The 144,179-nt window shown below is 44.2% G+C and overlaps 1 protein-coding gene and 1 long non-coding RNA gene across 2 annotated transcripts; one reads left to right on the top strand and one right to left on the bottom strand.

Moving 5' to 3' along the window:
* Positions 1-31,876: 31,876 nt before the first annotated feature.
* On the bottom strand, positions 31,877-32,942 carry LOC134965481 (uncharacterized). Its single transcript, XR_010188390.1, has 3 exons — positions 32,729-32,942; positions 32,510-32,624; positions 31,877-32,195 (listed from the first exon to the last, which is right to left on the bottom strand). It is a non-coding gene; the product is annotated as an uncharacterized LOC134965481 (long non-coding RNA).
* Positions 32,943-51,785: 18,843 nt separating this feature from the next.
* LOC134965479 (nicotinamide N-methyltransferase-like) lies at positions 51,786-127,034 on the top strand. Its single transcript, XM_063941891.1, has 3 exons — positions 51,786-51,949; positions 96,767-96,974; positions 126,530-127,034. The coding sequence occupies exons 1-3, from the start codon at positions 51,793-51,795 to the stop codon at positions 126,948-126,950; spliced, it is 786 nt and encodes a 261-aa protein (XP_063797961.1). The 5' UTR covers positions 51,786-51,792; the 3' UTR covers positions 126,951-127,034.
* The last annotated feature ends 17,145 nt before the right edge of the window (positions 127,035-144,179 follow it).

Here is a 144,179-nt window from a genome sequence, read left to right as displayed (position 1 = left end):
CGAAAAACGGCAGCGAGCAATCAACTTGGAATGACCCCATTAGTACCGATTCCCGCCAGCACCCTTACGGGTGTGAACTTGAGGCAGGATCTACTCAGTTAGAACATGGACAATGGCACTCAATATCCAATGCGTTTTGTCCATATAGATGGACTTCTTCAGGGGAATAACTTTAAAAAGGGTGATACATGGTAAAGCATGTTACATGGCTGATCAAATGATTTCAAATACACATCATTTATACATAAACAAACATAGCAATCAGGAAATCTAGTTATCACCAGTTATATATACCAAGAAGGAAAAAATAATACAGCAGAAAACAATTCACTAGCTGTCCTTAAGAATGTGTTTGTTACACTTCCGCTTCCGGGTTCATGGGAGCTGCAGCGTGATCGCTCAGCTCCGCTCCGTGGCCCTCAGCTAATTACCGCTTTCACGGCACCTTTGCCTCCAATACCCCCCGCACGTTTACCTCCCTGCTCCCGGGACTCCAGATGGACAAATTTCTATCCTCTCCGCCCTCCGCTAAGCCGCAGCAGCAGAGTCGCTTGGAGAAGCACCGAGCAGAGCCTCACATGGCGGCGGGTCAGGACGCTGCGTCACCTCTCCCTGCTTCTAAGAAGGCAGCAGCGCCCTCCTCAGATGAAGACCTTCCGCAGGTACGCAAGTCCCCAGACACCCCAGCCACTTATGGGGACATAGTGGAGGCGATTAAACATGCAATGACCCCTCTCCTAGCACAGGCAGTGACGGAGATTACCCAGCAAATACAGCAGCTGCAGATCAGGGTGGGTGACACCGAATGCCGGGTTGGTGCTGTTTGCCACGATTTAGCTGATGCACAGAGTGCTATTGACAGACTCCAGAGAGATAACTATCACCTCTGGAACAAGATAGACGATATTGAAAACAGGACAAGAAGATGTAATATAAGATTAGTTGGAGTTCCTGAAACTGTAAAAGGCCCTGACCTTCTGCTTTTTGTGAACACCACTCTGCCTAAACTCCTGAAAATTGAATCTGCATGTGCTGATCTAGTAGTGGAAAGGGTTTACAGACTTGGACCCTCCCCGAAACCGCATGACAAAAGGCCAAGGGTAGTCATCTTCAAATGTTTAAGTTATCTCCACAAGCTTGCTATATGGAAGGCGTCCCGCAGAGAGCACACCTTGCTCTGGGAAGGTTCAAGGATTCGTATATTCCAGGACTTTTCGGTTGAACTTACTAAGGCACGTAAAGCGTTTTCGCCAATCTGCTCTTCATTAGTGGCAGCCAAACAAAAGTTTGCCCTTATGTATCCGGCCAGGCTCCGCATCTTTATTGATGATAAACATTATGACTTTATCTCTCCTGCCGATGCTCAGGCCTTTTTGGATGAAGGATCTCAGGCAGCATATGACGACATTTCGGACTCTCCAGCGACAGCCAAAGCTTGAATGGACATTTCCAATTTCATTCTACCTATCTCTCCTCACATTATCTCTCGTACACTGTTCCCGTCTATGTTCTGATTATTAGTATGCTATATATGCTCTAAGTCGGGGATACAAGATCTTATCTGTTCTCAGTCTCTACTTGCCACCTACCATATGCTGTTTTATATATAATACCATTATTCTCATACAGTTTAAGATACCTGTGACATGATATTTTAGCTACTAAAATATGAATGTGGATTTCTTATATCACTTGTGTCCCCCCTCCATTTCCCCCTTCCTCCCCCCTTCCTCCCTCTCCCTCCTCTACCCTTTTCATTTTACTACATGTCTTAATATTTACAAATGCTATTAGGGGTATATATACTCATGTTTTGGGCCATGGAGCCTCTGCCATGCCCCGATCGAGGATTGTCTCATAGCCGTTGTGACCGCACGGCTCTACTGGTCTCTATTTCTCACACGGTTCGGAAGTTACCTTAGTTGGAGTTTGATAACTTCTCCGCATGTTACTCATGCATCGATGCATATTGCTGTACATGTTTCGTTTGTTTTTGTCTCGTGTCTCCCCCTATCCCCTTGTTCTTTCCCATTTCTGTTTTATCCCCTTATCTAGGATAATCAGTGGCTTCTTGGTGACATACTCCTTCCATCAGACTTTCCATTTCCTAATCCCAGGGTAACGAATGTTAAGATCGGTTCCATCAATATCGGGGGATTTCATACTCCGGCGAAGAGACGTAAGACACTCACATACCTGAATAGGCTCAAATTACATATTGCTTGTATTCAGGAAACTCACCTGTCAGCTGCTGAAACGGTTAAATTGCAAATGCTTAATTGGCATGTTCTTGCGTCTGCCCCCTACAATACCAAATCTAGAGGAGTAGTAGTCCTAGTCTCCAAATCCTTACCTATAGATGAAGTTGCTGTCCAAGCAGACCCAAATGGCAGATATGTAGTGGTGTCCTTCCGACTTTATACTAAAACCTACACACTTTGCACTCTATATGCTCCTAATGTTTACACTAAAACCTTTTTCAAGACCATACTTCGTATCTTGCTTCCTCTTTCTTCTTCCAATATTATCTTATGTGGAGATTTCAACCTCATCTCTCACCTACACTTGGATAAATCCCATCCAAAAACACGTGCACCCTCTCTCCCTAAATAAGGGGTCCCAACCCTTTTTCATTTACTGCAAATGATTGATGTATGGAGGGCTACTCACCCAACTGATAAAGGCTATACTTGCTTGTCCTCGGCACACCACACATTTTCCAGAATAGACTACATTGCCCTCTCCAACTCGTTGTTTACTCAAGTAGTTAAATCTGATATTGAACCAATTGTTATTTCAGACCATGCTCTTGTATGGGTAACTTTTAAAACACAGCATGAAATTTCTGACCACAAAATCTGGAGGTTCCCTGCCCACCTACACAATTCCCCAAATTTTATTTCCCATGTCAATCATTCCTGGGATGACTTTCATCTCAATAATGAAAGTAATTTGGCCTCAGATCCAGCCCTATATTGGATGGCGGCTAAAGCAGTACTAAGAGGGTCTATTATGTCTTATGAATCCCAATTGAGAAAGACAACCTCAGAATCCTATCTTGTGAAACAACAACTACTTACTGACGCATATTCTACTTACACTAGAGACCCGACACCCACGAATAGGACAAATTATCTTACGGCGCAGGCTCACTTTGATGAAGTTCTCCAATCACTAATAGATAAGTATCAGTTTGCATAAAATTTTAAATATCATCAATTTGGTAATAAGACGAGTAAATTACTTACTAATATTCTGAATGGCACCAGACCTGCTATGGCGGTCCATCCGTTACTATTACCTGACGGTTCCCATACTACATCCAATAAACAAATTACTGATGTTATGAGAACGTTCTATGCTGAACCATACTCTGCACCCCACTCTTTAGATCCCTCAGGACGAACTATGGAAACGAATTCCTCTTCACATGTTCCTTCTTCTTTGACAAACCTATCCTTCACCCCTGTCCCTGAAGAATATCTTTCACGACTGACTGATCCCATATCATTAACAGAAGTCCAAGACGCAGTTAAAACACTTAAGCAAGCTAAATCTCCTGGTTCTGATGGGTTTAGTGGCGACTTTTATAGGATGTTCAGTGTTAGAATTTGTCCTATATTGGTCTCTGTTTTTAATTCTATCCTTTTCAATCACAGTACCCCCCTTTATTTTAATTCAGCCATCATTAAGGTCCTACCTAAACCAGGTAGGCCACATGATTTACCTGGGTCTTATAGACCAATTTCTTTGTTAAATTCAGATTATAAATTACTAACAAAAATCCTCGCTAACAGATTAAATCCTGTATTGCCACACATTATTCATCAGGACTAGACAGGTTTTATTAAAGGCAGGCACTCTGTTATAAATATTAGGAAAGTTTTAGCAGCGATCCAGGCATTTTATGGCAAGGCTTCAGACACTGGTGAAAAAATGATACTAAGTGTAGATGCAGAAAAGGCCTTCGATTTAATACTATGGCCTCATCTGTTTTCCACTATGGAACGCTTTGGTTTCCCTGCTCTCTTTATTTCCTTTATCCAGACTCTGTATAAATCTTCTTCCTCCCAGATAGCCTGTAATGGCTTTTTGTCCCCCCCTTTTCCTATTCAGAGAGGCACGAGGCAAGGGTGTCCCATGTCCCCACTCCTGTTTGCTTTAGCGATGGAACCTTTAGCAATGTCACTCCGATCAGCTGCTTTGTTCAGAGGTTTATCGATCGCCTCCTCGGAACCAAAAGTCTCACTTTTCGCTGATGACATGCTTCTCTTTATTTCGAACCCTGAAACCTCCCTCCCCGCAATCATGGATATAATATTAGCATATCATACTCAGTCTGGGTACAAAATTAATGTTTCTAAATCAGATATTTTACAGTATTTGCTGGCGTATAAGACTACTTTTTTGCCCTGAAAAACATGCCTCCAAGTGGGGGGGTCGTCTTATACGCCGGGTGCACTTCAGTTGGGATAGACATAGCTGCCATAGTGGCCTTCCGATACTCGCCCGGTGCCCATAGTGGCCTCCCGATGCCCGCCCACCTCATTCTACATACCATCCAGTATCGCGCGGTATCCAGTGCGGCCGCGGCGGGTCACTAGTGCCAATTACAGGGAGATGCAGGGACTGGCCGGAGGCGCTGCGTTCGCGTTGTGGCCGTACAATGGTGACAATGACAGGTACTGTAATGGCACTAATACTAATACTAATGGCACTCATGTGAAACCGGTAACAATAAATGCACACAGGGGTATACTTTTATACATTTTACAACTTTCTCCTCGCCCCCTCCCCCCTTCTTATGCATACCTTGATAAATACTCCCTATCCAAATCTCTTATCAGGTCATAATATACAGTATGTCACAAATCTGATGTTCTTTTACGTTTTATTTGGTGTGTGGAAGGGGGTAGTCTTATACGGCGAGTATATAACAAACTCTATATTTTGAGTGGAAATGTTGGGGGTCGTCTTATACGCCCAGTCGTCTTATACGCCGGCAAATACGGTACCTATAACACCACTGTCTGCTCTGACCCAATCCTTGCCGATAATAAGTCAATTTACTATTCAAGATCACTCTATAAAATACTTAGGGATTCAAATTACCAGGAACCCACTTCAAATATACAGGGCCAACTTTACACCTTTACTTAATAAAGTTCTTTCTCAATTGGATGGATGGAATAAACTACCATTATCTCTACTGGGTAGGGCAGCCGTTGTCAAAAGTATAATTTTCCCTAAAATTTACTACGCAATACAAATGCTTCCTTGTACCATTTCATCTCAAGATGTCCTCAAACTTAATAAAGCCGTTTCATCCTTTCTATGGCAGAATAAAGGGCCTAGGCTATCCCTCCTGAAATTGACTCAAAACAAAAGGGAAGGGGGTCTGGGGATTCCAGATTTTCAGCTGTATTCTAGGGTTGCACAATTTCGATACATATCAGATTGGTTATTAGAGACTTCAGACTATGTTGATTCTACTCTAGAACAATCTATATTCCTGCCGTTCTCCCCAGGGGCCCTCCTTCATTCCCCAATACAACTTATTCCCTCATCCGTTCTACAGCACATACTTTTTAAAGACACATATGACAGCTGGCTTACAATTCACAAGACTCTGCAATCTACCCACAGTTACTCCCCGTTTATCCCGATATGGGGCAATCCAGCCTTCCAGCCCTCCCTACACAACCCCGCAATCAGATTGTGGCGTGAAAAGGGATTAAATCTAGCAACAAAATTGTTTGATCCGGGTGGTCATATTTTCTCCTTTGCACACATAGTAGAACGATACGATATACCTAATTCTCACTTCTACTTATACCTTCAGATACGCCACTACATATCTTCCTTGCAAAATACCTGTCCATTTACTAAGGTTAATTTACCTTTTGCGAATCTGCTTCGTTCTCTACCATCCTGTAAGTTTAAACCTTCTTCCCTATACACATTGCTCCTCTCTCCACGTAATGACAAAGGTGTTTTACCTCTGTTAGAATCTTGGAAAACAGATATACCAGATGTTGATGGAATCCATCAATTATTACAGCATTACTCCAAAACTATGTCCATTTTACATTCTGCATATCTCCAGGAAGTACATTTTAAATCCATTCATAGGATATACATAGCACCAGCGCAAAGGAAATATATGGATTCGTCGGAATCTGGATCGTGCCCTAAATGTAGAATGGCAAATGCTAAATATTTCCATTGCTTTTGGACTTGCTCCAAAGTACTCCGTTTCTGGCGCAAGGTTCTTTCCTTCCTTAATGCAACACTAAACCTATCCCTTACCCCCCATCCTCTAGCCTGCATTTGCCTCAATTTTTCGCACTGGACTTTAACCCCGCAACAGAAACATGTTATCCCCTTCCTAACGGTAGCTTTGACTCTAGCTAAAAAACTTATCTTAACTTATTGGACCAAGAAACATGCCCCCTTGATCCAAGAATTGAAAACAAGATTATTGCAGTTATTGTATTTTGATAAAAGGGCACTCTCTCTTAACCCAGGCTATCGAATATCGAAATTCATTGATAAATGGGGACAATTTATTTCTTCCTTGGATGTCACATTACAATCAAACATTTTATTGGCTGTACATGCTGGTAACTATACGGTTTAATACTGTTTTGGAAATAGGATACTGTTATATGGATTAGATATTTGAAATGTATGTCTCAAGTCCCCATGTTGCTATATTTCAGGTACCCTCTTCCTATTACTAGGGTTCTCCTTAAGTTCATCCCCTTACCCACCTCTTTCCTACTTACCTCCCATGTCTGCGTCTCCCCATACAATATGTCCTTAACTGATTCTGTGGATATTTTTTCTTGTAACACCGTGATGACGCTTTTGCTTTCAACGTTGTTGGAATTGTCTATAACTACTGTACAAGATATAGATCAATCTGAAGCTCTATAACTTATGCTGCAATGCATATCTACACAGACAGTGAACCTAGTTGCTTTATACATGAACCTCGTTCTAAATTGTCTAAATTGTATATTTGCGTTAAGGTTGTTGTATTTGCTAGTATTGTGTCTCTCACTTCCAGCCACGTACCTTTAATATTCCTGAAACATTGTATTCCATATATAGTCGTTTAGATGACATTATTTTGTTTAAATGAGTATAATGTGAATTTATACCTTATCTCAAAAGTGTGAAAACCTAATAAAGCTTTGAAACTAAAAAGAATGTGTTTGTTAATTAATATCACACACACATATATATACTGTATATATAGTGGAACGTTGCTCTCAGCTTACGGCCAGACATCTCCCTTCTCAGCTCAATACACTGGCAGCCTCCACAGATCCTCTGCGGTCCCCGGCATTGCCACACTATCTGCACACTGTCTCTCTTACACTGCCAGTAGACAGCTGTGGTCTCCTTTGTTTTACATAGTTAATTCTCAGTGGCCATGTCCCTTGGCAGCACTTCAGCGATGCCTGCTCAGTCTCTTCTAGCAGACCTGTGGTATCTCACCCCAGCTCTCCAAGTCCACTCCTCTACCTCCCATCTCGAACAACAAGTCTATCTAGCCTTGCCAGGATGCCCTCCTTGTGCGCTAAATTGCCACCAAATGTCATCTTTCAGCACTATATAACCCATAGGCTTCAATAGGAATCCAGGGGTATCACACAACGATTCAGGAGTTATGTATCAATCTGCAATGGCAGGCACACATATTCTGATAGCAGCTCTTACCAGTAATCAGTCATCTATTATGTTCAGGTTCAGACTCAGCTGCCATATTATGGCATATTGTATGTGATAGTTGTAGAGGTCAGTCATGATCTCGGCGATCGGGAACCCAGCAGTTGAAATACCGACCCGGAATCCTGACACTATTCGGAATACCAATTCCAGCATACCGAATAGGGTCACAAATAGAGATGAGCGGGTTCGGTTTCTCTGAATCCGAACCCGCCAGAACTTCATGTTTTTTTTCACGGGTCCGAGCGACTCGGATCTTCCCGCCTTGCTCGGTTAACCCGAGCGCGCCCGAACGTCATCATGACGCTGTCGGATTCTCGCGAGGCTCGGATTCTATCGCGAGACTCGGATTCTATATAAGGAGCCGCGCGTCGCCGCCATTTTCACACGTGCATTGAGATTGATAGGGAGAGGACGTGGCTGGCGTCCTCTCCATTTAGATTATAAGAGACTGAGAGAGATTTACTGGAGCTGACTAGGAGGAGTACTGTTACTGTAGAAGTGTAGAGACTGAGTGGAGAGAGTTTACTAGTGAGGACAGTGCAGTTTACTTTATAATCCGTTCTCTGCCTGAAAAAAGCGATACACAGCACACAGTGACTCAGTCACATACCATATCTGTGTGCACTGCTCAGGCTCAGGCCAGTGTGCTGCATCATCTATTATCTATATATAATATTATATATATCTGTCTGACTGCTCAGCTCACACAGCTTATAATTGTGGGGGAGACTGGGGAGCACTACTGCAGTGCCAGTTATAGGTTATAGCAGGAGCCAGGAGTACATAATATATTATATAGTGAGTGACCACCAGACACACAGTGCAGTTTATTTAATATATCCGTTCTCTGCCTGAAAAAAGCGATACACACAGTGACTCAGTCAGTCACATACCATATCTGTGTGCACTGCTCAGGCTCAGGCCAGTGTGCTGCATCATCTATTATCTATATATAATATTATATATATCTGTCTGACTGCTCAGCTCACACAGCTTATAATTGTGGGGGAGACTGGGGAGCACTACTGCAGTGCCAGTTATAGGTTATAGCAGGAGCCAGGAGTACATAATATATTATATAGTGAGTGACCACCAGACACACAGTGCAGTTTATTTAATATATCCGTTCTCTGCCTGAAAAAAGCGATACACACAGTGACTCAGTCAGTCACATACCATATCTGTGTGCACTGCTCAGGCTCAGGCCAGTGTGCTGCATCATCTATTATCTATATATAATATTATATATATCTGTCTGACTGCTCAGCTCACACAGCTTATAATTGTGGGGGAGACTGGGGAGCACTACTGCAGTGCCAGTTATAGGTTATAGCAGGAGCCAGGAGTACATAATATATTATATAGTGAGTGACCACCAGACACACAGTGCAGTTTATTTAATATATCCGTTCTCTGCCTGAAAAAAGCGATACACACAGTGACTCAGTCAGTCACATACCATATCTGTGTGCACTGCTCAGGCTCAGGCCAGTGTGCTGCATCATCTATTATCTATATATAATATTATATATATCTGTCTGACTGCTCAGCTCACACAGCTTATAATTGTGGGGGAGACTGGGGAGCACTACTGCAGTGCCAGTTATAGGTTATAGCAGGAGCCAGGAGTACATAATATATTATATAGTGAGTGACCACCAGACACACAGTGCAGTTTATTTAATATATCCGTTCTCTGCCTGAAAAAAGCGATACACACAGTGACTCAGTCAGTCACATACCATATCTGTGTGCACTGCTCAGGCTCAGGCCAGTGTGCTGCATCATCTATATATATTATATATCTGTCTGACTGCTCAGCTCACACAGCTTATAATTGTGGGGGAGACTGGGGAGCACTACTGCAGTGCCAGTTATAGGTTATAGCAGGAGCCAGGAGTACATATTATATTAAAATTAAACAGTGCACACTTTTGCTGCAGGAGTGCCACTGCCAGTGTGACTGACCAGTGACCTGACCACACTGACCACCAGTATAGTTAGTAGTATACTTATATTGTGATTGCCTGAAAAAGTTAAACACTCGTCGTGTGACTTCACTTGTGTGTTTTTTTTTTTTTTATTCTATAAAAATAAAACTCATTCTGCTGACAGACAGTGTCCAGCAGGTCCGTCATTATATAATATATAATATATACCTGTCCGGCTGCAGTAGTGATATATATATATTTTTTATATCATTTATCATCCAGTCGCAGCAGACACAGTACGGTAGTTCACGGCTGTGGCTACCTCTGTGTCTCTGCACTCGGCAGGCAGTCCGTCCATAATTGTAATACCACCTAACCGTGGATTTTTTTCATTCTTCTTTATACATACATAGTTACATAGACATCTTCTCTTTATCAACCAGTCTATATTAGCTGCAGACACAGTACAGTACGGTAGTTCACGGCTGTGGCTACCTCTGTGTCTGCACTCGGCAGGCAGTCCGTCCATAATTGTATACCACCTAACCGTGGTTTTTTTTCATTCTTCTTTATACATACATAGTTACATAGACATCTTCTCTTTATCAACCAGTCTATATTAGCTGCAGACACAGTACAGTACGGTAGTTCACGGCTGTGGCTACCTCTGTGTCTGCACTCGGCAGGCAGTCCGTCCATAATTGTATACCACCTAACCGTGGATTTTTTTTCATTCTTCTTTATACATACATAGTTACATAGACATCTTCTCTTTATCAACCAGTCTATATTAGCTGCAGACACAGTACAGTACGGTAGTTCACGGCTGTGGCTACCTCTGTGTCTGCACTCGGCAGGCAGTCCGTCCATAATTGTATACCACCTAACCGTGGATTTTTTTCAGTCTTCTTTATACATACATAGTTACATAGACATCTTCTCTTTATCAACCAGTCTATATTAGCTGCAGACACAGTACAGTACAGTAGTTCACGGCTGTGGCTACCTCTGTGTCTGCAGTCGGCAGGCAGTCCATAATTGTATACTAGTATCCATCTCCATTGTTTACCTGAGGTGCCTTTTAGTTGTGCCTATTAAAATATGGAGAACAAAAATGTTGAGGTTCCAAAATTAGGGAAAGATCAAGATCCACTTCCACCTCGTGCTGAAGCTGCTGCCACTAGTCATGGCCGAGACGATGAAATGCCAGCAACGTCGTCTGCCAAGGCCGATGCCCAATGTCATAGTACAGAGCATGTCAAATCCAAAACACCAAATATCAGAAAAAAAAGGACTCCAAAACCTAAAATAAAATTGTCGGAGGAGAAGCGTAAACTTGCCAATATGCCATTTACCACACGGAGTGGCAAGGAACGGCTGAGGCCCTGGCCTATGTTCATGGCTAGTGGTTCAGCTTCACATGAGGATGGAAGCACTCAGCCTCTCGCTAGAAAAATGAAAAGACTCAAGCTGGCAAAAGCAGCACAGCAAAGAACTGTGCATTCTTCGAAATCCCAAATCCACAAGGAGAGTCCAATTGTGTCGGTTGCGATGCCTGACCTTCCCAACACTGGACGTGAAGAGCATGCGCCTTCCACCATTTGCACGCCCCCTGCAAGTGCTGGAAGGAGCACCCGCAGTCCAGTTCCTGATAGTCAGATTGAAGATGTCAGTGTTGAAGTACACCAGGATGAGGAGGATATGGGTGTTGCTGGCGCTGGGGAGGAAATTGACCAGGAGGATTCTGATGGTGAGGTGGTTTGTTTAAGTCAGGCACCCGGGGAGACACCTGTTGTCCGTGGGAGGAATATGGCCGTTGACATGCCAGGTGAAAATACCAAAAAAATCAGCTCTTTGGTGTGGAGGTATTTCACCAGAAATGCGGACAACAGGTGTCAAGCCGTGTGTTCCCTTTGTCAAGCTGTAATAAGTAGGGGTAAGGACGTTAACCACCTCGGAACATCCTCCCTTATACGTCACCTGCAGCGCATTCATAATAAGTCAGTGACAAGTTCAAAAACTTTGGGTGACAGCGGAAGCAGTCCACTGACCAGTAAATCCCTTCCTCTTGTAACCAAGCTCACGCAAACCACCCCACCAACTCCCTCAGTGTCAATTTCCTCCTTCCCCAGGAATGCCAATAGTCCTGCAGGCCATGTCACTGGCAATTCTGACGAGTCCTCTCCTGCCTGGGATTCCTCCGATGCATCCTTGCGTGTAACGCCTACTGCTGCTGGCGCTGCTGTTGTTGCCGCTGGGAGTCGATGGTCATCCCAGAGGGGAAGTCGTAAGCCCACTTGTACTACTTCCAGTAAGCAATTGACTGTTCAACAGTCCTTTGCGAGGAAGATGAAATATCACAGCAGTCATCCTACTGCAAAGCGGATAACTGAGGCCTTGACAACTATGTTGGTGTTAGACGTGCGTCCGGTATCCGCCGTTAGTTCACAGGGAACTAGACAATTTATTGAGGCAGTGTGCCCCCGTTACCAAATACCATCTAGGTTCCACTTCTCTAGGCAGGCGATACCGAGAATGTACACGGACGTCAGAAAAAGACTCACCAGTGTCCTAAAAAATGCAGTTGTACCCAATGTCCACTTAACCACGGACATGTGGACAAGTGGAGCAGGGCAGGGTCAGGACTATATGACTGTGACAGCCCACTGGGTAGATGTATGGACTCCCGCCGCAAGAACAGCAGCGGCGGCACCAGTAGCAGCATCTCGCAAACGCCAACTCTTTCCTAGGCAGGCTACGCTTTGTATCACCGCTTTCCAGAATACGCACACAGCTGAAAACCTCTTACGGCAACTGAGGAAGATCATCGCGGAATGGCTTACCCCAATTGGACTCTCCTGTGGATTTGTGGCATTGGACAACGCCAGCAATATTGTGTGTGCATTAAATATGGGCAAATTCCAGCACGTCCCATGTTTTGCACATACCTTGAATTTGGTGGTGCAGAATTTTTTAAAAAACGACAGGGGCGTGCAAGAGATGCTGTCGGTGGCCAGAAAAATTGCGGGACACTTTCGGCGTACAGGCACCACGTACAGAAGACTGGAGCACCACCAAAAACTACTGAACCTGCCCTGCCATCATCTGAAGCAAGAAGTGGTAACGAGGTGGAATTCAACCCTCTATATGCTTCAGAGGTTGGAGGAGCAGCAAAAGGCCATTCAAGCCTATACAATTGAGCACGATATAGGCGGTGGAATGCACCTGTCTCAAGTGCAGTGGAGAATGATTTCAACGTTGTGCAAGGTTCTGATGCCCTTTGAACTTGCCACACGTGAAGTCAGTTCAGACACTGCCAGCCTGAGTCAGGTCATTCCCCTCATCAGGCTTTTGCAGAAGAAGCTGGAGGCATTGAAGAAGGAGCTAAAAGGGAGCGATTCCGCTAGGCATGTGGGACTTGTGGATGCAGCCCTTAATTCGCTTAACAAGGATTCATGGGTGGTCAATCTGTTGAAATCAGAGCACTACATTTTGGCCACCGTGCTCGATCCTAGATTTAAAGCCTACCTTGGATCTCTCTTTCCGGCAGACACAAGTCTGCTGGGGTTGAAAGACCTGCTGGTGACAAAATTGTCAAGTCAAGTGGAACGCGACCTGTCAACATCTCCTCCTTCACATTCTCCCGCAACTGGGGGTGCGAGGAAAAGGCTCAGAATTCCGAGCCCACCCGCTGGCGGTGATGCAGGGCAGTCTGGAGTGACTGCTGATGCTGACATCTGGTCCGGACTGAAGGACCTGACAACGATTACGGACATGTCGTCTACTGTCACTGCATATGATTCTCTCAACATTGATAGAATGGTGGAGGATTATATGAGTGACCGCATCCAAGTAGGCACGTCACACAGTCCGTACTTATACTGGCAGGAAAAAGAGGCAATTTGGAGGCCCTTGCACAAACTGGCTTTATTCTACCTAAGTTGCCCTCCCACAAGTGTGTACTCCGAAAGAGTGTTTAGTGCCGCCGCTCACCTTGTCAGCAATCGGCGTACGAGGTTACATCCAGAAAATGTGGAGAAGATGATGTTCATTAAAATGAATTATAATCAATTCCTCCGCGGAGACATTGACCAGCAGCAATTGCCTCCACAAAGTACACAGGGAGCTGAGATGGTGGATTCCAGTGGGGACGAATTGATAATCTGTGAGGAGGGGGATGTACACGGTGATATATCGGAGGGTGAAGATGAGGTGGACATCTTGCCTCTGTAGAGCCAGTTTGTGCAAGGAGAGATTAATTGCTTCTTTTTTGGGGGGGGTCCAAACCAACCCGTCATATCAGTCACAGTCGTGTGGCAGACCCTGTCACTGAAATGATGGGTTGGTTAAAGTGTGCATGTCCTGTTTTGTTTATACAACATAAGGGTGGGTGGGAGGGCCCAAGGACAATTCCATCTTGCACCTCTTTTTTCTTTTCTTTTTCTTTGCATCATGTGCTGATTGGGGAGGGTTTTTTGGAAGGGACATCCTGCGTGACACTGCAGTGCCACTCCTAGATGGGCCCGGTGTTTGTGTCGGCCACTAGGGTCGCTAATCTTACTCACACAGTCAGCTACCTCATTGCGCCTCTTTTTTTCTTTGCGTCATGTGCTGTTTGGGGAGGGTTTTTTGGAAGGGACATCCTGCGTGACACTGCAGTGCCACTCCTAGATGGGCCCGGTGTTTGTGTCGGCCACTAGGGTCGCTAATCTTACTCACACAGCTACCTCATTGCGCCTCTTTTTTTCTTTGCGTCATGTGCTGTTTGGGGAGGGTTTTTTGGAAGGGACATCCTGCGTGACACTGCAGTGCCACTCCTAGATGGGCCCGGTGTTTGTGTCGGCCACTAGGGTCGCTAATCTTACTCACACAGCTACCTCATTGCGCCTCTTTTTTTCTTTGCGTCATGTGCTGTTTGGGGAGGGTTTTTTGGAAGGGCCATCCTGCGTGACACTGCAGGGCCACTCCTAGATGGGCCCGGTGTTTGTGTCGGCCACTAGGGTCGCTAATCTTACTCACACAGCTACCTCATTGCGCCTCTTTTTTTCTTTGCGTCATGTGCTGTTTGGGGAGGGTTTTTTGGAAGGGACATCCTGCGTGACACTGCAGTGCCACTCCTAGATGGGCCCGGTGTTTGTGTCGGCCACTAGGGTCGCTTATCTTACTCACACAGCGACCTCGGTGCAAATTTTAGGACTAAAAATAATATTGTGAGGTGTGAGGTATTCAGAATAGACTGAAAATGAGTGTAAATTATGGTTTTTGAGGTTAATAATACTTTGGGATCAAAATGACCCCCAAATTCTATGATTTAAGCTGTTTTTTAGTGTTTTTTGAAAAAAACACCCGAATCCAAAACACACCCGAATCCGACAAAAAAAATTCGGTGAGGTTTTGCCAAAACGCGTTCGAACCCAAAACACGGCCGCGGAACCGAACCCAAAACCAAAACACAAAACCCGAAAAATTTCAGGCGCTCATCTCTAGTCACAAAGCCAGTGCCGGAATCCCAGCTGCCGGGATCCTGAACAAGTGTCTGCTGGGAACTCTGACAGGTAAGCTGCGGAGGGGGGTGGGGTGGGGGGGGGGGTTATGTTTAGACTGCAAGGTAAGGGTTAGCTTTAGGCTGCGGAGTGGGTGGTGGGGTTAGGGTTTAGGGGCCATTGGGGGAAAGTTAGTATACTTACTTTCACTTGTCGGGATTCTGATTATCAGGATGCCACGTTCTGTAATCTGACCTCCGGTATCCCCAATGCCAGCAAAACAATCCCAACCCCATCCCACCAGGGACAAGATTACTCTCCAGCCAGGCTACTTCACTGAGATAAGCAGGTCAACACCATATGAAGATGGCATTAATTAATTAAAGCAAGTTTTAAGATTAGGTTTTTGGAGCGTGTTACATACTGTAGCTGTCCCCATAGAGAACTATTTACTGCTTTAGTTTATATTACTATTTCAAGAGACAGTTAATAAATGCTACACTAAAATAATTTCTTATTGTTGCTATATTTGCAGTGACAAGAAATAATAATTAATGTGGGAAAATTCACATTATTCATCAATTTGCTCCCTTGTGAGTAGTAGACATAATACACAATTATTAAATGGTTAAGTTACTGTATATGCTTGCTACATATTAAATGTATATGGCAGTTATAGGTCTATTTTTCATATAGGTAGGTACTGGTGGTGTTCTTAGACTGCACACCCTAATTTTAAACATAATAAGAGGTGCTAATATGCTGAGACTTGTAGTACCATGCATGAGAAAGAAGAATGCAGGTGCACACTCCTTCCCTCATTCAGATGTGGATGGAGGAGCTATCGTTGCTGGTTACATAGAAGCAGCAGCGATAGCATTAATATAGTAATGCAGCAGAGGGTATGATGCCTTCTGCACGCATTACTGATCAGAGCTGCATCCTATGACACAGAATAAGATCATCTACGACACCATTGTCCGGCTGTATGAGCCATGAGGTCGCTCAAGCCGGCCACAGAAGCTACTACTCAGAGGCAAGGAAATCTCTGTCCTCTGATGGAGATGCTGGCCTCTTCCCTCCCCTGCAACAGTGATGACACACTTCCGTTTGGGGAAAGGGAGGCCATCACTGCGCCACCCCACCCTGACCCAAATGGCATTTGTCAGTCACTGATAGTCTGATGCTGTAGTGTGTCTGTCATCGCAGGACCCATTCATGCATGTGCAGAACAGGGATCTGCACATACGCAAAGTACTGATAATAGATACATTGCAACGGACAAAGCACTCCACATCTGAATTACACGGTTACACCCTCTAAGCACATTACACCCCCTAAGCACTTAGTGATGTTTATGGACAAACGTGCTAAGATCTTCATTTTTACATGTTAATTGTAAGACTAATATAATTGTAAGAGTTTATCAAAATGATTTTGATGACTGTCAGCATTCTTAGTGCTTAGAGTGTGCACCTGCAATCTTCTTTCTCCTATATAGGTAGGTAATGTAAATGTTCTAATAGTATAAAACAATATTCTGGCAGTTTTTTTTTTTTTTTAAAGATGCTGAATTCCATACACAAAAATGTTGTGCCTGTACCTATGAAGTCTTCAGCACTAAAAGGGTTAATAAACACCACAATTACACTTCTGTAAAAAGGGCGGGTTCTTTCAACACACAGCATTAGGTTTCAGTGTACAAATATCTAAGCTTAGAATTTCCTTAACAATTCACAAGCTGAATACCGTAAACTGAACATCACAGTGAGGTGAGGATATCGGTGTTCATCCAATGCAATGTGTACTACTGACCTTATAATGCGTAAAGCTTAAGAATTACAATAACTTTGTATTTTATTTCCTATGACAGGCAAATGATATACAAGATACGCCAATCTGGATGTATACACTGTATAGATTTTTTTAGGGGTTGCTATTTTTTTCTTGCTTAACATTCCACTCAGACGCGTACAGCTAACAAGAGCAGACAAGACATTGGTGTAGGTTCTGAAAATGACATTCTCCATATGAGTTAAAAACACATTGTTAGGTTACACATTAGCATTGCAGTCTCTTCTACATAACATTTTGGTGTGTTGATCTATTTTTACCATTTATTTACAGGTTGCTAAAGTAAACCATGGCGATTGTATCCTCATCTGAAGATCCTGTGTATGACAATAATTTTGATGCAAAGAAATATCTGGATATGTTCTACAGGATTGACCCCAAAACTCGGCAAGTTGATAAAGAGTCAGACTTCTGTTTACGTTTCTGAATGATGCATTCTCTTCAGGTATAAAATCATTTGTGGTGCAAGAAAGTTCATATCAGGTCCCATTAGGTCTATGCAGAATTTTTATCAAATGTGTTAGGAAAACTGTATTTTACTTTTTACTTTATAGTGGGGATGTTAACTTTGTAAAACTTTTTGTGGCGTGGCCATATTGATGTTATTTACTGCAAATTGCATCATCAAACTCACTCTCCAAAATTCAGAAACATCCAAAACATACTTGAGAGAGTAGGCAAATAATATTTGTGGAATACCAGCAAATATTACAGATCCCCTCAACGTATACCCTGGCTCATGCACAGTAGCTTGTGTGGATCCTTAACCTGGAAGTAGAATGATCACATTACTTTTACACATTACAGGACGGGATACCATCAGATACTTAATATCTTATTGCCACGTTAAGTGGTGATAAGATATTATATTAATCGTGACCAAGTCCCCTTAATTATTAAATACAGTGTATGCTCCTTTATGTCATATCAAAAAATATTAGAACTAGCTGTTCTACTCGTTCTTCGCACGGGAGTTTCTGATTTTCACGGTTGTAAATATAAATGAGTGTTAATAATCTGGTAAATCTATAGAGTTGTTAATTTGAGACGTCTTAATCTAAGTAAATATTAATCCATGGTTCTTGGCGTTACCTGAGGAGCACCCGTAGCAGATATGGTAAAAAGTGTCAGGACCATTTTTGTAGTTAATTAAATTCTACACACTGGAGGTGCAACACAAATTTTTATCCTATTGTCCATTTGGACGTTATTGTTCATGCAACGCAAGCCACACACTGGTAATGACGTTATTATGTCAACCCCCTTTTCATCCCTTTAGGGGAGGTTTATTAAAATTCTAATTACGTAATTTTCCTATTTCCCAACTGAAGAATACCTATGTTAAATTTCAGCTTCCTAACATATCAGGAAGTAAGAGAATTAATGATGAGTCAGTCAGTCAGCCAGTAAGTAAGTGTGAGTGCTATCGCATTTATACTGTATATATAGGTGTGGAAGTAATAGCTGCAGCTAGAGAAAACTTGTATTACTTGGCATTTCACCCAGCTAAAAAGCCGTAATTGAGATATCTGAAGAAACTCAGCATTACACTGCAGGTATAGTGCAGGTGACTGGCTTGTAAAACTTGCTGAGCGAGACTGTTGGCTTGTATGCTGCAGCATGGTCATTTGCTGGTAAACAAGGTGTTTCAGCCCAATGTACAGTAGCTGACATTTCAAACAAAAATAGCATTGAGTAGGTAAAACGTTGTTTTCTTTTCCTTTAAAGAAAAATCTATCAGTCATCGGTAAAAAAAGGTTCTGGTACTCACCTCAAGTTACAAATACAAAATAGATGACTAAATAAAAACTATCATTATATATCTATCTGTATATTATTTATTTATTAACAGTTTCTTAAATAATGCAATAAATTCCGTTGTGCTTTACAATTGGAAATAACAATGATATAACAAAACTGGTTAATAACAAACAGTCATAGAGGTAGGAGGGCCCTGCTCACAAGCTTACAATCTATAGGGAAATAGGCATGGATACACAAGGATAAGTGTTATCTATTGCATAGTTGTCCACCAGATTGCAAAGGTTCTTGGTGGGCTGTATGATATGGTCACACAGCAATTATGAACCGGGGTCAGGAGGAAGGGAAAGTGAAGAATGAAAATACATGTTGTGAGGATATGTGTGGACTGTACAGAGTGAATGTAATTTGATAGGAAAGTGTATATCTAATATCTATATGTAATAAATTAATTAATGATAACTGTGGATCAGTATAAAAAAATATGTCATATACAGTAATCCATAACAACGTAATAAAAAGTAACAGATTTAGGAGGATATTTAACAAAGCGTGGAGAGAAATAGGGGTATATTTACTAAAGTGCAAGTTTTTAGTAGTGGAGATGTTGCTCATAGCAACCTATCAAATTCTATGAATTATTTATAAAGCAGCTTCTAGAAGAAAATAGCTAAAATATGATTGGTTGCTATGGGCAACAGCTCCACTTCTTGAAACTCGCACTTTAGTAAATATACCCCTTTAAGCACCAACCAATCAACTCCTGACATATTTCAAACACAGCCTGTAACATAACAATTAGAAGCTGATTGGTTAATACTTTATTTCTCTCCACTTATCTCTATGCTAAAAACAAGTCAACAAGTTTGTGTATTTTTATACAGAAATGCCTATTGTACAAACCAATAGCACAACCACTTATATTATTCAAGTGTTTATTTCTAACACAAACAACCCATATATGCGTTAATAGTAACAGTATACAGAAAAATGATAATTTAATATTTCCTGGGGGTTCAATAATAAGGCGCCACCAGTCTTTAGCTTTTGGGTATACCAATATTAACAGAAAGGAAAAGTAATAAAACTTAATAATCAGCAACCAGTCAGGTATGGTCTCATTCTGTGATTAGCTGAGATGTGTAAGAAACTGCTTCTGGTTGGCTGTCATGCTGCTAAGTATGCAAGCTTGCTGAAGATAATAAGATTTTACTCACCGGTAAATCTATTTCTCGTAGTCCGTAGTGGATGCTGGGGACTCCGTAAGGACCATGGGGAATAGACGGGCTCCGCAGGAGACTGGGCACTCTAAAGAAAGATTTAGTACTACCTGGTGTGCACTGGCTCCTCCCTCTATGCCCCTACTCCAGACCTCAGTTAGAATCTGTGCCCGGAAGAGCTGACATTACAAGGAAAGGATTTTGGAATCCAGGGTAAGACTCATACCAGCCACACCAATCACACCGTATAACTCGAGATAAACTTACCCAGTTAACAGTATGAACAACAAACAAGCATCACTCAACTGATGCCACATAACATAACCCTTTAGTAAGCAATAACTATATACACGTATTGCAGAAAGTCCGCATTTGGGACGGGCGCCCAGCATCCACTACGGACTACGAGAAATAGATTTACCGGTGAGTAAAATCTTATTTTCTCTAACGTCCTAGTGGATGCTGGGGACTCCGTAAGGACCATGGGGATTATACCAAAGCTCCCAAACGGGCGGGAGAGTGCGGATGACTCTGCAGCACCGAATGGGCAAACTCAAGGTCCTCCTCAGCCAGGGTATCAAACTTGTAGAACTTTGCAAATGTGTTTGAACCCGACCAAGTAGCAGCTTGGCAAAGCTGTAATGCCGAGACCCCTCGGGCAGCCGCCCAAGAAGAGCCCACCTTTCTTGTGGAATGGGCTTTCACTGATTTTGGATGCGGCAATCCAGCCGCAGAATGAGCCTGCTGAATCGTGCCACAGATCCAGCGAGCAATAGTTTGCTTTGAAGCAGGAGCACCCAGCTTGTTGGATGCATACAGGACAAACAGCGAGTCAGTCTTCCTGACTCCAGCCGTTCTGGCCACATAAATCTTCAAAGCCCGGACTACGTCAAGCAACTTGGAATCCTCCAAGCCACCAGTAGCCGCAGGCACCACAATAGGTTGGTTCAAATGAAAGGATGACACCACCTTTGGCAGAAATTGCGGACGAGTCCGCAATTCTGCCCTATCCATATGGAAAACCAGATAGGGGCTTTTACATGACAAAGCCGCCAATTCTGACACACGCCTAGCCGACGCTAAGGCCAACAGCATGACCACTTTCCACGTGAGATACTTTAGCTCCACAGTCTTAAGTGGCTCACACCAGTGGGATTTTAGGAAACTCAACACCACGTTAAGATCCCAAGGTGCCACTGGTGGCACAAAAGGGGGCTGAATATGCAGCACTCCCTTAACAAATGTCTGAACCTCAGGCAGTGAAGCCAGTTCTTTTTGGAAGAAAATGGATAGGGCCGAAATCTGGACCTTTATGGACCCTAATTTCAGGCCCATAGTCACTCCTGACTGTAGGAAGTGCAGGAATCAACCCAGCTGGAATTCCTCTGTAGGGGCCTTCCTGGCCTCACACCAAACAACATATTTTCGCCATATACGGTGATAATGCTTTGCTGTCACATCCTAGCCTTTATCAGCGTAGGAATAACTTCATCCGGAATGCCTTTTTCCGCTAGGATCCGGTATTCAACCACCATGCCGTTAAACGCAGCCGCGGTAAGTCTTGGAACAGACAGGGCCCTTGTTGTAACAGACAGGACGTCTGAGAGGCAGAGGCCACGGGTCCTCTGTGAGCATTTCTTGCAATTCCGGGTACCAAGTCCTTCTTGGCCAATCCGGAACAATGAGTATTGTTCTCACTCCTCTTTTTCTTACAATTCTCAGCACCTTTGGTATGAGAGGAAGAGGAGGAAACACATAGACCGACTGGAACACCCACGGTGTTACTAGTGCATCCACAGCTATCGCCTGAGGGTCCCTTGACCTGGCGCAATATCTTTTTAGCTTTTTGTTGAGATGGGACGCCATCATGTCCACCTGTGGCAGTTCCCATCGATTTGCAATCTGCGTGAAGACTTCTTGATGAAGTCCCCACTCTCCCGGGTGGAGGTCGTGCCTGCTGAGGAAGTCTGCTTCCCAGTTGTCCACTCCCGGAATGAACACTGCTGACAGTGCTAGTACGTGATTCTCCGCCCAACGAAGAATCCTGGTGGCTTCTGCCATTGCCACCCTGCTTCTTGTGCCGCCCTGGCGGTTCACATGGGCCACTGCCGTGATGTTGTCTGACTGAATCAGCACTGGTTGGTTTCGAAGCAGAGGCTTCGCTTGACTCAGGGCGTTGTATATGGCCCTTAGTTCCAGGATATTGATGTGCAGACAAGTCTCCTGACTTGACTACAGCCCCTGGAAGTTTCTTCCTTGATTGACTGCCCCCCATCCTCGGAGGCTTGCATCCGTGGTCACCAGGACCCAGTCCGGTATGCCGAACCTGCGGCTCTCGAGGAGGTGAGCACTTTGCAGCCACCACAGAAGAGACACCCTGGCGCTGGGGGACAGGGTGATCAGCCGATGCATCTGAAGATGCGATCCGGACCACTTGTCCAACAGATCCCACTGAAAGATCCTCGCATGGAACCTGCCGAAGGGAATGGCTTCGTGTGACGCCACCATCTTTCCCAGGACTCGCGTGCAGTGATGCACCGATACCTGTTTTGGTTTTAGGAGGCCTCTGACCAGAGTCACGAGCTCCTGAGCCTTCTCCTCCGGGAGAAACACCTTTTTCTGGTTTGTATCCAGAATCATGCCCAGGAAGGGCAGACGCGTCGTAGGAATCAGCTGCGACTTTGGAATATTCAGAATCCAGCCGTGCTGTTGCAACACTTCCTGAGAGAGTGCTACGCTGATCAGCAACCGCTCCCTGGACCTCGCCTTTATGAGGAGATCGTCCAAGTATGGGATAATCGTAACCCCTTGCTTCCGAAGGAGCACCATCATTTCCGCCATCACCTTTGTAAATATTCTCGGTGCCGTGGACAGGCCAAACGGCAACGTCTGGAATTGGTAATGACAGTCCTGTACCACAAACCTGAGGTACTCCTGATGAGGTGGATAAATGGGGACATGCAAGTACGCATCCTTGATGTCCAGAGACACCATAAAATCCCCCCCTTCCAGGCTTGCAATGACCGCTCTGAACGATTCCATTTTGAACTTGAATCTTTTCAGATAAATGTTCAGGGATTTTAAATTCAATATGGGTCTGACCGAACCATCCGGTTTCGGTACCACAACATTGTGGAATAGTATCCTCTTACTTGTTGAAGGAGGGGAACCTTTACCACCACCTGCTGGAGATATAACTTGTGAATTGCCGCTAACACTACTTCCCTTTCTATGGGGGAAGCTGGCAGGGCCAATTTGAGGTAACGGTGAGGGGGCATCACTTCGAATTCCAACTTGTATCCCTGAGACACAATCTGTATAGCCCAGGGATCCACCTGTGAGCGAACCCACTGGTGGCTGAAATTTCGGAGACGCGCCCCCACCGCTCCTTGCTCCTGTGGTGCCCCAGCGTCATGCGGTGGATTTAGTGGAAGCCGGGGAGGACTTCTGTTCCTGGGAACTAGCTGAATGGTGCAGCTTCTTTCCTCTACCCCTGCCTCTGGCCAGAAAGGACGCACCTCTGACCTTCTTGCTTCTCTGTGATCAAAATGACTGCATTTGGTAATACGGTGCTTTCTTAGGCTGTGAGGGAATATATGGCAAAAAGTTTGACTTCCCAGCCGTAGCTGTGGAAACTAGGTCCGAGAGACCGTCCCCAAACAATTCCTCACCCTTGTAAGGTAACACCTCCATGTGCTTTTTGGAGTCGACATCACCTGTCCATTGCCGAGTCCACAGGACCCTTCTGGCAGAAATTGACATTGCATTTATTCTAGAGCCCAGTAGGCAAATGTCCCTCTGGGCATCCCTCATATATAGGACAGCGTCTTTTATATGCCCCAGGGTCAGTAAAATGGTAACCTTGTCTAAGGTATCCATTTCCTCAGACAGATTATCTGTCCATGCTGCTACAGCACTACACATCCAGGCCGACGCAATAGCCGGCCTCAGTATAGTACCTGAGTGTGCATAAACAAACTTCAGGATACTTTCCTACTTCCTATCTGCAGGATCCTTTAGGGCGGCCGTATCCTGTGACGGCAGGGCCACCTTTTTAGATAAGCGTGTCAGAGCTTTATCTACGCTAGGGGAGGATTCCCAGCGCATCCTGTCCGTTGGCGGGAAAGGGTACGCCATAAGTAACCTTTTGGAAATCAGCACTTTCTTATCGGGGGAATCCCATGCTTTTTCACATAATTCATTTAACTCATGTGAAGGGGGAAAAGTCACCTCTTGCTTTTTCTCCTCATACATATACACCCTTTTGTCAGGGACAGGGTTTTCCTCCGATATGTGCAATACATCCTTCATTGCTATAATCATGTATCGGAAGGCTTTAGCCATTTTAGGCTGCAACTTTGCCTCATCGTCATCGACACTGGAGTCAGAATCCGTGTCGACATCTGTGTCAACCAACTGGGATAGTGAGCGCTTTTGAGACCCTGACGGCCTCTGAGCTGCAGGATCAGACACGAGTTGAGACCCTGACTGATTATCCAACCTTTTATGCAAGGAGCTTACGTTATCATTTAACACCTTCCACATATCCATCCAATCAGGTGTCGGCGCCGTCGGCGGCGACACCACAGTCACTTGCACTTGTTCTGCCTCCACGTAACCGTCCTCGTCAAACATGTCGACACAAACGTACCGACACACCACACACACACAGGGAATGCTCTAATTGAGGACAGGACCCCACAAGGCCTTTTGGGGAGACAGAGAGAGAGTATGCCAGCACACACCCCAGCGCTATATAACCCAGGGATTACACAGTAACTTAGTGTTTACCCAGTAGCTGCTGTTTATGATAATTTGCGCCTAAATTTATGTGCCCCCCCTCTCTTTTTACCCTTTTTCTACCTTGATACTGCAGGGGAGAGCCTGGGGAGCTTCCTCTCAGCGGAGCTGTGAAGAGAAAATGGCGCTGGTTAGTGCTGAGGAAGAAGGCCCCGCCCCCTCAGCGGCGGGCTTCTGTCCCGGGTCTGTGTAATAAAATGGCGGGGGCTCGTACATATATACAGTGCCCAGCTGTATATATGTGTCTTTTTGCCAAGAGGTATCCTAATTGCTGCCCAGGGCGCCCCCCCTTGCGCCCTGCACCCTACAGTGACCGGAGTGTGTGGGTAGTGTGGGCGCAATGGCGCACAGCTGCAGTGCTGTGCGCTACCTCATGTAAAGACAGGAGTCTTCTGCCGCCGATTTCGATGTCTTCTTGCTTCTGCCGGCTTCTGACTTCTGGCTCTGCGAGGGGGACGGCGGCGCGGCTCCGGGAACGGATGACAAGGTCAGGTCCTGTGTTCAATCCCTCTGGAGCTAATGGTGTCCAGTAGCCTAAGAAGCGCAACCTAGCCGCAGTTAGTAGGTTTGCTTCTCTCCCCTCAGTCCCACGTAGCAGAGAGTCTGTTGCCAGCAGAAGCTCTCTGAAAATAAAAAAACCAAACTAAAATACTTTCTTATTAGCAAGCTCAGGAGAGCTCACTAAAAGCACCCAGCTCTGGCCGGGCACAGATTCTAACTGAGGTCTGGAGGAGGGGCATAGAGGGAGGAGCCAGTGCACACCAGGTAGTACTAAATCTTTCTTTAGAGTGCCCAGTCTCCTGCGGAGCCCGTCTATTCCCCATGGTCCTTACGGAGTCCCCAGCATCCACTAGGACGTTAGAGAAAAACTAATTTCACAGTGGGGGGGTATGGATCAAACCTTGGAGAGAGATAAAGTGGAGACAGTTAAAGTACTGTACCAACCAATCAGTGTCTAACTGTCATTTTACAAGATGTATTTGAAAAATGACAGAACTGATTGGCTGGAACTATATCTCTCTCCACTTTAACTCTCTCCAAGCTTGATAAATCTAAGCCTGAGTGTTTCCTTGAAGTGGTCTAATCCATCCATATATTTTTTTTATTTTTTTTTATTTTTTTGAGTGCTCACAAAAGAGAACAAAAGTAGTTGCAAAGCAAGAGAAGCATAGGCCAAATGTGTGAGCCTTTATACATGTAACATGAACAGTAGAAGCAAATAATGCAGACAATAGATAATGGGAAATGTTACATTACTTGAAAAAGGAGGGAGAAAGGCAGTGGATAGAGGAAGGGAAAAGGACCGATATAAAATGGAAAATTTTATTCTGACACTTGACAGATAGGTATTACAAAAAGGGTGCCATCTGTGGTAGAAAAACAGTGAAGGAAATAAGAAGCAGTGCTGAAAGTAGGTTGGTACTCAATGGTATAGAGCACCATTAAGAAATAGCCCACTGCTGGGGCATAATTTATGAAAGGGATTTTTGTGTGTGGGACATAAAATGGTGTCAGTGGCATAACTGTGTATGAATTCCCGACAAGTCAGAAAAACATAATTTTCCAACTTTTTATGTCGAATCTGGATTCGATCTATTCAAGTCCAGTGACGTTTTTCCAACTTGTCGGAAAACACGTGGATCCACGTATTTTGTCGAATTGGCGGGCGTTTCCGACAGTTTTTTAGCCCCTTTTCAACAATGTCGATTCAACTTTAAAAAAAGTTGGATCAGCATTGTCGAAAACGGGCAAAAACCTGTCGGAAATGCCTACACATTGAATACTAAGGTGTCAGATCCTCTTCGTCGGAGAGGATTTGACAATAATTAAATATACTCCATAATATGTAATAGGCATTACGGTATGTGGTAAAATATGTAAGACATTATGGTGTGTGGCATAATGTGTAATGGGCATTATGGTGTGTCGCATAATGTGTAATGGGTATTAAGGTGTCTGGTATAATGTGTAATGGGCATTAAGGTGTGTGGCATAAAATATAATAAGCATTACGAAGTGTGGCATAATGTGTAATGGGCATTACGGTGTTTTGCTTAATGTGTAAGGGGCATTATGGTGTGTGGCATAATGTGGCCATGCCCCTATTGTCATGTAGCACTCCCCTAGTTTTGTGTGACCACGCCCCCTCGCGACACATGACCATGCCCATTTTTACTATCAGTACCACTAAGAAAAAAATTATACTTGCACCACTGATAAGAAGAACAGCATATGTCAAGAATAGCCTGAGGAGAATTAATGAAGGAGATGTTCTGTCTTATCACACATGCATCAGCTGAAAGAGCCTGATGTGGGGAGCAGAGAGGAAGGGTTAACCTCATGTGAGAGCCAAAGGCCCAAACCTGAGCAAACATGTGTCCTCTATCATGGAGGTAAGAGGTAATGTTTTCCCCAGTCGCCATATGCCAGATTTGGAATGGAGGAAGAGGGTAAGAGGGCACTTCCAGTTACAAACTATTAGGCTTTTAGCAGCGCCTAATACATGCTAGGCCAGTTTGACAGAAAGCTGAGAAAGGTCTGGAAGACCCACAGAACTTTTTGTATTGGGGATTCTAATAAACTATTCAGGAGTGCATGGACTTCTGCCCATAAATGATCAAGCACCAGACAAGTCCACCAGACATAGGCTAGGGTAGGGCAGTGGCCACAATTTCTCCAGCAGAGGGGCGACGCAGAGGGAAATATCTGTAAGAGAATTGCTTTGGTATAATACCAGTGATAGTACAATTTACGTGATGTTTCTTTAAGGTGGATGTAAATTAAGCACTTGTCAATAGCCAATCCCATGTCTTTTAAGGTTTCCTCATCAGGCGGGGGACCAAGGTCTGTTTCCCAGGACATTTCATGGGGATTTCAATCAGGGAGAGCCGCATCAGGAAGGATGCCATAAACAATATACAGTATCTTGCCTTTAGACAAGGATATCTAACTGAAATCAGTGGGGAATTTATGGGAGTCTGAGACCCAGGGTCTCATGCAGTTGTTATTAAGTCCTGGCAGGAAGTCTGGATTATTTCATATAGGGGTGAGTGGGGAGACAGGAGAGGTAATAGAGAGTTTGGCAGAATACTGGGTCCAAACTTTCAAAATGAATTTAAGGGTCAGAGATAAACTGAAAGAGGGGTGACCTTGTTTTTTTGTAGTTCCCATAAAGAGGACAGATCCTGGGAGTTAATGCAGTTTGACTGAATACCAGAGGAGGTCCCAGGAGGGGAGAAAGAGGAGGTAACTTGGGAAAAATGCATGGCTAGGTAATAGATCTTTTTATTAGATCCTATACTGCCTCTAGAGATAGGTAAATTGAGAATTGTGTAGGATAACCTTGGGTAGCTGCCATTGCAGATAAAATGGAAGACAAACTGCTGTACTTTATAGAGAAGGGAAAAGGGGACCACCATTGGGAGGTTTTGGAAAAAGTAGAGCCACTTGGGAGTGATATTAATCTTGAGAGCTATGTTAAGAAAGAGCCCAGTTGAGACTTCTGGTTCCGGGTGCATGGAGTGAGCAGCACAGGCTCACAGTTCCGCTCTGTGCCCGGCTTCTCTGACCCTTTTCATGGCTACTATAACCTCCAAAGCTCTCCCACACCCACAGCTGCTCTTCCACGATGGACAAGTATGTCACATCCTTGCAGCCACCGCGCTCGCAGCAGCAGGCGCTACGCCAGATCAAATGAGACACGGACCCTGTAATGGCGCCGGAGGAAGAGTCACGTGCCACCATGCCGGCTTCCAAGAAAACGATCACTGAGGCACTGTACACTGCTGGTTTGCCCTCCCAGCGCCCCCGGTACAGCCCGCTGCTTTATGGGGACCTGGTGGACACCATTACCTCCGCGATGGGGCAGCTACTCACTAAAGCAGTAAGTGACATTACCACTCAGATGCACCACTTGTCTACCAGGATTACCACTGCTGAAAACAGAATAGGTTCGGTGGCACATAATCTAGCTGATTTGCAATGTGAAGTTAAAAGGCTGGAGAAGGAGAATTATTCCATTAGCAATGAAATGGAGGAAATCGAAAATCGCTCAAGGCGTAACAATATAAGGGTGGTGGGGCTCCCTGAAACGATTATGTTTCACTTACTGGAGCAATTTGTTGCACACACCTTGCCACAACTGCTGGGCATACCTGACCTATCCAAAGATATGGTGATTGAACGGGTCCATAGGATAGGCCCTCCTCCACGCCCTAATGACTCCCGTCCCAGAGTCACTACTTTTAAATGCCTCAGCTACACACACAAGCTAGAAATATGGAGAGCTTCCAGAAAACAGCCCGTCCTTAAGTGGGAAGGCGCACAACTCCGTGGCGACGATCGTTCTATCCCCTCAGGAGCTCAGTGTCCTGTCAGCAGAGTAAGTGGCTCAGACCCTGCTGGGCAGACACTACTCCCCCTCTTAGTCCCACTAAGCAGGGAGGCTGTTTCCAGCAGCCTCCCTGTGCCTATACTCTAATAAAATAATAAAACTAAAAGAACTCCTATGGAGCTCCCTTAGCTGTGACCGGCTCCTCCGTGGACATTTTCTAAACTGGGTCTGGTAGGAGGGGCACAGAGGGAGGAGCCAGCCCACACTGTAAAACTCTTAAAGTGCCAATGGCTCCTGGTGGACCCGTCTATACCCCATGGTATGAATATGGACCCCAGCATCCTCTAGGACGTAAGAGAAATGTATATTGTACAACATATGTAATTTTGACAGGGAAGGTGGGCCCCTCTCACGCCCTTGGGTCTGATGGAATCCAGACCAGATTTTATAGTCTGTTGTAAGCCACAGCTGAGCTAATCGCTACAATTTCTCTGCTACCTTTATTCATAGATCTCTGGAAAGTTGCAGGGGCATGAAACCAAATGTCAGCACTATATACTGGAACAATGCTCTGCAGGGGCAAATGCAGGATTTGTAAAGGGGGGTTTCAAGGTATATATAGTAAATACTGCTAGTGCATGCATGATAATGTAGTACATTACTAACAGCAATGCCCTGTAGAGAGAACACCATAATCCTGTGCAGTATAAGCTTTGCGTGAGACTTTCAGCCGTTGTGTAGGTGCAGCTGGGCTCCCCAGTGGCCTATCCAACCACATATTGAGTTTTGGAGGATAAAGACCACCTGTGACGTGCTGTTATACTTCTACTTTCTGGTACACTCATTACCTATAAAATTGGTTTATGGTCCGGCATTGTAACAACAATATTGCACTATGAGAGGCGCATTTTTTGCTTATGTTTAGAACTTCTGTGCTGTGAGCTGACTCTACCACACTCTGAGCTTTGGATGATATAAGACTCACCGTGACGCGTCGTCTTCTTGGAAGTTTTCTGACTCCCCAGGCTGTGAGCAATAGAAGACAACAGTTTTTTGATGTGCATGCTAAAATTTCCTCATCTGGTTACGCTTAATACCTATATGAGTGCCTGTTCTTCATTTTCCTTTTCTATATATACATATGTATATATATATATATATATATATATACATACTGTGTGTCAGATATAGAGTATATAGAAAATATAGAACAGGAGGAGCAGGTAACCTGATGTCAGCGCTGCCTCTCTGCAAGGAATTCTCAATCTGTGCCGGAGAGCCTGCCCTTTGAAGTCCCGTCTAGCAGCTAATTAATTCAGGGAGAATGTGAGAATGTGGAGGCAGAGCATGGACTGGGGACACAGAGTGTAAAAGTCATCCCCCGTGTTGAGCCAGCTGTGTACATTTCGGAACACATTGCAGCTAAGTACCTGACACTCCAGCTGCAGCCTGCGGCTCTCTTGAGCTTATCTGCGGTGCATTTCAAAGCACAGAAATCTCTGCTACGCGGTGCTCTCTGTGCGGGCAGCTCCGATCGCGGCTGAGTGTATCATTGAAGAGACTGTGACAGAGCGGTCTCCATCTCTCTAAAAAAAATATCGGACTGTCAGGTGGGGGGGTTTCTGGGTACTCGTGCGCCAGTGCTCTGGGGTGAAGTAGGTTGTCTTTGCTTTGGCAGCTTCAGTCAGAGGAATTTGCCAGTACTCTTTTGTTAAATTTAGCATAGTGAGATACTGGCGTGTTTCTAAATTTTCTACCAGCTCTTCAACCCAATTTGCTTGCAGCATAAAAAATGGTGTCAGAGAATCCAATGTTGCTAATAAGGGATATAGGGGGTCATTCCGAGCTGATCGCTCGCTAGCTACTTTTAGCAGACGAGCGGGACGAAAATGTTTTTTGCAGTTTCTGAGTAGCTCTGAACTTACTCAGCCCTTGCGATCACTTCAGTCTTTTTGGCCCCGGAATTGACGTCAGACACTCGCCCTGCAAACACTAGGACATGCCTGTGTTTTTCCAAAGACTCCCTGAAAATGGTCAGTTGCCACCCACAAACGCCCTCTTCCTGTTAATCTCCTTGTGATTGGCTGTGCGAATGGATTCTTCGTTAAATCCATTACCCAGCAACGATCTGCTTTGTACTCCCTTGACATGCCTGCGCATTGCGGTGCATACGCATGCGCAGTAGTAACCTGTTTGCAGCGCTATGAAAAACGGCAGCGAGCAATCAACTTGGAATGACCCCATTAGTACTGATTCCCGCCAGCACCCTTACGGGTGTGAACTTGAGGTAGGATCTACTCAGTTAGAACATGGACAATGGCACTCAATATCCAATGCGTTTTGTCCATATAGATGAACTTCTTCAGGGGAATAACTTTAAAAAGGGTGATACATGGTAAAGCATGTTACATGGGTGATCAAATGGTTTCAAATACACATAATTTATACAAAGACAAACAAACAAACAAACATAGCAATGAGGAAATCCAGTTATCAGTTATATATACCAAGAAGGAAAAAATAATACAGCAGAAAACAATTCACTAGCTGTTCTTAAGAATGTGTTTGTTAATAAATTTCACACACACATATATATATATATATATATATATAAAAACAAATACTCTCCCTCTGCGATTTTACACAACAAGAAAATGGGGAATATAGATATGGCTGCCCAAATTCAGCTAAGACCCCTGTTAGGAGGGACTAAAAATAGAAATATGTAACAATAGAGGAATAGGCGCCCTTGGGATATACTTCCTCCCAATAATAAATAGGATTCAGCAGGAATCTCTAGACATGTATAAGTATATGTTTGCTCAATATTTTAGAGCATAAAAATCACATTAACATGTTCCATATAAAATTTATTAAAACATAAAAACACAAGCAATGGTACAGAGAATTAAGTATCCATCCTTAACAAATGACACCAAACAATTATACAGAGGACAAGTAGAATAACTTTTACAGACTCCTCCTTCTCCTTATAGCAAGTTTGGAGATTGGTGTAACAAATAGAAAAACCCAACGCGTTTCGTCTTGCTCAAAGACTTCATCAGGGGTATATCTATAAGCGTAAAATAATTTATCAGAATATTCCACTAATTATACAAATATAAAAAATACAAAAATAATGAAATAAAAGAATAAAAAATGGGAACATGTCAATAGATGAAAAAGGTACAGGAACATGCAAAAACAGAGCTGGATAATAAAGTGCAAACCTACACCAATCGGGAGCACTTACTACAGTAAAGTACTTTCAAATAAGTTGACAATGAGTTACAAAGGTTAATGATTATACACAGAAGAGAAAAGAAAGAAAAAGAAGAAAAAGAATGAGAACATCAGAACATGTCAAGGAAACTTCATATGACATACCTCGAATGCTTGATAAAAATTGATAGAATGTCAAATGAATTAACAAATAGGCGTTCAGGATACTTGAATACTACCCACACATCAGTGGGATATATAGATGAAAAATAGATTGGGCCTAGTTAGGGAAATATTAGTTTTAGTAACTTTAAAACCACATGATATGTACATAATAACTGATTTATTAAATCAATCAGTGTGCTGGTGAATGGGAACACATACCTTTTATTTCAAATGCTTGACTGACAAGTTCAAATACACAGGTCTAACAAGGGTTCATATAGATGTGTGACCTAATAAAATTATTATTGATATTAGCCAATTAGAGAGATAACCTCACTGGTCTACATAAACTCAAGAGGCTTACCAAGTATATTTATATTCTCTAGAACATTAATAAAATGCAGAATTTTTATTTGATAGGGAATATCTACCAATCTATACAGCCTCAACCCAAATCTTAGACTCAAACAGTTTTTTTTTTTTTTTATATAGTACTGGTATTATAATTAACTTCCCTCATTGTCTATATGAATTCTAATTCACAGTAACATAATACAATAAAAATAATGGGAATAATTACAGACCAATCAAAATAGTAAATGGAGCCATATTTAAGGGTGATGCCAACATAATATCACATGAAATAGTCCTTACCCTCCAGCAGATCAGCAGTGTTAAGCTCAGTTCCAGTGGAATGAAACTGTGTTCAAATTTTTACCCTTAAATAGGGGAAAGGTGATGACATCACTTCCCATTAGTGCAGTGATTGGAAGTCAAATAAAACTTAAAAAATACCTTTATTTATGGCATAATTAATTCTATATACCCAACATTCATTAACCAGTTTATTTAGGGGGCAGTACTTAACAAATATCCTTATATCTTATATAGATTTAAACATGAATATCCTTAATTGATGAATGTATCCCATAATGCATCTATTTGGACAGGGACTAGGTGTTTCATGATTGACAGCAATGTTCACCAATAGAACCACTATAGGACCTATGATATAAATTATATATATAAAACCTCTTCTAATGTGCACACTATTAAACTAAGTGAGTGATACTATATGAATGAACCTAATCAGAGTGCAAACCAAGGACACCACAGTAGAAGTCGAACGCTGATTTAGTCACTCGCATCCCTTGATACGCCTAATCCCGCGGCGCTGGGACAAGAGCACTTATGCTCCAGCGTCGCCTCAATAAGCGCTGCACAGGGCCAGAAGTGCCCTGATCGCGCCGGAGAGCAGAGCTTCCTGCGTTCCAGCGGTCCGCGACTTTGCGTTCCACCGGGCCGTGATGACGTTTCACGTCACGTGATCATACCTCGTGACTAGTGGACATGTGATCCGGACGGCCAATAGACGTGTTCCCCTCTGTAACCTAGGAGACCGCTGTGGTTATAACTAGTGTGGTTAATATTCGTGAAGGACTATTATACAATGTTATATAAATTGGAAGTGTAACTGATTATCAGTGTATACATACTTATCACTAAATTCATAACATCATTAGTGTGATATAAACTAATAAACATATATTATTAGAGTGTGGAATGTATAGTAATTAGATAAAATAAACTCATAGAAACACCCCATAAATATTAAACTATTAAACTGCACCTACTATTATAACCCCAAAAATCCCAATATCTCTAATAGTGATGAATGGAAAATAATAATCTTATACCTATTATTCATAATATCCTATCTAATAAGAACTAGCTATCAACGTGTTAAAGCACCATCCTCAAAAATTGGCTCCATTTTTACAAGATGACATTAATTAAAAAAAAAAAAAAAAAAAAAAAGGAAAGAAGTATCTTGGTATTCAGAATTAAATAATTAAATAGGCACATATTACAAAAAGTACAAAATATGAAAAGTATAAAATCTATACATGAACCCTTACAAGAATGCCACCATATCAATACTTTCATTTAGGCCAAAAGGGATAAGGGTATTCAATGTATAAATCCAAAAGGATTCACGCTGGGCTAACCGTCTATCCCTATCACCTCCTCTCTTATCTAACAAAATGTGTTCAACAACCGTAAATGAAAGACCTGAAACTTCAGAATTATGTTTCTCCTGGAAATGTCATGGTAGGCTATGATTTTGGACCTTATTAGTAATATTTCGTAAATGCTCCTGTATTCTAATCTTGAGACATCTTTTAGTTTTACCTATGTAAGAGAGTTTGCAACTACAGTCAATTTTGTAGACAACATAGTTGGTATTGCAGGTAACTATGGTCCTCAGCTTGAAGATACGTTTGCTGTCATCTCTCCAACAGAAACCTTTCTTGTCTATAAAGCGACAGCATTTACATTTGTTACACGGAAAAAGCCCTGATCTCTTCATTACTGGATGTTCAACCAGGATCTCATCTTTGTCTCTGCCTTTCTGTAGTTGACTGGGAGCCAGTATGCTCTTAAGGTTCCTAGATTTCCTAAAAATTATATTGGGTCTGGTGGATAAATGTGGACCCAATAATGGATCTTTTAGAAGAAGATGCCAATGTCGGTTCATGATGTACTTGATCTTAGTACTCTCTTGGTTATACTGTGTGATGAAAGGTCTTTCAGTGGGGCGTTTTTCTCTCTTGTTTGTTTTAGCTTCTAACAGGCTATTTCTATCAATTTTGGATGCACGGATCTGGTCACTTTTTAAGTGAGTCTCATTATAACCCCTATCAATGAATTGTTCAACCAAGACGGAAGACTGTTCCCAGTATTCTTCTAAACGGCTACAGTTTTTCCGGACTCTCACAAACTGGGAATAAGGTACCGAGGTTTTCCATCTAGACAGATGGCAACTGTCTGCAGGTATGAAACTGTTTGCGTCCGTTTCCTTGAAAAATGTTTTGGTATTGAGAATGCCCTTATCATCAATACTTAATAGAACATCTAGGTAATCGATAACTACGGGGTGTTGTTTTGAAGTAAACTTGAGATTAAAAGAATTATTCTGGATCTCCGAAACGAAATCTTCCAAATTCTCCACCCCTCCATCCCAAATGAGGATCAAGTCATCGATATACCTCTTATAGAATTTGATGTTTGAACAACGAAAATTACTACCGGCATAGATGGTCTCACGTTCCCAGCTGTCCATATAGATATTAGCATACGATGGGGCAAACTTGGTCCCCATCGCTGTGCCCTGTTCCTGTAGGTAATATTCCCCTTCAAACTCAAAGTAGTTATGATTTAGAATGAATTTTATGCTTTCCAATAAAAAGATTCTTTCTTCCACGACCACACTGTCGTCTCCAGTTAAGATGTCATTGACAGCTTCAAGTCCCTTGGAATGTGGGATGGAGGTATACAGGGCCTGGACGTCAATTGTTGCCCATCTATAAGTAGGCTGCCATTGGAATTCATTAAGTAACCTAAGGAGACTGGTTGAATCCTTCAAGAATGAGGGCTGTTCTTTCACATACGGCTGTAATTTTAGATCGATGAAATGGGACAAATTGGACGTTAAGGAATCAACTCCCGCCACTATGGGTCTACCTGGGGGCGGGAATACACCTTTGTGGACTTTCGGTAAATGGTAGAACACTGGGACTCGAGGTTTACTATTATTCAGATAATCGAACTCATCTTTGCATATAATTCCCTTGTTAAATGCTCTATTCAACAACTTACGTAATTCATCCCCATATTCAATGGTTGGATCTTCATTTAATACTCTGTATGTTGCGGCATCGCTATATATATAGATGTGCACCGGAAATTTTTGGGGTTTTGTGTTTTGGTTTTGGATTCGGTTCCGCGGCCGTGTTTTGGATTCGGACGTATTTTGGCAAAACCTTCCTGAAATTTTTTTGTCGGATTCGGGTGTGTCTTGGATTCGGGTGTTTTTTTTTCAAGAACCCCTCAAAAACAGCTTAAATCATAGAATTTGGGGATAATTTTGATCCTATAGTATTATTAACCTCAATAACCATAATTTCCACTCATTTCCAGTCTATTCTGAACACCTCACACCTCACAATATTATTTTTAGTCCTAAAATTCGCACCGAGGTCGCTGCATGACTAAGCTAATCAACCCAAGTGGGCGGCACAAACACCTGGCCCATCTAGGAGTGGCACTGCAGTGTCAGACAGGATGGCACTTAAAATGATTGGCCCCAAACATCACATGATGCAAAGATAAAAAAAATAATTAAAAAAAAGAGGTGCAAGATGGAATTGTCCTTGGGCCCTCCCACCCACCCTTATGTTGTATAAGCAGGACATGCATACTTTAACAAACCCATCATTTCAGCCACAGGGTCTGCCACACGACTGTGGCTGAAATGACTAGTTGGTTTGGGCCCCCACCAAAAAAAGAAGCAATCAATCTCTCCTTGCTCAAACTGGCTCTACAGAGGCAAGATGTCGACCTCATCATTATCCTCCGATTCCTCACCCCTTTCACTGTGTACATCCCCCTCCTCACAGACTAATAATTTGTCCCCACTGGAATCTACCATCTCAGGTCCCTGTGTACTTTCTGGAGGCAATTGCTGGTGAATGTATCCATGGAGGAATTGATTATAATTCATTTTGATGAACATTATCTTCTCCACATTTTGTGGAAATAACCTCGTACGCCGATCGCTGACAAAGTGACCGGCTGCACTAAACACTCTTTCGGAGTACACACTGAAGGGGGGGCAACTTAGGTAAAATAAAGCCAGTTTGTGCAAGGGCCTCCAAATTGCCTCTTTTTCTGCCTGTATATGTACGGACTGTCTGACTTGGATGCTGTCACTCATATAATCCTCCACCATTCTTTCAATGGTGACAGAATCATATGCAGTGACAGTAGACGACATGTCAGTAATCGTTGGCAGGTCCTTCAGTCCGGACCAGATGTCAGCACTCGCTCCAGACTGTCCTGCATCACCGCCAGCGGGAGGACTCAGAATTCTTAGCCTTTTCCTCGCAGCCCCAGTTGCGGGAGAATGTGAAGGAGGAGCTGTTGATGGGACACATTCCGCTTCAGTTGACAAGTGTCTCACCAGCAGGTCTTTGAACCTCTGCAGACTTGTGTCTGCCGGAAAGAGAGATACAACATAGGCTTTAATCCTAGGATCGAGCACGGTAGCCAAAATGTAGTGCTCTGATTTCAACAGATTGACCACCTGTGAATCCTGGTTAAGCGAATGAAGGGCTCCATCCACAAGTCCCATATGCCTAGTAGAATCGCTCCATTTTAGCTCCTCCTTCAATCTCTCCAGCTTCTTCTGCAAAAGCCTAATGAGGGGAACGACCTGACTCAGGCTGGCAGTGTCTGAACTGACTTCACGTGTGGCAAGTTCAAAGGGTTGCAGAACCTTGCACAATGTTGAAATCATTCGCCACTGCGCTTGAGTCAGGTGCATTCCCCCTCCTTTGCCTATATCGTAGGTAGATGTATAGGCTTGAATGGCCTTTTGCTGCTCCTCCATCCTCTGAAGCATATAGAGGGTTGATTCCACCTCGTTACCACCTCTTGCTTCAGATGATGGCGGGGCAGGTTCAGGAGTGTTTGCTGGTGCTCCAGTCTTCGGCATGCGGTGGCTGAATGACGAAAGTGGGCCGCAATTCTTCAGGCCACCGCCAGCATCTCTTGCACGCCCCTGTCGTTTTTAAAAAAAATTCTGCACCACCAAATTTAATGTATGTGCAAAACATGGGACGTGCTGGAATTTGCCCACATGTAATGCACGCACAATATTGGTGGCGTTGTCCGATGTCACAAATCCCCAGAAGAGTCCAATTCGGGTAAACCATTCTGCGATGATGTTCCTCAGTTTCCGTAAGAGGTTGTCAGCTGTGTGCCTCTTATGGAAAGCGGTGATACAAAGCGTAGCCTGGGTCGGAACGAGTTGGCGTTTGCGAGATGCTGCTACTGGTGCCGCCGCTGCTGTTCTTGCTGCGGGAGGCAATACATCTACACAGTGAGCTGTCACAGTCATATAGTCCTGAGTCTGCCCTGCTGCACTTGTCCACATGTCCGTGGTTAAGTGGACATTGGGTACAACTGTATTTTTTAGGACACTGGTGAGTCTTTTTCTGACGTCTGTGTACATTCTCGGTATTGCCTGCCTAGAGAAGTGGAACCTAGATGGTATTTGGTACCGGGGACACACTACCTCAAGAAATTCTCTAAATCCCTGTGAACTAACGCCAGATACCAGACGCACATCTAAAACCAATACAGGATGACTGCTGTGATATTTCATCTTCCTCGCAAAGGACTGATGGACAGTCAATTGCTTACTGGAAGTAGTACAAGTGGTCTTCCGACTTCCCCTCTGGGATGATGATCAACTCCCAGCAGCAACAACAGCAGCGCCAGCAGCAGTAGGCGTTACACTCAAGGATCCATCGGAGGAATCCCAGTCAGGAGAGGACTCGTCAGACTTGCCAGTGACATTGCTTGCAGGACTATTGGCGTTCCTGTCTAAGGAGGAAATTGACACTGAGGGAGTTGGTGGTGTGGTTTGCAGGAGCTTGGGTACAAGAGGAAGGGATTTAGTTGTCAGTGGACTGCTTCCGCCGTCACCCACAGTTTTTGAACTTGTCAATGACTTCTGATGAATGCGCTCCAGGTGACGTATAAGGGAGGATGTTACTAGGTGGTTATCATCCTTACCCCTACTTAGGGGTAAGTGGTGAAGTGTTCCGCTTCCTATACTCAGAGTCCCTGGTTCGATTCCTAAAGTACGAATGCATGTTAGTTTTTTCCAGACACTTTATTATTTTCTTTATTCACATAAACCAGGGCAAAGCTGCAGGAGCGGTTCTACTGTTAAGGTTCTATGCACCGTACAGTACACATACAATTTTGTGGCAGGGCAGACTCAATAGAAATGGCTACCAGCTATGACTCCTTGCCCCACGGAGGCCCTAGGCTACGGAGCAAGTAACAGTCCAGATTTTGCAGGCTATGGGGCAATGCTGAAGGAGCGTCACAATCCCCTAGCTAAAATACACAGGGGCGATAGGAATAAGCGAGGTCTATGCACATTACGGGACACCGGACTCGATCGCATAGCACACTGGCAAAATGGCCACCGCCCCTGAACCCCCACCACATAGCAGGCAGCGCTCGGATATGGAGTGAGAGATGGCATAAGTTTTGCAGGCTACGGGGCAATGCTGAAGGAGCGTCACAATCCCCTAGCCAAAATACACAGGGGCGATAGAGATAAGCGAGGTCTATGCACATTACGTTACACCGGGCTCGATCGCATAGCAAACTGACAAAACACAAGTTTTACATAAAGCAGGGCAAAGCTGCAGGAGAGTTTCTACTGTCAAGGTTCTATGCACCATACGGTACACATACAATTCTATAGCAGGGCAGACTCAATTGAAATGGCTACCGCCTGTGACTCTTAGCTCCATGGAGGCTCTCGGCTATGGAGCAAGTAACAGCACAGATTTTGCAGGCTACGGGGCAATGCTGAAGGAGCGTCAGAATCCCCTAGCTAAAATACACAGGGTCGATAGGGATATGCGAGGTCTATGCACTTAACAATACCCCAGACCCCATTGCATCACAAAGTGACAAAATGTCCAAGGCACATGAACATCCCCCTTGTGTTAGCACTCAGCTATGGAGCGAGTGACGGCATAGGTTTTGCAGGCTACGGGGCAGTGCTGAAGGAGCATTGGAATCCCCTAGCTACCTGTAAAATACACAGGGGCGATAGGGTTAAGCGAGGTCTATGCACATAATGTTACAAGGCGGGGGTTCATGTGCCTCGGACATTTTGTCACTTTGTGATGCAATGGGGTCTGGTGTATCGTTATGTGCATAGACCTCGCTTATACTTATCGACCCTGTGTATTTTAGCTAGGGGATTCTGACGCTCCTTCAGCATTGGCCCGTTCTTTGAACACTGTATTTTCCACTGCCTCACCCTTCCCCCATCCCACTTTCCCCTCCCCCCCTGGAAGCCTGCACAGTTCATGCAGTAGACAGGTAGGGAGTTCTGATCAGGTTACAAGACAAGATTTATGTGAAACCTGTGTGCACCCTTCCATTGAATGTATAACAAAGAAAAAAAATTATAATAAAGTGAATGTCACTGGAACTCGGACGCTCATACCGTACATGTATTTCAAAAGCACGGTGTTTATACATTGTACATACTTCCTTTTACACAATTAGTTGTGTCTCCATGCACAATCTTGAGTCTGCATACACAAGTGTTTTAACATGTTCGTTTGTGTCTGTATAAACTATTTATTTATATTGAGAACTCTCACCGTCTGACCATTGGTCACCATCTATTAACATTACAGTTGTCACTGACCATTTGCCAGAGCTGTAGCTCAATCTGCTGCTATACGATCAAAAGTACTGGATTAGTGGAGCATTAGCCACCCAGTGGTGGAAATGTGTAATGCATGCTGAGTATCTAGAATCACCTCAACGCGCCTGCCTGTGATTAAACTCAGCAAGCTAAGCTATCGCCTTAGCATGACTAAACGTCCGTCTAGGCGGAGATTCGGTCAAGATAAAGGTGGCTACATCTGTATTACAGCTTGACAAAGGCAACACACGGCTTGACACCTGTTGTCCGCATTTCTGTTAAAATAATTCCACACCGAAGAGGTGATTTTTTTTGTAATTTGACCAGGCTTGTCAATGGCCTTATTCATCCCACGGACAACAGGTGTCTCCCCGGGTGCCTGACTTAAACAAACCACCACACCATCAGAATCCTCCTTGTCAATTTCCTCCTCAGATCCAGCAACACCCATATCCTCATCCTGGTGTAATTCAACAGTGACATCTTCAATTTGACTATCAGGAACTGGACTGTGGGTGCTCCTTCCAGCACTTCCAGGGGGCATGCAAATGGTGGAAGGCGCCACCTCTTCCCGTCCTGTGTTGGGAAGGTCAGGCATCGCAACCAACACAATTGGACTCTCCTTGGGGATTTGTGATTTAGAAGAACGCACAATTCTTTGCTGTGCTTTTGCCATCTTAACTCTTTTCAGTTTTCTAGCGGGAGGATGAGTGCTTCTATCCTCATGTGAAGCTGAATCACTAGCCATGAACATAGGCAAGGGCCTCAGCCGTTCCTTGCCACTCCGTGTCGTAAATGGCATATTGGCAAGTTTACGCTTCTCCTCAGACGCTTTTAATTTAGATTTATGGGTCATTTTACTGAACTTTAGTTTTTTGGATTTTACATGCTCTCTACTATGACATTGGGCATCGGCCTTGGCAGACGACGTTGATGGCTTTGAATCGTCTCTGCCATGACTAGTGGCAGCAGCTTCAGCACTAGGTGTAAGTGGATCTTGATCTTTCCCTATTTCACCTCCACATTTTTGTTCTCCATTTTTTAATGTGTGGAATTATATGCCAGTAATATTATTAAATCAATAGCAATGGCCTACTGTACTGTACAACTATATACTGTTGGTCACCAAAATGCTGCACTGTACTACTATATATACTGCTCACAAAAATGCACTACAGATATGGAATGGATACTTGCAGTGACACAGAGCTGCAAGATACAGCAATGGCCTACTGTACTGTACAACTATATACTGTTGGTCACCAAAATGCAGCACACTGAGCATAGATATTTTCAGCACACTGAGCACAGATATTTGCAGCACACTGAGCACAGATATTTGCAGCACACTGAGCACAGATATGGAGCTTTTCAGGCAGAGAACGTAGCCACGTCCTCTCCGTTCAATCTCCAATGCACGAGTGAAAATGGCAGTGACGCGCGGCTCTTTATATAGAATATGAATCTCGCGAGAATCCAACAGCGGGATGATGACGTTCGGCCACGTTCGGGTTAACCGGGCAAGGCGGGAAGATCTGAGGCTGCCTTGGAACCGTGTAAAATAGGTGAAGTTTGGGGGGGGGGGGGGGGGGTTCAGATCTCGACGAACCGAACCCGCTCATCTCTAATATATATATATATATATATATATATAGAACTGGATGCTGATGCGGCACTCATAACCGATTGACAAAGAATGGAGTCACACAACGGATGCTTTCAACGTTTCAATCTGTAATAAGATTGTCTTCAGGAAATAAACAAAACAACAATATTTCTCACCTTATATCCCTTCACAAATCACCCAGACAAACACAAATTGGCTGCAGACCCGGGCGCGGGAGTCCCGGCCCGAGATTCTGGTGCAGATGGATGACGTCATCACGCACTCCCGCGATGCACGTTAGTATTGTTTACAGGTATCTAAGCAACCACATACTAATGCCGGTACATGAAAAGAAAAAGAATTATGAACGATATCTAAATAATTCATGAGCAAATAGACACATGGTCAAGACATCTTGAAAACACAGGGATAATCCATCACAGAGCTGCAGTGTTACAGAACAAGATAAATATGCTCCTAGATAAACATTCCTAACGATCAAATAAGCCACATAGTGTCATAAGCACCAAACCTCAAAATCACTTTGACTAAACAGAAACAATATGGCTAGTACATAGCAGATAAATAGTGAGAGTTATATCATATAGTTCTGTATACATAAAAATCTGCATCCCACAATCAAACAAATGAACAAAAGGTTCTATACCACCAACCCAATCCTCAATGATTAAAGAAAACTAGCGAATGAATTATGGTCATTAAGGCCCCGAGGACTGACAACATCTAATCTATGAATCCATTCTGTTTCCTTTCTTAATAGCAATAAATTGCGATCTCCACCTCTCTTATTAATGGGGACATGATCTATCATCCTATATCTGAGGCTGTTCAGGGGATGTCTGGCTAAGATAAAATGTCGAGCCACAGGTTGGTCACTGGCTCCACTCGCAAGGGCTAGCCTAATTGAGGAACAATGAACAGTCATACGCTCATTGAATTTGCGTTGCGTTTTGCCTATATGTGAAAGGCCACATGGGCAGACAAGCTGGTAAATGACATGTGTGCTCTCACACGTCAGATGATAGTTGATTTTAAATCTGGTCCCTAAATGCGGATGACAGAATGTATCTCCAGTTAATAAAAAATTACATGTTGTACATGTGCATTTGAAACAGCCTTTGCGAACCGAGGACATAAAATGTTGTTTAGAAGTAGTATCAATATTGGAAATGTCAGTTTTTACCCCTAAGTCAGTTTTAGATCCCTAAGATTTTTTGACCGTGAATAACACGGCATAAATGTATGTCCTACAATGCCGATTTCTGCATCTGAGGAGATGACCGGCCATAATTTCTTAGAAGTGGCATTTATCATAGGTGAAGATGTATTATATTTATTGACCCAATGAAATTTATTTTTCTTCTGATCTACCACTTGTTTCTGTAGTAGTGAGGATCTGTTCAGAGTCATTGCCTTTTCTTTGGCACTAATAAGATCTTCTAAAAGATACCCCCGTTGGAGAAATTTACAAATTAATTGATCAATCTGGTTAGATGCCAGCTCCAGATTGTTATTAATTCTCCTAATCTGTACCATTTGGGACAGTGGCGGAACTAGCAAGCGGTGGGCCCAGGTGCGACAAAATGCTTTGGGCCCCCCCCCCCCCATCCCATCCAAGTCCACCCCCTCACCCCTTGAGAGGATCTGGTGTTCGGGACCTGCTCAGGGTCAGAGAAATGGATACCTAGCAACAGTGCCGTAACTAGACATTTTAGCACTGTGTGCAAGAAACGGCATCGGAGCCCCACCCCTGCATGCAAAACAGGGGCAGTGCGCGCCGTAGGCGCGCGCAAAAATACATAGTGGCGTGGCTTCGCGGGGAAGGGGTGTGGCCACAAAATAATACCAATTCCTAAAACGGTGCACAGTAGTCTCCATTCTTCAAATTACGCCGCACAGTAGCACCACTACACCAGGTAGAGACCCTTTTACACCTTACAGCGAACAGATTCATCTTTTTACACATTACAGCGTCCCCTTTTTACACATTACGGCAGACAGCGTCCCCCTTTTTATACATTACGGCAGACAGCGTCCCCTTTTTACACATAACGGCAGACAGCGTGCCCTTGTTACACATAGCGGCAGACAGCGTGCACTTTTTACACATTACGGCAGACAGCGTACACATTTTACACATAACGGCAGACAGCGTGCCCTTGTTAAACATAGCGGCAGACAGCGTACACTTTTTACACATAACGGCAGACAGCGTCCCCCTTTTTACACATTACGGCAGACAGCGTCCCCTTTTTACACATTACGGCAGACAGCGTACACTTTTTACACATAACGGCAGACAACGTACACTTTTTACACATAGCGGCAGACAGCGTGCCCTTGTTACACATTATGGCAGACAGCGTGCCCTTGTTACACATTACGGCAGACAGCGTGCCCTTGTTACACATTATGGCAGGCAGATTCCCCCTTTTTACACGTTGCGGCAGGCAGTCCCCCGTTTTTACACATTGCGGCAGGCAGATTCCCCATTTTTACACATTACGGCAGGCAGATTCTCCCTTTTTACACATAGCGGCAGGCAGATTCCCCATTTTTACACATTGCGGCAGGCAGATTCCCCATTTTTACACATTGCGGCAGGCAGTACCCCCTTGTTACACATTGCAGCAGGCAGTCCCCCATTTTTACACATAGCGGCAGGCAGTCCACCCTTTTTACACATTGCGGTAGGCAGTCCCCCATTTTTACACATAGCGGCAGGCAGTCCCAACAAATAAAGAAAGAGACAGAAAGAAATAAAGAAAGAGACAGAAAGAAAGAAAGAAATAAAGAGAAAGAAAGAAAGTAGAATCATACTTACCCTCTCCGCTGGCTCAGGCTCCTCATGCAGCTTGACGATTCCCGGGCAGTAAACGAGGTGGAGGAGGGAGCCGCAGCAGCGCTGTGTTATTGGTGGAGGCGCTGCTGCTGCTGCCCCCCTGCTTCACTATAGGCTGTTCTCGGAAGACAGCCTATAGTGAAGCAGAGGGGCAGCAGCAGCAGCGCCTACACCAGTAACAAAGCGCTGCTGCGGCTCCCTCCTTCACCTCCGTCCTCCTCCTTACCCCTTCCGTGCCGCTGCGGCTGCTCTTCTCCTCTGTGGGCGGCTGTGCTGCCCGCAGCGCACAGCGGCATGTAATGAGTCAGTTTGACTCATTACATGCTTGGGCCCCTGGACAGAGGCGGGCCCCAGTGCAACGCACTGCTTGCCCTGCCGGTAGTTCCGCCTCTGATTTGGGAGTAGGGCAGACTCTTTTTCTTATGGGTTGGATGACAACTTTGGAAATGAAGCAGTGTATTCCTATCAGTGTCTTTAGTATATAGTGTCGTAACAAAACTATCCTGATTTCTGATGATTTTAACATCCAAGAATTTAATCATCTGTTGGTCCATCTCAAAGGTCAATTTGACCAGAGAACTGGACATATTGTGCTTGGCCATTAGATCAATAAAACTTGATTGGGTCCCCACCCAAATCAACAGTAAATCATCAATAAACCTGGTATAAAAGAAGATGTTAGCTGAAACAGTTGGATCATCAAAGAATATTGCTTGTTCGAATTTAAACATATAAGAGTTAGCATAACTAGGGGCCACTGAGGACCCCATAGCACACCCAGTAGATTGTAGATAAAACGTATTGTCAAAAAGAAATAAATTACATGTTAAAACCACTTTCAGCATATTGAGTAGAATCTCAACATGAGCAGCGTCATGGTCACCATATTCCAACAACACATCTTTCACTGCTCTCATGCCTTCACCAAGTGGAATTACTGTATACAGACTTGAAATGTCTGCTGTAATAAGCCACGCCTCCTGTGGTACAGGGCCTAATGCTGACAACTTATTATTTTGGTACTAAAATGGAACAGATATTATCATCAATCATCTTGGCATCTAGACCTCCCTCCTTGTCCGCAGGGCGAATCACCAACTGTTTATTCTGGGACAATGATTTAATGGCATCTCTTTCAAGATTCGTCAAATTGATGCGGACAAGGGGGAAGGTATTGTCCTCCAAGATTTAGGCGATTATAGAGATGAAATTATGCATCAGCTTAGCGATACTGCAGTTTACCAACAACTGAAGGGGGATCCTACCCCTCAGTTTACTAAGAGATTATGTGAAGTACTTCAAGTCGCTCTAGATGCCAAGATGATTGATGATAATATCTATTCCATTTTAGTACCAAAATGTCCGATCATGCCTGTTTTATATACATTGCCTAAAATACATAAAGGCCTCACTCCACCACCTGGCCGCCCCATTGTTTCTGCGAGGGGCTCTTTTTTACAGCCCACCTCCATTTTTTTAGACTCAATTCTACAGCCACTGGTGCAGAAACATAAGAACTTTCTATTAGACACCACAGCATTATTAAATAAGTTGTCAGCATTAGGCCCTGTACCACAGGAGGCGTGGCTTATTACAGCAGACGTTTCAAGTCTGTATACAGTAATTCCACTTGGTGAAGGCATGAGAGCAGTGAAAGATTTGTTGTTGGAATATGGTGACCATGACGCTGCTCATGTTGAGATTCTACTTAATATGCTGAAAGTGGTTTTAACGTGTAATTTATTTCTTTTTGACAATACGTTTTATCTACAATCTACTGGGTGTGCTATGGGGTCCTCAGTGGCCCCTAGTTATGCTAACTCTTATATGTTTAAAGTCGAACAAGCATTATTCTTTGATGATCCAACTGTTTCAGCTAACATCTTCTTTTATACCAGGTTTATTGATGATTTACTGTTGATTTGGGTGGGGACCCAATCAAGTTTTATTGATCTAATGTCCAAGCACAATTTGTCCAGTTCTCCGGTCAAATTGACCTTTGAGATGGACCAACAGATGATTAAATTCTTGGATGTTAAAATCATCAGAAATCAGGATAGTTTTGTTACGACACTATATACTAAAGACACTGATAGGAATACACTGCTTCATTACCAAAGTTGTCATCCAACCCATATGAAAAAGAGTCTGCCCTACTCCCAAATGGTATGGATTAGGAGAATTAATAACAATCTGGAGCTGGCATCTAACCAGATTGATGAATTAATTTGTAAATTTCTCCAACGGGGGTATCTTTTAAGAGATCTTATTAGTGCCAAAGAAAAGGCAATGACTCTGAACAGATCCTCACTACTACAGAAACAAGTGGTAGTTCAGAAGAAAAATAAATTTCATTGGGTCAATAAATATAATACATCTTCACCTATGATAAATGTCACTTCTAAAAAATTATGGCCGGTCATCTCCTCAGATGCAGAAATCGGCATTGTAGGACATACACTTATGCCGTGTTATTCACGGTCAAAAAATCTTAGGGATCTATTAGTAAAAACTGACATTTCCAATATTGATACTACTTCTAAACAACATTTTATGTCCTCGGTTCGCAAAGGCTGTTTCAAATGCACATGTACAACATGTAATTTTTTATTAACTGGAGATACATTCTGTCATCCGCATTTAGGGACCAGATTTAAAATCAACTATCATCTGACGTGTGAGAGCACACATGTCATTTACCAGCTTGTATGCCCATGTGGCCTTTCATATATAGGCAAAACGCAACGCAAATTCAAGGAGAGTATGACTGTTCATCGTTCCTCAATTAGGCTAGCCCTTGCGAGTGGGGCCAGTGACCAACCTGTGGCTCGACATTTTATCTTATCCAGACATCCCCTGAACAGCCTCAGATATAGGATGATAGATCATGTCCCCATTAATAAGAGAGGTGGAGATCGCAATTTATTGCTATTAAGAAAGGAAACAGAATGGATTCATAGATTAGATGTTGTCAGTCCTCGGGGCCTTAATGACCATAATTCATTCGCTAGTTTTCTCTAATCATTGAGGATTGGGTTGGTGGTATAGAACCTTTTGTTCATTTGTTTGATTGTGGGATGCAGATTTTTATGTATACAGAACTAAATGATATAACTCTCACTATTTATCTGCTATGTACTAGCCATATTGTTTCTGTTTAGTCAGTGATTTTGAGGTTTGGTGCTTATGACACTATGTGGCTTATTTGATCGTTAGGAATGTTTATCTAGGAGCATATTTATCTTGTTCTGTAACACTGCAGCTCTGTGATGGATTATCCCTGTGTTTTCAAGATGTCTTGACCATGTGTCTATTTGCTCATGAATTATTTAGATATCGTTCATAATTCTTTTTCTTTTCATGTACCGGCTTTAGTATGTGGTTGCTTAGATACCTGTAAACAATACTGACGTGCATCGCGGGAGTGCGTGATGACATCATCCATCTGCGCCAGAATCTCGGGCCGGGACTCCGCGCCCGGGTCTGCAGCCAATTTGTGTTTTACTGGGTGATTTGTGAAGGGATATAATGTGAGAAATATTGTTGTTTTGTATATTTCCTGAAGACAATCTTATTACAGATTGAAACGTTGAAAGCATCTGTTGTCTGACTCCATTCTTTGTCAATCGGTTATGAGTGCCGCATCAGCATCCAGTTCTATTTGAATTTTTATGAGGGCACCAAACCAAGTAAAGGTATTTATGTGGAGTGCCGGGACATTTGTATTGTATATATATATATATATATATATATATATACTGTATATATAGTGGAACGTTGCTCTCAGCTTACGGCCAGGACATCTCCCTTCTCAGCTCAATACATTGTCAGCCTCCACAGATCCTCTGCGGTCCCCGGCATTGCCACACTATCTGCACACTGTCTCTCTTACACTGCCAGTAGACAGCAGTGGTCTCCTTTGTTTTACATAGTTAGTTCTCAGTGGCCATGTCCCTTGGCAGCACTCCAGCGATGCCTGCTCAGTCTCTTCTAGCAGACCTGTGGCATCTCATCCCAGCTCTCCAAGTCCACTCCTCTACCTCCCAACTCGAACAACAAGTCTATCTAGCCTTGCCAGCATGCTCTCCTTGTGCGCTAAATTGCCACCAAATGTCATCTTTCAGCACTACATAACCCATAGGCTTCAATAGGAATCCAGGGGTATCACACAACGATTCAGGAGTTATGTATCAATCTGCAATGGCAGGCACACATATTCTGATAGCAGCTCTTACCAGTACTCAGTCATGTATTATGTTCAGGTTCAGACTCAGCTGCCATATTGTGGCATATTGTATGTGATAGTTGTAGAGGTCAGTCATGATCTCGGCGATCGGGAACCCAGCAGTTGAAATACCCACCCGGAAACCTGACACTACTCGGAATACCAACTCCGGCATCCTAAATAGGGTCACAAAGCCAGCGCCGGAATCCCGGCTGCCGGGAACTCTAACAGGTAAGCTGCAGGAGGGGGGGTTAGGTTTAGACTGCAAGGGAAGGTTTAGCTTTAGGCTGCGGAGTGGGTGGTGGGGTTAGGGTTAAGGGGCCATTGGGGGAAAGTTAGTATACTTACTTTCACTTGTCGGGATTCTGATTATCAGGATGCCACGTTCTGTAATCTGACCTCCGGTATCCCCAATGCCAGCAAAACAATCCCAACCCCATCCCACCAGGGACAAGATTACTCTCCAGCCAGGCTACTTCACTGAGATAAGCAGGTCAACACTATATGAAGATGGCATTAACTAATGAAAGCAAGTTATAATATTAGGTTTTTGGAGCGTGTTACATACTGTAGCTGTCCCCATAGAGAACTATTTACTGCTTTAGTTTATATTACTATTTCAAGAGACAGTTAATAAATGCTACACTAAAATAATTTCTTATTGTTGCTATATTTGCAGTGACAAGAAATAATAATTAATGTGGGAAAATGTACATTATTCATCAATTTGCTCCCTTGTGAGTAGTAGACATAACACACAATTATTAAATGGTTAAGTTACTGTATATGCTAAGCTACATATTAAATGTATATGGCAGTTATAGGTCTATTTTTCATATAGGTAGGTACTGGTGGTGTTCTTAGACTGCACACCCTAATTTTAAACATAATAAGAGGTGCTAATATGCTGAGACTTGTAGTACCATGCATGAGAAAGAAGAATGCAGGTGCACACTCCTTCCCTCATTCAGATGTGGATGGAGGAGCTATCGTTACTGGTTACATAGAAGCAGCAGCGATAGCATTAATATAGTAATGCAGCAGAGGGTATGACGCCTTCTGCACGCATTACTGATCAGAGCTGCATCCTATGACGCAGAATAAGATCATCTACGACACCATTGTCCGGCTGCATGAGCCATGGGGTCGCTCAAGCCGGCCACAGAAGCTGCTACTCAGAGGCCAGGAAATCTCTGTCCTCTGATGGAGATGCTGGCCTCTTCCCTCCCCTGCAACAGTGATGACACACTTCCGTTTGGAGAAAGGGAGGCCATTACTGCGCCACCCCACCCTGATCCAAATGGTATTTGTCAGTCACTGATAGTCTGATGCCGTAGTGCGTCTGTCATCGCAGGACCCATTCATGCATGTGCAGAACAGGGATCTGCACATACGCAAAGTACTGATAATAGATACATTGCAACGGACAACGCACTCCACATCTGAATTACACCCTCTAAGCACATTACACCCCCTAAGCACTTAGTGATGTTTATGGACAAACGTGCTAAGATCTTCATTTTTACATGTTAATTGTAAGACTAATATAATTGTATGAGTTTATCAAAATGATTTTGATGACTGTCAGCATTCTTAGTGCTTAGAGTGTGCTCCTGCAATCTTCTTTCTCCTATATAGGTAGGTACTGTAAATGTTCTAATAGTATAAAACAATATTCTGGCAGTTTTTTTTTTTTAAAGATGCTGAAATTCCATACACAAAAATGTTGTGCCTGTTCCTATGAAGTCTTCAGCACTAAAAGGGTTAATAAACACCACAATTACACTTCTGTAAAAAGGGCGGGTTCTTTCAACACACAGCATTAGGTTTCAGTGTACAAATATCTAAGCTTAGAATTTCCTTAACAATTCACAAGCTGAACACCGTAAACTGAACATCACAGTGAGGTGAGGATATCGGTGTTCAGCCAATGCAATGTGTACAACTGACCTTATAATGCGTAAAGCTTAAGAATTAAAATAACTTTGTATTTTATTTCCTATGACAGGCAAATGATATACAAGATACGCCAATCTGGATGTATACACTGTATAGATTTTTTTAGGGGTTGCTATTTTTTTCTTGCTTAACATTCCACTCAGACGCGTACAGCTAACAAGAGCAGACAAGACATTGGTGTAGGTTCTGAAAATGACATTCTCCATATGAGTTAAAAACACATTGTTAGGTAACACATTAGCATTGCAGTCTCTTCTACATAACATTTGGGTGTGTTGATCTATTTTTACCATTTATTTACAGGTTGCTAAAGTAAACCATGGCGATTGTATCCTCATCTGAAGATCCTGTGTATGACAATAATTTTGATGCAAAGAAATATCTGGATATGTTCTACAGGATTGACCCCAAAACTCGGCAAGTTGATAAAGAGTCAGACTTTCTGTTTACGTTTCTGAATGATGCATTCTCTTCAGGTATAAAATCATTTGTGGCGCAAGAAAGTTCATATCAGGTCCCATTAGGTCTATGCAGAATTTTTATCAAATGTGTTACGAAAACTGTATTTTACTTTTTACTTTATAGCAGGGATGTTAACTTTGTAAAACTTTTTGTGGCGTGGCCATATTGATGTAATTCACTGTGAATTGCATCATCAAACTCACTCTCCAATTTCGGAAACATCCAAAACATACTTGAGAGAGTAGGCAAATAATATTTGTGGAATACCAGCAAATATTACAGATCCCCTCAACGTATACACTGGCTCATGCACAATAGCTTGGAGTAGAATATACTAGAATGACCACATTACTTTTACACATTGCAGGACGGGATCCCATCAGATAGTTAATATCTTATTGCCACGTTAAGTGGTGATAAGATATTATATTAATAGTGACCAAATACCCTTAATTATTAAATACAGTGTATGCTCCTGTATGTCATATCAAAAAATATTACAAGTAGCTGTTCTACTCGTTCTTCGCACGGGAGTTTCTGATTTTCACGGTTGTAAATATAAGTGATGAGTGTTAATAATCTGGTAAATCTATAGAGATGTTGGGGGTCATTCCGAGTTGTTCGCTCGCAAGCGGATTTTAGCAGATTTGCTCATGCTAAGCCGCCGCCTATTGGGAGTGAATCTTAGCATCTTAAAATTGCGAACGATGTATTCGCAATATTGCGATTACACACCTCGTAGCAGTTTCTGAGTAGCTTCAGACTTACTCGGCATCTGCGATCAGTTCAGTGCTTGTCGTTCCTGGTTTGACGTCACAAACACACCCAGCGTTCGCCCAGACACTCCCACGTTTCTCCGGCCACTCCTGCGTTTTTTCCGGAAACGGTAGCGTTTTTTCCCACACGCCCATAAAACGGCCTGTTTCCGCCCAGTAACACCCATTTCCTGTCAATCACATTACGATCGCCAGAACGATGAAAAAGCCGTGAGTAAAAATCCTAACTGCATAGCAAATTTACTTGGCGCAGTCGCAGTGCGGACATTGCGCATGCGCATTAAGCGGAAAATCGCTGCGATGCGAAGATTTTTACCGAGCGAACAACTCGGAATGACCCCCGTTAATTTGAGACGTCTTAATCTAAGCAAATATTAATCCATGGTTCTTGGCGTTACCTGATGAGCACCCGTAGCAGATGTGGTAAAAAGTGTCAGGACCATTTTTGTAGTTAATTAAATTCTACCCACTGGAGGTGCAATCCAAATTTTGATCCTATTGTCCATTTGGACGTTATTGTTCATGCAACGCAAGCCACACATTGGTAATGACGTCATTATGTCAACCCCCTTTTCATCCCCTTAGGGGAGGTTTATTAAAATTCTAATTACGTAATATTCCTATTTCCCAATTGAAGAATACCTATGTTAAATTTCATCTTCCCAACGTATCAGGAAGTAAGAGAATTAATAATGAGTCAGTCAGTCAGCCAGTGAGTGAGTAAGTGTGAGTGAGTGCTTTCGCATTTACACTGTATATATAGGTGTGGAAGTAATAGCTGCAGCTAGAGAAAACTTGTATTACTTGGCATTTCACCCAGCTAAAAAGCCGTAATTGAGATATCTGAAGAAACTCAGCATTACACTGCAGGTATAGTGCAGGTGACTGGCTTGTAAAACTTGCTGAGCGAGACTGTATGCTGCAGCATGGTCATTTGCTGGTAAACAAGGTGTTTCAGCCCAATGTACAGTAGCTGACATTTCAAACAAAAATAGCATTGAGTAGGTAAAACGTTGTTTTCTTTTCCTTTAAAGAAAAATCTATCAGTCATCTGTAAAAAAGGTTCTGGTACTCACCTCAAGTTACAAATACAAAATAGATGACTGAATAAAAACTATCATTATATATCTATCTGTATATTATTTATTTATTTACAGTTTCTTAAATAATGCAGCAAATTCTGTTGTCCTTTACAATTGGACACAGTGATATAACAAAACTGGGTAATATCAAACAGTCATAGAGGTAGGAAGGCCCTGCTCACAAGCTTACAATCTATAGGGAAATAGACATGGATACACAAGGATTGGTGCTATCTATTGCATAGTTGTCTACCAGATTGCAAAGGTTCTTGGTGGGCTGTATGATATGGTCACACACAGAGGCGGATTGGCCATAAGTTCCAGGGGAGATTCCCGGTGGGCCGGCGCACACGTGGGGCCTGTTTTGTTTGAGGACATGTGGTCCTTTTTATAGACATAATGAATAAGATGCTAAATAATTTGCATATATGAAAATTACTTTGCCACTTAGCCTGTGATTGCAGATGATCTAGTGTATGCTCTGTATGCCTGCTTGGCTGACATATAAGAGTGAGTGAATAGTGATTGGGATACGGTTGGTGTAATAAGCAAGAAAATATATATTTCTAAAGAATGATATAGTTTCCTAAGTTCTGAAGGTGTATCATACAATGTGCTCATAATTTTTAATTTTATTTCTTTTTATCTTCCCCCTTGATGCTGGACATGCCCACTATCTGGAAAGTTTTGTGGGAGGGTGCTGCTGCCATGGCCCATGGCTAGACCTTACACCTCTGGTGCTGCCCATGTGGGGCCACTAGTACAAATTTTTCCAGGGCCGGTTTTTGTTCCCAATCCGCCCCTGGTCACACAGCAATGATGAACCGTGGTCAGGAGGAAGGGAAAGTGAAGAATGAGAATACATGTTGTGAGGATATGTGTGGACTGTACAGAGTGAATGCAATTTGATAGGAAAGTTTATATCTATGGGGGTCATTCGGAGTTGATCGTAGCTGTGCTAAATTTAGCACAGCTACGATCACTCACACTGACATGCTGGGGGACGCCCAGCACAGGGCTAGTCCGCCCCGCATGTCAGTGCCGACCCCCGCAGAAGTGCAAAGGCATCGCACAGCGGCGATGCCTTTGCACTTCAAGAGTAGCTCCCAGCCAGCGCAGCTTTAGCGTGCTGGCCGGGAGCTACTCATCGCTCCCCGGCCCGCAGCGGCTGCATGTGACGTCACACAGCCGCTGCGGCCCGCCCCCCGATTGGTCTGGCCATGCCTGCGTTGGCCGGACCGCTCCCACGAAACGGCGGCCAAACGCCACCATTCCGCCCCCTCCCGCCCAGCGATTGCCTCTGCCTGTCAATCAGGCAGAGGCGATCACAGCCCTGCTATGGCCTTTGGCCGTCTGGCATGCATCGGTGCACTACAGCACCGGCGCATGCGCAGTAGGGACCAGTTCGCTTGGCCGCGACAAAAAGCAGAATGACCCCCTGTATGTAATAAATGAATTAATGATAACTGTGGATCAGTATAAAAAAATATGTCATATACAGTAATCCATAACAACGTAATAAAAAGTAACAGATTTAGGAGGATATTTAACAAAGCGTGGAGAGAAATAGGGGTATATTTACTAAAGTGCAAGTTTTTAGAAGTGGAGATGTTGCTCACTGCAAACTATCAAACTCTATGAATTATTTATAAAGCACCTTCTAGAAGAAAATAGCTAGAATATGATTGGTTGCTATGGGCAACAACTCCACTTCTTGAAACTCGCACTTTAGTAAATATACCCCTTTAAGTACCAACCAATCAGCTCCTGACATATTTCAAACACAGCCTGTAACATAACAATTAGAAGCTGATTGGTTAATACTTTATTTCTCTCCACTTATCTCTATGCTAAAAACAAGTCAACAAGTTTGTGTATTTTTATACAGAAATGCCTATTGTACAACCAATAGCACAACCAGTTATATTATTCAAGTGTTTATTTCTAACACAAACAACCCATATATGCTTTAATAGTAACAGTATATAGTAAAATCAGAATTTAATATTTCCTGGGGGTTCAATAATAAGGCGCCACCAGTCTTTAGCTTTTGGGTATATCAATATTAACAGAAAGGAAAAGTAATAAAACGTAATAATCAGCAACCAGTCAGGTACTATGGTCTCATTCTGTGATTAGCTGAGATGTGTAAGAAACTGCTTCTAGTTGGCTGTCATGCTGCTAAGTAGGCAAGCTTACTGAAGATTAACTAATTTCACAGTGGAGGGATATGGATCAAACCTTGGAGAGAGATAAAGTGGAGACAGTTAAAGTACTGTACCAACCAATCAGTGTCGAACTGTCATTTTACAAGATGTATTTGAAAAATGACAGAACTGATTGGCTGGAACTATATCTCTCTCCACTTTCTCTTATGTCCTAGACAATGCTGGGGTCCATTTTAGTACCATAGGGTAAAGACAGTTCCGCAGGAGCCTTCGGCACTTTAAGACTTTTCAACAGTGTGAACTGGCTCCTCCCTCTATGCCCCTCTTCCAGACCTCAGTTTAGAAAATGTGCCCAGGAGACTGGATGCACACTAGTGGAGCTCTACAGAGCTTTGCTGGAAAAAGACTTTCTTAGGTTTTTTTATTTTACAGGGGAGCTGCTGGCAACAGCTTCCCTGCTTCGTGGGACTTAGGGGGGGAAGTAGGAACCAACTTCTCAATTAGTTAATGGTTCTGCTTCCGCTGACAGGACACCATTAGCTCCTGAAGGGTACTGAACACAACCAAAGCCTGGCCAGCGTTCACTCCCACAGCACTGCCGCCACGCCCTAACAGAGCCAGAAGTCAGAAGGCTGGTGAGTATATTACCGTAGTCCTACAGAGAGGGGATCCTCCGGTCATCGTTGGCGGCATACAGGTACACGCGCAGCGCGCGCCATGTCTCTCAGCACAAGGGTGCAGAGCGCGGGGGGGGAGGGGGGGCGCTCTGAGGGCATGTTTTAAAACCTTACTCTCACTGGCAAAAGGGATACATACATGTACAGCCGCTGATGTGCCATCCCCAGCCAGTATAAATATTACATTGCTGAGTCTGAAGGGCGGGGCTTCTCCTCAGACTTGCCAGAACACACACTGGGTGCCATTTTCTCCTGAAGAAACTCCAGTGTGAAGCTCCTGAATGCTGTTTCTCTTCATGACAACGCTGATACAAGTACAGGGTGTTATAGAAGGGGCAGAGAGTGTTCATTATAATTAGGTCTGTGGGCCTATTATTGGTATATGCGCTGTAAGTGGGTAATATTTCCACAATTCACAATAAGGCGCAGTGTATGGTCTGGCAAATCCCTCTGTGTCTCTCTGACAGACTTGAGTGTGAGTCTGTCTCCAATAGCTCCCCTGTGTGATAGGGGTGTGTGTGTGTGTGTGTGTGTGTGTGTGTGTGTGTGTGTGTGTGTGTGTGTGTGTGTGTGTACAAGTGTGTACAAGTGTGTACAAGTGTGTACAAGTGTGCAACATGTCAGACATTGGGGAGGGTTCTTCCCAGGAAGAATCCATTTTAGATGCACAAGAGGGTAATGTGGTTGCCCTTCCCTCTCAGAAGGAGCCGGAGTGGGTGAGAATGTAGCAAAAGAATATAATGTCAATGCTTGCAAAGAAATTCTCTGAGTCTGAACAACAGACTAAATATTGGAGGCAGTCTGTGGAAGATGCACTGTTTACTTACCCCTCCATATCATCCACTCGGGTCCCATCCAGTTCCCAGAAAAGGTCTCTGGCCAGATAATGCAAGGTGACACAGATACAGATTCCGACTCTGACGTCGACACTGGGGATTTGAGAGGGGTAGACCCAAAATTAGCCAAAAGCATACAATGTATGATAGTTGCTATAAAGGAAGTGTTGGAGTTTCCTGAAACAACACTGGTCCCAGAGGAAAAGGATTATTTTAAATTAAATAAAAAGCAGGTTGTGACTTTTCCTCCTTCAAAGGATTTTAATGCGTTCTTTGAAGAATCCTGGGCTAACCCTGAGAAGGAATGTACCCTTCCCAGAAGGATACATGTAGTGTACCCTTTCCCTGAGGAAGACAGGCACAAATGGGAGACACCCCCAATGATAGACACCTCAGTTTCTCGGCTGTCTAAGAAAATAGTTTTGCCTGCCCCTGGTTGACCCTTTTTAAAAGATCCAGCTGACCGTAAATTAGAAACAACCCTAAAATCCATATATACGGCTAACAGAACGGTGCTCAGGCCCACCATTGCTTGTGCGTGGGTAGGTAACGCTGTGGAAAAATGGTCTGACAACTTGCTTGTTAACATAGACACAGCTGACAGGGATGAAATAGTCCTAACTCTCGGCCATATCAAAGATGCTGCAGGTTACTTAGTTGAAGCTATGAAGGATATTGGGTTGCTGAGTTCAAGATCCTCCGTTATGGCGATTTCAGCCCACAGGGCGCTGTGGATTCGCCAATGGAATGCTGATGCGGAATCAAAAAAGACTATTGAGGTGTTTCCTTACAATGGAGAAGCCCTCTTTGGAGACAAGCTGGATGCCATGATTTCAACAACTACATCAGGCAAGTCAGCATTTCTGCCTTCCGCAGCTGCTCCACCTAGGAAAGGATTTCATTCTCATACGATGCAATCCTTTCAGCCCAACAAGTCCAAAAAGGCAAAGGGTACCCCCTTCTTTGCAGGAAGAGGGCGAGGAAGAGGTAAAAAATCTACAACACTATCAGGCTCGCAGGAGCAGAAGTCAACAACTACTTCTGCTAAAATCTCAGCATGACGCTGGGGCTCCCCTGCGGGAGTACGATCGGGTGGGGGCACGTCTACTGTCTTTCAGCCAGGTCTGGGTTCACTCAGATCTGGATTCTTGGATATTGGAGATAGTATCCCAAGGGTACAAATTGGAATTTCAGGACCTTCCCCATGCCGATTTTTCAAATCAGCCTTACCAGCTTCTGTTCAGGACAGAGCAAAAGTGCTGAATGCAATACAGAAATTATGTCAAGACAACGTAATTTCCTTAGTTCCTGTGTCACAACAGGAAAAAGGGTTTTATTCAAGCCTGTTTGTAGTGCCGAAACCGGATGGCTCGGTCAGACCGATTTTAAACCTAAAGAATCTAAACCTTTATTTGAAAAGGTTCAAATTCAAGATGGAATCCCTGAGAGTAGTGATCTCCAGCTTGGAGGAAAAGGAATTTTCTGGTATCGATGGACATCAAAGATGCTTATTTACATGTTCCCATCTACCCGCCGCATCAGGCATACCTGAGGTTTGCGGTGCAGGACTGCCACTACCAGATTAAAACATTGCCTTTCGGGCTCTCCACGGCTCCAAGAATATTAACCAAGGTGATGGCGGAGATAATGGTTCTTCTTCGCAAGAAAGGAGTCAAAGTCATCCCATACTTGGACGATCTCCTCATAAAAGCGAGATCCAGGGAGAAACTAGTGCAGAACATTGCACTTTCCCTGATGGTGCTTCAACAGCACGGTTGGATCATAAACCTTCCAAAATCACAATTGGAATCCACAATGAGGTTATCATTTCTGGAAATGATATTGGACACGGAAGCACAGAAAGTATTCGTACCGGTGGAAAAGGCTCTGGGGATCCAGAGGATGGTCAAACAAGTTTTAAAACCAGCACGCGTATCAATTCATCAGTGCATCCGCCTGCTGGGGAAGATGGTAGCGGCCTACGAGGCTCTACAATTTGGCCGATTCCACGCCAGGGTGTTCCAATGGGACCTACTGGACAAGTGGTCCGGATCGTACCTACACATGCACCGGAGGATAATCCTGTCAACAAAAGCCACTCTTGTGGTGGCTTCAAAGTTCTCACCTCCTGGAGGGACACAGGTTCGGGATTCAGACTTGGATGCTAGGGACCACAGATGCAAGCCTCCGAGGTTGGGGAGCAGTCACGCAAGGGGAAAGCATCCAAGGACGATGGTCAAGTCAAGAAGTACTCCTTCACATAAACATTCTGGAATTGAGAGCTGTGTACAACAGCCTTCATCAAGCGGCACACCTTCTTCAAGGTCGTCCCATACAGATCCAGTCAGACAATGTAACGGCAGTAGCTTACATAAATAGCCAGGGCGGAACAAAAAAACAGAGCGGCAATGGCAGAGGTGACAAAGATACTTCTCTGGGCAGAAAGACATGCAAAAGCTCTGTCGGCAATTTTCATTCCGGGAGTGAACAACTGGGAAGCAGACTTCCTCTGCAGACCGGATCTCCATCCAGGAGAATGGGGCCTCCACCCAGAAGTCTTTGCAGAGGTAGCATATCGTTGGGGCGTTCCTCAAGTAGATATGATGGCATCACGTCTCAACAAGAAGCTTCAGAAATATTGTTCCAGGTCGAGAGACCCACAAGCAATAGCAATGGATGCACTGGTGACTCAGTGGGTGTTTCAGTCGGTGTATCTGTTCCCTCCACTTCCACTAATACCAAAAGTTCTCAAGATCATCAGAAGAACAAGGGTTCGAGCAATTCTCATTGCTCCAGACTGGCCAAGGATGGCTTGGTATCCAGATCTTCAGGAGTTATTACTGGAAGATCCTCAGCCTCTTCCTCTTCGCGAGGACCTGCTTCAGCAGGGGACGTTTGTTTATCAAGACTTTCCGCGGCTGCATTTGACGGAATGGCTGTTGAGCGACAGATCCTAGCCCGTAAGGGTATTCCCAATGAAGTCATTCCCACACTTATTCTGGCCAGGAAAGGGGTAACGTCCAAACATTACCATCGTATTTGGAGAAAATATGTATCTCGGTGTGAATCCAAGAAGTCTCCTGCGGTGGAGTTTAATTTAGGATGTCTTCTCCTATTTCTACAGGCAGGTGTGGATGCTGGCTTGAGATTAGGGTCTATCAAGGTCCAAATTTCGGCCTTGTCCATTTTCTTTCAGAAACAGTTGGCTTCCCTTTCTGAGGTCCAGACGTTCGTGAAGGGGGTTCTGCACATTCAACCTCCCTTTGTGCCTCCTGCGGCGCCATGGGATCTTAATGTGGTATTGCAGTTCCTTAAATCAGACTGGTTTGAGCCTCTACAAGAGGTAGAGTTGAAGTTTCTCACTTGGAAAGTGGTCATGCTGTTGGCCTTGGCCTCAGGCAGACGAGTATCTGAATTAGGGGCTCTGTCACACAAGAGTCCTTATTTGATTTTTCATGAAGATAGAGCTGAACTGCGGACGCGTCAGCATTTTCTTCCAAAGGTTGTGTCTTATTTCCATATCAACCAACCTGTGGTGGTGCCAGTGGCTTCTGACACCTCAGCCGTTTGAAAGTCCTTCGATGTCGTCAGAGCGTTGAGAACTTACAGCTCGGATAAGGAAAACAGAATCTTTGTTTGTCCTCTATGACCCCAACGAGATTGGGGGTCCTGCTTCTAAGCAGAATGCTGCGTGCTGGATCAGAAGTACCATTCAGCACGCTCATTCCACGGCAGGATTGCCGTTACTGAGTTCGGTAAAGGCCCACTCTACAAGGAAAGTGGGTTCTTCCTGGGCGGCTGCCGGGGGGTCTCGGCGTTGCAAATTTGCCGAGCAGCTACTTGGTCAGGGACAAACACATTTGCTAGGTTTTACAGGTGTGACACCTTGGCTGCTGACGACCTTCAGTTTGGTCAGTCAGTTCTGCAGGAACATTAGCACTTACCCGCCCATACTGGGAGCTTTGGAACATCCCCATAGGACTAAAATGGACCTCAGCATCCTCTAGGATGTAAGAGAAAATAGGAGTTTAATTACCTACCGGTAAATCCTTTTCTCGTAGTCCGTAGAGGATGCTGGGCGCCCGCCCAGTGCTCACTTTTCCTGCAAATTACGCTTTGTCTTTTTACACAGGTTCTCATGTGTTAAGATGTTTTACAGCAGTTGCTGTTATGTTATGCATGCACGTTAGCATGGGTTATGTTGAAGGCCATGTTTTATAAGGTGTGAGCTGGTGTGAATCTCGCCACTAGTTTAATGTAAATTCTTCTCTCTAAGTTGTCCGTCTCCTCGGGCACAGTTCCTATACTGAGGTTTGGAGGAGGGGTATAGAGGGAGGAGCCAGTTCACACTGTTGAAAAGTTTTAAAGTGCCGAAGGCTCCTGCGGAACCGTCTATACCCCATGGTACTAAAATGGACCCCAGCATCCTCTACGGACTACGAGAAAAGGATTTACCAGTAGGTAATTAAAATCCTATTTTAACTCTCTCCAAGCTTGATAAATTTAAGCCTGGGTGTTTCCTTGAAGTGGTCTAATCCATCCATATATATTTTTTTTTATTCTTTATTTTGAGTGCTCACAAAAGAGAACAAAAGTAGTTGCAAAGTAAGAGAAGCATAGGCCAAATGTGTGAGCCTTTATACATGTAACATGAACAGTAGAAGCAAATAATGCAGACAACAAATAATGGGAAATGTTACATTACTTGAGAGAGGAGGGAGAAAGATGTGGATAGAGGAAGGGAACAGGACCGATATAAAATGGAAAATAAAGTTAATTCTGACACTTGACAGATAGGTATTACAAAAAGGGTGCCATCTGTGGTAGAAAAACAGTGAAGGAAATAAGAAGCAGTGCTGAAAGTAGATTGGTACTGGGTGGTACAGAGCACCATTAAGAAATAGCCCACTGCTGGGGTATAATTTATAAGGGGCATTTTTGTGTGTGGGACATAAAATAGTGTCAGTGGCCTAACTGTGTATGGCATTGGGGTCTATTCAATTATTGTCAGAATTCCCGACAAGTCGGAAAAACATAATTTTCCAACTTTTTTAGGTCGAATCTGGATTTGATCTATTCAAGTCCAGTGACATTTTTCCAACTTGTTGGAAAACACGTGGATCCACGTATTTTGTCAAATTGGCGGGCGTTTCCGACAGTTTTTTGGCCCCTTTTCGACAATGCCGATTCAACTTAAAAAAATATTGGATAGGCATTGTTGAAAACGGGCAAAAACCTGTCGGAAATGCCTGCAAATTGAATACTAAGGTGTCAGATCCTCTCTGTCGAAGACGATTTGACAATAATTAAATATACTCCATAATATGTAATAGGCATTACGTTATGTGGAATAATATGTAAGGCATTATGGTGTGTGGCATAATGTGAAATGGGCATTATGATGTGTCGCATAATGTGTAATGGGTATTACGGTGTCTGGTATAATGTGTAATGGGCATTACGGTGTGTGGCATAAAGTATAATAAGCATTACAATGTGTGGCATAATGTGTAATGGGCATTATGGTGTATGGCTTAATGTGTAAGGGGCATTATGGTGTGTGGCATAATGTGGCGATGCCCCTATTGTCATGTAGCACTCCCCTAGTTTTGTGTGACCACGCCCCCTCGCGACACATGACCATGCCCATTTTTACTATCAGTACCACTAAGAAAAAATTTATACTTGCACCTCTGATAAGAAGAACAGCATAAGTCAAGAATAGCCTGAGGAGAATTAATGAAGGAGTGAGATGTTCTGTCTTATCACACATGCATCAGCTGAAGGAGCCTGATGTGGGGAGCAGAGAGGAAGGGTTAACCTCATGTGAGAGCCAAAGGCCCAAACCTGAGCAAACATGTGTCCTCTATCATGGAGGTAATAGGTAATGTTTTCCACAGTCGCCATATGCCAGATTTGGGATGGAGGAAGAGGGTAAGATGGCACTTCCAGTTACAAGCTATTAGGCTTTTAGCAGCGACTAATATATGCTAGGCCAGTTTGACAAAAAGCTGAGAAAGGTCTGGAAGACACACAGAACTTTTTGTATTGGGGATTCTAATAAACTATTCAGGAGTGCATGGACTTCTGCCCATAAAGGATCAAGCACCAGACAAGTCCACCAGACATAGGCTAGGGTCGAGCAGTGGCCACAATTTCTCAAGCAGAGTGGCGACGCAGAGGGGAATATCTGGAAGAGAATTGCTTTGGTATAATACCAGTGATAGTACAATTTATGTGATGTTTCTTTAAGGTGGGTGTAAATTAAGCACTTGTCAATAGCAAATCCTATGTCTTTCAAGGTTTCCTCATCAGGCGGGGGGGCCAAGGTCTGTTTCCCAGGACATTTCATGGGGATTTCGATCAGGGAGAGCCGCATCAGGAAGCATGCCATAAACAATATACAGTATCTTGCCTTTAGACCAGGATATCTAACTGAAATCAGTGGGGAATTTATGGGAGTCTGAGACCCAGGGTCTCATGCAGTTGTTATTAAGTCCTGGCAGGAAGTCTGGATTATTCTATATAGGGGTGAGTGGGGAGACAGGAGAGGTAATAGAGTTTGGCAGAATACTGGGTCCAAACTTTCAAAATGAATTTAAGGGGCAGAGATAAACTGAAAGAGGGGTGACCTTGTTTTTTTTTTGTTTGTAGTTCCCATAAAGAGGACAGATCCTGGGAGTTAATGCAGTTTGACTGAATACCAGAAGAGGTCCCAGGAGGGGAGAAAGAGGAGGTAACTTGGGAAAAATGCATGACTAGGTAATAGATCTTTTTATTAGTGAGTCCTATACTGCCTCTAGAGATAGGAAAATTGAGAATTGTATAGGATAACCTTGGGAAGCTGCCATTCCAGATAAAATGGAAGACAAACTGCTGTAGTTTATGGAGAAGGGAAAAGGGGACCGCCGCTGGGAGATTTTGGAAAAAGTAGAGCCACTTGGGAGTGATATTAATCTTGAGAGCTATGATCCTGCCCTGTTAAGAAATGATAAGCCACTTCCACAGATCTAAGTCCCACTGAAGTTCTGTAAAAAGTTGTGGGAAATTTTCCTGGAATAGCAAGTCATTTTGGGGGGTTCAGAAAAATTCCAAGAAATTATATTTTGTTTTGTTGCCATTTGAAGCTATAGTAAGATTTAAGAGACTCCACATTCCATGGGGAGACATGAAGAAGCATGGCCTCCAATTTTGAGTAGTTGATCTTATATCCAGACAGTATGCTATAGTGGTTCAAGAGACTGTAAAGGTTGGGGAGAGAGATCCAGTGTTGGCAAAGCATAAGTAAAATATCATTGGCAAAGAGAGCAATTTTAGAGGTGGTGTCCCTGACTCGCACAGAGTACAACCCTGCCTGGTGCCATTTGAAATATAAAAATGATCAGATGGGATGTGATGTATAGAGACCCAAATAGATAGGCTGGAATAGAGGGCAGTGACATCATCAAGGAAGTCCCCTGATATTCCAAAGGACAGCATAGTATGAAGCAAAAAACACCAGGAGATCCTATTGAATGCTTTCTCAGCATTCAGGAAGAGAATAATAGCCTGGGATCTTCGTGAGATTATGAGGTGAATTAAGTTTATGGTTCTATGGGTATTGTCCTGCACTTGACACCCCGGTATACTGTACATCCTACTTGATTGTAGTCGATCAAGGTGGGAAGGACCAGGTTAAGCCTATTGGCCAGTATTTTAGCCTATATTTTAACATCTTAGTTGAGAAGGGAGATAGGCCGGTAGCTAGCGCAACTATACTTACCCTCTTTTGGTATCACCAAAATCATAGCCTCAAGCACTTTGATGGGGAAGGAGCCACCTTACAAGACCTCATTTAAAAGAGATTGCTAATGTGTGACTAGATGGCTCATTAACTTTTTGTAGCATGCGGAGGTGATGCCATCTGGTCCAGGAGTGTTGCCAGTTTTCTGCAGCTTAATGGAAGCTTCTATTTCGTCAACCATGATCTTTTTACTCAAGTTATCAATTGCATCACTAGATAATTTTGGGAAGATTGCAGTGGAAAGGAAATTTTTAATCACTGCATCTGTGGGTGGAGTGGGGAGGGTGAGGAGGTAGACTGTAAGTTGTAAAGGTTGGTGTAACAATGTTGGAATGCTTTGTGGATGGCAGTTGGATAATGGAGGAATTCTTAAACATAAGGATATTTCTTTTTCATCCACTAGAGGTCACTGGAGTACTCTTGGGGATATGGATGGGTGTTAGCAGGGATAGGCACATTTAAATATTTAAATTAGTAACTCTCCACCCCTTCCATACTCCCATAGAGATTTCAGTGTTTTTCTGTGCCTCAGTTGGGAAGGTACAGGTGGACGATTCTCCACAGTTTTATTTCTATTTTTGACTAGATTTTTAATTTTAATTTTTACACTCAATCCCTTCCCAGTTTATGAAGAAGCTTGGGGCCGGGATTGTTGTGGCTGCAGACTTCAGCACTTGGCTTGTTGGTGCTCAGCAGAGGAGCCCCGCCATTGACCACAAATCAGCAGTAGCTGATTTTTGATTTCAGCCTGAGGCTGTATCAAGGAGCTGGACAGAGCTTGGAAGAGAAGCCCCATCATAGCCTCCATTGGATTCAGGCAATGAGCGGTTTGGCAGCTCACACTGCTGCCGCTCCTTTGCATGGGGTGCAGGGCGGACAGCTCATGCTGCCACCTGCCATGTGGGGATCCTGTAGTGCGCTGCTTATTGTGACTCCAGAGCCCAGCCCAGCAGCGGTCAGCCACACGGCCGCCACTGGGCATCCTCCACTTCCCGGATCCCACATGTGATTTACTGCCATCCAGGGGATTACTATGCTGCCTGTAAGTACAGCCCCAGACAGCTCCATGGCTGCCGCGGCCCGCCTCTCCCTGCACTCCAGCCGTGAACAGCAAGGGCTGCCGTGACTAGCTCCCCTTGCACTCTGACCGCAGACCGCTCTAGGGCTCTCACGGCTTGCCTCTCCTGCTACCCACGTACAGCTCCATGGGTCATTCCTCCCTGAATGGTCGCATACAGCACTAACGGCTGCCGTGGACCGCCAGCATTACATGTGCATAAGCTAAGGGGGGAAGATCGCTGTATTTAGCAAGGTGATTTCACTGCACTGCGGATCATAAAAGGACAGCAGTGGCAGTAGCAGGATATACTAAGGTACAAGGGATCTAATGTGTGTGTATATATATATATATATATCAAACATAGATAGGGATTAATTTATATATTTTGCAGAGTGCTTGTATTATGTATGCACCACTGTTTAGTTTGTACAGAAGTTATCTAAGTGTATATATATAAAACACTTAGTCATAAGCACGTAACAGGATGCCATTTTAACATTACTTCTTGATTCTTCTTGCAGAAAGTTGGTGTCGCCTACAACATTGGAGGGTGCAGGGGTGTTAGTGGGAATTTCTGTGAAACACATATGTACTAAATTTGTGTGTTTAAGGTGCACTGCATTTCTGACTTTTACACAAATTATTTCAATGACTGAGTCGTGGGACGTGTTTCACTGTTGTACTGTCTGTCATTGGGAATGATAAGTAGAACTAATGCAAAATTCAAAAAGCAGCTTGTCTGCAAGACCTGTGATAGTGTGTTTTTTAAGGAACTTCCACTTGCACGGTGTGTCTTGCAAACCAAATACGAACCCTGATCCTCCTTGGGCAATGAGGTGTGATTACTGACTTAACATCAGAGTTGACCGCTGCACAAAAGATTGTGAGGCGGCTAGATCTCATGCTAGGTTAATACCATCTGAGCTGCCAGAGTGGGCACAGGATATGTGCAGGACATTGTAGAGTTTACAAAAGTCCAAGTATAGCTCAGTCCTTAAGTGTAGTCATCGTTTGTCTCAAAATTTATGGTTTCAGCTGTGTCACATTCTGACTATTCACTGCCAAACCTGATATATCAGCAGGAACATTACTTATAGCCCGGCCATTGATAATCTTATCAGGGCAGTACGCCAGGTTTTAAATTTTACAGAGAATGAGGAACCTTTTTGAAAGGATGAAGTAGAGCACGTGTGTGTTTCCTTAATCAGTAATCCACATAAGCCTAGGCGGTTTATGTCTAACTGCCTGTTTCCAGAGTCTATGACAACTAAAGGGGAAAATCCACTAACAGTGGATTCCTCGGTGTCAAAACTTTCAAAGAGCTCCACCATTCCAGTTCCAGCTGCAACTACGCTTACAGAACCATCAGAGTGTAAGCTAGAGGCTATTCTAAAGTCAATGTATACAGCAGTAGGGATGTTGCCTAGTCCTGCTTTAGTGGGACTTTGAGTTAACAAGGCTGTCGTTGCATGGGCAACAAGCTCAAGTTGGGTATACAACAGGATCTTCTCTTAGATCAGCTTATGCTTCTTGCTGATCACATCTGGTAGTCTGCTGAGTATTTAGGTATGGCTTCTATGGACGTCAGCCAGATTTTTCTCGCTTTTTCGCTTCACAAGTTGCAGCCCAAAGGGCGCTATGGCTGCATTCTTGGCGGACAGAAGCAGAGTCAAAATGAGAAATAGAAACATAGCCTTATACTGGCGATATGTTGTTTGGTCCTGAAAGGAACTAATAGATTTCTCAGGCTACCGGGCGGAAAGTCTGTTTTCCTGCCGTTGCCCGCAGCAGTTCGTAAAAGGAGATACGCTGGACCAGCATTCAGATCTTTTAGACCTCAGTTCTTTCAAGACCATGTTAGAGGAACAACCATACAGAGTAGACGTTGTAGAGGACGTGGTTTTCAGCAAACCACTAACTGTCGTCAGGACACCAAGTCCAATATGAGCACACCTTCAATTGTTTCTTTTGGCGTGGTTTCAGACATTCACAGATGGGTGGATCCGCAATTTAGTGATCAAAGGTTACAAAAAAGAGTGCGATTGTTTTCCATCAGTGCAGTTTTCGAGACAGGCCTGCCTGTGTCAGAAAACAAAAAGGCGGTTCTGCAGACCGCAATCCAATCTCTCGTGGATTCAGCAGTTTTTATTCAGTTTCCGGTTCACCAACTGCGTCAAGGTTATTATTATAGTCCTTTGGTAGTACCAAAGCTGAACGGCTCTGCCACGCTGATATTAGTGATGAGCACCGGAAATTTTTCGGGTTTTGTGTTTTGGTTTTGGGTTCGGTTCCGCGGCCGTGTTTTGGGTTCGAACGCGTTTTGGCAAAACCTCACCGAATTTTTTTTGTCGGATTCGGGTGTGTTTTGGATTCGGGTGTTTTTAAAAAAACAAACTAAAAAACAGCTTAAATCATAGAATTTGGGGGTCATTTTGATCCCAAAGTATTATTAACCTCAATAACCATAATTTCCACTCATTTTCAGTCTATTCTGAACACCTCACACCTCACAATATTATTTTTAGTCCTAAAATTTGCACCGAGGTCGCTGGATGACTAAGCTCAGCGACCCAAGTGGCCGACACAAACACCTGGCCCATCTAGGAGTGGCACTGCAGTGTCACGCAGGATGGCCCTTCAAAAAACTACTCCCCAAACAGCACATGACGCAAAGAAGAAAAAAAAGAGGCGCAATGAGGTAGCTGTGTGACTAAGATAAGCGACCCTAGTGGCCGACACAAACACCTGGCCCATCTAGGAGTGGCACTGCAGTGTCACGCAGGATGGCCCTTCCAAAAAACACCCCCCAAACAGCACATGACGCAAAGAAAAAAAGAGGCGCAATGAGGTAGCTGTGTGACTAAGATAAGCGACCCAAGTGGCCGACACAAACACCTGGCCCATCTAGGAGTGGCACTGCAGTGTCACGCAGGATGGCCCTTCCAAAAAACACCCCCCAAACAGCACATGACGCAAAGAAAAAAAGAGGCGCAATGAGGTAGCTGTGTGACTAAGATAAGCGACCCAAGTGGCCGACACAAACACCTGGCCCATCTAGGAGTGGCACTGCAGTGTCACGCAGGATGGCCCTTCCAAAAAACACCCCCCAAACAGCACATGACGCAAAGAAAAAAAGAGGCGCAATGAGGTAGCTGTGTGACTAAGATAAGCGACCCAAGTGGCCGACACAAACACCTGGCCCATCTAGGAGTGGCACTGCAGTGTCACGCAGGATGGCCCTTCCAAAAACTACTCCCCAAACAGCACATGACGCAAAGAAAAATGAAAGAAAAAAGAGGTGCAAGATGGAATTGTCCTTGGGCCCTCCCACCCACCCTTATGTTGTATAAACAGGACATGCACACTTTAACCAACCCATCATTTCAGTGACAGGGTCTGCCACACGACTGTGACTGAAATGACGGGTTGGTTTGGACCCCCACCAAAAAAGAAGCAATTAATCTCTCCTTGCACAAACTGGCTCTACAGAGGCAAGATGTCCACCTCATCATCATCCTCCGATATATCACCGTGTACATCCCCCTCCTCACAGATTATCAATTCGTCCCCACTGGAATCCACCATCTCAGCTCCCTGTGTACTTTGTGGAGGCAATTGCTGCTGGTCAATGTCTCCAGGAGGAATTGATTATAATTCATTTTAATGAACATCATTTTCTCCACATTTTCTGGATGTAACCTCGTACGCCGATTGCTGACAAGGTGAGCGGCGGCACTAAACACTCTTTCGGAGTACACACTTGTGGGAGGGCAACTTAGGTAGAATAAAGCCAGTTTGTGCAAGGGCCTCCAAATTGCCTCTTTTTCCTGCCAGTATAAGTACGGACTGTCTGACGTGCCTACTTGGATGCGGTCACTCATATAATCCTCCACCATTCTTTCAATGGGGAGAGAATCATATGCAGTGACAGTAGATGACATGTCCGTAATCGTTGTCAGGTCCTTCAGTCCGGAAAAGATGTCAGCATCAGCAGTCGCTCCAGACTGCCCTGCATCACCGCCAGCGGGTAAGCTCGGAATTCTTAGCCTTTTCCTCGCACCCCCAGTTGCGGGAGAATGTGAAGGAGGAGATGTTGACAGGTCGCGTTCCGCTTGACTTGACAATTTTGTCACCAGCAGTTCTTTGAACCCCAGCAGACTTGTGTCTGCCGGAAAGAGAGATCCAAGGTAGGTTTTAAATCTAGGATCGAGCACGGTGGACAAAATGTAGTGCTCTGATTTCAACAGATTGACCACCCGTGAATCCTTGTTAAGCGAATTAAGGGCTCCATTCACAAGTCCCACATGCCTAGCGGAATCGCTCTGTGTTAGCTCCTCCTTCAATGTCTCCAGCTTCTTCTGCAAAAGCCTGATGAGGGGAATGACCTGACTCAGGCTGGCAGTGTCTGAACTGACTTCACGTGTGGCAAGTTCAAAAGGTTGCAGAACCTTGCACAACGTTGAAATCATTCTCCACTGCGCTTGAGACAGGTGCATTCCACCTCCTATATCGTGCTCAGTTGTATCGGCTTGAATGGCCTTTTGCTGCTCCTCCAACCTCTGAAGCATATAGAGGGTTGAATTCCACCTCGTTACCACTTCTTGCTTCAGATGATGGCAGGGCAGGTTCAGGCGTTTTTGGTGGTGCTCCAGTCTTCTGTACGTGGTGCCTGTACGCCGAAAGTGTCCCGCAATTCTTCTGGCCACCGACAGCATCTCTTGCACGCCCCTCTCGTTTTTTAAATAATTCTGCACCACCAAATTCAAGGTATGTGCAAAACATGGGACGTGCTGGATTTTGCCCATATTTAATGCACACACAATATTGCTGGCGTTGTCCGATGCCACAAATCCACAGGAGAGTCCAATTGGGGTAAGCCATTCTGCGATGATCTTCCTCAGTTGCCGTAAGAGGTTTTTAGCTGTGTGCGTATTCTGGAAAGCGGTGATACAAAGCGTAGCCTGCCTAGGAAAGAGTTGGCGTTTGCGAGATGCTGCTACTGGTGCCGCCGCTGCTGTTCTTGCGGCGGGAGTCCATACATCTACCCAGTGGGCTGTCACAGTCATATAGTCCTGAGCCTGCCCTGCTCCACTTGTCCACATGTCCGTGGTTAAGTGGACATTGGGTACAACTGCATTTTTTAGGACACTGGTGAGTCTTTTTCTGAGGTCTGTGTACATTTTCGGTATCGCCTGCCTAGAGAAATGGAACCTAGATGGTATTTGGTACCGGGGACACAGTACCTCCAACAAGTCTCTAGTTGGCTCTGCAGTAATGATGGATACCGGAACCACGTTTCTCACTGCCCAGGATGCCAAGGCCTCAGTTATCCGCTTTGCAGCAGGATGACTGCTGTGATATTTCATCTTCCTCGCAAAGGACTGTTGGACAGTCAATTGCTTGGTGGAAGTAGTAAAAGTGGTCTTACGAGTACGACTTCCCCTCTGGGATGACCATCGACTCCCAGCAGCAACAACAGCAGCGCCAGCAGCAGTAGGCGTTACATGCAAGGATGCATCGGAGGAATCCCAGGCAGGAGAGGACTCGTCAGAATTGCCAGTGACATGGCCTGCAGGACTATTGGCATTCCTGGGGAAGGAGGAAATTGACACTGAGGGAGTTGGTGGGGTGGTTTGCGTGAGCTTGGTTACAAGAGGAAGGGATTTACTGGTCAGTGGACTGCTTCCGCTGTCGCCCAAAGTTTTTGAACTTGTCAATGACTTCTGATGAATGCGCTCCGTATAAGGGAGGATTTTCCGAGGTGGTTAACGTCCTTACCCCTACTTATTACAGCTTGACAAAGGCAACACACGGCTTGACAAATGTTGTCCGCATTTCTGTTGAAATACTTCCACACCGAAGAGCTGATTTTTTTGGTATTTTCACCAGGCATGTCAATGGCCCTATTCCTCCCACGGACAACAGGTGTCTCCCCGGGTGCCTGACTTAAACAAACCACCTCACCATCAGAATCCTCCTGGTCAATTTCCTCCCCAGCGCCAGCAACACCCATATCCTCCTCATCCTGGTGTACTTCAACACTGACATCTTCAATCTGACTATCAGGAACTGGACTGCGGGTGCTCCTTCCAGCACTTGCAGGGGGCGTGCAAATGGTGGAAGGCGCATGCTCTTCACGTCCAGTGTTGGGAAGGTCAGGCATCGCAAACGACACAATTGGACTCTCCTTGTGGATTTGTGATTTTGAAAAACGCACAGTTCTTTGCTGTGCTTTTGCCAGCTTGAGTCTTTTCATTTTTCTAGCGAGAGGCTGAGTGCTTCCATCCTCATGTGAAGCTGAACCACTAGCCATGAACATAGGCCAGGGCCTCAGCCGTTCCTTGCCACTCCGTGTGGTAAATGGCATATTGGCAAGTTTACGCTTCTCCTCCGACAATTTTATTTTAGATTTTTGAATCCTTTTTTTACTGATATTTGGTGTTTTGGATTTTACATGCTCTGTACTATGACATTGGGCATCGGCCTTGGCAGACGACTTTGATGGCATTTCATCGTCTCGGCCATGACTAGTGGCAGCAGCTTCAGCACGAGGTGGAAGTCGATCTTGATCTTTCCCTATTTTTGGAACCTCAACATTTTTGTTCTCCATATTTTAATAGGCACAACTAAAAGGCACCTCAGGTAAACAATGGAGATGGATGGATACTAGTATACTTATGGATGGACGAGCGACTGCCGACACAGAGGTAGCTACAGCCGTGGACTACCGTACTGCGTCTGCTGCTAATATAGACTGGATGATAATGATATAAAAAATATATATATATCACTACTGCAGCCGGACAGGTATATATTATATAATGACGGACCTGCTGGACACTGTCAGCACTGTAGACTCCTAAAGTAAGCTACTAGTATCAAGAAGATAGAAAAAAAAAAACACCACAGGTAGGTGGTATACAATTATGGATGGACGAGCGACTGCCGACACAGAGGTAGCTACAGCCGTGGACTACCGTACTGCGTCTGCTGCTATATATATAGACTGGATGATAATGATATAAAAAATATATATATATCACTACTGCAGCCGGACTGGTATATATTATATAATGACGGACCTGCTGGACACTGTCAGCACTGCAGACTCCTAAAGTAAGCTACTAGTATCAAGAAGATAGAAAAAAAAAAACACCACAGGTAGGTGGTATACAATTATGGATGGACGAGCGACTGCCGACACAGAGGTAGCTACAGCCGTGGACTACCGTACTGCGTCTGCTGCTAATATAGACTGGATGATAATGATATAAAAAATATATATATATCACTACTGCAGCCGGACAGGTATATATTATATAATGACGGACCTGCTGGACACTGTCAGCACTGCAGACTCCTAAAGTAAGCTACTAGTATCAAGAAGATAGAAAAAAAAAAACACCACAGGTAGGTGGTATACAATTATGGATGGACGAGCGACTGCCGACACAGAGGTAGCTACAGCCGTGGACTACCATACTGCGTCTGCTGCTAATATAGACTGGATGATAATGATATAAAAAATATATATATATCACTACTGCAGCCGGACAGGTATATATTATATAATGACGGACCTGCTGGACACTGTCAGCACTGCAGACTCCTAAAGTTAACTACTAGTATGAAGAAGATTAAAAAAAAACCCACCACAGGTAGGTATACAATTATGGACGAGCGACTGCCGACACAGAGGTAGCTACAGCCGTGGACTACCGTACTGCGTCTGCTGCTAGTATAGACTGGATGATAATGATATAAAAAATATATATATATCACTACTGCAGGACAGGTATATATTATATAATGACGGACCTGCTGGACACTGTCAGCAGAATGCGTTTATAGAATAAAAACACCACACGACGAGTGTTTAACTTTTTCAGGCAGACAATCACAATATACTGGTGGTCACTGGTCACTGGTCAGTCACACTGGCAGTGGCACTCTGGCAGCAAAAGTGTGCACTGTTAAATATATGTACTCCTGCTATAACTGCTCCCCAGTCTCCCCCACAATTAAGCTGTGTGAGCAGTGAGCACTCAGCACAGTCAGATATACATAGATGATGCAGCACACTGAGGCTGAGCACAGATATGGTATACTGTGTCACTGTGTATCGTTTTTTTTCAGGCAGAGAACGGATTATATTAAATAATAATAAAACTGCACTGGTGGTCACTGGTCAGTCACTAGTAAACTCTGCACTCTCTGAGTACTCCTAAGCTCCAGTAAATCAAGTGTCTCACTCTCACTATCTATTTCTATTCTAAACGGAGAGGACGCCAGCCACGTCCTCTCCCTATCAATCTCAATGCACGTGTGAAAATGGCGGCGACGCGCGGCTCCTTACATAGAATCCGAGTCTCGCGATAGAATACGAGCCTCGCAAGAATCCGACAGCGGGATGATGACGTTCGGGCGCGCTCGGGTTAGCCGAGCAAGGCGGGAAGATCCGAGTCTGCCTCGGACCCGTGTAAAAAGCGTGAAGTTCGGGGGGGTTCGGTTTCCGAGAAACCGAACCCGCTCATCACTAGCTGATATTGAACCTGAAGGGGCTCAATCGGTACGTCACTTACTACAGATTCAAGATGGAATCCGTGCGGTCAGTGATTGCAGGTTTGGAACCACAGGATGATTTTGCTGGATCTCAAGGATGCGTACTTACAAGTTCCAATTTGGACACCACATCAGGCGTATTTAAGGTTGGCAGTACAACAAAGCCATTATCAATTTCAGGCACTACCGTTTGACCTCTCATTAGCACCTCGGGTATTCTCAAAGGTGATGTCTGTGATGAATGCTCATCTCAGATCCTTGGAAGTGATAATTGTTCCATACTTAGACGACCTTCTCATCAAGGCTCCATCTAAACAAATACTCCTTCAACATGCCTTACTAACGTACAATGTAGTAGTTCAGCACGGTTGGTTGTCAACTTCAAGAAATCAAGCTTGGTTCCGTCTCAAAGAATTCAATTCCTAGGAATGTTCCTGGATACGGTGAATCAACGATTTTACCTGGCAGAACAGTAAGCACAAAGTATTCGTCATTTGGTACAGTTAGTGCTCAAACCATAGACAGTTTCGGTGTACTTGTGCATGCGACTGTTAGGAAAGATGGTGACGTCTTTCGAAGCACTCCAGTTTGGAAGAGTTCACTCATGTCCTTTTCAGCTAGATCTTCTAGCACAGTGGTCAGGCTCGCATCTTCAAATTTATCAGAGGATGCGGTTGTCTCAAAAGGACCAGATTATCACTACTCTGGTGGCTCCAAGTACAGCATCTCACCGCCGGAAAGCGGTTTGGAGTCTGTATTTGGATAATTCTGACAATGGACACAAGGCTTAGAGGTTGGGGAGCAATGGTCCTACATCATCAATTTCAGGGTCTCTGGTCAGGACGAGAAAGATTACTGCCAATAAATGTCCTGGAACTCAGGGCAATCTACAACGCTCTGCATCAGGCAGTTCAAATACTCCAGTTTCAGACTGTTCAAGTTCAGTCAGACAACGCACCGGCAGTCGCATACATCAACAAACAAGGAGGGACTCGAAGTTGCATGGCCATGTGGGAAGTTGCTCGAATCCTGATTTGGGACGAACATCACCAAGTAATATTGTCTGCAGTGTTCATTCCAGGAGTGGACAACTGGGAGGCGGATTATCTCAACCATCAGGATTTTCATCCTGGAGAATGGGCATTGAATCCAGAAGTGTTCCAGATGTTGGTCCAGTGGTGGGGTTACCCACAGGTGGATCTAATGGCATCTCGCCAAAATCATCAAACACCCCAGTATGTGTCCAGAACAACAGATACAAAGGCAATGGCAGTGGATGCTCTCACAATTGCGTGGCCCTACTATCTGTTTCCACCATTTCCGCTGCTTCCTCAGTTGCTAAAGCGAAACAAACGAGAGTCCACGACAGTCATACTAGTGGTGCCTCACTGGCTTCGGAGAGTGTGGTTCTCGGATCTCCATGGTCTACTCGCAGACCATCCGTGGCCACTCCCACTACGTCTGGACCTGCTGCAACAGGGTCCGTTCCTTTACCCTGATTTAGCACGGCTGCGTTTGATGGGGTGGCTGTTGAAACCACCCTCTTAAGATGAGACGGCATTCTAGAATCGGTTATACCAACCATGTTAAGTGCTAGAAAGCCAGCTACGGCAGCTCATTATCACAGGATTTGGCGTGCCTATATAGGGTGATGTGTAGTTCACAAGTTTCCGACATCATCTTTCAAGATATCCCGTCTTTTGCTATTTTTACAGACTGGGTTAGATGGAGGACTACGTTTATCTACACTAAAGGTGCAGGTTTCTGCCTTGTCAATTTACTTTCAAAAGCGTTTGGCCCTTTTGCCAACAGTGCACACTTTTCTGGAAGGTGTCCTCAGAGTACAACCTCCATTTATACCACCTACAGTGCCATGGGACTTGAATCTGGTTTTAGTTTTTTTTTTTTACAGTCTTCAATTTTTGAACCCTTACCACAAGTGGATGTTAAGTTTTTAACTCGGAAAACAGTGTTTCACCTAGCCTTAGTTTCAGCAAGGAGTGTTTCAGAATTGGGTGCCTTGTCATGAAGACACCGTATTTGGTGTTTCATGATGATAGAGCGGAACTTCAGACGAATCCCGCTTTCCTACCAAAGGTGGTATCTTCTTTTCACATCAATCAACCAATTGTAGTTATGGTATTATCAGGAAGTGCACTTTGGATGTGGTACGCGCAGTACGCATTTATGTAGCCCGAACATCAACAGTACGGAAAATGGATACATTGTTTGTTCTCTATGATGCAGTCAAGATGGGTTGGCCAGCTTCCAAGCAGACCTTGTCCACATGGATTAAGCTGACCATACGTCAGGCTTACCTTCATGCTAGGCTACAACTGCCTACATTAGTTTCAGCTCATTCCACACATTCTGTGAGAACTTCATGGGAAGCAGGTCGTGGAGCTTCTACGACGTAACTTTGCCGTGCGGCTACATGGTCATCAGTGCACACACTTGTGCGCTTTTACAAGTTTGATACGTTTGCGGCATCAGCATCTAGCTTTGGCCATCTAGTGTTACATGTGCCAAACAGCTCTCCCGCCCAAGGGAGAAACTTTGGTACGTCCCAAGAGTACTCCAGTGACCCCTAGTGGATGAAAAAGAAAATAGGATTTTAGTGTTTACCAGATAAATCCTTTTCTTTGAATCCACAGGGGGCACTAGACACCCACCCAGAACAGTTTCACCTCTCTTTTGGTAAGTTCAGTAGCTCTTATGGTAACACGTTCTCACCGACTTTTTCAAATGTTAAGGTGATTGTTATCTATTGTCACGTCAACTGTTTAGTTGTCCGTCACATTATGTGTCAACTTTATTGTTGTCCGTTATGTTATAATGTTATATGTAATTCTCTATTGTTCATCCTCTCTATTGCTCCTGTTCGGCTCAGTAAAAACACTGAAGTCTCTATGGGAATATGGAGGGGGTGGAAAGTTACTAATTTATATATTTAAATGTGCCTATCCCTGCTAAGGTCCGTTCATATCCCCAAGAGTACTTCAGTGCCCCCTGTGAATTCAAAGAAAAGGATTTATCTGGTTTGTACCAAAATCCTATTTATTGTGGGCCTTTGCTGATTTGCGTCTAAAAGCCAAGATCCTGTCTGCATTATCCACCTTCTCATTGGAGGCTTGCTGTAACCATGTGGGGTGTTAAGCAGTATGTTGGGAGAAGAGAAGAACAAGATATTGATTAATTGCAAAAAGTTACTGTAGGAGAGGGGGGTTCAGATGACAGTTTGTGTCCAGACCCATGCTCTTGCTGTCAAATAGAAAGGGCTTTAGTGCGAGTAAGAAAGTCCTAGGCTATGCAAATCAAGTGTACCATCACAACTGCCCTGTGAGCTACACAAAGAGTAGAGGGAGAGGTTTCAGAAAGGATGTTTACCATGAAATAATCTGTGGATAGGGAGCCAAGACAGGGGACCATGTCACAGTTGTGGAGAAGGGTATTATTTAATTGCCACATCACTGGGTGGAAACAGTTAGTGATGCCTGAGAGATCAGCTGAGTTTGGGGGATGATCAGACCAAATTAGGGGATGGATTGAACAGTTGTCAGATGTAGGGCCAGGTAGGAGTTGTATACTGGAGAGAAATATGTGTATTTCTGAGTAGAGATTCCCAAACCCACCACGAGTCATGAAGAAGCTGGGATTTCATGAGATTGAGGGGGGCTTTAGAGTTGTGTAGATCCATTCTGCTTGGGGCAGTGACCGCAGTGTAAACCTATTTACTGTATGGTAAAGCACTGTGGTAAATCGACTGAAACAATAATAACACCCCAACACTTACGAGAGAGGACAGCATCCAGTCTTGTATAAAAGGCATATTGGCCTTCGTTAGGGTTGTAAACATTAACAATAACACACAAGTGGTTATTAACGGTACCTCTCTATCCTGGTAAATCAAAAGAAAGCTGTCGAGCAAAAAGTACAGCCACTCCACGCTTATATTGCTTTAGGTCACAAGTAGAGATGTGTGCGGAACCATTTTTGCTGGTTTTAGAATTGGTTCTAATTTGTCTTCAGGTTTAGGATTCAATTTTGGATTTTGGCCGTGACGGTTTTGAATTTTTTCCCACAAATTTTTTAAAAAGTTAAAATTACATAATCTTGTTCCTAGAGCAGAGCCGGATTAAGGGGGGGGGGCCTTGGGGGTATGTACCCCGGGCCCCCTTTTTTAATAGGGCCCCCCTGCAGCCCCGCCACCTACCACAGATCGGATCTATGATGCGGCCGCGCCACAAGCAGGGGCAGGCAGCTGGGCAGTGACTGTCCCGGACCTCCTGGCTCCCGTCTGCAACTACAAAACACCGGCGCAGCGCCGCATGCCAGTGACGCCACGAGGGAGCTGAGCTACAGGCAGGGCAACTGAGCGATGGCTCAGCTGCCCAATCATCTGTGAAGGCTGCAGGGAACAAGGAGGAGTCGGATGGCCTCTTGTGGTGTGGAGCCAGCACCCAGTGGAGTGTGCTGCTTGAAGCTAGAGGATAAAGAGAGAGGAACTCTTGCTCTCCTATGTGTGACAGCAGCCTGCCAGCAAAGTAAAAAAAAGTAAGGCTGGCTGTACTTAAAGTTTAGGTTATGAGTTTTATATATATATATATATATATTATATATATATTTTTTTTATATATGTATATATACTGTGTGTGTGTGTGTGTGTGTGTGTGTGTGTGTGTGTGTGTGTGTGTGTGTATATATATATATATGTATATATATATGTATATATATATACACGGTACATACATAGATTGCAATGGCGGTGGCACTCATGGTCATGCAAGAAACGTAATGTTAAATGCTTCTAATTTTCATTTATTAAGAAAAGTTGCATTTTGCATTACATTTCTTGCATAACCGTGAGTGCCCGCCGCCATTGCAATCTGTTTTATTTTTATTTTAGATCTTGGGGCCCCCCTGTCTTAAGTACCCTGGGCCCCCCGAAGCCTTAATCCAGCTCTGTCCTAGAGTATTATTAACCTAAATAACATTAATATCCACTAATTTCCAGTCAACTTTTACCACCTCACAGCTCATAGTATTGTTTTCATCCACTGTAGGCTCGCTACAGCGAGCTAGTTGATTACTAAGCAACAGAGCAGCGTCACAAACACACAGCAGTTTATAGCACATCTAAGAAACATTGCCACGCAGCAGTGGCAGAAATGAAAAGTGGGGCAAGATGGAACTATTCCTGGGCCCTCCCAATCACTCTTAGAGTATGTCGGATATTGAAAAGGACATGCACAGTTTAACAAACCAAGCATTTATGCGACAAGGACTGCCACTTTTGTGGTTGAAGTGCTTGGTTTGTTCCCATTGTTGTTGTTGTTTTTTTTTTACATAGAATACATATATAGTTTTGTTCCAGTACTAGGTACCTTGGTAAAAATGTGTGTGTACCAAAAAAGTGCACACCAAACTTTCTTCAAAAATGTCAAAACTATAAAAGCTAGAAAAATAGAGTAACTGAGTTGAAGAGAGGAAGGTCCAATTTTTGGAGTGTAATCGGCAGTGCACTTGGTGAAATTAGTATAACTCAGCACTGCCATGTGATAGCATGTACCACGAGGTATCATTCGCTTAATCTACATGACATTTATCAATATCGGTAATAATAATAATTTTGTGAGGAAACTTGATAACATGTGAAAAATTGAGAGAACTTTGTGAAAATTTCCAAAATGTCTCAATATCTTAATTTAAGGAAGGCTCAAACCTACCGCAAATGCAAACAAGAAGAAATATGACTCAAAAGGAATTAAACAAACCCAAAATGCCCGAGGCTGAGCGTAAGAGAGCCTATAGACAACGTAAGAAAACCAAGGTGGCTAAGTGCTGCAACTGAGTATGTCTACTGCTCGATCGACTTAACTTTCTTGAGAAACATCAGCGTCGATCTCATGCTTTATGTGAGCTACTTTTCGTTCTATCGGCCATCATCAACAAGACTATTCTAAGTCTAGAATAAGTAAGCCAGTCCCTCAAAACACATTACTCTCTGCAAAAGATTTATGTAAACAGCCAAAGAAAAATCTCTCTACACCTAAACTCTGCGCTTTCACTAATTTCTAACACCCACCAACACCGAACAGCCACGCAATGCATTTTATGCCCAACACAGGGCCCACAACTTTTTTTTAAAATACTAGTCTTCTTGGTCCCCTTCTGGGATGAAGATCCATACCCAGTAGCAGCAGGCCCAGTGCTGAAGGATTCTTCTGAGGATTCCTGGATAGGGGAGGAGTCATCTAGCTTTAACAAATTGGATGCAGGACTACATCCGATCATTACAGAGGTTATTGAAGATGAAGGTATTGTCAGTGGAGATTGCAGGTGCAGGGTTCTAGTTGAGAGATTAGCTGAACTACTTGTTATTTTTTTAGCACAAGTTTTCAATGTTGTCAAAAACTTTTCATGAGCTCGCTGCAAATGACATTACTGGGAAGAGGTTCCTAGATAGTGAACGGCCATACCTCTATATACTGTGGTTTTACAAATGCTACAGATGGCTACACTTTCTGCTCTGAACGGTCATGCTCACACATAGTACGTGAGGACACACTTATAGGTATATTCAATTGAAGTCGGATCCATTCCGACATTCATTTGTCGGAATGGATCCGACCTGGGCTATTCAATGCTATCTCAATTCGACTTTTAAAAAAGTCGAATTGAGATGCGGGAGGGGAGACGGGGAAGAGCCGCGGGCAGATGGGGGAGAGCAGCGCTACAGCAGCGGCTATATAGCCGCTGTGTTAGGTGCCGCAGTCCACGGCGCCGCTCGGTCTGCTTCCGAGCGACGCTCATGGCCGCCGCACCTTCCTCCCTGCCCGCCCGGCGCCTAGCAATGCCAGGACGCCATGCGTACTGTAGCCGCCGGGTCCCTGGCAATGCTAGGACGCCGGCCATCCTCAGCCACTGGGTCCATAGCAACGGGGACGCCATTGGCGGACCGCGTTCCCCGTTGCCAGATAAGATTGATTAGTTGCTCGTGCAGCAGGGCAGCTGCACGGCAACTAGTAATTAGGGTCTGGGGGCTGGTCTTGCTGGCCCTCCTGTCATTGGCCAGCAGGGTCTTTTTATGGGAGCCAGCACACTGCAGCCTCGCCGGTGATAGCTTCCTGTATGCTGTTCCTGCCTTGCAACGTCTGTTCCTGGTCAGCTGTATCTGGTCGATCCTGCTCCCTGTGCTCCTGAGTCCCGGAGTTCTGAAGCCGGTCCTGGGAATCCTTCCTGTCCAAGTGAACTTGTTGCAGTCATCTGGGGGTTCTCGCTTGTTGGGGTTCTCTCCCGGTTTCATGAGTAGCGGCTTCTGCCGCGTGTTGTGGCCTAGGCCGCTTAGTCCTTGTGTTAATTTTGTATTGGTGGTTTTTGCGGAGGTTTCCGCTTTTCACTGTCCTCCCCGGTACACGGCGGTGCCGTGTGGGGGTGTGGACAGTGGTATCTTTTGTTGTTCTTTTCCCTTGGCGGCGTGCCGCACATTTATTTAGTTTTAGGGTAGTTAGTAGCCCCTAGCTTTCTGTTTGCTTTAGTTAGAGGTCCCCTTGTTATTATCCTGTTTCGGTTCACGCCTTGTCTCACTCTAAGACCTGGGGGCATCGGAGTTGAGCAGACCTAATCCGCCCTTCAAACGTTGTAGCCGTGGGCCCAAGAAACCATAGTCACTCAGGCGTGAACTGACCACACGGGTAAAACAATGGAGGTAGGGTGCTAGGGGCTATTTCCGTACCACCCCTTATTTCAGCGTCACGTCCTGATGCTCTGGACTCACTACGCAACATCTCTCTAGTTCTGAGCATCAGGAATGTAACATTATCACCGGCCCAAAAAAATAAAATAAAAATTATAAAGAGTTACAGTATGTGTTTTTGGTGGGCCTTGAAATTTGGCCTTATGAATCCGGCAGTATTAGGACCGAATCCCAGCCAGCTTTTGGCCAACCAGATTCAGGAACTAACTCAGATGGTTCAGGATCTTACTCTTCGGGTGAGATCGCAGGAAGATCTTTTGCGAGCCTCCCCGAGTATGATTCCAGAACCAAAGATGCACCTTCCTGACCGTTTTTCAGGTAACCGAAAGGATTTTTTTTAATTTCAAGGAAGCTTGTAAGCTTTATTTTTGTTAAAGGCCCCGATCCTCTGGTACTGAGTCTCAACAGGTCGGGATTGTGATGTCTTTACTACAAGGCGATCCGCAAACCTGGGCTTTTGGGCTAAAAGCCGATGATGTTGCCTTGCTTTCTGTAGATGCCTTTTTTAAGTCTCTAGGCCTTTTGTACGATGACCCTGATAGAGAAGCGTCGGCTGAGAGCCACCTACGTGCACTTAAGCAAGGGAAAAATCCTGCAGAGGCGTATTGTACCGAGTTTCGCCGTTGGTCGAACGACTGTGGCTGGAATGACCCGGCCCTGCGCAGTCAGTTTCGCCTCGGTTTGTCTGAAGTTATTAAAGACAGTCTCCTTCAGTACCCCGCTAAAGAGACTTTAGACAAACTCATGGAGCTTGCTATTAAAATTGATCGTCATCTCCGGGAGCGGAGGGCTGAAAGAGGAGCTAGTTTCATGCCTAGTCCATGTGTGTATACTTTCCCTGAGGACGTCGAGGAGCCCATGTAAATTGGTCTCTCCCGGCTGTCCCCAGAGGAAAGAACCAGAAGGCTAAATTCTGGTCTTTGCTTGTATTGTGGTGGCAAGGGACATATTGCGCGTAATTGCCCGAATAAGCAGGGAAACGCTCTGACCAAGTGAATTGTGAGGGGGTTCACTTGGGTCTTCAATTGATCTCCTCTACTGATTCCTTATTAGTTCCTGTAAAAATTTCCTTTGGTAGTCTCAGTTCATTGGTGTCGGCCTTCGTCGACAGTGGAGCTGCGGGAAATTTCATGGATCTTGGTTGGGCTCAGGTTTTGGGCGTCCCACAGATACCTTTGGATAAACGTATCACCATGCACGGCTTGGATGGTGGTCCGCTTTCTAATGGGGTAATCACTCACCGCACACCTCCAGTACAACTGACAGTGGGGGCCCTACATTCGGAGAAAATTGAATTTTACCTTACCCATTGTCCGGCTGTCCCCGTAGTTTTGGGTCACCCCTGGCTTGCCTTTCATAATCCCACCATAGATTGGCGGTCTGGGGAGATTTCCTGATGGTGTCCCTTTTGTGTTAGGGAATGTATTTCCTGTCCAGTCCGGGTTGCGGCAGTCACCCCAGAACTTATTCCTTTGGAATATCAGGACTTTGCCGATGTTTTCTCCAAGGGTAATGCGGATATTCTGCCTCCTCATCGGTCCTATGACTGTGCTATTGACTTAGTTCCCGGTGCCTCTTTGCCTAAAGGGAGACTATATGCCCTGTCTGGGCCGGAAACTACGGCAATGAATGATTATGTACAGGAGAGCCTAAAAAAAGGCTTCATTAGGCCCTTGAAATCTCCATTGAGTGCAGGGTTCTTTTTTGTTGAGAAAAAAGATGGGTCGCTCAGACCATGTATTGATTATCGGGCTCTGAATAAAATTTCTGTTAAAAACACCTACCCCTTGCCACTGATTTCAGTACGATTTGATCAGCTCCGGACTGCCGTTATCTTTTCCAAGATCGATCTTAGAGGGGCTTACAATCTCATCCGAATAAAATCTGGGGATGAGTGGAAGACGGCTTTCAGCACACAATCGGGACATTATGAATACCTGGTGATGCCGTTTGGGCTGTCTAATGCTCCTGCTGTATTTCAAGATCTCATTAACGACGTCCTTCGCGACTTTCTAGGAAAGTTTGTAGTCGTTTATTTAGACGACATTTTGATTTACTCTGAGTCTTTTGAACAACATATTACCCATATGCGACTGGTCCTTCAGAAGTTACGGGAAAATCATTTGTACGCCAAACTGGAGAAATGTGATTTCCACATCACAGAAGTGTCCTTCCTGGGGTATATTATTTCTCCTAAGGGGTTTTTCATGGAACCAAAAAAACTCCAGGCCATCCTAAATTGGGCACAACCCACGAACTTAAAAGCAATTAAAAGCTTTTTAGGGTTTGCAAATTACTATAGGCGTTTTATTCATACCTTCTCAGATTTGGTTGCTCCTATTGTGGCATTGACTAAAAAAGGAGCGGACCCTTCCAATTGGTCACCTGAAGCCAAGACTGCCTTCCTGGCCTTAAAGCAGGCTTTTGTCTCAGCTCCAGTACTCAGACACCCTAACCCGGATCTCCCCTTTATTGTCGAGGTAGATGCCTCAGAGGTTGGAGTGGGGGCTATCCTTTCTCAGGAAGACCCGGAGTCTCAGGAATTACACCCATGTGCCTTCATGTCCAGAAAATTCTCCTCCGCAGAATCCAACTATGATGTTGGTAATCGAGAATTGTTGGCAGTTAAATGGGCTTTTGAGGAGTGGAGGCACTGGCTGGAAGGAGCAAAGCATACCATTACAGTGTTTACTGACCACAAGAACCTGCAGTATATTAAATCAGCAAAACGGCTTAATGCTCGACAGGCACGTTGGGCACTGTTTTTTACTCGTTTCAGGTTTATTATCACCTTCAGGCCCGGTTCCAAGAATACAAAAGGCGATGCCCTGTCACAATGTTTTCTTCCGGTTCACAATAACCACCCGGCTACTACCCCCATAGTCCCATCGTCTGTCTTCCGGGCTGGCCTCACACAGGATTTATTTACACAGTTAGTCCAGCTTCAGCAGCAGGCTCCCAAAGTCACTCCTGCAGATCGTCTCTTCGTCCCTGAATTTCTGAGAGGCACTGTTCTAGCTGAGTTTCATGATAATAAGGTTTCTAGTATTCCGGGTATCACTAAGACCTTGGAGTTAATCTCTCGCTCAGTGTGGTGGCCTAATCTTTCTAAAGATGTAAGGGAATTTGTCCGTTCCTGTCAGGTTTGTGCTCAGTACAAGGTATCTCGATCGTTGCCGGTCGGGCAACTCATGCCTCTAGCCGTTCCTCTCAGGCCATGGTCACATATATATCCATAGATTTCGTGGTGGACCTTCCTCTTTCAGCCGGATTTCGAGTCATTTGGGTGGTAGTAGACCGTTTTAGTAAGATGGCCCACTTCATTGCTATCCCCCGATTACCCTCTGCTCAAGGGTAGGCAGTTTTGTTTCTCCGCCATGTGTTCAGGCTACATGGTTTACCCAGGGATATTGTCTCTGATCGGGGACCGCAATTCATCGCCCATTTCTGGAAACGTTTTTGTGCCTCATTAAATATGAAACTCTCTTTAACATCTGGGTACCATCCACAGTCTAACGGACAAACTGAACGTGTTAATCAGTCGTTAAAACAGTATTTACGGCTATATTCGGCCAAACTTCAGAATGATTGGTCTGAATTTCTTCCTTTGGCCGAGTTTGCCTATAATAACTCTTGTCATTCTTCCACCAAGGAGTCCCCATTCTTTTCGGTCTTGGGCTTTCATCCTAGAGCCAATTCTTTTTACCCTCATTTTCCAGTCTCCTCGTTGACCTTAACTTCCCGTCTCAGAATGATTTGGAAAAAGGTGCACCTTGCCCTTAAGAAGGCTGCCTTCCGAGAAAAAAAAAAATTCTGATAGGTTCCGACGCCCATGCACTTTTAAGGTGGGAGATAAGGTGTGGTTGTCAACCCGCAACATCAAGCTCCGACAACCCTCGGCTAGATTGGGACCCAAATTTATTGGACCATTCCTTATCGTTAAGAAGGTCAACCCAGTTGCTTTTCGGCTACGCTTGCCTAAATCACTCAAAATTGGCAATACTTTTCACTGTTCCCTTCTGAAGCAGTATTTTTCTTCCAGGAGATTCCCTCGGAAGACTTCCCAGGGTAGACCTCCGGTGGATGTTCAGGGGCAACAAGAGTTCTTGGTGAAGAATGTTTTAGATTCCAAAGTTTCTCGGGGCCGGCTTTATTTTTTGGTTCACTGGAAAGGCTATGGCCCGGAAGAAAGGTCTTGGGTCCTGGCTAACAATTTACATGCCCCTAAACTTAAGAGATTATTCTTTCAGGAATTTCATCAGAAACCCGGCTTTAGGGGTTCTTCAACCCCTCCTCAAGGGGGGGTACTGTTAGGTGCCGCGGTCCACGGCGCCGCTCGGCCTGCTTCCGAGCGACGCTCATGGCCGCCGCACCTTCCTCCCTGCCCGCCCAGCGCCTAGCAACGCCAGGACGCCGTGCGTACTGTAGCCGCCGGGTACCTGGCAACGCTAGGACGCTGGGCGTCCTCAGCCGCTGGGTCCATAGCAACGGGGATTCCATTGGCGGACCGCGTTCCCCGTTGCCAGATAAGATTGATTAGTTGCTCGTGCAGCAAGGCAGCTGCACGGCAACTAGTAATTAGGGTCTGGGGGCTGGTCTTGCTGGCCCTCCTGTCATTGGCCAGCAGGGTCTTTTTATGGGAGCCAGCACACTGCAGCCTTGCCGGTGATAGCTTCCTGTATGCTGTTCCTGCCTTGCAACGTCTGTTTCTGGTCAGCTGTATCTGGTCGATCCTGCTCCCTGTGCTCCTGAGTCCCGGAGTTCTGAAGCCGGTCCTGGGACTCCTTCCTGTCCAAGTGAACCTGTTGCAGTCTTCTGGGGGTTCTCGCTTGTTGGGGTTCTCTCTCGGTTTCGTGAGTAGCGGCTTCTGCAGCGTGTTGCGGCCTAGGACGCTTAGTCCTTGTGTTAATTTTGTATTGGTGGTTTTTGCGGAGGTTTCCGCTTTTCACTGTCCTCCCCGGTACGCGGCGGTGCCGTGTGGCGGTGTGGACAGTGGTATATTTTGTTGTTCTTTTCCCTTGGCGGCGTGCCGCACATTTATTTAGTTTTAGGGTAGTTAGTAGCCCCTAGCTTTCTGTTTGCTTTAGTTAGAGGTCCCCTTGTTATTATCCTGTCTCGGTTCACGCCTTGTCTCACTCTAAGACCTGGGGGCATCGGAGTTGGGCAGACCTAATCCGCCCTTCAAATGCGGCTGCCGTGGGCCCAAGAAACCATAGTCACTCAGGCGTGAACTGACCACATGGGTAAAACAATGGAGGTAGGGTGCTAGGGGCTATTTCCGTACCACCCCTTATTTCAGCGTCACGTCCTGATGCTCTGGACTCACTACGCAACATCTCTCTAGTTCTGAGCATCAGGAATGTAACACGCTGCTGTAGCACTGCTCTCCCCTGTCTGCCCGCGGCTCTCCCCCGTCTTCCCCCCGGCTCTGCCTCTCTCCATCCCTGCATCACAGCTGCCACTCACGGCAGCGTCCACCCTGCTCCAGTAAGCAAGGTCTCGCTTGCTGGAGCCGGGTAGACGCTGCTGTGAGCGACGGCTGTGACACATCCTTCGGCGCTGCTCGCCCCATCTCCGGCGCTGCTTTCCTCCGTCTCCAGCACTGCTCTCTCCTTCGCACTTCGACTTTTTTAAAAGTCGAATTGAGATGGTGGAAAAGGGGGCCAAAACCTGTCAGTTTTGGCCCCGTTTTCTTCATAAGCACGCGGATATCCACGTGCTTTTCGACATGTCGAATTCCTAGACTTGCATACAAATTTGGGGTTAGATTGAATAGGTCGGAACCCCTTCCGACCTAAAAATGTCGAAAACTGCCGTCTTTTCAACAGACGGCAGCTTTCAACTTCAATTGAATATACTGTACCCCTTAGACTCTCCTCAGAGATGTGTGACATTTCTGTTTCTGAACGCACAGTTTGTTCTGCTGCCTTAGTGGTTTTTATTATTTTTACACCTCTTCTAGACTCTGAGGGAAAAGATCTTTCATCATCATAAGAGGCAGAAGAAGATGCCTCACTGACACTTTCAGACCCACCACAAATAAATAAAGTCCAAGGCCTGAGCTTTTTGTTGCCACTGCTTGTGATGAATGACATGTTGCCAATGTTATGGTTTTCTTTTTCAGCACTAAACTTTTCCCTTAATAGAGTTATTTCAGTTTTTGTATTTACCCCTGTAAAATATATATATATTTTTATTTCAGATGCCCTGACATTTTAAACACTCTAAGCCCTTGAGCATCGGCTTTAGATGACGTTGAATGGCTAGTATACTGGTAGCAGCACCTGCAGCGTTAGTATTTAGGTGTTGCTCCTGCTCTTCTCTAAACTGATCATTATACTTTTTTTAACTGGCAGTTCAGCTCACACTGTGTGGAGTCAGACCGATTTTCTGCATGCGCACTGGGGAACTACAGCTTACTGAGGTGCAGTACACAGTACAAGGAAATACAACAATTTTTGTAACTTTTTTTGCTGACAAATATGAGTTACACTGTGACCACAGTGGGTGGGGCCTACGAAGTCAGTACAGCACCAATATGTTGGAATTAGACTAAGGGGACTGGACGCAGCTTGTGGATGGACACAGCACAGCCAATTAGATGGACACAGTCAGGGCCGGTGCTAGGGTGTTCGGCGCCCTCCTGCAAACTATAAATTTGCGCCCTCGCATACTGTACAAAGGGACAGCGCACATAATGCTTTTACACATAATGCCTCCTGTAGTAGTGCCGCTTACATACGTAACGCCCCCTGCAGCAGTGACACACGCAATGCCCCCTGTACCAGTGCTGCTTACACACGTAACGCCCCATGTAACAGTGAACGCTTACATGTAACTCCCCCTGTACAAGTGCCGCTTACACACGTAACGCCCCCTTTACCATTGACGCTTACACAGGTAACGTCCCCTGTACCAGTGACGCTTACACGCGCAACGCCCTCCTCTACCAGTGACGCTTACACGCGCAACGCCCCCCTCTACCAGTGACGCTTACACGCGCAACGCCCCCCTCTACCAGTGACGCTTACACGCGCAACGCTTCGTCTACCAGTGACGCTTACACACATTATGCTGCACAGTCACACATATACCACATACACACTGTACATACATGACACACATACAGTACAAACACACACACACTTTCTCACTCACTCTCCCTCAACTCACCATCTGGCTGGCCGACTCTGTATTCTGCCTTCTGACTTCCTCTGTAGCATGGCCATGGTCCCGTGTAGCTCCGCCCCTCAGCACTGGTAAGCCCTGCCCCTTTTTTGGACAGGAGTCGCTGGACACACACAGACACTGGAGACTGGACTACTGTCAGCCAGGGAGGTAAGGGGAAGCTTCATGCTGCCGATGCCGCTGCCTGTCAAACAGTGTGACAGGTACAGCAGCATAGGCGTTACCATTCCCCTCCCCACACCCCACGCCTCGCACCCCCCCAGCACCTACACCCTGATTTTGAGTGGACCACGCTGAAAAATATGGCAGACTTAGGGTGGCCGAACATTTCAGTTTTAATATAACACAAGTAAGGCTTATAATTTACACATGTGCCATTAGAGCCACATATGCCTCTTTCTATGCCATCAGACCCCTCCTCCGCAGGACACCAGCATTTGTCACACATGTCCATGCTCACCAGCTACTGACAGTAGTGCCACTTATTCACATTACGCCAACCAGTATGAGCTTAAATTCACACTACGCCACACTATATGAGCTGAAATTCACTTTACACCACACGGCATTAGCTGAAATTCACATTACGCTACACGGTATGAGCTGAAATTAACATGACACCCCACAGTATGAGCCAAATATACATTACGCCACACAGTATGAGCCATATCTACATTACGCCACACAGTATGAGCCGGATCTACATTACGCCACACAGTATGAGCCGGATCTACATTACGCCACACAGTATGAGCCGGATCTACATTACACCACACAGTATGAGCCGGATCTACATTACGCCACACAGTATGAGCCGGATCTACATTACGCCACACAGTATGAGCCAAATCTACATTACGCCACACAGTATGAGCCGGATCTACATTACGCCACACAGTATGAGCCGAAATTTACATTACCCCACAGAGTATGCCCCCAGCAGTGCCAGATACACATAATACCCCCAGTGGTCACCGTTGTAATATAAGAAAAACACATTAATAATATTCATTTTGAGGGATATAAATAATCTAGAGTAATAAAAAATAGAAATGTAACATATATATATATATATATACACACACACACACACACACACACACACAGACAGATAGATATATATATATATATATATATATATTCTGTGCATGTATATTCTGTGCATGTATAAACAGGCTTCCTTTCTTTTTTTATCTATAATACTTTTCCTTTCTTTTCTAAGTGCACTTGAGTCCTACAGTCTACCGATCTCCACTTTTTTTTGAGGGGTGAGGGGGGGGGGGAATAACTTTATAAACAGGAACTGGCTAAGCTGCAGGCCTGCAGCTTACTGAACACTCACCGACAGTCCCGAGAGGAATGCTGGTCTGTGGCATGCACACCGGCAGAGAGTGCGGGCAGGAGGTGGGAGAGAGAGCCACGGACTGGAGGGGGGAGAGACAGATGCGAACGGGAGGGGAAGAGGGAGCCACGGGCAGGAGGGGGAGACAGAGCCGCAGACGGGAGGGGGAAGAGAGAGCGCGAACGGGAGGGGAAAGAGCCGCGACGGGAGGCGAAGACAGAGCCGCGGACAGAAGGGGGAGTCACAGCCGCGGACGGGAGGGTGTATAGAGCCATGGGTGGGAGGAGGAAGACGGCGCACGGACGGCAGACAGAGCGTGGATGGGAGGCAGGAGGGGGCACAGGAACTAACAGCTATCACTGTGCTGCAGGCATAGAATGTGCGCACGCCTATGCACAGCAGCCGGCAGGAGCCCAGGCGCAGCAGCGGGGATGCAAAGCAGGGAGAGCGCCTCTACCACTCCGGCGCCTCCCTGCTTTGCATCCCTTTGCTGAGTGGGTAGCGCCGGGCCTGGACACAGTGACAGCACAGCCGCTTACCTGGACATAGTGATAGCAGCACAGCCTCTTAGACCATACCTCCCAACTGTCCCGATTTTCACAGGACGGTCCCATTTTTTGGGACTGTCCCGCTGTCCCATCCATGGGCAGCAGTATCCCACGGTGGGGGGCAGTTGGGAGGCTCCTGTACTCGCTGCCCTGCTTACCAAATCATCGGTGAATAGACGCTGAGCGCATGCACACACAGCGTCTGTTTATGGAGACAGAAGGACTGGGGGGCATGCCTGCAGCTCTTTGAGCACTGGCCATGCCCCCATAGTGTTGAGAAATGGAGGCCATGGCTCGCAATTGCGGCATTATCGAGAAGCCACCCCCACTTTCTCCAAAGCCATGCCCCCTTTCTTAAGTCACATCCCCCTTTTCCCTGGAGGGCGTGGCTTTGCCACGCAATAGTTCCTCTTTGTGATACGGTAAAGTTGGGAGGTATAAATGACATGGCCCTATGTGGGCACTGCATTATGTAGTGCTGACATTGGAGAAGCCATGAAGTGGCGCAGCAGCTTAAACATGTGTTTGCAAACATGTGTAAACTAATTCTCTGAATTTCTATTACCAGATAGGTTCCGGTATGGTTACAGGTAATTTTTTAGTGTGCTGAAGGGAAATGTAGGGGTGGGATTTGCAACCCCTCCCCTCTCTGTCTGTTTGTCTGTGACCCCTCCCCCTTTCCAGCACCTGAAACATAATTATCTCCAGGAATGATCGAGCATTTACCATTGTTTTTCTGCTTGTGTGCGAGAGGCATTGAATGGGAGCTGTATTTGGAAGGCATGCTAGTCCTTGTAGTGCTAGTGGGAGATCCTGGGGGTGGTTCCTGGGTAAGTTAGCTCTCTGTCTGGATGTGTTTTAGTAATAGCCTTTATCATGAGGCCTACTGTGACAAATTACATGGCCCTATGTGGGCACTGCCATTATGTAGTGTTAGGACTGCTGACATCGGAGAAGCCGTGAAGTGGCGCAGCAGCTTAAACATGTGTTTGCAAACATGTGTAAACTAATTCTCTGAATTTCTATTACCAGATAGGTTCAGGTATGGTTACAGGTAATTTTTTAGTGTTCTGAAGGGAACTGTAGGGGTGGATATTTGCAACCCCTCCCCTCTCTGTCTGTAAGTTGTGAGGTATGTCTTAGACAAACACAGTGACAGCACAGCCCCATAGATGGACACAGTTACAGGAGCACAGCCACTTAGATAGATACAGTGACAGCAGCACAGCTGCTTAGATGGACACAGTGACAGCAGCACAGTCCTTTAGATGGATACAGTGACAGCAGCACAGCTGCTTAGATGGACACAGTGACAGCAGCACAGTCCCTTAGATGGATACAGTGACAGCAGCACAGCTGCTTAGATGGACACAGTGACAGCAGCACAGTCCCTTAGATGGATACAGTGACAGCAGCACAGCTGCTTAGATGGACACAGTGACAGCAGCACAGTCCCTTAGATGGATACAGTGACAGCAGTACAGCTGCTTAGATGGACACAGTGACAGCAGCACAGTCCCTTAGATGGATACAGTGACAGCACTTGTATTCCACACAGCCACTTGGATGGACATCAGCAGAGCATGGATCAGCATAGAGCAGAGTGACTGGAGTGAAATGGCCACAGCTCCCTTATATGGAATCCAAAACCCGTGAGAATCCGATGCTGAGCCAGAACTTGGATTTGACTCAAATACCAATGTTCAGAGAGTTTTGGATTTATGGTAATCTGAACATCTTATTTCTAGTCACAGGCATGGTAGGTGGTGTGGTAAGCCTTAAGGGGGGTACACACGGAGAGATGTATGCTGAGCGATCTATCACAGAATGCTAAGCACACATCTCTCCCCCCGCTCAGCACACAGCGCGATGTGTGCTGAGAGAAGGGGGGGGGTGCTCACTTCAGCCAGCGGTGAAGTGAGCGATGTAACTAGATTGTGCCATACACATGGAGAGATCCGTGCTTAATTTCTAAGCAATCTAGTCAGATTTCTTAGAAATTAAGCATACATCTCTCCGTGTGTGTCCCCTTTACAGTGTAAAGGGGGGTACACACGGAGCGATAATCTAAGCAATCTGACTAGATTGCTTAGATTTTCAGCAAGATCGCTCCATGTGTAGCCCTAACAGCGATAGCGATGCGCAGCCCCGCGCATCGCTATCGCTGGTGCTAGATTCGCCAATCTAGCGGGTCGCTCACTTCACCTGCTGGGTGAAATGAGCGCCCCCCCCCCCCGTCTCCCCCCGCATGCTCAGCACAGCGCTGAGCGGCGGGAGAGATGTGTGCTGAGTGGTTCGCTCAGCACACATCTCTCCTGCATCGGCCCGTCTATATGGGCCTTTACTCCGGGTAGAGAGCCTGCACAAAGTGAGTCTGCTGTAGGAAGACTAGATCTCCGCTATACAAATTGAGGGTGGTAAAAAGTTTACTATGTTTCTGAGGACTTTTGAGGCCTTTTATATTGAAGGAAAAAACCCATGCACAATGGTTAAAAAAAAATGCTGGAAAAGTAAACAAGCTGAGGTAGAGAGGTGAGCAAAATATCCATAGTTTTTAAATTATTAAAACTAATTTCCATATGACTTATCTATCTTAGATTATGCCATAAAAATAATTAAAAAATATTTTAGATACATAGCAGGGAGGCAAAATTTTATTAGACATTATGGAGCCAATATTAATTTCTTCACTGAATTGGCAATATTAATAAGTATTATTTAATTATAAATGTGGGCATTACACTGATTTACTCATGGAGAACTTCCTTTGATTATTTATGTATGAGGCTTATATTCTTTATCTATGGAGCAATATTTGTAGTGTGCACATGTGGCACTAAAAGTGCAAATTTTCACTGGCACCCATGTGTATTTGTAGTACTAGAAGCACCAGCAAACAAGAACAGTCATGTAGTGTCAGAAATGTTTGTACTACAGTATATTACCCTAATAAACTCCATTCTAGGGTAACAGGAGGGGCACAGGGCCAATAAGCATTGAGGTATGTTGAGGTATTAAGGGGGTAATTCCAAGTTGATCGCAGCAGGAAATTTTTTAGCAGTTGGGCAAAACCATGTGCACTGCAGGGGGGGCAGATATAACATGTGCAGAGAGAGAGAGAGATTTAGGTGTGGTGAGTTCAATCTGCAATCTAAATTGCAGTGTAAAAATAAAGCAGCCAGTATTTATCCTGCACAGAAACAAAATAACCCACCCAAATCTAACTCTCTCTGCACATGTTATATCTGCTCCCCCTGCAGTGCTTTTAGCAGCATTGCACACGCTAAGCCACCGCCCTCTGGGAGTGTATCTTAGCTTAGAAGAATTGCAAACGAAAGATTCGCAGAATTGTGAATAGAAATTTCTTTGCAGTTTCTGAGTAGCTCGGGACTTACTCAGCCATTGCGATCAGTTCAGTCAGTTTCGTTCCTGGTTTGACGTCACAAACACACCCAGCGTTTGCCCAGACACTCCCCCGTTTCTTCAGACACTCCCGCGTTTTTCCCAGAAACGCCAGCGTTTTTTCGCACACGCCCAGAAAACGGCCAGTTTCCGCCCACATGCGCTCTGCGAACCTTGCGCATGCGCAGTAAGCGACTAATCGCAATATAGCGAAAATCGGCAATGAGCGAACAACTCAGAATGACCACCATGGTTTTGCCCAACTGCTAAAAAATTTCCTGCTGCGATCAACTTGGAATTACCCCCTAAGGGCGGTATCCTATTAGCTGCGGTAAATTATCACGGCTAAAGGTCTTGCCCCAGGGCTACCATATTAGCTCCGATAATCCGGCAGAAGATGCGGCAGGAATTTTGATTCACCTGCCTCAGGCGGGGAAAACCAAATCCACAGAAACAGTTCCGTTTTCAAGCGAAAATAGGGCTGTTTCTCACGATAACACAGAGGTTTCACTGAACCTATGTGTTTTCGGGAGAAAGGGATTTTTTTTTTTACGGGCAATCTCATAGGCTAGTCTGTAAAAAGAGATTGGTGAAACATAGGGAAATATGTTTTATCGCGGCTAATAGGATACTGTCCAAAGCAGTTTGTGTGAGGAAAGAAAGCATGTGAAACAGGACTAAGCAAGCCTCTCAAGAAGGAGATATAGCAGTTGGGAACCAGGATATATTAGCCTATAAAATGTGCGTGTGTTTGTCACCTAATAAGGCGTATAACTAAAGTAAGTAGGTAAAGCCTTGGAGAGCTATAAATTGCACGGTGATAAAGTACCAACCAATCAGCTCCTAACTTCCATGTCACAGTCTGTGTTTGAAAAATGACAGTTAGGAGCTGGTTGGCAGGTACTTTATCACCGTGATATTTAGCACTCTCCAAGGCTTGATAAATCTGGGCCAATATTTATATGTTATACAGCTTTGGAGACACAGTGCTTTTTTTCAGATACTACCCTTCAGGGAATACACTTAAATTGTACCAGTAGGTGACTAGTATATTCCTACATCAAAAGGAGGAACTCTTGGTGTGTAGGGGATGTAGGGTACTTTTTGCAGAAACACCTTAGTATATTCTTCTTTTAATTAATGATCCACCTGGGAGTGCTCGCCACAGGGTATAATCCTCTATGAGGGTATATACAGTACCTCTTAAGGTAGTGTGAATCAGATGTATGTGTTTTGGAGATATGTGGAGCTCTTGGATTTAAATAAACCCCAAAAAATATTCCATAAGATCATATGTGGAAGAGCATGATAATATGGGACATACTGTATATGTGATCCAGATACTCGCACCCTATGTATCTGGACCAGTCATCTCAAGCTGTTACTCTGTGTTGATTTTCACAACTCTGCATCAGAGGAATAACTGACTGTTCACACAAAATAGGAACATTCTTATGATACTACTATTTTTGGTGTGTGTTGACTGCCTGCATGTGTGTGTGTGTGTGTGTGTGTGTGTGTGTGTGTGTGTGTGTGTGTGTGTGTGTGTGTGTGTGTGTGTGCGTGTGTGTGTGTACTGCTTGTTGAACACTCTTTTCTGTCTTCCTTTTAATAAAATACTTGCTTACTTTTTTTTCTTTTTTATCAATAGGCCGTGTAAAGCACAAGAGCTTGATAGAGATTGGTGCAGGTCCCTCTATACACCATATCCTACCTGCCTGTGAATACTTTGAAAAAATCTACATTACTGATTATTTGCAAAGCAATCTACAAGAAATTGAAAAATGGCTGAGAGATAGCAGTGATGCTTTTGATTGGTCTCCATACATTAGATATGTTTGCATCCTTCAGAACACAAGGTATGTGTGTAACAGTAACTAATAACACATTTTAAAGACTTGCTCATTTTGTATTCAGTCTTATTTGACATAGCTCAAAGTTATCCTATTTTTTCGGGATGTAATCATGTGACCAGTGGTCGGGATCCCGCCAGTCAGTATACCGATGGCGTAATCCTGACCGCTAGAAATCTGGGCAGTCGGCATGCCGACTAACAGGGACTATTCCCACTCGTGGGTGTCCACGACACCTATAGTGTGGGAATAGAACCTGTGGTGAATGCAGCAAACCACAAGCCTGCTGCGTGGTTAGCGCAGCAAGACCACAAATGGCTTGGTTGAGCTCACCCCCCCACCGGCAATCTGGCTGACAAGTTCCCGGCGTCCGTATGCTGACCGCCGGGATCACCACCGCTGGTCATCCAATCCCAACCCTTTGTTACATGGGAGTCTCAACACACAGAGGGTTTGATGCCCAAATGTAAGTTTCAGTTGTTTATATGTGAAGGAGTTAAATATGTACTTATTGAGAGAGAGAGAGAGAGAGAGAGAGAGAGAGCCTGAGTGAGAGAGAGAGAGAGTGAGAGAGAGACAACTACTTATGTATGTATGTATGTATGTATGTATGTATGTTTGTATGTTGGGTATGTTTTGTATGTATGTTGTGTTTGTAAATGGGTGTTTGCATGAATAAATAAAAATTAGCAACACCCTTCATCCACAGCCCCCCCGCACCCACCCCTCCCCCACCAACAGGATCTACACTCCCCCTCCACACCTACCCCTCCCCCACCACAGCACCTCTGCACCCTTTCCGCCATCGGTGCCACTGCACCCACCCCTCCACCACCCGCAACACCGCTGGACCCCCTCCCGCACCCACCCCACCACCACATGTAGCACCTCGGACACCATCCGCAGCGGCTACAAGTGATTCCCTGAATCGCGGTGATCAGCGGCATGGATACGCACCTCCACCTCACTGCACCCACCCCCTTTCCAAACCCCCCACACACACTGAACTTCTGTGAGTATAGTTGCTACCAATGGACATTGGATTAATAAGAAACACTAATGCTGTGGCCATTATGTGTCTAAGCGACACTGCTACCTGTGGCCATTGTGTATAAGTGGCGGTGCTACCTGTGGCCACTGTGTGTATAAACGCCACTGCTACCTGTGGCCATTGTGTGTATAAGTGACACTGCTACCAGTGGCCATTGTGTGTATAAGCGGCTCTGTTACCTATGGGAATTGTGTGTAGAAGTGACGCTGCTACCGGGGGTCATTGTGTGTATAAGCACCACTGCTACCTGTGGGCACTGTGTGTATAAGCGGCTCTTTTACCTATGGGAATTGTGTGTAGAAGTTACGCTGCTACCGGGGGCTATTGTGTGTATAAGCACCACTGCTACCTGTGGGCACTGTGTGTATAAGCGGCTCTGCTACCTGTGGCCACTGTGTGTATAAGCACCTCTGCTACCTGTGGCCACTGTGTGTGTATAAGCGGCTCTGCTACCTGTGGTCACTGTGTGTATAAGCGGCTCTGCTACCTGTGGGCACTGTGTGCATAAGCGCCTCTGCTACCTGTGGTCACTGTGTGTGTATAAGCGTCGCTGCTACCTGTGGTCACTGTGTGTATAAGCGCCTCTGCTACCTGTGGGCACTGTGTGTATAAGTGCCTCTGCTACCTCGGGGCACTGTGTGTGTATAAGCGGCTCTGCTACCTGTGGCCACTGTGTGTATAAGCGCCTCTGCTACCTGTGGGCACTGTGTGTGTATAAGCGCCTCTGCTACCTGTGGGCACTGTGTGTGTATAAGCGGCTCTGCTACATGTGGGCAGTGTGTGTATAACGCCTCTGCTACCTGTGGGCACTGTGTGTGTATAAGCGGCTCTGCTACATGTGGGCACTGTGTGTATAAGCGACTCTGCTACCTGTGGGCACTGTGTGTGTATAAGCGGCTCTGCTATCTGTGGGCACTGTGTGTATAAGCGGCTCTGCTACCTGTGGGCACTGTGTGTGTATAAGCGGCTCTGCTACCTGTGGGTATTGTGTGTATAAGCGCCTCTGCTACCTGTGGGTATTGTGTGTATAAGCTGTGCTGCTACCTGTGGGCACTGTGTGGATACGCGGCTCCATTACCTGTGGCCACTGTGTGTATAAGCGGCTCTGCTACCTGTGGGTATTGTGTGTATAAGCTGCGCTGCTACCTCTGCCCACTGTGTGGATACGTGGATCCATTACCTGTGGCCACTGTGTGTATAAGCTGCGCTGCTACCTGTGTCCATTGTGTGTATACGCGGCTCCATTACCTGTGGCCACTGTGTGTATAAGCTGCGCTGCATACACTAGCAGTATATACTCAGGGCCGGTGCAAGGTTTCTCAGCACCCTAGGCAAATCGTCAGCTGCCCCCCCCCCCCCAATACCCAGCACCTCAGGTGAAAAAGTGTGGAGTCAACGTCTTACAAGTGCCACTAATATATATTTATTTTCACATATTAATGTTTTGTCATGTTAGTTTGGCCATCTACAGAACTAGAGAGGCGCTGCTGCTGCAAATCTCCTGCTGGTCAAATTAATGGCTGCCAGCTCAGGTGTGAGGCACTGAATGTGGTTATCCTCCTGGCTAATTCTGTGGCTCTAGATGAGGGTGGACAGCCTCAAAGTGCCCTTTAAAATGCACTTGTAGACTGCCGGGCTTGGACTCCCTGTCGCCGGTGTCTGTCAGGGCTGGCTGGGAGGGGGAGCAGATCATCTGGTGTTTAATAAAGCCCTGGCCACCCAAGGTGAAGGTACCGCCCCCGGTCATGGCCTCTTCCTCGGACTCCAGCAGCTCCCCGCAAGTCTGAGAGAGTGGATCTTCTTTCCAGTCATCGGGTCGAGGAAAGGGGAGCGAGCAGAGCAGGAGGGGGTAGTGGCAGACAGGCACCTGACATGCGGCTCCAGCCCTTGCCCGGCAGATTCAACATGGGTGATCATGGAGCAACTGCATCACAAGCAAAGCACACATCTTGTCACAGCCTTGTCATCTTGTCACCATTAGGCAGCTGCCTAAGGTACAATGCTCACAGAGGTACATGATATATACAGTCCCATCTACATAAAGATACACAATGTACCTGATGTAAGCTGTCTCATCTATATACACATACACAGAGACACATGATCTATAGACTACCACCTACATACATGTATGATTGATGTATATAGTCTCATCTCTACATACACACTCGGGGTCATTCTGACTTGATCGTAGCTGTGCAAAATTTAGCACAGCTACGATCATGTTCCCAGACATGCGGGGGAACGCCCAGCACAGGGCTATTCCGCCCCGCATGTCTGTCCGCCCCCTCCCCCTGCACAAGTACAAAAGCATCGCACAGCGGTGATGTTTTTGTACTTGCAGAGTAACTCCCGGCCAGCGCAGCTCCTGCGGCTGGCCGGGAGTTGCTCGTCACTGCCCCTGCGTTGAAGTCACACCTGCATTGGACGGACAGCGTTCCCATAACGGTGGCCAAATGCCACCGTTCCGCCCCCTCCCGCCCAGCGACTGCCTCTGCCTGTCAATCAGGCAGAGGCGATCGATGGTGAACAACGGCCTTCGGCCGTCCAGCATGCGCCAGCGCACTGCGGTGCCAGCGCATGCGCAGATCCGACCCAATCACTGCGCTGTGATAAACTGTAACGAGCGATCGGGTCGGAATGACCCCCACTGTTGAAAGTGTATAGATCATGATATAACAGTTTGTATACAGTACATCATGTATGATATATATTATATATATATATATATATAACCCAAAGTCCAACAATATGGAGGTGCACTCATCAGGTTCAAACAGTCAACGGTTCTGGTTTATTCATAACAGCTTTATTGCAGTGTATATTCGGCTCAATTAGTCGACGTTTCGATCCTAATTCGTGGATCTTTCTCAAGACAAGCTTCGATTTTTATACAGTTTTTGAAAGCATCATACATTGATTACTACAAAAGACAAAAGACAATAGATAGAGTAATTCTCTTAAAGGAACAAACACAAAACATATATATATATATATAGACTGCCACACTCCACCAGTATTTGATTATAAGGGTCTCTCAGACACCCATCGTGATTCGAATGTAATCTCGCACCTATGTCTATATTGGCCAAACGTGCTCACCAGTCCCACGTCCAGAAAAATAAAACACCAATGTGAACTAGGACATTTCTCTTATACGTATAATGGCTGTGGTAACAGAACAACATCCACTTACTCAGGGAATCAATGTCTCTTGTTCAGACAATGAACGTGCTGTATGGATGGGTCAGACTTAGTACTAACAGGTTTCTGTGGGAGTAAATAGATATTTACATATAGACATGCATACATATATGGATGCATATGTGCACTCACATATATACACAACAGCATGTGTATGGTCACTTATTCAATAAACTTCAATAAATCCCCTCGTTCCAGTACCACCAGTGTGACAACTTAAATTGCAATACTTACTGGTGTGCTTACTTAGCCACACAACCTCCGAGCAACTCTGACAACATAGGAGATCACTGTAAGGATAGTTTACATAGTTCATCCTCCAATAATCAAAATAATATAGATCTACCAACTGCTCATGCTGATGTAATAACAGTACTCACCCACTCTACAGGAGATGCTGACACCTTCTACAGCCACAACTGTAACTAGCAAACTGACAGGACTTTTATACCCCTTACCCCGGAAGTGCAGGGACGGCCTCAAATGCGTCCCCCTCCTCGATTTTCTTACCTATATACTTTCACCCCCTACATGCTTATTGCCGTGTGGATAGATAAACTAATAGGTTAGCAGTCAGGGCCATCCGCGTCGCTGAGTTCGGCTCAGTGTGATAATTACTTTTACAGCGCCGCTGGTGGAACGCATATGCGTTCCACAGCTCGATTTCTGGAAATGCCTAGTTCATGCAAATAACTCTTAACGGTGGCCACAATGGGCCAAGCTGAAAACTCGTTTTCCTTCTACAGGCTCTATAAACATGAGGCTTATGTTACCCAGGGGACGTATAAGCTAATTCATTCTTCTGGCTCACCTTGTTGAGCTCAATGATGGGAGGACAATTCAGTGTCCATGGAGCATCTAATAGAAGGATTTCTTTAACACTTCTTATTGACTATGTACACTCTAATCTTGCACACTCATGCAATATTGGGGTTGGGGCAAGTATGTTTACAAATATCAGTCTACTGGTCAGTCTATACTGGTGCTATCTCTCTTGGCCAAATAATATCTCGATATCCATATGGCCCGGTACTTTTAATGGAGTGTGGCAGTCTTAATTAAACAGACTTAGTTAAACTAAACATTTATTAAAAAATATACATTAGTATATAGAAACATAGAAAATACATGTATTGACAAAGGTCATAGCGACACAAGACGAAATACCCAAGTTTCATATCACAATAGAGGAAACTTCTTAAAATATTGGACTCAAGCTACACTAAGGTAACTAAATGAACCCTATCAGGGTATCTGATGTATTCTACAATTATTTATGTCGGCTTAGGTAAATCCATATTGTGTCGCCAATGGCCTCATTAGTGGTACATCCTATCTGCTAAATCACAGGGCACTGTATTCTACCTATTAATGGAAATTATTGGATAGATGGCCTTTAACTGAAAATTCATAAAAAGACATTCATCGCAGAGTGCTCATTAAGGCCTTTAGGTGAGACAGTATTTAGATGTGAAATCCAAAAACTTTCTCTTTTACGTAGGACTAAAGCACGATCACCCCCATTGGGTAAGGGCGGAACCCAATCAATTAATCTGCATTTTAGATTGGCTACCTGGTGTCCTCTTTGTAGGTAATGTCTGGCTACCGGCTTGTCTGTGGTACCTGTTTGTATTGCTGTTCTGATAGACAGCCGATGGTTTGCCATCCTATCCCGAAAACATCGGGTTGTAAGCCCTACATAGCATAGTCCACAGGGACATATAAGTGTATATACCACAAAGTCTAGTCTACAATGTAAATGGTACTTTATCTTAATCTTCTTCCCTGAATGTGGATGGGGAAAGGTAGAGCCGGTCAATAAAGATCTACAGGTAGTGCACTTCCCACAAGAGAAACAACCAGGTTTACTGCTCATAATCTGCAGGAAATTTTGTTTGGTTTCAGGCTCCATTGTGGGCCTCATAAGCATTTGTTTGAGGTTGGGTCCTCTTTTGTAGGCCATCATAGGGGGATCCATGTATGTAAAGGGTAACTTTTGGTCAGTTTTTAATACTGGCCAGTGTTTGCGCAATGTCTTACGCGTAAAATGTGCGTAGTTATCAAACTTGGTGGTAAAAACCATTCTATTCTCATTGCTGGCTGCCTTAGGCTCAGTCCTACTGTATATTTTTCTGGCTTTTCGAAGACTGTTGCTGATCATTTTAGTTGAATACCCTCTCTGGCTGAATCGCTGTTTCATCTCTACCAGTTGCTCCTCCCTTATATTTGCCTCATTGTTAATGCGCATCACTCGTAAGAACTGCGAAATAGGCAAATTGGATTTTAACGATGGGGGATGAAAACTGCTGGTCAACAACGTAGTGTTCCTATCAGTAGGTTTCCTATAGACTGATGTTACAAAAGCTTGATCCACAATGGATACCTGTACATCAAGGAAATGTATTGAATCATAGGAACTTTCATGAGTGAATTTTACAGGGCTCTGAAGTAAGTTGATGTCGTTCACCATCTCAACAAACGATTCCTGTGTATCCTTCCATATAAGGAAGACATCATCAATGAATCTTTTGTAAAAGGATATTTTAGATCCATATACCGGTAAGATGTATGTCTCCTCAAATTTAGCCATATATAAATTTGCATATGCAGGCGCCAGGTTGGAGCCCATGGCCGTACCTGATACCTGGAGGTAGTATGAATCCTTATACCTGAAATGGTTCTGACTCAATACAAGATTGGTGAGTTCCAATACATATTCAGTTGGTACCTCTCCTTCTCGTTTTCCTCTGAGCGTCTCTCTAATAGCTTCTAATCCATCATTATGTGGTATGATAGTGTACAGTGACTGTACATCCATGGTGGCCAGAAGGCACTTGTCTCTGGGAGCACCATGTAATCCAAGTTGGATAAGGAAATCACTCGTATCCCGTATATAACTACGGCATTCACATACAAATGGCTGAAGTATATAGTCAACCCACTTGGCAATGGGCTGTAACAATGAACCCTCAGCCGCTATTATAGGTCGCCCAGGTGGTTTGGTCATTGTTTTATGGATTTTTGGAGTAGTATAGATGATTGGGCATTTAGGTTCATCTACACTTAAAAATTCAAAAAGATCCTGATCAATCAAATTACTCTCGATGCCTCTCTTTAAGCTCAAGTCAATGGTCTTTTTAATCATGGGGATAGGATTCTTATTAACCCTATTGTACACATTGGTGTCTGCCAGCTGGCGACATATCTCTAGGTCATACTCTACCCAGTCCTGGACCACCACGGCTCCTCCCTTATCCGCTGGTCTTATTACAATTGAGGTATCATCTCTCAGGTTTTTAAGTGCTGTTCTCTCACCAGGGGTCAGATTGTCATAGAGACGTGTTGGCTTAAAATGTTGCACATCATTTTCAACCAGTCTGAGAAAAGTCTTTATGCTAGGATTGTGGGATATAGGATCAAATTTAGAACTTTTTTTAAAAATCTTTCTGTCAGCCACTTTAGGTTGACCAGAGAAGTGTTCCTTCAGTCTAAGATTTCTCCCAAACTTATATTGGTCAATGGTTCCTTGGAATACTTGATGTGAAAAAGTGGGAACAAACGACAATCCTCTAGCAAGAAGACTGACCTCAGACTGATTGAGGCCTCTATGGGATAAGTTGAATACCAGATCTAAGTTTGTTTCCTGCGGCCTCTTCTTTTTACAACCGCCTCTCCGTGTGACTGATCTGTGTTTCGTGAGTTCCCTTGGGCTGGTGGGAGGCCTTTGGGTCCGGTATTTTTGTCTAAAAAATTAGAGGTGTTACCCCGTTGTACATCAGACAAATCGGTGTCTGAGGTTGATATGGAGGAAACAATATCACGAGAGAATGGGGCTTGCCGGCGTTTCCTAAAAAAACGCCCTGATCGATCACCCTGTTGTGTATTACTGTTTCCTAACAACCATCTATATACCATATGATTTTGATAGTCAGCTGTAACTGTGGCTAATTTTTTTCTTTTGAAGGAGGTGAGTTCCTTCTTATAGGTATCGACTTGTGTCTGCAGTCTGTCTACCCAATTATTGGTCTTATCTTCACGTAATGTGGATAGGGAGAGAGTCTCAAATTGCTCAATCTCTATTTTAACCTTTTTAAGTTCGGTTCCCACCTCTTCTATCACTAGTATTAAAAGATCAAGTGAACATTTATTTAGGATAGAACACCACCTGCTGCAAAATACTGGGTTATTCCTACCGATGGTGGGTACATTATTAACCCTAAAACCACGTGGTAATAATTTACGTCTGTGGTATTCAGACAAAAACTGTCCATGTAACAATAGGTCCACCTCCCGCCGTTTTAATCTCAATATCCTATAGAATATGTCTGCTGATGATTCAGCCGGTAACGTTTCAAAATCCAATTTATCAAATAAAACTTTTTCAATATCTTCATCGGTAAAGGAGATAATACCTTGCTCTGCCTGAGATAGAAGGCCTTCATTGAACAGGCATGAGCCTCCTTGGGCCATTACTTACAGTATCTGTGATATACAGAGGATTTTACCACAATACAGAATTACATACAAAGACAACATACAATTTTGTTTTAAAAAAACTTAAAATTCTGTCCAAACAAAATATGTTTAAGTTTCAATTCCTTAATTGGTAGATATTAAGGTGATAGGTGTCAGGAAAATATAGATGCACTAAGGCAGCCATACATATTATACCATGTATATTCCTGCACTCACATCAGTACTATAAACAACAGTAGGGTGCTCCCTAGTGGAAATCTCCCCAAACAGGGTAGATCCACAATATTTAACCCAAAGTCCAACAATATGGAGGTGCACTCATCAGGTTCAAACAGTCAACGGTTCTGGTTTATTCATAACAGCTTTATTGCAGTGTATATTCGGCTCAATTAGTCGACGTTTCGATCCTAATTCGTGGATCTTTCTCAAGACAAGCTTCGATTTTTATACAGTTTTTGAAAGCATCATACATTGATTACTACAAAAGACAAAAGACAATAGATAGAGTAATTCTCTTAAAGGAACAAACACAAAACATATATATATATATATAGACTGCCACACTCCACCAGTATTTGATTATAAGGGTCTCTCAGACACCCATCGTGATTCGAATGTAATCTCGCACCTATGTCTATATTGGCCAAACGTGCTCACCAGTCCCACGTCCAGAAAAATAAAACACCAATGTGAACTAGGACATTTCTCTTATACGTATAATGGCTGTGGTAACAGAACAACATCCACTTACTCAGGGAATCAATGTCTCTTGTTCAGACAATGAACGTGCTGTATGGATGGGTCAGACTTAGTACTAACAGGTTTCTGTGGGAGTAAATAGATATTTACATATAGACATGCATACATATATGGATGCATATGTGCACTCACATATATACACAACAGCATGTGTATGGTCACTTATTCAATAAACTTCAATAAATCCCCTCGTTCCAGTACCACCAGTGTGACAACTTAAATTGCAATACTTACTGGTGTGCTTACTTAGCCACACAACCTCCGAGCAACTCTGACAACATAGGAGATCACTGTAAGGATAGTTTACATAGTTCATCCTCCAATAATCAAAATAATATAGATCTACCAACTGCTCATGCTGATGTAATAACAGTACTCACCCACTCTACAGGAGATGCTGACACCTTCTACAGCCACAACTGTAACTAGCAAACTGACAGGACTTTTATACCCCTTACCCCGGAAGTGCAGGGACGGCCTCAAATGCGTCCCCCTCCTCGATTTTCTTACCTATATACTTTCACCCCCTACATGCTTATTGCCGTGTGGATAGATAAACTAATAGGTTAGCAGTCAGGGCCATCCGCGTCGCTGAGTTCGGCTCAGTGTGATAATTACTTTTACAGCGCCGCTGGTGGAACGCATATGCGTTCCACAGCTCGATTTCCGGAAATGCCTAGTTCATGCAAATAACTCTTAACGGTGGCCACAATGGGCCAAGCTGAAAACTCGTTTTCCTTCTACAGGCTCTATAAACATGAGGCTTATGTTACCCAGGGGACGTATAAGCTAATTCATTCTTCTGGCTCACCTTGTTGAGCTCAATGATGGGAGGACAATTCAGTGTCCATGGAGCATCTAATAGAAGGATTTCTTTAACACTTCTTATTGACTATGTACACTCTAATCTTGCACACTCATGCAATATTGGGGTTGGGGCAAGTATGTTTACAAATATCAGTCTACTGGTCAGTCTATACTGGTGCTATCTCTCTTGGCCAAATAATATCTCGATATCCATATGGCCCGGTACTTTTAATGGAGTGTGGCAGTCTTAATTAAACAGACTTAGTTAAACTAAACATTTATTAAAAAATATACATTAGTATATAGAAACATAGAAAATACATGTATTGACAAAGGTCATAGCGACACAAGACGAAATACCCAAGTTTCATATCACAATAGAGGAAACTTCTTAAAATATTGGACTCAAGCTACACTAAGGTAACTAAATGAACCCTATCAGGGTATCTGATGTATTCTACAATTATTTATGTCGGCTTAGGTAAATCCATATTGTGTCGCCAATGGCCTCATTAGTGGTACATCCTATCTGCTAAATCACAGGGCACTGTATTCTACCTATTAATGGAAATTATTGGATAGATGGCCTTTAACTGAAAATTCATAAAAAGACATTCATCGCAGAGTGCTCATTAAGGCCTTTAGGTGAGACAGTATTTAGATGTGAAATCCAAAAACTTTCTCTTTTACGTAGGACTAAAGCACGATCACCCCCATTGGGTAAGGGCGGAACCCAATCAATTAATCTGCATTTTAGATTGGCTACCTGGTGTCCTCTTTGTAGGTAATGTCTGGCTACCGGCTTGTCTGTGGTACCTGTTTGTATTGCTGTTCTGATAGACAGCCGATGGTTTGCCATCCTATCCCGAAAACATCGGGTTGTAAGCCCTACATAGCATAGTCCACAGGGACATATAAGTGTATATACCACAAAGTCTAGTCTACAATGTAAATGGTACTTTATCTTAATCTTCTTCCCTGAATGTGGATGGGGAAAGGTAGAGCCGGTCAATAAAGATCTACAGGTAGTGCACTTCCCACAAGAGAAACAACCAGGTTTACTGCTCATAATCTGCAGGAAATTTTGTTTGGTTTCAGGCTCCATTGTGGGCCTCATAAGCATTTGTTTGAGGTTGGGTCCTCTTTTGTAGGCCATCATAGGGGGATCCATGTATGTAAAGGGTAACTTTTGGTCAGTTTTTAATACTGGCCAGTGTTTGCGCAATGTCTTACGCGTAAAATGTGCGTAGTTATCAAACTTGGTGGTAAAAACCATTCTATTCTCATTGCTGGCTGCCTTAGGCTCAGTCCTACTGTATATTTTTCTGGCTTTTCGAAGACTGTTGCTGATCATTTTAGTTGAATACCCTCTCTGGCTGAATCGCTGTTTCATCTCTACCAGTTGCTCCTCCCTTATATTTGCCTCATTGTTAATGCGCATCACTCGTAAGAACTGCGAAATAGGCAAATTGGATTTTAACGATGGGGGATGAAAACTGCTGGTCAACAACGTAGTGTTCCTATCAGTAGGTTTCCTATAGACTGATGTTACAAAAGCTTGATCCACAATGGATACCTGTACATCAAGGAAATGTATTGAATCATAGGAACTTTCATGAGTGAATTTTACAGGGCTCTGAAGTAAGTTGATGTCGTTCACCATCTCAACAAACGATTCCTGTGTATCCTTCCATATAAGGAAGACATCATCAATGAATCTTTTGTTTGGACAGAATTTTAAGTTTTTTTAAAACAAAATTGTATGTTGTCTTTGTATGTAATTCTGTATTGTGGTAAAATCCTCTGTATATCACAGATACTGTAAGTAATGGCCCAAGGAGGCTCATGCCTGTTCAATGAAGGCCTTCTATCTCAGGCAGAGCAAGGTATTATCTCCTTTACCGATGAAGATATTGAAAAAGTTTTATTTGATAAATTGGATTTTGAAACGTTACCGGCTGAATCATCAGCAGACATATTCTATAGGATATTGAGATTAAAACGGCGGGAGGTGGACCTATTGTTACATGGACAGTTTTTGTCTGAATACCACAGACGTAAATTATTACCACGTGGTTTTAGGGTTAATAATGTACCCACCATCGGTAGGAATAACCCAGTATTTTGCAGCAGGTGGTGTTCTATCCTAAATAAATGTTCACTTGATCTTTTAATACTAGTGATAGAAGAGGTGGGAACCGAACTTAAAAAGGTTAAAATAGAGATTGAGCAATTTGAGACTCTCTCCCTATCCACATTACGTGAAGATAAGACCAATAATTGGGTAGACAGACTGCAGACACAAGTCGATACCTATAAGAAGGAACTCACCTCCTTCAAAAGAAAAAAATTAGCCACAGTTACAGCTGACTATCAAAATCATATGGTATATAGATGGTTGTTAGGAAACAGTAATACACAACAGGGTGATCGATCAGGGCGTTTTTTTAGGAAACGCCGGCAAGCCCCATTCTCTCGTGATATTGTTTCCTCCATATCAACCTCAGACACCGATTTGTCTGATGTACAACGGGGTAACACCTCTAATTTTTTAGACAAAAATACCGGACCCAAAGGCCTCCCACCAGCCCAAGGGAACTCACGAAACACAGATCAGTCACACGGAGAGGCGGTTGTAAAAAGAAGAGGCCGCAGGAAACAAACTTAGATCTGGTATTCAACTTATCCCATAGAGGCCTCAATCAGTCTGAGGTCAGTCTTCTTGCTAGAGGATTGTCGTTTGTTCCCACTTTTTCACATCAAGTATTCCAAGGAACCATTGACCAATATAAGTTTGGGAGAAATCTTAGACTGAAGGAACACTTCTCTGGTCAACCTAAAGTGGCTGACAGAAAGATTTTTAAAAAAAGTTCTAAATTTGATCCTATATCCCACAATCCTAGCATAAAGACTTTTCTCAGACTGGTTGAAAATGATGTGCAACATTTTAAGCCAACACGTCTCTATGACAATCTGACCCCTGGTGAGAGAACAGCACTTAAAAACCTGAGAGATGATACCTCAATTGTAATAAGACCAGCGGATAAGGGAGGAGCCGTGGTGGTCCAGGACTGGGTAGAGTATGACCTAGAGATATGTCGCCAGCTGGCAGACACCAATGTGTACAATAGGGTTAATAAGAATCCTATCCCCATGATTAAAAAGACCATTGACTTGAGCTTAAAGAGAGGCATCGAGAGTAATTTGATTGATCAGGATCTTTTTGAATTTTTAAGTGTAGATGAACCTAAATGCCCAATCATCTATACTACTCCAAAAATCCATAAAACAATGACCAAACCACCTGGGCGACCTATAATAGCGGCTGAGGGTTCATTGTTACAGCCCATTGCCAAGTGGGTTGACTATATACTTCAGCCATTTGTATGTGAATGCCGTAGTTATATACGGGATACGAGTGATTTCCTTATCCAACTTGGATTACATGGTGCTCCCAGAGACAAGTGCCTTCTGGCCACCATGGATGTACAGTCACTGTACACTATCATACCACATAATGATGGATTAGAAGCTATTAGAGAGACGCTCAGAGGAAAACGAGAAGGAGAGGTACCAACTGAATATGTATTGGAACTCACCAATCTTGTATTGAGTCAGAACCATTTCAGGTATAAGGATTCATACTACCTCCAGGTATCAGGTACGGCCATGGGCTCCAACCTGGCGCCTGCATATGCAAATTTATATATGGCTAAATTTGAGGAGACATACATCTTACCGGTATATGGATCTAAAATATCCTTTTACAAAAGATTCATTGATGATGTCTTCCTTATATGGAAGGATACACAGGAATCGTTTGTTGAGATGGTGAACGACATCAACTTACTTCAGAGCCCTGTAAAATTCACTCATGAAAGTTCCTATGATTCAATACATTTCCTTGATGTACAGGTATCCATTGTGGATCAAGCTTTTGTAACATCAGTCTATAGGAAACCTACTGATAGGAACACTACGTTGTTGACCAGCAGTTTTCATCCCCCATCGTTAAAATCCAATTTGCCTATTTCGCAGTTCTTACGAGTGATGCGCATTAACAATGAGGCAAATATAAGGGAGGAGCAACTGGTAGAGATGAAACAGCGATTCAGCCAGAGAGGGTATTCAACTAAAATGATCAGCAACAGTCTTCGAAAAGCCAGAAAAATATACAGTAGGACTGAGCCTAAGGCAGCCAGCAATGAGAATAGAATGGTTTTTACCACCAAGTTTGATAACTACGCACATTTTACGCGTAAGACATTGCGCAAACACTGGCCAGTATTAAAAACTGACCAAAAGTTACCCTTTACATACATGGATCCCCCTATGATGGCCTACAAAAGAGGACCCAACCTCAAACAAATGCTTATGAGGCCCACAATGGAGCCTGAAACCAAACAAAATTTCCTGCAGATTATGAGCAGTAAACCTGGTTGTTTCTCTTGTGGGAAGTGCACTACCTGTAGATCTTTATTGACCGGCTCTACCTTTCCCCATCCACATTCAGGGAAGAAGATTAAGATAAAGTACCATTTACATTGTAGACTAGACTTTGTGGTATATACACTTATATGTCCCTGTGGACTATGCTATGTAGGGCTTACAACCCGATGTTTTCGGGATAGGATGGCAAACCATCGGCTGTCTATCAGAACAGCAATACAAACAGGTACCACAGACAAGCCGGTAGCCAGACATTACCTACAAAGAGGACACCAGGTAGCCAATCTAAAATGCAGATTAATTGATTGGGTTCCGCCCTTACCCAATGGGGGTGATCGTGCTTTAGTCCTACGTAAAAGAGAAAGTTTTTGGATTTCACATCTAAATACTGTCTCACCTAAAGGCCTTAATGAGCACTCTGCGATGAATGTCTTTTTATGAATTTTCAGTTAAAGGCCATCTATCCAATAATTTCCATTAATAGGTAGAATACAGTGCCCTGTGATTTAGCAGATAGGATGTACCACTAATGAGGCCATTGGCGACACAATATGGATTTACCTAAGCCGACATAAATAATTGTAGAATACATCAGATACCCTGATAGGGTTCATTTAGTTACCTTAGTGTAGCTTGAGTCCAATATTTTAAGAAGTTTCCTCTATTGTGATATGAAACTTGGGTATTTCGTCTTGTGTCGCTATGACCTTTGTCAATACATGTATTTTCTATGTTTCTATATACTAATGTATATTTTTTAATAAATGTTTAGTTTAACTAAGTCTGTTTAATTAAGACTGCCACACTCCATTAAAAGTACCGGGCCATATGGATATCGAGATATTATTTGGCCAAGAGAGATAGCACCAGTATAGACTGACCAGTAGACTGATATTTGTAAACATACTTGCCCCAACCCCAATATTGCATGAGTGTGCAAGATTAGAGTGTACATAGTCAATAAGAAGTGTTAAAGAAATCCTTCTATTAGATGCTCCATGGACACTGAATTGTCCTCCCATCATTGAGCTCAACAAGGTGAGCCAGAAGAATGAATTAGCTTATACGTCCCCTGGGTAACATAAGCCTCATGTTTATAGAGCCTGTAGAAGGAAAACGAGTTTTCAGCTTGGCCCATTGTGGCCACCGTTAAGAGTTATTTGCATGAACTAGGCATTTCCAGAAATCGAGCTGTGGAACGCATATGCGTTCCACCAGCGGCGCTGTAAAAGTAATTATCACACTGAGCCGAACTCAGCGACGCGGATGGCCCTGACTGCTAACCTATTAGTTTATCTATCCACACGGCAATAAGCATGTAGGGGGTGAAAGTATATAGGTAAGAAAATCGAGGAGGGGGACGCATTTGAGGCCGTCCCTGCACTTCCGGGGTAAGGGGTATAAAAGTCCTGTCAGTTTGCTAGTTACAGTTGTGGCTGTAGAAGGTGTCAGCATCTCCTGTAGAGTGGGTGAGTACTGTTATTACATCAGCATGAGCAGTTGGTAGATCTATATTATTTTGATTATTGGAGGATGAACTATGTAAACTATCCTTACAGTGATCTCCTATGTTGTCAGAGTTGCTCGGAGGTTGTGTGGCTAAGTAAGCACACCAGTAAGTATTGCAATTTAAGTTGTCACACTGGTGGTACTGGAACGAGGGGATTTATTGAAGTTTATTGAATAAGTGACCATACACATGCTGTTGTGTATATATGTGAGTGCACATATGCATCCATATATGTATGCATGTCTATATGTAAATATCTATTTACTCCCACAGAAACCTGTTAGTACTAAGTCTGACCCATCCATACAGCACGTTCATTGTCTGAACAAGAGACATTGATTCCCTGAGTAAGTGGATGTTGTTCTGTTACCACAGCCATTATACGTATAAGAGAAATGTCCTAGTTCACATTGGTGTTTTATTTTTCTGGACGTGGGACTGGTGAGCACGTTTGGCCAATATAGACATAGGTGCGAGATTACATTCGAATCACGATGGGTGTCTGAGAGACCCTTATAATCAAATACTGGTGGAGTGTGGCAGTCTATATATATATATATATGTTTTGTGTTTGTTCCTTTAAGAGAATTACTCTATCTATTGTCTTTTGTCTTTTGTAGTAATCAATGTATGATGCTTTCAAAAACTGTATAAAAATCGAAGCTTGTCTTGAGAAAGATCCACGAATTAGGATCGAAACGTCGACTAATTGAGCCGAATATACACTGCAATAAAGCTGTTATGAATAAACCAGAACCGTTGACTGTTTGAACCTGATGAGTGCACCTCCATATTGTTGGACTTTGGGTTAAATATTGTGGATCTACCCTGTTTGGGGAGATTTCCACTAGGGAGCACCCTACTGTTGTTTATAGTACTGATGTGAGTGCAGGAATATACATGGTATAGTATATATATATATATATATATATACATTTACATATATATATATATATATATATTGATAATGTCAATTATTATCTTAAAACATAAAGCTATACACTGTTACCGTGGAGCCGCTATGGCCGCTAGACTTATTACACACACTACGGACTAAGTACGCTATTTGCGTACTGAGTAATGTATTTGATACGCACTTAGCATATCAGATGCCGTGCCGTGGGTACAACGTACACGCGGCACGTACGCATACTGATTGAAATACTGTAAACCTTATTAATGAAACAATGTAATGATATGCTTGTACTTTAAACCTTAACAGCAAAGCACTGCAACGATGTTAATACCTTTAAACCTTAACTATCGCTGGTTATACAAAGTATCCGCAGTGCATACACCTTAACAATGCTTATACACTTTAAACAGGTTAAACCACTTTAACAGCCTATGCAGGAAAGTGAAAACACAACACTGATTTGTATTTGAAACCACAGGATTCTAAGGCCTCTGTGGATTGATTCCAATAAAAGGTAAAAACAGTACAGTTTATACACTACAGGCTAACAAGTAAATCTAAACAGAATAATGGAGAATAATGGCTACAGAGAATATACATACGTGAGAATATTTCGCAAGCGCATCCTGAATTCAGTCCTCAGCTATCAGGGAGAAAGCCTTCAGAGTCTTGTGTGACCAACCCTGCTGCAGGCTCTATTTATTCACTTCATCCAAAACAATACAATGGTCACTGTAATCCCTTTGTCTATTGGACACAGAGATGTTCATTTACATTACAGGAGAGGTCATAGGTGGATTTGAAAAGGTGGGCTGTGTCTTTCCCCAACTGCTCTAGTGGGTGGTATCCTCTGGATTCCCCCCCCCCCCGCATACACAATACACAGTAAACACAGTCAATGTTCATATTCTACTTTTGCACATAACTATACGCAGGAACATGCAATCTTCTCCTAACACCGGAATGTTACTCTCAAAATACCCTACAGCTGGATACTAGACATCACCTTTCAACCTTTATCTGACCCTTCCTATCATGCAAAGAGGAATCTCTCTGTCCAGGAACTGTTTAAACTAATCATACTCGCTGACATGGTCTAGGGGAATATTAACTACAAAATGCACTATTTGGGTTAAATATGCTACGATCGAGTTGCACGCTACACGCTCACAAACTCCGCCGTAAATACAAATCTTATGCGCACGAGACGCTGGTGCATCCCCTACGCAACCTGCGGGGATGTGTACGTACGGGGGACCAAGTGCACGAGCAGCGTGCATGTGCATGAGGGGTTAGTACAAGGCATATTGATCATGAAATTTTTTTACTTTGACAATATGTATATACATTTACATGATGTATGCAGTCTCATCTATATATGCACACAGGTAAATTATCTCCACCCTGATATGCAGATACGCCGCTAAATATAGCATAGGGGGAAGAATATATGCTGGGTATGCGATCGCAGGGTGGGGGGTGTAATTGCAGGAGGGGGTTGAGATGTAATATGAGGGATTCAATCGTTGTGGGGGGCTGCTAACATATGTGGGGTGGGGGTATGGTGCCAGAGGGGGCAGTTAACATGAGAGTCTGAAATCTCTAGTGTGGGGATAGCAACATGCTGGAGACTGCGCTCGCGGCAGGATGGGGGGGGATGTGGTGAGTAACAGATTGGAGCCTGCACTCATAGCAGGGGGAATCAGCAGGCAACCTGTGGGAGTATGTCGCTGTGGGGCTGGCTGGGAGTCACATGTGGGTGCCAGGAACCGAACCTGCACTGGCGGCAACGGGGGGCAGCCAAAGTGCAAGAGTCCGCAATTGCGGGGGCTAACACGCGGGAGCATAGCCTCTCAGTCTGTGGAGGGGAGGGGGGGCTAGTAGTAATATGCGGGCGGCGGGAGCCTGCACCACCTGAGTCCGCAATTCGCGGGGTGGAAGGAGGGATGTGGGCATCACGCCAAGTCCACAATCCGTGGAGGGGTGGGTGCGGGCATCGGGCCAGTCTGCAATTTGCGGGGCGGGACCGGTGCGTGCATAATGCCGAGTCCGCAATTTGCGGGGGGTGCAGCCATCATGTGAGTCTGCAATTTGCGGGGGGGGGGGGTGCTGGGCATCATGGGTTGCACTCACCAGTGGGCGGCAAACGACATCCCTGCTCCTCATCTCTAGCTCGGGTGAGCTGAGGCGGAGGGAATATTTATGAAAGCATTTTCTAATCATCGTGTTGTGCCGCCCTCCAGTGGCCGGCGCTCATAGGCAGCTGCCTAAAGCTGCCTAATGGTAGCGCCGGCCCTGTATATACTACACTATGTTATTTATTGTGCCCTGCGGCCACTCTTCACGCCCTTACAAAGGCCTACGCCCCCTTGACAATCGCATGCCCTTCCCCCTTGCAATATTTACCCACTAGCTGAAGCCCGTGCAGGGGTTAACGGGTCGTAACCTTTTGCATCGGTATTTTGTAACACCTTGCCTCTCTTTATATCCTCTCCCTACCACCCTGCTTCTCCCTATCCTTTACCCATCGCACAGCGTTTCTGTACATTCCCTTCCCCCTACTCCTCTCTATCTTTTCTCAACCGGACCCCATTTCTGTATGCCCTCTATACTGCCCTGCATTTCTGCATCTGTTCTCTACCGGCCTGCATATGTTCAAAGGCGTGCAGGGGTTAACGGGGCGTAGCCACAAACGACGGTGTGAAGAGCGCCCGTAGGGCGCGATGAATCGCCTAGTACAGTAATAACAATATTTTGTGTTTATGGGAGTGAGTGCACCCATAAAAACTGATCACTGTTTCTTCTGTCTTCTTTTTTGCATATATATTAGGATTAGTGGGTAGCACCAGTCTACAGATACGTGTGCATTATACACAAAAGTATGAGACTACATCCCATAAATTTACATTTATGAGAATAGGTCTGGTGCGGGACTTTCTTTTTCTGTACAACTTACAGGTTGGTATTGGTAAGCTTTACCCTAGTGTGCGTTGTTCACGTGAATCTCTACATCCTGGGGTCCGAGCAGTTTAAACCAAGCTGCAAGTTTAAAAAGAGAAAATAAAAAATACATATCTATTGTTTTTGTACTGGTTGATGTGTTTTACTCAAGCGCGCTTTTCTGAAATGCATCTATAAACCCTGTGATACACACAGTTCAAACCAAGCTGCAAGTTTTAAAATAGAAAAACAATATATAATATATCTATTATTTTTTTTACTGGTTGGTGTGCTACACTGAAGTGTGCTTTGTTCATGTGCATCTATAAGCCCTGTGATCCACACAGTGATCTGTGACTTGAAAAATGGATATCAGTTTAGAGAAGAGCACCCAAATACTCATGCAGCAGCTGCTGCCACCAGTCATGAAGACGACGCTAGTGCAGCAACACCATCTACTAAAGCCGATACTATAAAGCATAGCAAGTCAGGGCATCTAAAATCAAAAACCCAATATACAGTGTTAAAAAAAAAGACACCTCTTATAAAGGGAAGGTTTAGTGCAGAAAAACATAACATTTCCAACATGCCATTCACCACACACAGTGGCATGAAAGGCTCAGTGGTGGTTCTGCAACTGTCAGTGTGGCATCTTTTTCTGCCTCTCATGATGAGTATGATGTACACACTAATGAGGGTGAGGATGCAATGACAATGAAATTGTGCCACTGTAGAGCTGTTGCCTTAAGTTGATTGGTAGCTTTTTTTCTCTCAAACAAACCAAGCACTTCAGCCACAAAAGTGGCAGTCCCTGTCACTGAAATTTGTATGTTAAAATGGTTTGTTAAAATGTGCATGTCCTTTTTAATATCCAACATAAGGGTGGGTGGGCGGGAGGTCCCAAACACAATTCCATCTTGCACCCACTTTCATTTCTGCCACTGCTGTGTGGCAATGTTTCATAGATGTGCTGTAAACTACCATGTGTTTGTGCCGCTGATTTGTCATTTAGTAACAAACTAGGTCACTGCAGCCTTTGCCCAATAATGGTGAAGACAATATCGTAAGATGTGAGGTGGTTTAAAATTAGAGATGAGCTGGTTCGGGTTTTACTCGAATTTACTTGGTTCTCAAAACGGCATCTTATTGGCTATCCAAAACACGAGATATCCGTGAGCCAATAAGATACCATTTTGAGAACCGAGTAAATCCAGGTAAAACCAAGTAAAGCCGAGTAAAACCTGAACCCGCTCATTTCTTTTTAAAATGGACTGGAAATGACTGAGTTTAATGTTATTGAGGTTAATACTACTCTAGGAACAAAAAAAGGCTCAAATTATTTGATTTTAGCTTATGTTCACAATTTAATAAAAAATCCAAATCCAGAACCAGTTACAGTGGCTTGGTAAATCCAAATCCAAAACCGGATGAATTTAAAAAACCATCCAAATCCAAATAAAAAACCAGTCACGGCGGTTTGGCAAATCCAAATCTAAAGCCTGACGATGATTCAGAGCCAAATCCACCAAAAAATGGTATGGTGCACATCTCTAATTGTATTTGTAGGGTTAGGGGAAACCACTTATGGGTTTACAGCTAAAGAAGGCTTAAAGTGTGGCGCACTCTTTTGATATGATTTAGTGAATAAGTTAAAACTTAACTTTTATTTGTATTATTCTAAAATAATGTTTTTTAACAGGCATAATATGAAACAGTCATTTGACTGCCTGGAAATAATTAACAATTTAAACTAAAATATTGATATCGCCCTATAATGTTTTCATAATTGAAAGATTATTGTGTTCCTTTGTTATACATGAAATAAGAGCAAAACTATTTCATTAATTGTGTCAGCAAGGTGAAAATATAAAAAGAGATTAACAGTGATGTATCAGTTTCGATTATCTAATTTCAAATCTTTGAGATTCTATATGACTAAAGGGCCCTACTCACTGGCCGACCCGACGCCGAGCTGCCCGACGGCGGATACGGCCGACGAGCGACCCGGCGGCGGGGGGGCAGTGACGGGGGGAGTGAAGTTTCTTCACTCCCCCCGTCACGCGGCTGCATTGAAGTGCAGGCAAATATGGACGAGATCGTCCATATTGGCCTGCATGCACAGCCGACGGGAGACCAGCGATGAACGAGCGCGGGGCCGCGCATCGTTCATCACTGGAGTCTCCACACTGAAAGATATGAACGAGTTCTCGTTCATTTATGAACGAGATCGTTCATATCTTTCAAAAATTCGGCCAGTGTGTAGGGCCCTTAATTCTGATCTCATTGAGAAACCTGATACTAGCAGCTCCCTGCAGAGCGTTTCGTTCAGCATGCATTCATAATATATAAATGTTTACCACTACTATTCAAGGCTAGAGTGTACTCTGAGTCAAAAAGCAAGAAGGTGAATTATTTGAAAACTAGGTTCAGTATCCTTTGATAAATTCTTTATATAATAACATTTCCAAAGAAAAAAACATTTAGATTTGCTTATAATATCCTTCAGCTATCCAAGCACATAAGTCCAGTGCAAATTTGTTGCTGGTATCAACAGTAAGCTGAATGCAGTAGCTATTACAGATGAATAATTCAGGTTGGCTACTGTATCATAAGGCTAAATAAACATGTGTCTCATGCAACTTTGTTTCTACTGTCAATAGTGAGCTAGACATAGTAACCACAAATAAATAATCAAAACATTAGCTCAATAATTCCTGTCCCATTTTCAGCCTGGGTGTGGGAACAGATTGAACACAGTGATAAATCCATATACTTGCACAGTGAGTTCTAGCTCAAAATTCCCAAAATAAAAATTGCTCAAATCTGCAACAAGGTCATTCAGCTTTCCAAGACTATGCCATGTAGGATGCACCTTTGTTATAGCGGTAAACCAAATATAAATGTGACATTCTCAAAACTTATGGCAGGAGCACAGATATATTTTACCTATCCCCATTCTCAGCCTTAATGCAAGCATATCACAATAATAGATAGAGAATCAATAGTAGCACTACATATAGGCAATGATGAAAACAAGATTTATGGTAAGAACTTACCGTTGTTAAATCTCTTTCTGCGAGGTACACTGGGCTCCACAAAGATTCACATCGGGTGTAGAGTAGGATCTTGATCCGAGGCACCAACAGGCTCAAAGCTTTTGTCTGTTCCCAAGACTCACAGCGCCGCCTCCTCTATAACCCCGCCCTCATGCACAGGAGCTCAGTTTCATTAACCAGCCCAATGCAGTAGCAGGTACAAGAGACGACAAACACTCGTAGCAAATCACACCACACACTCACCACAGGAGATGGTGTAAGCGGCTATGTCATACCAACCCAAAGAAGCTAAGTGCGTCAGGGTAAGTGCCTTGTAAAGCCCAGTGCACCTCGCAGAAAGAGATTTAACAACAGTAAGCTCTTACCATAAATCTCGTTTTCTGCTGCGGGGTACACTGGGCTCCACAAGGATTCACATTGGGGATGTCCTAAAGCAGTTCCTTATGGATGAGAACCCTGGGAAGCGGCGGTATCGAAGGCACAGAACCTTACAAACGTGTTCCCGGAAGACCACATTGCTGCCTTGCACAATTGTTCAAGGGTCGCAACCCAAGAAGGTCCAACCGACTGAGTAGAATGGACTTTAATGGTAGCATGAACCAGATGACCAGCCTGTACATAAGCATGTGCAATCACCATTCTAATCCATCTGGCCAGGGTCTGCTTGGAAGCAGGCCAGCCACGTTTGTGAAAACCAAATAACACGAAAAGAGAATCAGATTTCCTAATGGAGGATGTTCTCTTCACATAGATACGGAGAGCCCGTACTACATCCAACTCAGGAGAATTAAAGGCCGGAACCACAATCTCCTGGTTAAGGTGGAAAGAAGACACCACCTTAGGTAAATAACCTGGCAGCGTTCTAAGAACCGCCCGGTCACGGTGAAAAATCAAATAGGGAGACTTACAGGAGTAGGCACCCAAGTCCGATACCCTTCTAGCTGAAGCAATCACCAGTAAGAAGCCACTTAAGGTCAGCAGAGGCAAGAGGCTCAAACGGAGACTCCTGCAAGCCTTCCAAAACCACCGACAAGTCCCAAGGGGCCACAGGTGGCACATAAGGAGGCGGAATCCGCAGCACGCCCTGAGTGAATGTATGGACATCAGGTAGGGTAGCAATCTTTGTGACTAGACAAAGGGCGATCGGGCACCGGTCAAATTGATACAGTAATAATTGTGAAAACCAAAATCGGACAATTAAACCCTTAGAAATTGGGAAGAAAAAACTATCATTTTTTCTTTTTTTATTAACACTGTCCTAGTTGGTGGTGCGCCCAGAGCCAGGAAGTACATGTACTATTAAAGGGGAGAGAAAGAAGGCTCTTGTGTGGGCGCTCTCTTTAGAAATGGAGGAAAATTCCTATGATATATGAAAGGAAATGTTTAAAACATAATTTTTAATGTTAAAGTTTAAAACGTAATTACCCATATAAATGATCCATGTGAAATAAAGATATTATGAGCGAAAAATTAAAATGTTCTGGTCTATTTTTTCACAATAGGTGACTGGAAAGGTTGTAGACACTTAATTGTCTTTCCCTCATTTCCCCTGACCAGTACAGAATATCTGTATTAATGGGACCGAGGAGTGGTCATGAAAATATTGATAAGTACGTCCCAATAGGGCTACTTAGAATTAGGAATTAAGAGGGTAGCAATCTTTCTCTGAAACCAAACCTACAAGGCAGAGATGTGAACCTTGAGGGAGGCCAGACGAAGTCCTAAGTCCAGGCCCTATTGTAGAAAATCCAATAGTTTGGCTGTACTAAACTTGAAAACGTCATGCTTGTGAGACGCACACCAAGTAAAGTAAGCATTCCAGACCCTATGGTAGATCCGAGCAGAAGCCGGCTTACGGGCCTTCCACATAGTTTGAACGACCGTCTCAGAAAAACTCTTGGCCCTCAGGATGGAAGCCTCAAGAGCCATGCCGTCAAAGCCAGACGGGCCAAATGCTGGTAAACACAAGGGCCCTGAACGAGGAGGTCTGGACATTGTGGAAGTAGAAGGGGACAATCCAACGAGAGGCCCTGTAGATTGGAGAACCAGTGCCGCCTGGGCCACGCTGGAGCTACCAGAAGTAGGTTTCCCCCTTCATGTTTGAACTTCCATATTACTCTGGGCAGGAGTGACACCGGAGGGAACACATATGGCAGCCGAAACTTCCACGGGATTGACAGAACATCCACGAACGCTGCTTGAGGATCCCTTGTTCCGAAGACTGGAACCTTGTGATTGTGTCGAGATGCCATCAGGTCCACATCTGGAAGGCCCCACTTGTCCACGAGAAGTTGAAACACTTCTGGATGTAGGCTCCATTCTCCAGCATGTACCTCCTGACGACTGAGATAGTCCGCTTCCCAGTTCAGAACGCCGGGAATGAACACTGCTGATGTGGCCGGCAGATGGCGTTCTGTCCACTGAAGAATCCTTGATACTTCCCTCATTGCCATGCGGCTTTGAGTGCCGCCTTGATGATTGATGTACTCTACAGTGGTGGCGTTGTCCGACTGTACTTGAACAGGTCTGTTCTGTATGAGATGCTGGGCCATTGTCAACGCATTGAACACTGCCCACAGTTCCAGAATGTTTATCGGGAGTAGAGACTCCTCCTTGGTCAACCGACCCTGTAGAGAGTGTTGTTCTAGCACCGCACCCCAACCTCTCAGACTGGCATCCATCATCAGCAGGACCCAGTTGGATATCAAGAAGGGACGGCCCCTGCTCAATCGTTGGTTCTGAAGCCACCAGCTCAGTGACAGGCGGACCTCCAGAGATAGGGAGATCATGTGAGATCTGATACGGTGAGGCAGGCCATCCCACTTGGACAGAATCAATTTCTGCAGAGGGCGAGAATGGATTTGAGCATACTCCACCATGTCGAAAGCCGACACCATGAGACCTAGCACTTGCATCGCCGAATGAATCGACACTTGCGGACGGGATAGGAAGCATCGGATCTTGTCCTGAAGTTTCAGGACTTTCTCCTGAGACAAGAACAACCGCTGGTTGCAAGTGTACAATAACGCTCCCAGGTGTACCATGCTCTGAGCAGGAACCCGGGAGGATTTTTTACTGTTGATCAGCCACCCGTGGGCTTTCATGCACTGGACCGTCAGATCGAGATGACACAGGAGAAGTTCTGGGGCATTTGCCAGGATCAACAAATCATCTAGGTACGGTAGTATCCTGACCCCTCGACGGCGAAGTGAAGCCGTCATGACCGCCATTACTTTGGTGAAAACTCGGGGAGCCGTTGTCAAACCAAAGGGTATCGCCCAAAATTGGTAATGAAGGTTGCCCACCGTGAATATGCAGGTAGGCATCCTGTATGTCCAGGGAGACCATATAGTCCCCAGGCTCCAAGGCCAGAACAATAGAGAAAAGAGTTTCCATACGAAACTTGGAGACCCGCACAAACTTGTTTAAGGACTTCAGATTGAGAATGGGCCGCGAGGACCCGTTCGGCTAAGGGATTAGAAACAGCGGTGAATAGTACCCCTTGCCTCTCTGAGCCAGAGGCACTTGTACCACCACACCTGTGGTCAGGAGGGAATGTACCACCGAATGCAGAGGGTTTGCTTTTGTCAGGTCCAGAGGAACTTCTGTCAGGCAAAATCAATGAGGGGGACGATTCTTGAAGGGTATGTCATAACCTCGAGTGTCGACTTCCTTTACCCAGGTATCCGAAGTGGTCTTCAACCATTCCTGGGCAAAACCTAGAAGTCGGCCCCCCACCCTGGGATCCCCCAGAGGGAGGCCCACCCCATCATGCAGCAGGCTTGTCAGTTTTGGAAGCAGGCTGACGGGCAGCCCAGGCTCGCTTAGGCCTGGGCTTGGCAGGTCTGGAAGCACGAGTTTGCTTTGGGTACGCCTGACCTTTTCCTTTACCTGGAGGACGAAAGGGCCGAGGGAAAGTACTTTTAGCCTTCTGTGCGGAAGGAGCCATACTAGGTAGGCAAGCTGTTTTAGCAGCCACAATCTTATTGAGGTCTTCTCCAAAGAGAATGTCTCCCTTGAAAGGAAGCACCTCCAGGGTTTTCTTGGAATCCATATCCACCGACCAGGATCTCAACCAAAGGATACGTCTGGCCAAGATGGACGTAGTAGCGCCTTGGCCGCCAGCACTCCGGCATTGGAGGCCGCCTCCTTAAGGTACAGAGAAGCCATGGTAATATAGGAGAGACATTGTCGAGCATGCACAGATGCGCTGGAAGGCAGTTCCGCCTCAAGCTCCTGAGCCCACGCCTCAACAGCTTCAGCAGCCCATGTCGCTGCAATGGTCGGCCTATGCACAGCCCCCGTTAGGGTGTAAATCGCTTTTAAACAACCCTCCACATGTCTATCCGTCGGTTCCTTCAGAGAGGTGACGGTAGTTACTGGCAGTGCCGAGGAAACTACAATGCGTGCCACATGAGAATCAACAGGCGGAGGAGTTTCCCAATTTTTACATACCTACACTGGGAGAGGATAGTGAGCCAACAGTCTCTTATTCGTGTGAATTTTGTTCCTGGATTTTCCCAGGATTCCTGACGTATGTCAACCAGATGGTCAGAGTGAGGTAAAACTTGGTTAACCACCTTCTTACGTTTAAACCTATCCGGTTTCTTAGAGACAGCCTCAGGCTCAGGATCATCAGACACCTGAAGAATGAGCCGAATAGCCTCAATCAAATCTGGGACATCCACCATTGAATTCCCTTCCCCATCAGAAACATCTGAGTCAGTGTCTGTGGATCAGTATATGCACCATCCTCCTCAGAGGACGTGTCTGGGATAGCAGTGGATTGGGAGGAGGCAATGGCCCATTTAGAAGATGACTTACTCTTAGGCGGGCGAGAGTGAAACTTAGATTTAGTCAGTGACCGGTTCAAATGCTGTAACTTAGTGGAGATTTGATCTGCCCATGGCAGATTATTAGCAGGGACCATAAACTGCTGCATTGGCACAGGTGGTCCCCAAGGGGGCGCCAATTTAGTTAAAAGTGTGTTTAACAGCGTGGAAAACGTACCCCAGGGTGGGTCCTGTGATGCCCCAGGTGCTACCGACCCTCTGGGAGGTAAGGAACCCCCTGAACCTGAACTCTCAGCTGCCATATTTTCCTCCATCACGTCTGTGGCCTCACTACCACGCAAAGTGGGAGAAGCCCCAGCGTCGTTACCACATGTAGCAGACATAACAATGTGTACAATATAGGGCAACCTGGTACTAGATGTAGCAGCAATATACCTAGCAAGAACACTCGGCGAAGTGTGACTATGATAACACGACCTGGGAGTTCAAGAGATATATAGAGTGACTATCAATCACAAGTAAAAACACACAGCAAGTAATCTTGTGATACAATCCTATATTATACATAAAGAAACCTGATACACTTAGCCCCCTCAGGTATAGCAATATAGGAGTAGCCCATTGAGTGAAATACCCTTTAATAAGGCAACCACGCAGCAGCTACATGCACACACACACAAGCGTACCATGCAGAAATTATGCATCATAAAACTGCACTGGACTAGCAATACAAAGTAATACTCAGTATGGCTATATGTGTTAACAATAGATATAACAAATCACAGTAACTACTGGATGTATATCACAGGGTGATTGTACCACACAACCCTGAATGTATGTACTCTTTCTTAACTAACACAGTCCCAGTGACAGGTAGAATACTTAAGTGTCCTGTAGGAAGCACAGCACTGGCAATCAGGCGGTTCTACAGAGGAGGATTTGCCCCAGCAGTCCCAGGAACAGCACAGCTCTATCAGTGATGGCTGCTGGCCGGGAGTGAAGGAGAGAAATGCAGCTCCAGGGCGGGAACATTTGTAGACCTGTGCATAGTCTCCCAGACTGGTTGTCTTACCTGCGAGCATATCTCTAATTCTCAAGATGAAGTACATCAGTCATTTAAATTCATATCAGTAAAATAGCATGTGGGCTGGCTGTTGGTTGGATGACACAGCTATTTGCTTTATTGTGACCTCACTCCTCAGGTTTAATTGTATGAATCGTATGATTGCAGGGCAGGGAGTGGGGTTGCAATGAGTAAGGGGCTTGTACAGTACATCATGCCATTGCTATAGTTACTTATTACTTTTTCGTGGACCTCTCCCTTTAATCTAAGAACATCAATAAAAAATGTATTTTAAAAAATTGTCACTTTGAATTTACTATTGCTAGTTATCCGAAGGTAATTTAGCCCTATCACTCTAACTTCATCATTTTTTGTTATTTGATGTATTAGGTTTTACAGTGTTATTATGTTGCCCATATTTTTAAATGATTGTAATATAAAACAATACAAGGCATAAGAAAATATAACGAATATTTGAGTTACGTTATGATGTACTGTACATTGTCTAATTCATATATTTCCAAATTCCCTTTATAGAACCACCCCTGAGGAGAGTGCAGAGAAAATAAGGAGAAAAGTGTCACTAATGAAGTGTGACGTCACTAAAACCAATCCCCTGCATCCGAATTCCCTTCCTTTGACGAACTGCTTGCTCACCGTAGCATGCCTTACTAGTGCTTGCAAAAGTTTTAAAGAGTTTAAAACTGCTCTTAAGAATATTGTATCTCTAATCAAACCAGGAGGCCATCTGATTCTAAGTGATTACTTTAAAGCCATATATTATGTGGTTGGAGAGACAAAATTTCCACTTCTGTCACTTAATGAGGATTTTGTCAAGGAAGCAGTGTCTGAGAGTGGATGTGAAACTGAACAGTTTAAAACCTTTACAGAGATTCGGAAACCGGAGGATTTGTTTGAGAGCAAAGAAGTATTCTGCCTTCTAGCCCGTAAACTATGAGCGCAGTCCAACAAGATGTGTGTGTCGGTCTATTTTTTCTAGTTTTGGTTCTAATTCGTCATTGGGTTTTGATTTTGCCAACACCTCCTCATGTGTTTTGGTTTTGGATTTGGTTTGAACCTGTATTTTTTTTTAAATAATAAAAACCGCTAATATCACATCATTTGGGTCTTTTTTGTTTCTTCAGTATTTTAACCTCAATAACATTAATTTCCAGTCAATTGTGACCACCTCACAGCTCACAATATTGTTCACGGGTCGGATATCATCAGGTCGGATACAGTGCGGGTAACAGGTAAATCATTTATTTAGTCTATGTTAGAGATATGCAATAATGAATTTGTAGGCAGAATCCAGCAAAGAAAGATTTTATAAGAACAAAGTTACAATGTTGGTTCAATAGCGTTTCGGACAATGAGAATGATACAGTATATGATAAGTGCAATGACACTACAGTAGAATCGCAGGATTGGTGCGCTTTAATAAAGGAGGAGGCCCGTGTGCAGCCACCTCCCTCTAGAGAGTCTGAGCACTAATGCACATGCACAGATCTCTGCAGCAGTGCTGCCATTGGCGTTGGACTCCAGAGGGGTAAGTATCAAAAAATGGGTGCAGCATGTGCGATGTGGGCCCCCCTGAACTCAGGAGCCCATGTGCATCGAACACACTGCACCCATTATAAATACACCAGTGGCTACAGAGCATTATAATGCTGTGCTACTACAGTGACACTGATCATAGCATCCTCCAATACCTGAAGAATCCTTGCAATCCATAGTGCTGGGACACACACACACACACACACACACACACACACACACACACACACGCTCCTCGCGTATGTGTGTGTGGGTCCCAGCACTATGGACACACACATAGCACAAACGCAGCACTGCACACTGCATACAGAGCAGCCACATGAAACGTTACTGCTGTGTACTTCACTCACAGACACATCATGCTGGCTGGATCCCTTCAGCAAGATGGACAGGCAGTGAGGTAACAGCAGCATCATTCTGCAGAAGGTTCCATAAGAGGGGAGGCTAAATATTGCCCTACTGCTGCCTGCGGTGTACTGTGTGATCCTGCATGCTGCTGCTCACTGCAGTACCTGCGCTGCGGTGCCCCGTTGTCTCTATCGCCAGCTGAATGGTCAATGCTGTAGCCAGCACAGGAACACATGCTGACATTCCACATAGGGTGTGCCTCCATCTGGCATCTTATGGGTAGGGTAAGCGACTTGCTGCTGGTCCTCCCCACTACACCTCACAGCACAGCAGCCACTACCATTTTAACACACCACTGGTTGGCTGAGAGACAGTCATTCTCAGCCAACCAGCAGCCAGTTACCATGGTACCGGCTGATGAATGGATCTGACAGCAACCAGCTTTTTTGGACCAAAACACAGAGATTCAACTTCAGGATCTCTGTGAATTGCCTTGTTTTTTGATCCAAGCCCAGCATTAAGTAGAGATGACAGGGTTCGGTTCTCAGAGAACTAAAACCCCCAGAACTTCACGTTCCGAGTCGGGATCTGAGTCCGGCTCGGGACCTCCCGCCAGACTCGGAAACCAGAATGAGGCAAAACGTCATCATCCCGCTATTGGATTCTTGCGGGTTTTGGATTCCATATAAACAGTCGTGCATCGCCGCTATTTTCACTCCGAATTTGGAGAGTGAGGGAGACTGACCTCTGTCTCTCTCTGTGGGTGGTGGCATCAGGTGGGGTCAGTGTGTGCTCTGTAGGGGTGCTGTCCTGTCACTGTGGTGTCACTATGATGTTAGGGGTGATGTCCTAGCTGTCACTGGTGTTTCATGTGCTGTCAGGGGTGCTGCAGCTGTACATGGGTGTTGCTGTCCTGGCTGTCACTGTGTTGTACAAGGGGCAGGGGCACTGTCCTCCTGTATGCAGTGAAAATACAGGGGTGCTGGCTGTAAAAGTTCTGGGGTGCCGTGAAAATAAATGTACACTGGCCCTGTATTTTATGCTGTAAAAATTCTGGGGTGTGGCTGTGAAAATAAATGTATACTACAATCACCAATGCCTGGCGCTAAATTAGAAGATGATATATGTATATATGTGATAATAGTAATACTTCAAACACCAATTGGTGAGATATAATATATATTACACATATAGCAGCAGTGAAGTAATTGGCTTGTGGTAAAAGCCAAATCAATTCACCTGAAACAATCAGGTGTACAGCAAATAAAACAACTTTTTTCTCTCCCTGCGCTGTTTATATAAAATGAACCAATAGGACATGAATGAACTTGATCCAACAAACATAAGGATTAGAGATGAGCGGGTTCGGTTCATCGAGATCAGAACCCCCCCGAACTTCACCTATTTTACACGGGTCCGAGGCAGCCTCGGATCTTCCTGCCTTGCTCGGTTAACCCGAACGCGGCCGAACGTCATCATCCCGCTGTCGGATTCTCGCGGGATTGGTGTTCTATATAAAGAGCCGCGCGTCGCCGCCATTTTCACTTGTGCATTGGAGATTGAACGGAGAGGACGTGGCTACGTTCTCTGCCTGAAAAGCTCCATATCTGTGCTCAGTGTGCTGCAAATATCTGTGCTCAGTGTGCTGCAAATATCTGTGCTCAGTGTGCTGCAAATATCTACGTTCTCTGCCTGAAAAGCTCCATATCTGTGCTCAGTGTGCTGCAAATATCTGTGCTCCTCAGTGTGCTGCAAATATCTACGTTCTCTGCCTGAAAAGCTCCATATCTGTGCTCAGTGTGCTGCAAATATCTGTGCTCCTCAGTGTGCTGCAAATATCTACGTTCTCTGCCTGAAAAGCTCCATATCTGTGCTCAGTGTGCTGCAAATATCTGTGCTCAGTGTGCTGCATTTTGGTGGCCAACAGTATATAGTTGTACAGTACAGTAGGCCATTGCTGTATCTTGCAGCTCCGTGTCACTGCAAGTATCCATTCCATATCTGTGCTGCATTTTTGTGAGCAGGATATATAGTAGTACAGTGCAGCATTGGGGTGACCAACAGTATATAGTTGTACAGTACAGTAGGCCATTGCTGTATCTTGCAGCTCCGTGTCACTGCAAGTATCCACTGGCCTTGTCTTGTATGCTGTCAAATTACAGGGGTGCTGGCACTGTCCACGGTTGCAATGTCTAGGCCTGACCTTCACAACACTGTATGAGAAGAGGAGGCTCCTACCACCATTTACACGCTCTCTGCAAGTGCTGGGAGGAGCACCACCAGTCCAGTTGCTAATATTGAGATTGGGGATGTCACTGTAAAAGTACACAAGGATGAGGATGATATGGGTGTAGCTGGCACTGAGGAGGTCGTAGACAATGAGGATTCTGATGGTGATGTGGTTTGTTTGAATTAGGCACCAGTGGAGACAGTTGATGGCCATGGGATGAAAAAGCCCATTGTCATGCCTGGGCAAAATACCAAAAAAGCCACCTCTTCGGTGTGGAATTATATCTCCACAAATCCAGACAACAAGTGTCAAGCCATCTTTTGCCTTCAGGCCCGCCATCAAGTTGAGTTTGAGTTTATTATCATTAGATATTCACATGTGAACAAACAATGAGATCTCCGAATGAACAAGCAGATATCACAAGAATACAAATGCCATTAAAACACCATAAAATATTTTAAAACCCATAAGAACACAAGTGGACACGTAAACAGGTACAACTCCTATCTACCCTCTAAACCATTTAGCATACTAATTGCTTTAGGAAAAAAAACTATGTTTCAATCTACTAGTCTTACACAACAAAGACCTATAATGTAATTTAGAAGGAAGCAGGGTAAATACCCTGTGATTGGGACAACAAAGACCTATAATGTAATTTAGAAGGAAGCAGGGTAAATACCCTGTGATTGGGATGAGTTTCATAACTCAATATACTCCTGGCCTTCTTAAGGAGCCTCTTTTCATAAATGGTCTGGATATTTGGCAATGATAAACCGACTATTCTTCTGGCAGTTTTAACAATTCTATCAAGCGATTTACGCTCTGCTACATTACAATTTCCATACCAAACGGAAATACCGTAAGTAAGCACACTCTCAATAGTACAAGAGTAAAAATTGACTAAAATTAGCTCAGATATTCGTGCTGAACGCAGTTTCCTTAAAAAATATAACCGTTGTTGAGCTTTCTTTATGGCATTGTCAATATGGCAATACCATGACAAATCATTAGATATGATCATACCCAAAAATTTAAAGGATGTCACTGTCTCGAACTCTTGCTTGTCCAGAACCAAAGGACTGTAAGTGTACCGATGGGTTGTCCTAAAGTCCAAGATCATCTCTTTTGTCTTTGTAACATTAAGAATTAGATGATTATCCTGGCTCCATTTCTCTAGCCTACTTACTTCGAATATGAATTCTGAGTCGTCATTACCACTAATAAGCCCTACGATGGCAATGTCATCCACAAATTTAAGTATGTGCACCTTGTCTGATTTGGAAACACAATCGTAGGTAAACAAGGAGTAAAGTAACAGACTCAGCACACATCCCTGTGGCACACCTGTGCTAATCGTTACCTTGTTTGTAATTTTATTGTTGATCTTGACTACCTGAGGCCTATTGGTTAAAAAGTCAAAGATCCATCTGCAGACAAAACTGTCCACACCTAACTGGGTCAATTTGTTAATTAAAGAAGTGGGAACAACGGTGTTAAAAGCCGAACTATAGTCAACAAATAAAATTCTCACTGAAGAATCCCTATTTTCCAGATGAGTAAGCACATGGTGAAATAGGGTAAGGGCTGCATCGTCGGTAGATCTGTTTGCCCTATATGCAAATTGGAACTGATCAAGGGTGACCAGTATAAAGCCCTTTAAATGTCTAATAATCAGTTTTTCAAATGACTTCATAATTAATGACGTAAGGGCAATTAGTCGGAAGTCATTTGGCTCATTGGTATTAATTTTACTGTTTTTTGGGATAGGAGTAATTACCGTTGATTTAAAAATTTTAGGAACAATACACTGTGCTAAAGAGAGATTAAAAATTATGGTAAAAATACCTGCTAGCTGTTCCGAGCAGTTCTTAATAACACTCCCTGGAATTCCATCAAGGGGGGACGGTGGGGACTCCAGTCCCGGGCCCTGGCTTAGAAGGGGCCCGGGTGGCAGCAATGAGGATCGCGGGTACAGGCCAGCTGCCGGCACGGTGCGCACCAGCAGGGAAGGCAAACATGGAGGCACACAGAGCAGCAGTGTGTATTCTTTCTATAGAGCCGGCCGCGAGCCAATTGGAGCTGACGGACCACGGCTCGTGGCCAGCTCAATAGAAAGAATACACACTGCTGCTCTGTGTGTCTCCGTGACTGCCTGCCCTGCCGGTGCGTACCGCGCAGCCTGGCAGCTGGCCTGTACCCACGATACTCATTGCTGCCACCCGGGACCCCTCTGGTAAGCTTTGGGGGAGCTACGGGTTGGGGGGCCCTTCCAAGTTTGTCAGTCCCGGGCCCCATCATTTCTGATGGCGGCCAAGTTTGCCTTTGTCAATTCATAAGAAGTAGGGGTAAGGACATTAACCACCTAGGAACATCCTCCCTTATTCGTCACCTGCAACGCATTCATCATAAGTCATTGTCAAGATCAGAAACTTTGGGTAATAGCGTAAGCAGTCCACTGATACCTAAGTGATGTGGTTTGTTTGAATATTATTTCTCTGTGAGGAAGAGGATGTAAACACTGAAGGGGGAATCTGAGGATGAGGACAACATCTTTTCACTGTAGAGTTAGTTTGTGCAAGGAGAGATTAATTGCTTCTTTTTTTGGTGGGGGTCCTGTCACTGAAATGATTGGCTTGTTAAAGTGTGCATGTCTTGTTTATACAACATAAGGGTAAGTGGGAGGGCCCCAAAATTCCATCTTGCTCATGTTTTCTTTGCCACATCATTCCAGGGGTACTGCTCTATATGGGGTGCTGCCCCTCTGCCCTATCAATCCATGGGTGCTGCCCCACTGCCGTTTAAGTCCAGGGGTGCTGTTGCCTGTCTGCTGTGCTGTGTAATTCTCCAGGGGTACTGCCTATGCTGTATAAATCCAGGGGTGCTGCCATATAATTCCAGGGGTTCTGCTGTACTTGATCCTAGATTTAAATTAAAGCCTAGAGCAGATATGAAACAAGCTTCAACATCACAAAAAGATTTGTGAAAACATAGCCGCAAAGGTGGAAATGTAAATTGCAATTTTGACAAAGTGTTTTCCAATGAGACCACATTTGTGTCCAAAGTCAGTCAATCTCAGAAGAGACAGAATCATAATCCAGCGCAAATGCAGGAGAGGTAAAAGAGAGATTTTCTGCCGGAGCATTAGAGAGAGGTTCTTCTCAATTATTTCATATTAAGGACTCACTCAAATGAATGGCTCCAATTAGTCAACCTTAATTTGATTTATTATAGATGTTCCACATTTTGGGATTATGTATTTACAAGATGCGCATTTGTTGTACAGGGTTCTTTTCCTAAGGGCTGCATAGGGTTATCGCAAGACCTCGCGGTGTTAGAAGAACAGAGTTTCAGTGATTTACATTGCATCAGCTTTCCATTGCACTGCAGCACTAGATGGGCCAGGAGCTCCTCTGTGAGGCACAGATAGTTACTGAATAAGGCCCAGTATTGAGTCTCATGGTGGCTTACAGCCAGGAAGATGTCTTGCTTGCCAGGCTGAGGCAAGCAGTGGTCACAGTGGTTAGCATTGCTTCCTCCCACAGTTCTACTTATAGTTTGAAATGATTTTCAACTGTAGAGTGGTAAGATACACTAGGGCAGGGGCTCAATAACAAAAAATTAACTGCACAGTACTGCTTAGTTCTGTACCAAACCCACCCGAACTCAACTTGCCCCATGCTGTGGGGGCTCAGGAGGGGCTGCTAAAACATCTGAGGGCCTGCTATATTTAAAAATTAAATATGAAAAAAATAAACAAGACACACAGTTATGCTCACATGCGTGTAACTGGGAGCTGTGAAAGACAAAAATAAGGTATCTGCCACAAAATATGTAAATAAAAATGCTATAAAATTTGATAAAAAGAAACCCACAAGATTTTCACAATTAAGTCTCCAGACTCCGTTGAAGGGAAAATATCCACTCTTGATCCTGTGGTATACGCCTGTTTTTTTTTTTTGCATCCCAGCATTAAATCCGAGATTATCTTAATCCCAGAAAATGGAGAAGGAGGAATAAATTTGGAGGCTTTGGCCCCTAGTTTTTCAGTTTGTACAGTAATGTGGTAATTATATATTAGCGTGGTTGAAAATCTTTCCATTCCGCACCAATATAGGAGTGGAGGTGAAAGCCTATATATTGTTCCTGATTGCGTGTGCCTCTCTAATTTTTAATCACCTTCTTGACACTGTCCTCTTCCTCTTGCCACTTCTCATAATGTGAAAAGTCATCAAAGAAGGAGGTGGTATGTTTGTAGCTAGCTATGATTTTGAGAACTTGGCAAGCTTTTCCAGGGGTACCACCTGTCACTGAAATGATGGGTTTATTAAACTGTGCATGTCCTGTTTAAACAACATAAGGGTGGGTGGGAAGGCCCAAGACAATTCCATCTTGCACCTCTTTTTTTTCTTTGCATTATGTGCTCTTTGGGGCCTAGTTTTTAAAACTGCCAACCTGTCTTCCACTGCAGTGCCACTCCTAGATGGGCCAGGTGTTTGTGCCGCCCACTTGTGTCGCTTAGCTTAGTCATGCAGCTACCTCGGTGCAACCTTTTGGCCTAAAAACAATATTGTGAGGTGTTCAGAATAGATTGGAAATAAGTTGAAATTTATGTTATTGAGGTTAATAATACCGTAGGATCAAAATTACCCCCAAATTTTGTGATTTTAGCTATTTTTATGTTTTTTCAAAAAACATCCAGATCCAAACCCAAAACTCGAAAGGGTAGTTTTGGCAAAACCAATCCAGATCCAAAACACGAGTGGAGATCCAGATCCAAAACCAAAACACAAAACCTGAAAAGTGTCCGTCGCATATCTCTAGCATTAAGATACAAGCCGGTTCTTGGATACACTCAGAACCCCTAAGTACTGGTCTGTTCGGTTTCCAGGAAACCGAACCCACTTATTTCTAAATAAAAGTAAATAATATCTATGAAAAATGTATAAATATATTTAGAGTGCTATACAAGCTATGATATATAGCTATACAATTTTGCATTACTATACTTTGAGCACATAAAGGACCTGCTTTAGAGCTGGATGTACTGTAAGTTCAGTTGAACCACACTTACCAACTATAAAAGGTCGAGATATAGGCATGCAACAGATGACTATGGGTGGCATAGTTGGGTGCTTTTCATTATTCAACTACGGGCCCTCATGCCATGAGTCCCTGGTCTATGAAGAGGAGACTGAAAATTACTAGTAACTTTGTGGGATTTGGAAGGTGCCATACTCCTCTAGTTGCGTCTGAAACTCTCCAAAACCTCTTGAGTCCACCTGGATGTCCTGGAAAAGTAGGATTTTTGCAATAAGGTTGACAGCCCTGAATGCAATTCGTGACCAAGGCACTATCTGTTTGCATAGTCTCTCTTTCAATTTTAACAATACAGCAATCCAAGGTATCCAGGAGGGAAATAAAAATTAAAGTTCAAAGTGCACAAAATCACTAAAGGAAACGCTCACAAACAGCTGCCAGACCACAAGGTGTACCATATCTTGAAACAGGAAAAACAATTACTGTATGGATATCAGCTCTTTATGTGATGTCTCTTAAATTAGGAAAAAGGACTGATACTAAAGTGAAACATTTAGAAACACTAATTTAATAATTATGTAAAAAGAAACAAAACCTGGATACTCAAAATCAATTAAAAAATAATAATAGTAAACTTCATAAAGAGAAACCAATCACAGTGATGACAATATTATTTAAGGTATGCCTACCAAATAAATAGCTAGCTGTTGTATTAGAATAGTCACCCAATAATTGCAACAGGGAACTTTTAGAAGTAAGCACTGGGTATAGAAAAACTGGTAGTCCACAGGTTCCAGTAGGTGTTGGCAATAGGTTCCTGAACTAGGTACAGGTGTGGCCTGTCTGATGATGGACCACAGCACAAATATCCGGTCAGCAAAGTTCTGCAGATATAATGCCTGGTGCAATTGCCTTTTGAGGACTCACAAATGGTTTAGTTATGTTTTTGTTTTGTTTTTTGGGAAAAGCAATGTTAAAGTGCTTTTAATGTCCACAGAGGTGCAAAATTGGAAACAGTTAATAGGTCGACCACTAATGGTAGACATGCATTAGGTCGACAGGTTCAAAAATGGACATGTAAAAGGTGGACAGTTCAAAAGGTCAACAGGGTAACAAGGTCGATATGGTCAAAAGATAGAGATGACAATGGTCAACACACATACAATAGACCCAAGTTTTATATTTAAATGTTTACTTTTTCATACTTTACCATCCATGTGGACTACAATTGGGAATAGTAACCTGTGCCGAGTGCAGCGGTGTCTACCTATTTTGTGTCAACCATTTCCATGATGACCTTTTCACCCTGTAGACCTCTTTTTACTGTCTACCTATTTTATACCAACCTTTTGACCCGTATGACCTTATGAATGTCTACCATTAGTGGTAGACCTATTGACCGTGGACCTTTTTAGTGTAGATCTAATAATCCACACCCGCAAAAATCACCGGTCTATAGGTATCTGTTTACAATGCATTTCATTAAATGCAGGTAACTTCATCAAAAGTTAATGCATAGGGGGTCTGGTTTTCAGGGATACAATACAGTATATACCTCTCATAACAATTGATCAACTGATTGATAATAATCACGTGTTGTAAAATACAACGTAGCTTGTACAAAACATTCATTAAACTTAATATAAATAGGAGCCAATCTTGTAATGTAAAATAACTTTTGGTTTTACATAGTTAGTGAATAATAGATAGAATTGTTCATCTCTGGTGCTGGACTAGGGATCCCCTTGATATGATAAACAGTATGTATGATAGACCAAACAAATGTGCAAACCTTAAATAATTGAGGGCTCTAATTTCAGGGTAATTCTAATAATGTTTAAAAATAGAAGATCTGCAAATTACTCGGGTATGGGTCATTGGGTCGACACAACTTAGGTCGACAGTCATTAGGTCGACCACTATTGGTCAACATGCATTAGGTCAACAGGGTCACTAGGTCGACAGGTCAAAAGGTCGACATGAGGTTTTTTTTAACTTTTTTTGGTGTCGCTTTATTCGTAAAGTGACCAGGACCCCCAATTAGTGCACCGTGTCTCCTCGCCGCTTCAGGCAAGGTGCCTTGCTCCACTACCACTGCGCTCGGAACAGGTTACTGTTCCCAATTGTAGTCCCCGTGGATCATAAAGTATGAAAAAGTTAAAAAATGGATAAAAAAATTGTGAAAACCTCATGTCGACCTTTTGAACTGTCGACCTAGTATATATCAACCTATGACCATGTCGACCTAGTGACCCTGTCGACCTAATGCATGTCAACCAATAGTGGTCGACCTAATGCATGTCAACCTAAGTGGTGTCGACCAAATGACCGTGTCCCAATTACTCATAAAAAACAATAAATAGTGATATGTGAATTAATACAACATACAGTATACAGCAATACTGATCCAACAACTTAAAAATACCAGACAAAAACTTAATAAAAAACCCCATAAAATAAATAAAAAGTAACTTTATGGGCTTTTTATGTTTTTTTTTATTGTGTATGTTATTTTTTGGTTTTCAATTCAGTGATACTACATGTTTTATTGGTTCTGAAACATTCTTACTTTTATATTCATTATTATACATTTTTATTAGAAGGTTATTTACTGTGGGACACTGATGTTATGATAATATAACTGATGTTATGTTATGCAAATTAGTTGGTTTCTGTCTTCATTAATTTGATAAACAGCAAACAGAAACGCAGCCTTGCTCATGATTACTGCAATGCATTTGCATGTACACACTCATCGCAGCAATGACTTGGTGCAACCTGGTGCAAATAGTCGCACCCATGACAGCACAATATAATTCCTGTGGATAGCATCTGCGACTATTCGCACATGCCCACCAACACCAGTGGGCACACTAATTACGCCCAGCTAGTTACACCTGAGCAAGGCTACATTTGTTTTAACATCTGTAAACCAATTAAATGTTTATCATCTGGGTCATCTGGTTACAAAAGAAACAGGATACATATGCATTCTGAGTATATAATATTTCTGTAAAACCTTCAATACTATACAAGAATGAAACTGATTCTGAGATTAGTGTAAACATTTTAATATAATTTCCAACACAAATATTCCCTATGTTGTAACACACGATTAAGTGGATAAAAGGAGGAATAATAATAATAATAATAATAATAATAATAATAATAATAATACATTTATATAACGTTCTTTCTCCAACAGGATTCAAGGTGCTTATGTGGTTTGAAAGTAAATTATAATCCCATGTAGGTATATCTAATTAAAAAAAAAATATATATATATATATATATATTTACACACACAAACAAACAGAGAACCCAGCACTCACCAATGTAAGCTCACTCATCCTCAACAATTCAATAAATAAATGATGGGGGTTTAGTTAGTGGATTGGCCAATGCACAGAAGCCTGCAAACTGCTCGGCAAGGTACCCCACCTTCAAGCAGGTCCTACACTATCACAGAGTCTTAAAACCTGACTACTTCACTGCTGTTACTCACATCATCTGCCTGCTAGATTTAATGTGTACCTGCCACACCCTTTATGGCTTTTAAAGGTACACTAGTCACCTTACATTGGCTTAGATAGATTGCTAAGGAACAGCCGAGACAGGTTCAGGATAATAGAGTCCACACAGGGGTGCATGAGAAAGCTAGTGGCCACGGTTAATAAGAGTTAACCATAGATTAACCCCCTCATATACGCAAAAAGAAAACCACAGCACTCGCCACCCCAGAAGCGGGGTACAGCAATGCACTAACCACTGAAAGGGTGGGGTGCACGTAACACGGCACTCGCCATCCCAAAAGAGGGGTACACAGCTGCACTTACCACTCACAGGGTGGGGTGCATGTAGCACATGACCACATCGCTCTAATACATACAAACAGAGAACCCAGCACTCACCAATGTAAGCTCACTCATCCTCAACAATTCAATAAATAAATGATGGGGGTTTAGATTGTGGATTGGCCAATGCACGGAAGCCTGCAACCCACTCGCCAAGGTACCCCACCTTCAAGCAGGTCCTATACTATCACAGAGTCTTAAAACCTGACTACTTCACTGCTGTTACACACATCATCGTATAGATATATACACGTATACACGTATACAACGTATATATATATATATATATATATACACACACACACACACACACACAAAGGTGCCGCACTCGGCTTCACAAAGCACACAAGTAGGCTGCGGGCTTTTATTTATTTATATATTTTTCTATCACATTTTTCTAGAAATTGTCAGGTCATTATTGACTGGACTGTAATATTGGACATTCTAAGTGCCACAGGGTGTATACAGATGAGTCCTCATTGACCTAGCTATTTTCTTAAAATTTGCGTCTTAATCGCACCACTAAAACTTGTAACAGAGGCACTGTGCTGCACAGGAATTCACTTTAAATATGCAAAGTCACAGACAAAGCATAACGGAGCTTGGTGTGGAAAAAAAACAGCTTCCACTCCATCCTAGCACTTCATATACAGATTCAGACTCATTGTACAAGCATTGCATATCTAATTAATCAATGAAGTCTCATGAAGAGGTTTTGTCGCATCACACTGCAACTAAGATGAACATTCAACTGAAAAAGATGTTCAGTGCAAGCTGAGTCACATGGGACCTGGTGCACCGAGCAGGGCTTTTTGGCGTGACTGCGGTCATAGTGCATGAGGACACATCTATATATTACTATTGATTGTTAATGTTGCTATTGTTATCATTGCTGTTTTAGGTTTGTTTTGTCGGTATCCGGACTTCAGGTCGACAACGAAAAGGTCGACACACCTTAGGTCGACGCCAATTGGTCAACACACCTTAGGTAGACATGGACAAAAGGTCGACAGGAACAAGGTCGATATGGAAAAAGGTCGACATGAGTTTTTCACAATTTTTTTCTTTTTTGGAACTTTTTCATACTTATCGATCCACGTGGACTACGATTGGAACGGTAATCTGTGCCGAGCGAAGCGGAGCAGAGCGAAGGCACCATGCCCGAAGCATGGCGAGTGAAGCGAGCCATGCAAGGGGACACGGTGCACTAATTGGGGTTCCCGGTCACTCTACGAAGAAAACTACACAAAAAAACATAAAAAAGCATGTCGACCTTTTTCCATGTCGACCTTGTTCCTGTCGACCTTTTGTCCATGTCGACCTAATGTGTGTCGACCAATTAGAGTCGACCTAAGGTGTGTCAACCTTTTTGTTGTCGACCTGGAGTCCCAGACCCGTTTTGTCTGTCTTCTTGTCTTCTCTAACTCTCTGCTCTTTTTCTTTCCATTATCCACAGTGCGGTACTTGAGGAATTTACAATTTTTGCTTGGCTCAACAGACATGATTTGACTTAAAAATAAAACAGTCCCTCAGCTGGTTCTTTGGGTTTGTGTCTCATGTTCTTTCCCATGTGTCCCCCCTACTCCCATATTCCTTGACATTCTTCTTTGTGCCTATGATTGTATGGATACTGCTTTGCTAATGAACCATCATTAAATTGTCCAAATTTAAAATATTATCTTTCTTTTACAATATTTCCTTTTTGATTATGGTATTAGAGCTAAATTTGATAGTACATAATTTTGAATTGTTGGTCATTTATTTGTTTTTGGTTTGGCAAAATATGCCTTTGATAGATCTAGGTTTTCATGATCAGTGAGGATACTCAGGTTAGGTTTCCAGTGCCTTTTTTGAGTTTCTCTCAAGCCTAGATTGCTGGCGGTGGCAGGGCATTTTGGTGTGTCCAAGGGTTTAGTCATGCACCTTAGTGCTAATGACTTTGGAACTAGGATGTATTTGGATTTGAGGCTTGTAATTATTTCAGCTCTCCACCTCATCAAGAATGTGAAACTTTTCTGTATAATCCTCTGGTCAAGTATAGTGCTTACAGTCTCCCGGTGTGTACTGGCTGCATCATGTTGCGACTAAGATACATTTGTGGCAAAAATATGCAAAAAAGACTCCAAATACTAGCAGAGTCTCATAGGACCTGACGCCCCGAGAGGGGCTGTTTGGTGTGACTGCAGCAAAGATGTATGAGGACACATCTCTTGACTTTATTAGTGTTGTAAGCATGGCTTTAGTGGTGTTGGATAAGGCAATAAGGGAAATAATAATGCAAGTTGCCTCCTTAATGGATACATAATGTTTCAAACAACTGCTGCTCATCTGTCCTCTCTCTGTCACTTTTTGAACCCCAGAGGATTAGAGGGCTACAGTCTCCCTAAGCAGTGCAGCTCCCAGAAAAAAAAAAAGTGATACCTCATGACTGTGGGGTATCACATATCCAGGGCCGGTTCAAGGGCGCATAGCGCCCCGGGCAGGAAAGGGGGCGTGGCCTAATACAGGGGGCGTGGTCAGTTACACCCCCTGTACATTCTAGCGCCGCTTGATTGCTGAGCGATGCGCGATGACATCATCGCGCACCGCACAGCAAAAGGTCCTCTCCACGAAGGGAAACTAGACGCTATGCGTCTAGTTCCCTTCGTGGAGAGGACCTTTGCTGTGCGGTGCGCGATGACGTCATCGCGCACCGCTCAGCAAAGTTACTCTCCACGAAGGGAAACTAGACGCATAGCGTCTAGTTCCCTTCACAGGGACGGCAGCGGGCAGCGGGCATTTGAGGCGGACGGGGGACACAGCGGGCAGCAGTGGCGGATCTTGCCACGGTGCGGCGCCCTCCGGATGGCGCCAGCGCCCTCCGGAAGGCGGCGCCCCGGGCAAAAGTCCTGCTTGCCCGTGGCAAGATCCGCTACTGCACATATCTATAAGATAATGGGATGGGATCAGTACGAAATCCCGCTCGACGGGATCCCGGCGGTCGAAATACCGACACCAAAATCCCGACCAGCACAATCCCGACAGGGTTGGCGAGTGGAACGCAGTCCCTTGTGGACTCGCTGCGCTCGCCGCGCTGCGGGCACGGTGCCTCGCTACGCACGGCACACTAATTTATTCTCCCTCTATGGGTGTCGTGGACGTGGGTGAATATGTCGGGATTGTGCCGGTCGGGATTCCGGTGTCGGCATTTCGACCGCCGGGATTCCGTAAGGCGGGATCTTGACCGCATCCCATTGGGATAAATGTATTAAACATTGAAATGGTCGGAAGAGGTATTAGCACACGCTATGTGTGCTGATACTGCAACCCCCATGTATGACAGCAGCAGTGTGTGTACAATGACGCAATGACACTCTAAAAGCTAGCAGATCAATATGCAGGCAATGTATTAACAGTCAGTCGCACTGACTGTTCCAACACCTGCGGCTATTTATTTCAACAGCTGCAGGTGTTGTTGCCCATACACCACAGCCAGGGACAGCTCTGTTCCTGGCTGTGGTGGGTGCCAGCTCTTGGCTGTATGTGGGGTCTCACAAGAATAGTTAGACCTTGTCCATGCCCACTGGAGCCGGCCGGAGGAGAGACACAGCGGGGGAGTGGGGGGGGGGGGGTTTATTGCCACGCTTCGGCATCTGAGATATTAATACATCAGTTTAGAAGCAGCTAGTAGTCACTTGGGTAAATAAAATGGTTCTTGTGGGGTGAGGAATAAGCACTTCACTGTCATGGCCCCATCAGTGTAGGAGCCAGTCAAGCTAGTCACTTGGGTAGGTAAAACGGTTCTTGGGGATGGGGGAATAAGTGCTTCACCACCATGGCCCCGTCAGTGTAGTAGCAGCTAGTCACTTGGGTATGTACAAATGGTTCTTGGCAGGGCCACAACTAGGGGTGGGAGGGATAGAGGGGCATGTGACCTGTGTGCCAAATTTGAGGGGTCGCCGACCCACTTGCCTCTCTAACGGGTTAGGATACTTTGTAGGGTATCCGGACTCCAGGTCGACACCAAAAAGGTCAACACACCTTAGGTAAACACCAATTGGTTGACACAACTTAGGTCGACACCTGCAATAGGTCAACATGGTCATTAGGTCGACATGTACTAGGTTGATAGTTCAAAAAGTCGACATGAGTTTTTCACTTTTAATTATTTATTTATTTTTTAAGTTTTTCATACTTTCCGATCCATGTGGACTACAATTGGGAACAGTAACCTGTGCTGAGCGCAGCGAGGCACACTGCCCGAAGCATGGCGAGCAAAGCGAGCCATGCAAGGGGACACGGTGCACTAATTGGGGTTCCCGGTCACTCTACGAAGAAAACGACACCCCAAAAAACATTAAAAACTCATGTCGACCTTTTTCTATGTCGACCTTGTTCATGTTGACCTTTTGTCCATGTCGACCTATTTCAGGTGTCTACCTAAAGTGTGTCGACCAATTGGTGTCAACCTAAGGTGTGTCAACCTTTTTGGTGTCGACCTGAAGTCCCATACCCCTTTTTAGACTGTTACCCTGTCACCTGCTCCCTTTGACTGATAACTTTATAATCCTTCCGAGGAGTGCTGCAGCTTTGGAGACTCGTGCAGGCACTGATCTTCCAATCTGTACTACACATAAAGACATCTTCGGCAGCTGAATTGCCGTCCTGATGGCTATCATCATGAGCCCAACACCAACAGTATGTTGTGAGAGGAGGATTTCAGCCACGACAATCGCTGCTGTCAGTAATCAGAGCAGGAGGCGGGTCTACAAGGACTTGCAGTCATTATGTGATATATCCTGTGTCTGTTCACACTAAATAAGCTATTCATTTTGTGGAGACTTGAATACAAACCTGTCTGGATCAGCCATATGGTGCGGAGGTAATAATGGCTGTTTCATTTATCTGGATTGACACTCTTAATCAAGTTATACCAGACTCGCAGCACTATGGACTTCTTCACTCTCTAATTAATACTATACAGGGGATCAGGAGAGACCTATGAGAATTGTGATAACACTGGTTGATATTTTTATACTACATAAAATATATAACTGGTTGGTCTCTGATATTAGCAGCCCCTTGGTGCAGTATCATTATTACCTCTATTTGTATATGATTAAGTGGCTGAACATTTCCACTTAATGGGGTAGCAGCTGTATTTGGGGGGGCTGCCAAA

Source organism: Pseudophryne corroboree, chromosome 10 (assembly GCF_028390025.1).
Source record: "Pseudophryne corroboree isolate aPseCor3 chromosome 10, aPseCor3.hap2, whole genome shotgun sequence".
Taxonomy (NCBI): domain Eukaryota; kingdom Metazoa; phylum Chordata; class Amphibia; order Anura; family Myobatrachidae; genus Pseudophryne; species Pseudophryne corroboree.
This window is presented reverse-complemented; position numbering and strand designations above follow the sequence as displayed.

Excerpts from the sequence above, each read along its gene's own strand:
- LOC134965479 (XM_063941891.1), top strand. The coding sequence starts at position 51,793 with ATGGCGATTGTATCCTCATCTGAAGATCCTGTGTATGACAATAATTTT. Across the intron at positions 51,950-96,766 it reads GAATGATGCATTCTCTTCAG|GCCGTGTAAAGCACAAGAGC; the intron begins GTATAAAATCAT and ends TTTTATCAATAG. Across the intron at positions 96,975-126,529 it reads TGCATCCTTCAGAACACAAG|AACCACCCCTGAGGAGAGTG; the intron begins GTATGTGTGTAA and ends TTCCCTTTATAG.